A 141490-nucleotide genomic window follows, 5' to 3' on the forward strand; every position below is an offset into this window, starting at 1 on the left:
AACCAGTTAGCTTCCAAGTTTGGTTACAATATCCATAGAATTCTAACTCAAAAACTGCGGAAGATATAGCCATTTCAAATTTTAAGGGCGAGATGCTTGGGGGCGGTGGAGGTGGGCATGGCATATGCCGATCTTTGAAGGACATCGCCCACAACCTACAAACCAAATTTTGTGAATGTAGCCTTAAAATTGTGGGAGATATGTGGCTTTATCGATCCGAATATCGATTTTATCGATTTCCTAGCCCCTAGGTGCACGTAGCACTCCAATTTGTACAGTTTGTCTGACGAGAGCACAGTATTTGTTTTAAGTTTCAAGTTTCAACATCAAAGGGTATCGAAAAAAGGTGCGTTCATGCCGACGGACAGACAGACAGACAGCATGACGGACATCGCACAAAACCAATATTCTATTGATACCTTCGGTATCAAAGTATAAAAATCAAACAAGACGGTACTAGATGTATTTCTGGATTTTATTCCCCATTATCCTGTTGAATGATTATAGGGGTAAATACGTTTATTACAAATCCTCTTTAAAGACAAAGTATACATTTGTTAGGAATTGTGGCTTCGCATAGAAGGACCAAGTTAATGCCAATAAGTAATCACCTGTTGGCATCGCAAGCGGTAAAAGATTTGATCTGAGATAAAATCCCTTAACGATTTGTGGACCCTAATATTTGTAATAAAAGAAGTATTGTAATATTCAATCCCAAGGTAATAATATAATAATACTTACCATGTAGGGACATGTGTGGTTAAAGTTGGTAAATTCCAGAAAAAGGTTAACAACCATAATTACAAATGGATTGAATGACTTTTTTAAATAACGGCATGCATCAACAGAGTTATTAAATAACCATGGCTTGTATCCATTAGCCTTCTTAAACATTTCATATCCAACTGATATATGGTTCGCAGGATAAAGAAAAGTTCCATTAAAATTAAAAGTTGTTTTATTACGGTTAATAGCCCGTAGGCGACATTCATGTATGGCAACCCACGATTTATTGAGGCTAGTACAAACCGCATTCGTCATCTTAAATTCGACTGCTTCCTGAAAAACAGTATAATATAAATAGTTATACAGCCCGCATTGTAGGTCAACTGCATACTTACATTATAGTTCATTTTTAGAGTTATCCATAACTGCAATATTCCGACAACAATGAGAGTGATGCGCATTTTGAGAAGTTTCGATTAGTTTTGATTCAGTAGCTACTTGTATATAAAGTCCATTTTAATGGAGTTTTTGTTCAAAAATAAATAATAGCTAATTATATAAACATTATATATATATTCATGTAAATATATATTAATTTTATATAATTAGCTATTATTTATTTTTGAATAACAGCTCCATTAAAATGGGCTCTATATACAAATATCGACCAAATTAAGAGGGAAAAATTATAAACTGTGTAGGTTGACTGGACGCCTCCTGGAAGTAATTACAATCAAGTCTAACAATTTTGTGATATAATACTAATTACTACCGGCTCATTTCTCGTTCTAATTATCTTACAGTATTAAAAAAAAAAACCAATAAATAAATATCGACATTTGTGCTATTAATTGCATATTTTTATTTTAATAATCACCTGTTCGCATATAACTTTCATTTTCTCAAGGAGTGATTGCTCTTATGTAAAAGCTTTTAACATTTCACTCTCAGAGTAACTGTGTGTTTGGGTGTGTGTTTTCATATGCACAGTTTATCAAAGCAGGGCAGCAGCTTTTAGCTGCCAGCTGCCAGTTGCCAATTTCTTTCAGTTTCTTAGTCAGAGTCTGAGTTAGAATCGGAGCCAGAGTCCTTGGTCCTGTAGCACTGTCTGTGCCATTCTTTTTTTTATGCGCAAATCATGCTGCATCATTAAATCTGTATGCTGTGTGAGGGATGCGGTTGCTGTTGTAGTTGTATTTGTATATTTTGCTGTTCTTTGTGCTTTTTCTGTTTTGCTTTTACATTTGCTTTCGTTATTCTGGATTTGGCCCGTCCGAAAACTTTACCCGCTGGCTTTTCATTTCTATGCACAAGAATTTATAGCTTTCAACGTTGATATTGTTTGGCATTTTTTATGTGTTTTTAAGTAGTAGTAAAACGTAACACTTGATGAGATATTAAACGCTGTTTATGCTCACCACGCACACACACAAAAAAGGGATGCTCAGCGAAGGATTTCGAAAATTTTGACCCACACACATTGTTGCACTTTATTTGATTTGATAGCATTTTAAATATTGGTTTTGCATTTTTTATTATTTCCGTGGGGCGGCGTTTTGATGGACGTTTAATAGAATTGATGGGGCATAAAAGCAAAAGCTAAAGTCCTAATACGGCCAGCATGTAAATGATTAGCTAAGCGAGTGAATGACACCTGCCATAAATGTCAGACGGCAGCATAAAGAGACCACAAAAGCCACTGCGAAGCTACGGAGGCAGAAGTAGAGCTGAGGACCTTGTCAGTGTCTGCAAACTTGTCAATGAGCACCAACTAAATATTTTATTAGGCTGTCGGCAAACAAACACACACACTCCCAGAGCTAAATGAGTGTGTGTGTGTGTGAGTGTGTGGAAATGTGTGTAGTCGTGATTGCGTGAAATTTAGTGGTGCTTGGTGCCATGTGCAAGTATGTAAGTATGTATGTGTGTGTGAATGATGTGAGACAGCAGCAAAATGCCTCAGACATGTAGCTGCCGCTGTTGATGAGACTCATGATGATGATGATGATGAGACTGATGATGAGGACGTTGAGGATGCTGCTGAGGCCATAACAAAGAACTTGATGAAGTTGCCTTCGGTTGGACTCACAGGCTCTGGAGAATTTGGCGACGTTGCCGGCAAAGTTGTTGACTCTTTATATATATACATATATGTGTATGTATTTGAGTGTGTGAATGTCTTGGGCTGCTCACAATTGGCTGTACGTGTGTAACATTTTTAAGTAGCTTTTCTTTTTCCGTGTTTGCCAGTTGTGCTCTGTATGTGCCTCAAGTCTGTTGGTTTTATGGCGGCGTTTGTTTTAACTTGGTCGCATCATATGAGCAAAATGCTGTGTGTGGAAACATATGTTTTCAATTTGCCAACAAATGGAAAAACTTGATTGAATTCCATGAAATGAAGATCGATGCGACTGACTTTAAGTAGCTGCCCTTGCGCTTTAAGTAGCCAACGCACAACTATGCAAAGTTTGTCATCAGTCAAAGTCGTTGCCAGGCGCAAGTTTAGTTCCCCAAAGAGTCACACAAATTACATTTGCGGCGTCTACGGCAATACCCACTACACACACACTCGCAGAGGCAGGCACATCAATCATACGCACCGTGTTGCACTGGGAGGCGACTTTTGCATTTCGCTCCATGATGCATGGAACGCCTGGGGAATTGTCGTCAAGCGTTGCCAACTGGCTTACGGCCACGTGCTCTCTCGCTGCCATTTGCTGAATGCGCCGCCTAATTGTATGCCACCATATTTTGAGCAGAATTCATGCTTCCCCTTTTAATTGCAGACGAGCCACGAGGCATGAGGAGAATTCGCTCACTTGCTGAAAATTAATATAAATTGTGAAATTAAATGCAAACTTTTACTTTTGCCAGACAAACAGACTGTCAGAGAGTGAGAGGGGGCGAAAGAGAGAGGGACTGTTCGCTGTTCGCGTGGGATTGGTTGTTACTCCATTTCCGCTGCTTGTTTGAGAGATTTTAGTGTTGGGTGCGTGTCTTCTTTACTCAAGTGCCTCGTGCTTTTCTACATGATTTTAAGATTAAACACGGCTTAACACGAACTAACACTACTCGGCATACAGCGGCCGATGATAAATAACCCTTTTCCGAAATTGGAGCTTTAATTATCTGCATATGAGGAATTTATAAAGTACACTGAAATGATTCTTTAAACATAAATAAGTTTCAAGAATACTTAACTATACTGAACTTATGAATTTCTTAGACATCCCCACATTTCGTAGCAAGCTTTATGTTTTCGGTAACGTCAGCAAAAGATAGACAAATTTCATAATATTATATTATAAATTCAATTAAAAATGCCTATTTTAGATTGCAGGTAAAGCCTGTGACCGTCGTAATGATCAACATTTTTGTTCGCGTCAATTTTGCTGCATATGATGTTATTTGACATATTATAATATATTCCAGATTTTACTACACGTGTTCATCTCTAATCTGCTTAGAAATTCAAATGCTGTCGCCTATATGGCTGGCGTACTCCACGCCATTTGCCTTGTCTCACAAGTATTGTACATGTCGTGCCCGAGTGTGTGTGGATGTGTGTGTGTATGTGTCCTTTGGCTGACATTCATTTGGAATTCGCACAGCGTAATGATGACTTGGAGCTGCTGTTGGAGCTTCTCAACTTTTTGCATATTACGCACTTGGTCACGTACATTTCGCATATTTATTTGCATAAGCTTGGAAATTCGCAGCTCTAGCGGCTTCAAGCTACAGTTGGCAGAAGAATTAGCTCAATTAGGGTGTCGCTGTCTGCGCTATATTGTCTATGTATAAGTTTAACTTTGAGCAGCAGCTTTGATAAACGTCTTTGCTGATAACAAGTTAAAGCGAACAAAGGTAATCTGGGTGGACACGGTAATTGGGCAGGGGCAGGTCGTGAATTATGGCAAGCACTTATGAATTTTTAGCATTTTTTTTTGTGTTATTATTTATGCGGCATTTCATTTTTCTGTTGCTGTTTGGTCGCAAGTTCAATGGCTGCTGCCCCAAAAAGCAGGCAACACAATTTTTCATTTCGCATGTTGCGACGCTAAGTGCTTCCTGCGCCGGCGGCCAGCAGTCGACTTCTCCACCTCTCCTCAGGCAGGTGGTGGGGTGAGTGTTGTGGCACATCAACTTTTGCTACCACGCCATAATATTAATTGCGCCTTGCTACTCGCAGCAGCGACGGCAAATAAAAGAGGCGACGCCGACGGCCACTTAAATGCCATTACATTTTTATACATTTTATGAATGTGGTGCGTGTGTGTATTTCAGTAAGTATGTGTGTGTGTGTGTGTATGTGTGACTGCCCTGAAATTTTATAATTATTCAGTGCTCGCTTTTGCGTCGCTTTGCGTTCTGCATAATCGTCTTTGTGGCCGTTTTCCGCGCCTACAGCTATTTGGCCAGCTATTAAAGTCCTTTTAAAGCAGCCCCAAAAGACGATGGCTCTCAGCTATTTGCATAGCAGCACTTGAGCTTTATTTCTGTTGCTATTGTTGCTTTTGGCATGATTATTACTTTCCTGGAACAGCTGCGCCCAGCTTTGCCAATCAATGCGACGCCAGCAACAAACAAACACACGCCGCCCACATATGGTACTCACTTGTAGACTAGTTGGTTGGCATTGTCAGGGATTGCTTCCAGTTTCAGTTTTAGCTCTTGCCGTGTCGCGTCTGCATCAAATGACAAATTGTCTCATCCGTCAGTGGGTGGGTAACAGTTACAGCAGGGAAGGTTTTGCCAGCGCGCTTGGCACAACAATCATTATCATTGTCTACGTTTTTTTGTCATTTTTTTTTTTTTTTTGCACCGGGGCAGTCGCTGACTGCTGCAAATGCCCCATTGACAGTTATACTCAGATGTGGCTGTGCCTCACTCGTGTGCAGCTCAGATGTTTTTGACAAGCTACCTCTCTGTTCGTCTCGCCTTGTGACATCATTCATTATATTTCATTGCTGCAGACACCACACACTCGCAACAGCGAGCAATGCAAACATCATCTTGACTGGCAACCCCAAGGAAATGAGTGGCACTCTCCACATCTGCCAGATGAGTAATGGAGCCTCAACTTCTGTCGCCTGTCTACCCGGTGGCCCCTCATCTGTCGCTGGCATGCAAAAGGAATAGATGTGCTGCGTGGTGGATTGCATATGTGCGCATTTAAGTATCTCCAAGACATGCAGTGTAAGTGACAGTGTTTGCAATCTAAATATTATACAAATTATTATATGTACTCACTAAAGAAATCAATAACCATTTAATAAGAGTACATTATATCTGGAGACAAGGTTACTTTATGCCTGCCACTTTGCATATATAATTAAATAAATATAGTACAATTATAAGGTTTTCAAATTGTGAAAAACAATCTATATGCATATGTATGCTTTCATCAAACGCTACTATTAGAATATATCGTCTATGAACTTGAAGTATGACAAATACATCTACCTTCTTATAAATTCTATTTTGAAATAGTCGCAAGTATCACAATGTGGAGTAGATCTAACCTCGAAGTGGTTACAAGATATTCACATTGATTAAAATAAATATAATATATAAATTACATTCTCTATCATTCTATGCAGTTGTGATTATTCAAGTATCACCATTTACTACATAGCTAAGACAGGCAGCAGCTACCCTTTTATTTTAAGACGGTTTGCAATACCGATTTTTAGAGCACACCTAATGAGCAAAGTTTCAATTATATCGAAGCTTTGCACTTGCCTTAGTCTAAGCTCTTGCCGAAACAAATCGAAGCAGAAACAAATACAAACAAAGCTAACGGGCGCCCATTCCCCTTTTTGAGGCAACCCTCTAATGCCAATAAAACCAAAAGCAAGGAGGCAAAAAGTTTATGTGTTTTTCAACGATTGCTGGCTAAATCACAGCTAAATCTCTGCGAGCAGTTGGAAAAAAAACCATCAAGACTTTTATTTGTTTGTCGTTTGCCGTTTTTTTCTTTTTTAAAATGTAAACTGATAAAAACAATTGAACGCAAACAGAAAACGGGGAGACAGAAAAAGTAATCTTTAAATTAAGGGGCGAATGTTTGGGGAGGGTGCGTGCCACTGAAACAGGGAATACCCTCAGCTAGAGCTGCTCCCCTCATATAAATATGTGTATCCAAGTAAAGTCATTTCATTTCGATTTGAATTGAAATTGCGGCAGCAGTTCTTATACCCTAGCACCATTAGAAATGGGTTAAATGGGTATACTGAGGTCGTGGAAACACACGAGACAGACAAAAGAAAGTATTTTCTATTGCTAATGGTAAGTATCTTTTGCATCAGTTTGTCCATCTACCCGCCAGTCCGAGAGGCTATGAGGGCTAGAATCTTATAGATGGGTATCTTCAGATCGAGTATAGCCCAGTCTGACTTGTTTGTCTTGCTTCGGTTTTTGCAGTCACACATTAAAGCATTTACCGCAAAGTATTCGAGAGTGAGCTACTTTTAATGGCAGCACGCATACAATTATGGACACACACATACATACACACACACACACACACACACACACACACACACACACATACGCACAGGTTCACATACAACTACGCCGAGAAGTGTGCTATGTTTTAATTGATTTTTAGGCTGCGGTTCTTTGGCTGCATGTTAAATGCTCATTATGTTTTAATTAACTGCGCACTATTTTCTCGGTAATTCATATTTAGCCCACTTTTAAGCCACATGCCTATATATATATATATGTGTCTGTGTGTGTGTGTGTTGGTTTATGCTTTGCTGTTTGTTTTATTTAATTAGGCACAGGCACTGCATAATTTTCACATTTACTTTATCTAAATGCGAAATTTAGTTTTTCATTATTTAACACAATTTTGTGGCGTGTTTTTTAAGAATTTTTGTTTATTTTATTTATTTTTTTGTTTGCTCGAGCTGGGAGTGGTTGACCTTGACATTAATAAGATAGTCTGACAGAAAATATGCCAGGTATTAAATGTTATTTAAAATAATATGCTGAGGTGGCTATGCGAAATTTAACTAATTTTTAGTAACGACACATCTTTGGTCCTAGTTTATTTCTTTTCAATTTATGTAATTCAATCTAAGGAAGATTTTAAACATATATAATCTTTAAGTGCCATGGTTTATCGACCGCTACATGCTGTCAATTCAATATTAAATATAAGCCGAATTTAATTAACTCTATAAACTTCTTAAGTTGCTGTACACATTTATGGTATTTGTTGTAATTTAGCTTCACATTTTAACAGACTTTTAGCACTTCTTACCTGGGTCATAATTAAGATTTGTAATGGCTTTGTGACAGCCACCCGTGCATCCCCACTCCTCGCAGCCACATATGTGTGTGAGAGTTCTGTCCATTTATGGCATTTCCCGGCGACAACTTTGAGAGCGACTCCAATGTGAAGAGCTGCGCACTAAGCAGCAGCACTTAGCTGCGTATTTTACAGTTCATTGCATTGTTATATAATTTAACAGGCAAACACCTTGCTTGAGTGCGCACGCCCCCTCCCCCTACACGCTATCAGAGGAGGTTCTTCAGGCGGCACGAAGCCAGCGGGGTGCTGACTGAATGAATGAAAGGGCAACAATGTGGCAAGTTTATTTGTGCTTAAAAGAGTTTTCAAGCCACCCTCGTCTGCACCCATATCAAGTGTTCAACACACACACACTCACACATAAGCACTTATGAAATGGGTTTGGGTTTTTGGTAGGGCATAAAAAATAGCTACAAAAGATGCCATTAAAAAATCTTTGTGTTGCCACAAATAAATCCAGCAAAAAAACACACACGCACACACACACACATTCAAGCACAATGGGGCTTTACATCCATCAAAGCAAAACTAAGTCGCAGGGCAGCAACAAAAGTTGTTAAGCTTCCAAATGGAGGCTAGAGAGCGCCCCCTGTATTTTTTGTCCCCCATTTCAGATGGCTTAACACATTTTACACTTTGCAATTGTTATGTGAGCGTGTGTGAGTGAGTGGACCACGCCTCCATGCCTCCTTGCTCGCCACAAACGAGTTCGCAGTTGCAAACAAAGCCAGCGCAGTTTTGCGCTGCATACTTTCAGGCGGACATGTTAACTCGAATTTTTGTAGCGTGACGTCAGGCGCAAAAGTCGCCATGCGAATCTCGCACATTAACACATTTTAGCGGGTGGCGGCAACAACAACGCCAACGTCATAAAACGCACTCTCTAAAACTATTTTCGCGGGCGTGTCGTACAATAAATTTCCGCAGTACTCCGCCCAGCACACACAACAAACGCCATTTCCCAAAAGTTCGGCCGTAAAAAGTGTCGCGCAAATTTGGAAATCCGCTTTTAAAACGCACATGTGCTCATAGCAAGGCGGCTTTTGTTTCATTCCATTTGCATATTTAGTAAGGGTAGGCAACTGTCATCGGAGCCGCCTGCCCTTCTATCTGCACCACATCTCGTCCGCCATTCCTGCCTGCTGTTCGCGTTCACACGCCGGCCCAAAGTCGTTCTAAATTCGAGCCAAAATCCTCTGCCGCTCGAAAACAGTGCCAATACGTCAATAAATTTTGCTCGACTTGACAAAAAAATCAAAAAAAAAAAACTAGAACTGACAGTTCAATTTAGGTGCGAATTGAACGATTGCTAAATTGCCTATCTGGGTATAGGCAAAAAGCGTTGCAAGCTTCCATGCGCTCTTTATAATTGAGTTTAGATTTTGAATTTTTAGCAAACACAGGTTGCCGTGTGTGCTGGTTAGAGGTTTTTAGAAGCATATTGAATTGAATTTTTAATTAAGTGGAAAGCGAGTTGTGAAAAGTGTTGCACTCTTTTAGGCAGTATTGGAAATAGTACACAGCTAAAAGCTGACAGCTGTGCACACGATCTGACGATGCTCTCCTGAAGTCTAAGAAAGTGCTGCCTACTTTTTAGCGTACTGCTTATTCGAATGATCAAAAGTGTGTCTTAACTCGCCAACACTGTCTGTCTCTCACTCTCTCTATCGTTCCTCCCTTCCATCTATCTATCTCTCTCATTCTCTCTCTCTCTCTCTCACTCTCTTTGTAGCTTTTGTCGCCGTGATCGATGTTTGCCTCGAAAATTAGCATGCACAGTGAGCAAAATGAAACGAATTTCAAGCAGCAAGCGCATCTTCCTTTCAGGTGTGTCGATTGGCGGATTGAGGAGGGAGGCCGACAAACTGCATTCAGACAGCATCATTTGTTGAGTTTGGGATCCCAGCTAGTTGGAAGCGCGAGGATGATCGCGTGTGCCATTGCTGCTGATTTTCTTGTTGTGTTTCTTGCAGCAAGGCAACATTTCCATTTGCAATTCAAATTGAAGACGTTTGAAAGGCGAATCGTTACATAAAGTACCACACAAAATGGAAATAGGCGCAGCCAGAGCCAACCAATGCTGCAACAGCATCTTGATCTTGTCGTTGGTTTTCAGCATTGTTGCTTTTGGCCCTGCTGTGATTCTGGCTGCAGTTTCCCGTTGGCCATAAATTGATATAATAGCGCATGGCGCTGATTTCAATCAGCTAATTGACATTTTATGATGGACAGCTTGCGACATTAATCAAACGATCGTCTGATCAATCGAGCGATAGATGGCTTGTTTCAGAGACAACATCAAATGTTCGGCTGCTGTGTTTTGTGCAGTTTGCCAAAAAGAGAGTCAAATTGATTCGTTTACGGCGTAGAAGGAATGTGACACTCGTAGTTTCGGTATTGGTACAGTGAACGCTCAATAACCAAAACACGTTGAAGTGTTACAACATAATTCTATATATTTCAAGTCATCATTTATTGTCACAGACAAACAATATTATTTCCTTTGAACCATTTTAGATTCTATTGTCTGTTTGTACTTATTTAACGCCGATCCTTGAATGCCTTGAGGTGATGGTCTTTCTAGTTCTGGTTTCTAGTAGATCCCCACTCTGCGCCCACTTGTGATGCAGATCAGATCGTGGGGCTATCAATTGACTGGGTGGCTGTCAGCTTGCCTTAACGGACATTAACAACATGTTGCATCGGCAAACGCCTTATTTGATGCCAAAAGATGACGGCGATTTTGTAGAAACTGAAAGGCACGCGAGGCAAAGATGCAAGCTGCTAGCTGCAAGCAGGCTCAAAATTGCAGCCAGTTTAAGGGTCTTCAGACTCGCTTATTTGAGTGCTAATTAACGAGAAGAACTACAACAAGTTCTAAATACGCATCAAGTTGTTCTGGTTGTTGTTCTTGTTATTGTTCCTGCTGCTGTTGCAGTTGTACTTGCAGTTTTTCAGCTTAATTTGTCGCAGCAACATCTCGAATTGGAAAATCCTGTTTCAATGTTGCATGCCGCATGTGGGCAGTGGCTAGATTGACGTGTCGTTTGTGTCATCTATGTTGTCGTGTTGTAGTTGTCATTGTTGTTGTTTTTGTTGTTTTTGTTGGTATTGTTGGTCTTGTCAACTCCTCTCTGGTCAAGTGGTTAAGTGTTTGTCCCGGTCTCATGTTTGTCGACATCTCTCTTGAAGCGTGTCGAGTTTTTGGTTTTGCATGAACTGCTTTCGATGTTGTTGTTATTATTGTTGTTTTCGATATTGCTGTTGAAAATTGAATGAAAGTTCGCCTCGTTTTCACTGCAAAGTGTTTGGCCAAAACAGTTGATTAGATTGCAGCACATTGCGTTAGCAAGTGGCTAATTACGCAGCTTGTATAACAGCCTCCAAGAAAGTTGTCAGCAGCTGCAGAGAGTTGATATTTATACCAAATAGTATGTTCATAGTAATTAACATAAACAATAATTGTATTTCGACGCTTTAGCTGGCACTTAACTGCATAGCTGCATCTAGTCAACAGGTCTAGTTTATACATGTACATAAATCATATTCCTAAATATTAATGCTTTTAAACTCTTGAAGCAGTAAAGACAGCCGCCTTAAGCCACAACATTTAAAGATGTATCAAGTATACATCTAATCATCATCTGAATGCATCTGAATTTACAACACAGATCCTGACGACCAATATGAGATTTTTAACAGGGAATACATTTTGTTTCGGTGTTTTTTTTTTTTTGCTTACTTAAACAATACCAAATGCTACCTATAAATAACTGTATATGTTTTTATAATTAATATTTGTGCCACAGCTCTTCAAGAAGACGAATCTCGATGGGATTCAAAATATATCGACAGATATTTATTTTACATCTATTTATTTTACATCATTCCTCAATTAACTGATTTTTGACGCTTGTGACGAAGAGTATTCCGCTAATACAAACCTCCAAAATGAAAGTAATAATAAAATTAAGGCCGACGCCCTGCTCTAAAATCATCTTTGCCACAGCTGACTTTCTAAGTAGGACAGTTCATAAAATATAGTACAACTATGTATTTATAATAGTAGCTGCCATTTAGTGCGCACGCAGCGTTCATGAAGATTATCTTCTAGAATCTAGATTATCGTTGCTGCATACAAATTGCAATTATTTTGTATAGTTATGTGAACATTTATTGTTTATGCTTAGAAACAAAAGCAGCTGAAGGGTGATGCTGGGGACGCTTGACGAACGATAAGAGTCATTGTTTGTACTCTGTTGTTGTTGTTGGGCTCAGTCTCTTTCACTTTGGGGGGCTGTGAGCCTTTTGTTTCAATATTTTTTTATTTTTTTTTTATATTGTTTTTGCTCTATCATCAACTGGTTTTGGGTTACTTGCACGCAGACTCAAACCGAAACAACAGAGAGCTGAGGCGATCACATAATTCGTGTTGCTGTTGTTGTTGCTGTTGCTGTTGCTGTTGCTGGTTCATCATTCTTGTGCTTTTCCGCATGGCTCAAAGAAGTTTTGTGGCAAGTTATTTTTATCAGCAACATTTTGCTGCCGTTGCATGCAGCCAACGCCAAAGCCAAAGCCGCAGCCCTAAACGCTAAAGCTGCTGCCCCTCTCTGGTCCCCTGGTACCCCTTGCCATATCTCCTTTCGCCTGTCTCTTGTCGCCTGTCGACCTGCAGCATCAACTTGTGTCTCAGACTGAGACTCAGACTCTTTTTATCGGCATTCCTTTTTATACTCTTGTTCAGGTTATTATGATTTTGTCATGATGTATGTAACAATTTGAAGTAGATATCTTCGACCACATAAAGTATATTTATATATTATTGATCAGCATCACTAGCCGAGTTAATATACCCATGTCTATCTGTCTTTTCCCTTTACATTTTTGTTAGCATTCTTAGTTTTAATTCAATATATCTATAATAGCTGTTTTAATTGTTTTAAAAGTTTGTCCGTCTTCAGAAATTGGAGTAAGCCTAAATATTTGGAACAACAGTTTAAATGTAAGCAGCTAACTTCAATTAACAAGGATATTTGGTATTCGGCGTGGCTAAGATGACCGTTCCTTGTTTTTGATATTGTTTTTGTTGCCTTGTGCCTTTGGCCAGGCTGCCGTGCTGTGTATCTATAAAGACAACAACATCCTGGACATAACAAAAACAACAACAATGGCAACAACAACATCACGATCTTTAACATGTTTTGTCTCGATCAGTGAAATCATTCAATCAGAACGGTCAGCGCCTTGGCAGTTGCGGTCGTTGTCCAGGACTGTCACACATACACAAGCACGCACACAAATGAACACACACACATACACTCACAGCCATACACACACACGCACATATGAAAATCTTGGAGCTGAGAAGATGGGATATAAAGTATTGTCTTGAGATTAGACGCGTAGTTTTTCATGCATTCGCATTCGAATTTCATGTAGTTTATTTATTGATCCGATAACTTTATTTTATTATTATCATAAAGAGTCAATGATCATCGAATAGAAGTTATTTATTATATTTGATATTATGTTTTTAAACATGGAAAACATTTTAGCAATTACCTTCAATTATTATATCAGAATAAAAATAGATTTATATTTTAAGAGCTGTGAATATATGATATACTAGACTTTAAATTATTTCCAGTGCGAAAACCAACTCCGCATTCTTCTTTACAAGATACCCCTGTCAAAGGCAAGGCTGCATTTTCATCTGATTATTAACTGTTTAATAATCCCAAATAGGAAAGTATTTCTATCATTTTTGGGAGAGCGCACAGATTTGTTCACGATTGATAAACTGTTGCATACGGTAGCCAAAAGTCATTTGCGATAGTATATAAATAAAAAAAATACGGATAAGAAGGGAGGCAGGGAAACAAGCAGAGAAGATGATATGGCAACAGGCAGTTGAGGCCGCAATTTGGCAAAGGAGGCAGAGCTAAGGGCTCAGTTAGCGAGATTTATTTATGTACTCGCTGCTGGTCACCGATGGCTTGGCCGTAAAGCATGTTTTTAAAATTCCATTAAAATTTATTAGCGTTTCACACAAACTGTGCATAAATAACAAATTTCGGTACTTTGAATAAAAAAGAAAACGGTGGTCCGCTGCGTGCACTCCTCCTCCTCTCCCCCAGCCCAACACGTTTGCCCATTCTACCTTTTAATGATAAAAAAAAAAATTGGATAAGGCCAAAACTGCGTCTCGCCTTGCCTCGTCTTCAGTGCTTACAAAATTTATGTGTGCGTGTTGCCTTTAATTGGAACGCTCTGTGTGTGTGTGTGAGAAGTTGTGGAACAGTCGATAAACAATTTATGCAATGTTAATGTTTGTTTTTGCTGGGGCTGATCTTTTGTTTATCCATGCATTATCTAAACAAATACGAAAATAAAGCATTAAAGCAGCACATAAAACACGAAATTAGAGTTAATGTGCTGCATGCTGTACGCTGCACACAGTGCTCAGCTCCAATTTGACAGGCGACTAAAACTCAATAGTTGAGGAGCCCTATGCAAGAGTGAGGCAGCATCAGCAGCAGCAGCAATAGCAGCAGCAACAGCAGCAACAGGAGCAACAGCAACAGCAGCAGCAACAGCAGCAGCAGCAGCAGCAGTTCAAATCTAAACGCAAACACAAAAGCAAAGTGCAACAAGTGCAAGGGCGAGCAGCCAACTCAAGTGTGTTGCTTCACACACACACACACACACATACACACACACACTCTCTCTGTCTTTCTCCCTGGGTGCGCGTGCGAGAGAGTGCTGAGTGTACCCAGTATTTTGTGCAGTCAGAACCAGAAGCAACTAGAAGCAGCGCACAATTCCTGCGACTGCCTTTCTTATTATACCCTGAAACCGTTGAAAATGGGTAAAAATGATATAATGAATGTGTGCAAATGTATGTAATAGGCAGAAGGAAGCATATATATATATATATATATATTAAGTATTTTTGATCAGCATAAGTAGATGAATCGATATAGCCATGTCCGGCTATCCATATGAGCTAGAATCTTTAAATTTATTTCATATAATCGATAACTGCGACTGCTTCTCGAATATCGATACATTTCGATTTCCGAAGCAATAAAAGTCACAATTTTGAAAGCAGTGGTTTCTAATAAATATATAATTTACATTGATTTACAAATTTCATTAAAATCGGATAAGAAATTCCCAAGTTATCGCTAAATATAATATTTACCTGCGATTCCTGTACGTATGTATATATGTTAATACATAAATAAGCGTTTGTCGCAAGCTGGTGATTTGAGTTGGGGCTTGTGAATAAATATATGCGCTGCCCTATTTTTTTCACTTTAAGAAATGAGAGAATATGCTTAATGGATGGGCTCAGGGTATATCGCAGTCGAACTCAGTCGACAGCAACGTTCTTACTTGTTTTCTCTTACCTTTGTCTGATGTGCTGCTTTAAATGCAAAGCGTCTACGTTGCTGCTTCTGTTGCTTCTGTTGCTTCTACTGCTGCTGCTGCGGCGACTATAAATGACAGCCTGCGCAGCCTTTTCACTTTTAGTCTTGAGCTGTCGACGCAGGCGCAATGAACTACAGTAAGTTGAGCCAAGGGCGCTGCTGGCCAGTGTTGTTAACATTGTGAATTCTTTTTAGTTTTTCTGCTGCTGCTGCCGCTTTCAATTGCGGCCAATTCCATTAAGGAACGCAATCTATTTGCCACCGAACTGTTTCAAACCTTGGCCACCGATCGGCAGGATGAAAATGTGATTATCTCGCCAGTTTCGGTGCAGCTGGCATTGGGCCTGGCCTACTACGGTGCTGAGGGCAAAACTGCCACGGAGCTGCAGCGCACGTTGCATGCCTCGGCCAAGGAGAGCAAGGATGGTCTCGCCGAAACCTATCATCGCCTGCTGCACTCGTACATCAAGTCGAAGACAGTGCTGGAAATCGCCAACAAGGTCTACACACGTGAGGGAGTAAAGGTAACGCCACATTTCCGCGAGGTGGCCGAGAAGTACTTTGACTCCGAGGTGGAGGGCCTCAACTTTGATAAGGAGACGGAGGCATTGGAGCGCATCAACAACTGGGTGCGGGAGAAGACGCAGCAGAAGATCGAGCGTGTGGTGGACACCATTGAGCCGGACACGAATGTGGCCCTCATCAATGCCATCTATTTCAAGGCGCGCTGGGCGCGTCCCTTCAACGATGACGACACAAAGGATCGCGACTTCTGGCTAAGCGAATCGCAGGCGGTGCAGGTGCCCACAATGTTTGCCGACAATTGGTATTATTATGCCGACTATCCCGAGCTGGATGCCAAGGCCATTGAGCTGTTCTTCGAGAACATTAACATGACCATGTGGTTCATTCTGCCCAATCAGCGAACCGGCCTCAAGCAGCTGGAGCAGCAGCTCAAGGGAGTCGACTTCAAGCTGCTCGAGGAGCGCTGGCAGTGGCAAAGTGTCGCCGTCTATCTGCCCAAGTTCAAGTTTGAGTTTGACACCGATCTGAGACCCACATTGAATAAGGTAAGCTTTGGTTGGGAAGTGGGCAGTGGTTTACTAATACTACAATTTCAAATTGGGAAAGTTGGGAAACGCTGTATTCCTTTCACAACCTTAAAGATCTCATATATTATATCATTTAAAATTCGTGCCCGATTTTTAACTTATTGACGGTCCTTCTTCGACTTTCTCCCATTTTCAGCTGGGCATCAATACTATGTTCTCGGATGCGGCTGACTTTAGCAACATCTTTGAGGATACGCCAATTGGGACGCGGATCACGAAGGTGCAACACAAGACCTTTATCGATGTGAATGAGATTGGCTGCGAGGCTGCAGGTGTCAGTTGTAAGTAGTTCTGCCTTTGTGCAACCAAATTTGGAAGATTTCAGCTCTGTTATTTTCTGTTTCCCCAGATGCTGCTGGAGTGCCCATGTCCCTGCCACTGGAACCCAAGACTTTTGTGGCCGATCATCCGTTTGTGTTCATCATACGCGATCAGCATGCTGTCTACTTTACGGGACACATCGTCAAGTTCTAATAGGCATTTACATTTAAGACATTTAATACTCTTAAAAATGATCAAATATCATGTTATATCTAATAAAATCATCAATAAACTTTAAATATTTTAAATAAAGCATATTTGGCCATTGGCCTCCGAATATAAAACTAAATGCGTTTGATGTCGAAATTCAGTCGAGTTAGTAAAATTTTGAACCCGATGTTAAATATTTGTTTGTAATACACATTGCTTGCCCTTCAGCTGACGATCGCAGTTCATGTACTTTATATAATTTTAGGAGATATTCAAAAATGGCCGTTTCAGGCGCAAAGGGCAAGGAACTTCTGGAATACTTGGAAGGTAGTACTGTCTATTTAGCATTTACTAGATTTATCTATGGTCGCTTGCACAGACCCAGAATCGTGAGGAGAATCAAAATTATCTTCATTTTGCAGTCGTTAAGCATATTTTTTTTGAACAACTTTACTAGAGTGTATAATATCCATATTAAATTGATGATGTACAAAAAGTAAGGGTATCGCAGAGGTTATATAAAATACTTTAATTGTAAACGCTTCGAGATGCTAAAAATAAACACAAGCCGTTGTCAGTTTGGGTTAAATTATGGATTGGTTTACGTGCGACCCAAAAAACGAGCCTGAACAAAATGTAAAATGTAAAATGAGAAGAAGGCAAAAGAAATGATAAGCCCATAAGAATAATGGGCTTTCTTTAATATTGTGAATGCAGCACATTAAGCGATTTTTAATATATTTTAAAAAGTAAATAAATTCATATATAAATATTCATTTATTTATTTATTTAAATGTTGAGCAGTGTTGCAAAGTACCTTCACAAATGAGTCAAGGGTATTAAATATTCTTAAACGGTTGAGTTCTGGCTTACAAGCGATCAGATCGATCAGATAATTTAACTCTTAAGACATTTGTGGCATTTGTTTTAAAAGCGCCTGCTCCTGCGCCTGCAGCTGCACCTGATGCGACTGCACTGGAAAGGGGAACAAATGCAGAGGCAGTGGCATTGGAAGGGGCCTATTGTCCACTTGAAATTCCACTCACAAAACGAACATGAAACAAAGAAAAACTTGTCAAGCAATACAAACAAATCTAACAAAGGGACAACACAGAGGGGGAGAGAGATAGAGAGAAAGAGAGAGAGAGAGAGAGATAGAGAAAGAGATAGGGAGACGACTGACCGAGCGACCGACCACAAGCGAAGCGAGGGCGCGCTCCAAGAATTACAATTACAACGACAATTACATGCGCAGGCAGAGCTACTAAGATACAAGCGTGCCCAGTATTTTGTCTGCAACAGCACGAACCAGTATTTTTTTTTCGCTCGTGAGAGAGCGTGAGAGTTGCATTGATGTATGGAGTTGGCGCTGCCGTTGGGGCCAGTTCGCGCTCGAGAGCGAGTGAGAGTGCGCTCTGGTCGTGTTCCAAGCGTGCGAAAGGTGTACAATTGTTGAACGCTCGAGGATCGCTCAGTCTGTGTATTGGTGTCAAGCGAGACAGACGAATTTTGGGTGCGCGCACAAAGCACTTGCGTATTATTGGTTCATTGCCGTTTAGCGTCTCTTATGCGTCGTCTTGTTGCGCGAAAAACTGCAGCGTGATCTGCGCAGCTGCCACCGCGCGATTCATGCGCGCGCTCTCCGCCCACGCGTGTGTTTGCTTATCTGGCAGCCAGAATCGGTAGCTGTTTGTTTTTGCTGCCTTTTAAGGGAAACGGCAGCCAGGAATTAAATGCAGAAAATGTATCGAAAAAAATAAAAAATAAAGGTGACCAGCTTGCACTTTGAGTGTGTGTGTGTGTGTGTGCGAATATTTTTGCGTGTGTGTGTGCAGTAAGAGTGGAAAACGCTCATCAATTGGAAATATTGGAAATGGTTTTAAATATCTGCACAATTGGCACGCAGTGCCACAAATAAATGAAACGCACAAAAATGTTGCAATTAATTCATCGCGTTGAATTTGCCACTTCGGAAACTCGTGTCGATCTTTTCACTTCACAAACGACATATGTACATATAAAGTGAATCCAAATCCAATTCCAAATCCATATGCGAATCCATCGATTCGCAATTCGCTTTTCGAACCAGTTTTCCAACAGGCATTGAACCAAATTATTTAACCACACATTCATCAAATTTGGAATCTGGTACAAAAACAACAACAATAACAACAGCAACAAAAGAGAAGAAAAAAAAAATCAAACCATAAACGAATTCAGTCGCTTTGTTGTGTGGATTTATGTGCGCGATTAGAAAAGCCGTGACAAAAAATAAATAAATTATAGCCAAAATATAACAAAAATTCGAAGAAAAAAAAAAAACAAAACAGGCTGCGCCTGCGCTCGCTTCGTCGCACCCGCACCCAAAGTGCCTGGCAAATTATTGAGAAATATGTTTGTATTTGTGCAAATCCTAAGCGGATAATATTAATGTGCTATGTGTGTATGTATGTGTGTGAGTGTGCTGAGTGAAATATAAATGCAAATCAAGCGAAAACAAAGCTGATAAGCGTCTGAGATAGGCAAAAAGGATTCCAGCTCGCTGCCCCTGCACAGCATTATGGATAACACAAATCAAACGCATGTGGAGCTCGAGAGGTGAGTCCAAATGATCGCATATGCTGATAATTATAAGCATACCACATATATATATGTGAATTTTTATCCCAATATGTCACGAATTGTGAACATCGATTTGTTCAGTATCCGAATCACTTCTGCCCTCGATATATATTTCTGCTAAATCGGAAGAAATACTTGCTTAGTTTCCAATAGAACTCAACAGTTATTCATTTACATTTTTTGAAAGGAAATTGGATGTTTATTTCGATATTTATATTTTAAAAACTTCTTTCTTGATCGGCATAACTGATATGATAACTAACTAACAAAAATAAAAATATTGGTATATACGGAAGTGAACCACTCTCAACTATAGTAGTCCCACTGTATTATTTTTAATTTCTTATTTGGTGCATTTATTTTTTACTTATAGCTAGGCCCGAATACAGGCTATCTTCTAGTTGTCCACACTCAAAGCTCCTATTAAATTGCTAAAGTTGAAGACGTTTAAAAGCAACGCTGAAACTCATGTTTAAGATATCCGCATATATGTATATTTAGAACTAACGTAGCATCTTCAATAATTCGTCGATCTATCTTTTTTATTACTGCAATCAATTAGAATTAATGTTTGTTTTAACTTGCGCCATCGAAATTTATTTGCTTTAATTCGAGTGTTTATCAAATTTGCATACATGGAGTAAAAACAAACAATTCGAGTATTTAATTTGCACCTCTATGCAAAGTGGCGGGGCAAGCGGGTTGCTTTACACATAGGCATAGTTGGCCACATGTCCCATGAAGACAATGGAATCTCTATTTTTGATGGCAAATGCAAACGGATGATCCGCCTCAAATTTCTTGTTGCGCGAGAACAGGCCCTTGAGCACTAAAAGCAATTTTAATTTTAATGGTTAGCTAATTAACTGAGCAGTTAGTTGAACTTACAACCCGATTCCAGGGGCTGTTCCACGCCCGCCTCGGAGACCTCCACATGAGCCTTGTGCTCCACGGCGTTGATGAAGTGGCTAACAAACATGCGGTACATGTTGCCAAAGTCGCCGGCACGCGAGAACATGGTCGTAACTCCAAGCTGCATAATAGAACCGGGGCTTATTAATAAAAAAAATTTTATGCAAGTCATAAACACAAAAAAAAAGTTCTTTAGCAGAATAGCAATTGAAAGCGTTTCTTCAAAACAATTACTCTAAATTGAAAACTATTAGAAAAGTACACATATTACCTGCTTGAAGGGTTGCTCGAGGCTAACGCCAAACGTCACACTAAACTTGGGGAGCTCCACCTCCACCTTGTGCATACTCATCTCACTGAGCTCACTGAGCAGATTCTTACCCACGAGACTCTGCTGCAGAGCACGGAGTCCATCCTTACGATTGGGCAACAGCACCAGCATGGAGAACTCTGAGTTCTGGTAGGGTAACTCGAGGACCTTGGCATCGAGGCTGCGCACCTCGGCATAATTGAAGTGGTTCAGTGTCCACATGGTGTCCACCTGAACCGACTGACCACTGCTGGTGCGGAAGGAGCGCTTTTCCGTCTTGTCTAGCTTGAAGGCCTTCTGCCAGGGTGCCGAGTATGTCACACCGTTCACCATGACGCCGTCGGTGCGATCGTTGAGCAGCTCCGGCTTGAGTATGTCCTGGATTTGATTATTTGTCTTGGTCGCAATTGCCCGATTGATGCCGTCCGCAGTGCGCTTGTTGTATGGCGGATGGAAATCCAGCTTTTCAATGTTCGAGTCGAACTGACGCTGGGCGACATCGCGAAACGCGCCCTTGAACTCGAGGTTCTCATTGATGTAGATGTTGTTTGCCAGTCGAAGATTGTTGTCGCGCGTCAGCGATTGCTGGAAGCTGCCAAAGCGCTGTGACACCTGATCTCCATCGCCAATGCCCAAACGCATGCCCTCCTTCAGCTCAATGGCCGTCTGGCCCTTGGCACCGTAAAAGGCCAACGCCATCGAGGTCTGAATGACGGCGGTGCCAATCACAATGTTCTCATTGAGTCGGTCCGCTCCGATCGCATTGTAGAGATCGGCAGCCAACAGATTGCGATCCCGAGCCGCATCCAAGCCGACTGATGTTTTTGCCTGGCAACCACCTATGACTGCCAACGCAACTGCAAATGTATATTTAGACTGTATTAAATTGTTTTTTTTTTTTGATATCTAGTTTTAAGTTCTCTCGGGGCAGTTGTATAGTGACAGACATTCGCATAATCATCAGTTGTCACATCTATTTGCATATAAAACCAATATTTTGGAATAAATTTCCAATTTAATTATGTGTTGTGTTCCCACAAGAACCTTGATACCGTTACAACAGACTATAAACAACACATTAAAGCTGTCTCTTTTTTGTTCTCATACTTTACAAGGGGTCGTTGAATGATGTTACGAATTATGTAACGTTTTATATCCTTAAGCGTTTTGACTGGGACGAATAGCTGAATCTTATCGAAGAGCTCTGCTTGGCTATCCTCATTATTCTTGTAGGAGCAAAATTTGTCTCAAGTAGCAAAATAAATTTCAATACCTGCCACATATGTATTATGAAATATCTGCACAAAAAAACAGTATTTTGTAACTTGTAACATTCTGAAAACTGATCTGAGGAACAAGTTTAACAATAGTTTATTGTTTTATATTCCTCGCTGGATTCAGGATAACTGATTTTTTTTATATTTTATATGCTCCAATATATTTTGAATCCAGTCGGAAGGAGAGACTTACAATCTGTTGTGGAGTTTGCAATTGTTAAATAAACACGTTTGGTTGGCTGCTAGAGTATTCAATCTTCGACCACACAGTTGCCACGGTTCATTCTTGTTTATTGTAATTTCAACAAGATCGCTCCATAAATATTGTCACTTTATTTTCATAGACTGGTTTTGTTATTGTTGCTATTAGGCTTGAGTACAAGTTTATTAAAATCTTATATGTACGAGTATGTTGTTACAGGCAGTAATTGGGGCTTACGTAATAGACTCAGCATTGCGCTGAACATCATGATCATCTGAATATATATATAATGTATATGTAGAGACTTTTTATTTGCTTTATTGATAACTTGCGCTTTAAATTTGTTTGATTGGCGTTGAGCGTTGAGCGTTGACCGCTGAGCATCTGAAAGTGAACTAAATTTGCGGCTGGCAGTGAGCGACTTTTGAGGTTCGGATGATTTTCTATTCGGAATCTAGTTGAGCAGAGCAGCTGGTGACTTTGTTTGCAGATCGTTTATCACCTTTGGAATGTTGTTATTATTGCGGCACAGATAAGACGATAACCTTTTCCATTTATATTCACATATATATTGTGTCATATATATATTAGAATATGTGAGTATGTCCCTGGTCCCTGTTTAGACGTCGACCACATGGCCGGCCAGTAGCAGCGACTTGTCATTGCCGATGGCAAAGAAGAACGGATGATTGATCACCACCGACAGCGTGCTGCGGAATAGATCGGTAAATGTTGCAACTGAAAGCAGAACAACATCAGGTGTCAGCTGTTTAAATGCTGTGCATAATCCTTAAACTAATTTCGAGCGACTTACAAAAAGTTTGCTCCGCCTCGGCGCCCTGCTCATTCAGCTCCAGTAGCACTGTATGCGGCACGGCTGTTAAATGCGGCGCCGAGCTGGCCAAAAACGAATTAAACACATTGTGCAGCTGCGCGTCCGGTGTAAATAGCTTCGACAGGCCCAACTGCAAGCGGAGAGAACTTAAGTTACAATTTGCAAACTTCAAGATACTCTCTAAGTTACTTCATAAGTCAATTTTAACATACAGAGAAGTTTAAAACTCTATCTCTTTCCAGCTTTCCAAATTAAGAAGAGTATTTATTTTTTGTGGCTGAATAGTTCTGACATTTAATAAGATCAAGTTTGGCGGGGACAGTAATATTTCTGGCTTGATCATGCAAGCTGAATGGGATGCTTAGTTCAAATATATCTAGCTTTACCTTTAAGATTCAGTAGTCAATTTAGCTTACTTTGTCTTTGAAGCTGGGAGGAATATCGAATCGACTTACCTGCTCCAGTACAGAGCGCAGATCTGTATGGGCCAACAAATTGAATTTAGGCAGCGTTAAAGCTATTTTGTGTTCACTTAGCCGTCGACGCAACTGTTGCAGATCGCAGCTTTGTAGCTGACGCTCGAGTGCGGCAAGACCGTTCGGCTGATTGGGATAGACGATGAGCAGGCTGAGTCCCGCTGTGGCGAAGGGAATCTCAATCGCAATTGCATCCAGCCCAGGGAGGTCAGCGTATTTAAAGCGATGCTGCATGAACATGGCATCCACCAGTTTGTGATAGCGGCCATCGTTGAAGAAGTTGATGCACTGCGTCTCCTGCGGATCGAAGGCCTGAGCCCAGGGTGCTCGGAATGTCAGCGCCGACACGTGCAGAAAGGGCGTATCGGAGCCGCCGCTCGACTCCAGCATCCCACTGCTGACCAACTCGCCCACACTATAGTTGCTCCGTGTTTGGAAATCGTAGTTAATCGTTTGTGCCACGCTCGCCAAGTCGTCAAAGTCTAGACGTTGCACGCCTATGCCCAGAGTCGCTGCCCGCTTCTCGAACTCATCACGAATGCTGAAGGTGTAGCGCTGCTCGGCGTAGAACTCGCTGAGTAGTCGGAGCTGGCAGCCAATAGCCGACGATTCCTTCAGGTGGCCGAGTAGGTGCTCGAATTGCTGCAGTGCCTGCTCCGCGTCACCCAGCTGCTGCAGCTCCAGTGCTACACGCAGCTGCTGGGCCGTCGCCGAGGACTGTGGTGAGACGCCGGCGTACAGCAGCGTTAGGGCCGACTGCAGCAGGAGCGGGGAAACGGCCACATTGTTCTGGGGCTGTGCTAACCCCAAGCTGGTAGCCAGACGCAGTGCGAAGCGTTCATTAGAGGCTGCAGCCGGATCGCCAGCCACATGGGTACTGAGCAGCAGCAGTGCTCCAACTGCGAGTTGAAGTCGTCTCCAGTTTTTACTGGACATGTTTTCAGGGTATTGACGGTATTTCCAAGCTTTAACTGTGCTTTAGTCTTAGCTTTTAATAGTTTGCTGTTGTTGCTCCTAATGCTCGCAGACAATTAAATACATACACGAGATACGGAAAATTTTACACACTATACGAATAAAAACCACTCGAAGATGTTTTTTTAATTTGAATTCTGAGCAAATATGAGTGACAGAGAATAACGCGGGAATGGGAATGAGGAGTGAGACAGTTGAATGAAATGATAGTCGCTGATGCTCAAGCACGTAACCTAATTGGCAGCAATGACGAGATGCAAATTGATTACAGAGCCATTAGACCTGTTCTCAAGATATTTTTAATCTATTTATTTACAGAGCATAAGAATGTGAGGGTAATGTGAGCTAGTCACTAAATCTGTTACATTGTAAAAGAGAAATTGGAAAATCAGTTGGACCTAATTTTACAAGTTTAAATTTAATAGTTAAGATAGTTAAATGATGACTACATTTTTCATTTCAATTAACTAAAAGATGTTGATAACATATTAAATTAGCATATTCAAATTTGTTTACCAGCCAAATATATTCTTCTAGCCAAAATCGTAAGCTAAAGTTTAATGGTACATCATATCGGAAAGGGTATTCAATCTACGGCACTCCAAACCGAAAACTTGTCTCCTGCCTCTTCGTATTTGAGAAGAGAAACTTGTTTTCTTATCAGTTGATATTCGAAGGCAACAAGTAAATTCATTCGACTAATGGTTCAAGATCGAGTAATTCTCTGCCGCTCATCGCTATTTAAGAACTTTGTTTTGCTGCGTTCTCTTCTCTGTATATTCTCATTATCAATGTCTAATTGTATTTAGCAAGACGAAATAAGCGCTGATAGCCGCATTGTTTTATAGCTGTTGGGTTTTTCACGAGATTTTTCGATTACTCATAGACCAGTATCACTCTACAGCTGGAGCTGGACTTCCCGGTATATTGGCGGATCTCGTTTATTAATTGAGGAAGTTCCATTAACACGATTGAGAAATTTGCATATGTTTAGCGTCAGAAGAACTTAAACATAATATATCCCAACCAGCTGAAATATGAAAACAAAAAAGGGCATCTTAAAAATGTACAGAAGTATGTAATATCCCCGACTCCATAAAGTATGCATTTTCTTTATCAGCATCAACAGCAGAGTCAAGATCAATTGGAATCAATTACAAACAAAAATATGAATTATTTTTACATATCATTGATTAACTGTGAACTGTTCGGTTAAGTTAGTATGGACGTCGATCGTATATAGTATATATATATATATATATATATATATATATATATATATATATATATAGACATATATATACAAGCAAGAGGAAGTATTTTCTGTATACAGACACACATATTACATTGCGTAGACGCAGAGTATTGGGCAGTCAAGCTCTCTCGATCAAAGCATTCTTACTTGTTATTGCTTGTAGCTAGCTTACAGCTCCCTTCTCTGCCCCACCTGCTTCATTTGTCTTGAGCAAAAACGGGTTTGCCAGCTTTACGTTTGCGTTGCGGGCAAAAACCATTCAACTTGAGATTCTGAGATACACCACAGCTGCTGGAAAAGGTACAGAGACTGAGAAATCAGCCACAAAAAGGTTATCAGAAAAACACAAGTATTACGAATATATGTTGAAAAAAGTTCAAGATGTATTATAAGTAAAAATTACGAGTATGTTGTATTAAAAGTAGCAAATGCGTACACTTAACTTAGGGGCTAGGGACGCCGCATTGAAGCGGCTTACATGGTGGTGGGGAAAAGGGGTGTGTCTTGATATTTATTGGCTCCTAGTCGCCTGGAGCGGTTGCACTACGTGACCGATGAAGAGCACCGTTTCGGGAGTGCGTATGGCGAATAGGAAGGGATGATCGGCAGTAAACTCGAGCGATTGCACCGGCAGCGAGAGAGGCACAAACTTGGCATCTATGAGAAAGTTAGAAAAAATTGATGGTTAGCATCAAATATGGATTAGCTTTGCGTACGAAGTTAACTTACAAGATGCGGCAGCCGCCTCGGAACCCGCCTCGTTCACATCGATGAAGGCCTTCTGCAGTACCTTGGAGACACGCACCGGTTGCATGAGCATCGCATCCACCTCCGACTGTTTGGTGAACATGCGACGCACGCCCAGCTCCTGCAGCGGTCCCGACATATCCTGCTCGAACTCAATGCGAAACTTGGGCACACGCACCGTGACCATTTCACGGCGCAATCTAGCGGCAATTGCGTTTAGATCGTGATTGGTACTTGCCAAGTTCCGTTCCAGCTGCGCCAGGCCATTTGGCTGATTGGGCAGAATCAGAAGCATGGACGCGTCGTTGTCCACATAAGGCAACTCTAGCGCTGTCGCATCCAGTTCCGGGAGCTGTGCATAGGCAAAGATATCATCGTTATACATCATGGGCACCGTAATGGGCGTGACCCCATTCAGGCGGAACTTCGCCGGTGTGGTGTCCATTGCGGAGAACTCATTGGCCCAGCGCGCCTTAAAATAGATGGCATCAACCATCATGGCCTCCGTCTGCTCATCAATATCACTCGGACTGACCAGTTCTCTTATAATTTTGTTCGTCGCTCGAGACACCCATTGATTGATCTCTGCTGCCGTATTCCGGGGCTTCTTCATATCGACCGCCTCAATTTCGGAATTATAGTATTCAAGTGCAAAGGCTTCATACCTATCATTCGGTGCGGACAGCTCACGATTGTAGTACAGCTTATTGGCCACAATCAGCCGCGTGTTCACCAGCTTCTTATGCTGCTGATCGACATTCTTAAAGTCCATGGCCACCTCAATTTTACCTATGTCAAAATTACCCGCTCGCTGCAGTTCGTCGCTGGTCTGGCCACTAGAAACGCTATAGAGCAAGCCCAGCATGGAATGCATCGATGCTGGGGAGAAGACCACATTCTTTCGCGCATTGTTGCGTGCGATTGGCTGAAAGAGCTTGGAGCTAAAGCGTTCGCGGTAGTTATAATGCGCTGGTGGACGGGTGGGACTCGACGAACTGGATGGCTGGACAGATGCCTGATTTGGTCTATCAACGCCGAGCACAGTGACTGCTGGAGCGGTAGCTAGAGCTGGAGCTGAATTTGGCTGCTGCAATTGCGTCTTCGGGACTAGATTAACCGTACCAGCAGATGTTTCGGGACGTTGAGCACTGCGTTGACTATTCCATGACTGCTGAGCTGTTAATTGGGGGTCTTGCTGCGGATTTTGCTGATCCTGTTCAGTTGGTTTTACTGCTCTGGCACCAGATCTGCTCCGGATGTCGATTGGCTGATTGGAGAGCCAAGCATTATTGGTGTAGACAACGTTGTTGACTCTAGCATAGATGCCCGTGGAGGCAACGGAGCCGGAGAACAGGAACAGGAACAGGCACAGGCTGAATAGTAGTAAAATTGCTGACGCTGTAAAGCCAAAGCTGGTTAGATGAGCTCGTATCGAAGCTCGGGCACGGTTGCCACAATTGTTCTTGCTTACAATACTTGCACGACATGGCTGCCAATTATTCTCTGGGTGGAGGGAAAACTCGTTTACTACTTTTTTATTGCTTTTTTTCTTTTCTTTTTTTTTTGCGTTGCGCTGCGTTGTCTCGTTTGGCTCCGTCGTCCGTCTAAAGAGCCGCTCAGCTCGGCCGCAGCTTTAATACAAAACTGAACTTAGCAAAATGTCTCGAGTCGCGCCAAAGTCGAATGTGAGAGTCGAGAATTGAGCGAACAGCGAGCTAAGCTGTGCTGATGAGCGATAACCGGTCTAGAACGCAATCCGCGACGATGGGAGCATTGGGTGTACAGTGAAAAAAAGCAAATAAAGAAAAAACCAGTTGAGCGAATTTTTACAAGCAATCTCTTCGAGTTCTCTCACTGCTCTCACGCTTGGAAAAACCCAGTTGCAGTGAAATTCTAATTATATAAAGGAAAATATGTACTTGGTTTGCTCGATACTTTCAACTCCAAGTTCCAAGCCTCTTTTTTCCAAGCATGAGGCGTGGCTAGCCTGAGCGTTAAATTGCGTGGGCTTGCATTAGATGCACGTGCAATCTCCATATGCGATTGAGAAGTGCTTCAACCCGTGAGTCAGCCAGAGAATGTTGGACATTTCGATTCCTGTGATGCGATAAAAAAAAACCTGCTGAGTGTTCGTTTTAATTTTAGAAATGGTATGTATAATGCTATGCGTCTCAGAATGGTTGGACTTCCTGCTATTAATGCTGCATAGTCAATATAACTTATATATAGGGGGCTTAACATTTGACGTCATGGGTTTCGTCGAATGTTAAATCTTAGCTACCGGCTGACATTTTTATGCATCTGCTCGCCTAACCTATGAGAAATATTAGACAAGAAATATATTTACGACATTGTACATGCATTTCCTACCCATTTCGTAAGTTTTCTCATAAATTGTTGCGCGAGAACTAATTAAGTATTCCGAAATCCAAATGCGAGATAAAACCAAGCACACAGACCGCACACGACCCCACAAACACACAAACTTGTTCTTAATTATGGAAAATCGAGTAACACTATGCATTTCATATCAAATCAGAAGTACACACACACACACACACACACACACACACACACACACACATACACAGGCACATAATGCTGACCTAATTGCACGGCTAAATGTGTAAACATAATTTACTCCAATTAGAGCCGATGACGCTGCCAGCGTCTTTAACGTACATAAGTGAGCAAATGCCACGCCCCGCTGCGTACCGCCCCGTTGTCATGCACATGCCGCCGTTTAAATTGGGACAAGAGTTACGAGTCGAGTCGACTCGAGTTGTAGCTTGCAATACGTGTAAATGTACAGAGCAGATATGAGCGAGCAATGAAATGCAATCAATAAATTTGTAAAATTGTAGAGCGGCATTTGGAACTTGCTCCAGTTGAGTTAATTACCCCAGCGTCAGGTGGTTCGGGACCGACAGAAGATGCAGTCGTGTTCCACAAAAGCATAGATAAAAAGAGCACTTCAGTTGAGGGCACTCGACAGAGTATATACCCTGTACGCGATCTCAGCAGACTTTCGTAAAAACGTTAATTATTGTTAATCTATGCGATAACACACACATCCAATTTGTTGCCCCTATCTCTTAAAACCCTAAAACTGGGAGTTATAATTCTTTTATAATTCTCTGACCAGCTAGTAGATGTGGCTATATCGACTCGTCTGTTGACGTTATTAAAGCTAATGTGTACTTCATGTAATGGAGTTATTGAAGTCAAAATAGCAACGGCAGATCAACGATATTTAATATTTAACAACATTTTGGAACTTTAGTTAAATATAAAAGTTATTGCGACTTAAACTTGAATTTATGTGTATTTACGGCTTAAATTCTGTAATTATCATCTCATTTATATTTGTTGTCTTGAGATTTTATAGTCTTAGAGATCTTGGCGGACCTTGATTTTACCAAATGCATTATTCATATTTATTTCTCTGTCCTTTTATGGGCACGAACTTACATTAATAATCAGGCTGAATTTGTTTTATGTCAGTTTTTAAGATCGTTGTGCTTTTAGTCAACTTAAGGCATAAAATGCTGCTGAAAACTTAATAGCGTGCACCAAACTAAAATAGACTTTAGTCACCTGACTCAGTCAGATTAATAAAAAGAGATTGCTCTACGGGCAGATGCCCTACAATCAGACCTCTATGCACACATATATGTAAATAAATGTATTTATATTGAGGCATACTAAGTCGGAAAGTGAATGTGAATCGGTAGCTGAATTGATAACATCTTAATGGTCAGAGTCAAGCTCGGGGTCAGGGTCAGGCTCTGGGTTCAAGACACACACATATGTGTAAACCTGATATAAGTCGCAACTGCTGCATGTTGCCAAAATTTGTATGCAACATGTTGTTTGCAGTTGCTGTCGTTGTTGCTGCAGCACTCGCAGAGAGCACAAAGCAATTTGTTGGCAACACACACTACAAGCCGCAGATGCAAGCGCAGTCGCATTTAATTAATTTGCGTGTTAAGCCACAAGAGCATTAAACTGGCAACTGGACAAACTGATGGACTGACAGCGAGGACAGTGGGACAATGGGGACAGTGGGACCCAATTGAGCAACTGGCCGACAATAAAAGGCGCGAAAACTTGTGCGCTTGCGCGAATATCAACTTTGTCAATTCTACACTTCTCATTCTCTCCCACTCCCTCTCAGTCTCTGTCTCTGTCTCTCTTTTTCTTACTGTTTGCATCTCAGTCAGTGCCAGAGTCGGCGGCTTTGCAGTTGTTGGCGTCGCTTACAGCAAAATCGCATTAAGTTACACGTTTGCCGCACGATTTGATTTTGCATATGAATATATATGCAAAAAATTCATTTCTGTATGTGTGTGTGTGTGTTTATCTGTAATTATAGCCATAAATCTAAAAGCATATTTGCAAATTGCAATCACAATATTTACACTTACCCCTCAAAAGTGTAATAGCCAATTTGCCTAACAAAAGTTGGCAGCAAAGGCAAACACAATTCCACAATTCCAATTCGAGCTGTCACCTTCATATGCTAAGATTTTCTCCACGGATTTTACACAGTTTATAAAGTTAGAAAATCAATATATTTATGCACAGATCCCAACAGGCCTTCATCTTAACGAGCTTGTTGAAAGTTGCTTGTTGCATACTCCGAGCCTACATGTCAACTCGCCTCCAAGATCATAACTTGTACAATCTTTGGCTCTTTCAGCAACTGGATGGACCGCATCCGGAGATGCATCAATTAAAGCGACATAAAAGTTCTCGGAAAACTATAATTTCCATGCAATTTAATCACAGCGGCATTTTGTGAAAGCCCGAAGTCCGAGAACAGGCAACAGCCCCAACTACAACGACTCATAGTTTGACTTTGACTGTAAGACCGAATCAGACTCATACTCATACTCATACTTATAGTGAATGCTGTTGTGGTTGTTGTACTTATGCGTTTAGGTGCATTTTTAGAAATTGCCAGGGCCCCGAAAGTGACAGCAAACCAAGGGGAGGGGTGGGCGTGGGGGGGGGGGGCTGGTCGGTAATCGCCGTTTAAATTTGTTCTTCGTGATGCAATCATTTTGATGAGGATCTGATGCGGCAGCAGCAACTACAACATCAGCATCATCAGACAGCATTGCAACTGGTGGACTGGTCCTAGTCCTGCCCCTTGTCCTCTATCCCCTCTCTCAGTCAATCACTCGTTGACTCTCTGTGTGTGTTTTTCTTTCGTGTGCAGCGTTTCGTACATAAGGCGCCATAATGGGTTAAGCTTAACACACAATCACACTCACTTACAAACAGTTGCATATAAACCCATACACACACACACACACACCCAGTTAACCAAATCCTCGCACTGAGGTCAGCAACGCTTTTGGCATTGTTCTGTGCGCTTTTTTGGGTTGGTCCCCGGCCAACTTCGCTGCCAGCAAACAAATTGGTATGTCATTGAGTTGGGTATATGCAGTTTGTTATGACGTCTACAAAAGGTTAATAACTTACTAAAAAAAAATTGTATAAAATACATCAGCATATACACTTTTAGAGAGAACTTCCACTTGATTAAAAAACGATCGTTAATTAATTTGCCTCCGCGCTAAAAATGTAAATAAATTATCATTGTTCACATATTGCTAATGTAAAAACAATATCTGATGTAAGTGAATTATACATTTTTAAGACTCATTTAAAATATATCTAGCATTTTACATTTATAATCTCCTTTTTCTTCTCTGATTGTTTAGTGTATTAAAGTTTCGTTGCACGAATTTCGTTGTTTTCATTTTTGGTGGTCTTTTGCGTGCTTTTTATTGATCTAAATTTGAGGTTGTAAATTCGTTAGGTTCGCGTTTCCTTATCGCCAGCATTCCATGGCCATTTGGCGGCGGCTTAAGCCCAAGCTTAGGCTTAAGCTTCAGCCTAATGATTGCAGCCCAGCCCAGCCTCTTTAGCAAATTCGGTAGAGTGCCGCACAGTCCAAGCCTGCAGCCAGCTTGGCCAATTGCTATAATTTGGTGGCTCGGACTGTGGATCTGTGCCTGAACAAATGATTGTGCTTAGATTTAAATAAACAAGCTGGCAGCCAAGTTTGTTAGCCCGCCGCCTAATGAGCACAAAGATTTGCGGCAATCATTTGCAATGCCCGTTAGAATTCCAATCAGTTAACGCCGAATTAAGTCGGTGGCTCGAGCCACGCCCCCAACACGCAACACATATGCATATATGCATTGAGCTACTTGCAATTGAGGTAATGTTTAGTCGAAAGAAATAGATGTACGAATCGCAGTGATATGGTAAACGAGCACTTTGTATTTGTCTTATGTACTTTGCTGTTTTTGTTTTGGTTTTTGTTGTGTTTTGTTTACGTGTCAATATATCAAAATGCGGAGCCCGTTCATTAAAGCGCCGGCAACTGACGTGCAAACATGGTAACAAACAAAAAAAAAACAAAAGACAGCAACATTAGCCACAGACAGAATATAATAATGATGAATTGCGGTATTATCGCACGGTAATGCCCTGGCCTAGGCACAACTAACATCTTGCAAACAAAGAAAAAACTGGAGCAGCGGCACGAACATTGGAAAGTGCATGGCCCAAACCATAGCACAGACTTGGCAAAATTGCCAGACATACAGAAAGTCAGATCCGAGACACGAAGGTCTTGCCACAAGTCTGGGGCATGTGGCACGTACTCAAAGTGCATCGACAGCGAAGGGAAAACAGAACTAGAACTTGTGTTTTGTGCCTCGACACACGGCAAGCGCTGATGATTTATTTAAATTGCAAAGCAAAACGGCCAAAAGAATGGGCGACACGTACTTCTAGCCAATTTCCGCGACAAGTTAATTGAATTAGGCCCTGGGAAATGCAGAGGTCGCACTGGCGTATACGCAATGCAAAACTAGACGCAGCTTCAGCTCGAACTTGTTCCCGCTTGCCGTGTTGGTGTTTGTGTGTGTTTGTGTGCGGCACACCCCAAAATATAAGCGCAAACTTTAACATTTTGCCACAGTTTTGAAGAGTTTGCGCAATTAAAGCTGGAGTTGTACGAGCTGCAAGAGCAGCCGCAAAACTCCCAAGAGCAAGGCAATGGCTAAGGCAAGAGACAAAAGGCAAAAGGCGGCTCACCAATGTACATCCGAGCGAACTGCAATTGCATTTGACATTTAGACAAACAGCAAAGGCAGCTGGTAAACTGGCGACTGGCAAACTAACAACTGGTAAACTGGCAACTGGCAACTGGCAACTGGCGAATCGGCGGACTGGCAGAGACCAAAAGCAATTTAAAAGCTGCAGGGATTTGGCCATAACTGTATTAAGGCCGCTGAGATTGCGGCCTGAGTCTCTGCCGCACCTTTGGCGGCCTGTCAAGCTGGCCACTCAACCTGCTAGAGACGAATGCGTGTTCGATATTATCGCTCTCTAAGACACGAAACGAACACGATCACGTTCACTCAAACAGTTTACCAAAATGACAGGACTTTTCCAATCAATGCTGATCGACTAATTTCGCTTAGGCCTAATAAGGCTTTTTAAAAATGTTATTCACCAAGTGGGTAAAAACTACTTTACTACTTTAAACATATATTCATTCATTCATACGAGCTACAATTGAAATACTAATATGAATCAAAATGAGTATTTCTGCAAAACAAATATAATTATGAGGTCTTCTGACAGAATCTTCCATTTGCACAGATTTTTTCGATTCATACAGTATTGAAAAACAAATTAGTCGAATGTATTCGTGTCACGCCACCAGCTCTGTAAACTATTAGTGGCAACAGTTGCTGCGGCTGCAACTGGCAGCAGTTTTGACAATTTTGCAGCAACTTCTGACTATTTGTATAATTGGCATTTCTAATTTATCAAATCTTCAAAATACGCCGACGTCAACAAATCGTACTGCGAATCGTACCATCGACTATTATGGTAGTTGGTAGCTAAAGTCAAAGCTGTGGCTGAAATTGAAGCTGGATTTGAAGTTGGCAGCCAAAAGAAAATTCACGATCATCAGCGGGTTCTTGTATCTGTGGCCAGTTGAGCGTGAGTAATCACAAAGCAAAGCGTGTTCTAAAAATATATATATATATATTTATATATATATTTTTATATATATAAATATGTACAATAATGAAACTGGTTTGGGCGGTCAGAATAGACATAGATACAGCCAAAGGCTTGAGCTACAGCTAGAGCCAGAGTCATAGCCAGAGCCAGAGCCAGAGCCAGAGCCAGAGCCAGAGCCAGAGCCAGATACAATTGCAGCCAGACGCATTTGCTGTTGTGGTGCTCCAGTGGAACCAGTGTTGCCATAATGCTTGTCATAAATTCTCCAAATTACCCAACATGTCGCGCTGCTCAGTTGGCCTAGGCCGAAAGCCATTTGGTAAAATGTATCTTGTATCTAGTTTCTGGTATCTAGTATCTAGTATTCGGTGCACTGATTGCGAATTGTGTGACAGCGTGTGTGCGCTAAATTGAGTTTATGTACTCGTAGCCGCCACTTGCTTAAAGGATTAATTGTGACTAGCTCGCACAATCAAGCTACACAGCTTTGTGTCAGTCAATCAAAGCCCCCCAGCCCTCCCAATCTTTATACCTTTTGATTTGTGTGCGAGCTCACTGATGAGACATGTTGAGAAAGTTTCCATCCAGCTCAACTCAATTGGACTTCAATTAATGCCAGTTGTTGTAAACGTTCTCTTGTTCTCCACGCCGAACATTGAACTGGCAATTGTCATAAATGTTGTTTTTTTTTTTTTTTTTGTTAACAGCTTCAATTGAACTCGCGTCATAAATATAATGTACATTAAAAACAGAGGTTTAATAGCAGCAATCGCAATACAAAGCCAAGTTCTGTAGAACTAATTGACCATGTCATATATGTATATAATAATAGCAATAACTCCTTATGTGAGTTTTAAACAAAGCGTTGCTTTTACACGAAACTAACTTGGTCTAAAGCATTACTTTAACAAATTGCTTAAGTTTATGGGCTAACATTTTCGTAACTTTTGTTTCGGCCACTTCAAGGCACTTCACCGACCCAAAAGTCGCGGCCGGCACAGACCTTTTTCTTTGTAGGCAGTAGCTCAAGTTCCAAGTTCCAAGTTCCTAGCTTGGAGTTGCTGCCAAGGCCCACGCGCCTAGCCAAAAAAAACCGAAGGCCTGCCTAGCGGAACGCTTTACCGTTGCTGTTGCTGGCCTTTTGCATGTGGGCACACACATTTAAGCAACTCTCACACTCGCACTCACAATCGTATTTATACTTGTCTACCAAGTATCCATCCATATTCATGCGCATTACGCACATTTGCGTAACAGATTCAAGTGCACGATATGGAGAGTTGAGAGTCTCAAGTGCGAGGCGAGCACATCCGAATAACCAGTCATCAACAAACTGTTTTTGTACCCTATAATCAGATATTACATATTAATCGAGGGTATAACCTATTTAGGATAAAATATGTGATTGGCTGGAAAAGGTATCTGCAACTGAAAAGTATGTATGATTCATATAATTGATAAAGCAATATCTCTAATGAGTTGAAAGCTGTTGATGAACATTGCGGCCTCGATGCAAGTCCCAACTGATTCACAACCTTATTAAAAATATTGCGTTTCTTTACAAAGTTATTAAAAATGTTTGTTAATTATATTTTCTAATCTTAACATATTGAAATCGCATTTGAAATGTAATTGAACTCTATAGCAGAGGTCACCTAAGTAAAGGGTATCTGCCACATCAGCATTTGCAACTATAACATAAATACTTGTTTTTCAAAAACTCTTTTTGTTGCTGTTCTCTTGTTGTTAATACACATTTATATATGTACTTGTTGTTGTTGTTATTATTATTATTATTGTTGCTGTTGCTGTTGTTGGTAACATTACGCAGCAATTCCAAGTTTTTCAAGTGCTTACAAAACTTTGAAAGACTGAAATTTTGTTTCATTTTTCAACTCTCAGCGTTGGCCGGCTCTGGGGTAATGAGTGTTTCGAAGCAGTCAGTAACCGGTTCTCATTGTGCTAAAGTATTTTATCCAATTTGAAATTAACTGTGTTTTGATTAATACTCTATTATTGAGCGCTGCATGTGGCTATAAATTATTTCGTGTGTGTATATGTGTGTGTGTGGAAATGTTGTTCTAGCTGGTGTTAAACTTTTAATGAATGTGCTAAATGTATGTTTGGTGCACGTTGCTTGCAACAATCGATGGCTGCTGCAGCCGATCGCCTCTAGCAGAAATTCTACAAATTTATGAGCAGCTTGCAGAGAGCTAATTGGCCTAATTATGCTGCAACTTAAATGCCGCAAACTGCAGCAGCAGAAGCAGCAGCCATAAATTGCACACTTAGCAGCGGGGCAGCAACTCTTGCGACTGCAATTCACACTTCCGCAATTGCAAAAATCAGCAGCATCAGAGTTTGTTTTTCCATTGCCTGTATCGTAGTACCTTCATCTGGCCTTAACGGCAAACAACAAAGGCTTAGACACCAGTCACCACCATCATCGTCATCATCAGCAGCAGCAGCACCAGCAGCATGAGGAGTAACAGGAGACAGCATCGATTGCCAAGTCGCAAGTCAAGAATCGCAACACTGTGGCACCCAGGCTGGACTAGTTCATCCAGCAGGCTCCAGTCGGGGACGACAACATCAGCTGGCCGTGTGCCTGGAGTGGCCTGCAGTATGTCTGCCAACATCGTGACTAATTACATGCGACATAAAAGCCAAAAGGAAAAGCCAAGCAACCAACCAGCTATCCTATACGTAATTGTTGCTCAAGCAAAAGAAACTGCAATTGCCAAACGACAGCAGCAGCAGCAGCCGCAGCAGCAACAGCGACACTGTCTCACTGTAATTGGCAGGCAGCATAGGTAACGTCGAACTCTTGGCCATATATTCCCGCAAGCTTGACAATTCAATAAAATTGCGACAGTTGGACAGTTACTAAAGCTATCTATGCCTCTGTGTCTGGCTTTGCCACTGCCTGTTGCAGTTGCCAGCTCAGGTTGCAGTTTTGGCCATCCTAATTATGCCGTTGTGTTTATGTGATTGGGCATTGTCAAATTTCCCACAGAGAAAGAGAGGGAAACAAACTAGCTAATGAATCAGCGAGCTTTATGGGCGAAAGTTGTCAAGTGGCTGCAGCAGTTGCAGTTACAGTTAAGCCAAAGTTGCCGCAAGTGGTTAACTAATTGAATTCCACTTTTCCAACAATTTGCATTGACCCCGCCCACAAGGCTCATTACGTCTGCACTTGGGCGTATAGCGGTTTGCATATACACAGTAAGCAATTTTCTTCAAATATAATATCCTTTGTTTTCATGAACAAATTTCACTCATGGAAAATTGTGCAACTTGCTCGAATTATTATTCAAAGAAAGTGTGGATCGCTGCACGTTTCTTTTAGTTAAGAGAATAAGCGTTTTCTATCGATAAATTGAAATGTGAGTGTCTGGAATTCATACCTCAAAGAAATAATAAAAAAAATATACAATTTTAAGTGCAAAATTCCGTTTGTTTCGAAAGTTTCTCCACAAGACTGTTACAAAATCAATTTTCATTTTATTTAAGCTATAATTTTGTACTGTGTATACACATATTGTTGCTTTCGGGCCAGCCACATCTGGAGATCGTTGTAGATTTGTGAATCTGCAGCGTTTGAAACAATTTATGTATTTTTAGCTTCAGTGCAAACTGCACTGTTGTTGTTTTTGTTGTTGTTGCTGCCATTTTCTTAGCAGTGTTCCGTTTCGGTTTCTGGTTCTCATCTTGGACGCCCACTCGTGCGCCATCTGCTTGCTGGCTGCTGCCTGCTGCCTGGCCACACGAAAATAGCGCAAAGTAGTGCATCAATAAACAATAACAATGCTGCCATGACACGAGACCCGGCCAGGCCACGCCAGGCAACACACAGGGTAGCCAAGATCTACAACAAGTCCAACCCAACCCAACCCAACCCAGCCCAGGCCACATGTGCGGATGTTGCGGATGTTACAATTGCCGCAAGCAGAGCTGCTACAGCTGCAACTTTGGCAGCAGCCCACGGTCCAGGAGCTGTTACATGTAACAGGCGCTGCTTGTCAATAAAAAATAAAAAACCAGAAACGAAACGAAAAGAAAAGAGTTGAAAAGGAGGCGAGCATAAAGCAATGTGAGGCGCAACATGTGCAACTTGCAGTGGCCCGCGGCGAAGTGAAAGAAATCGCCTGCAATAGCGGAAATATTAGCCTTCTGCTTGACTGCCACGCTGCACCGAACTATCTGCGGCTAACTGCAAATAAAAGAAGGCTATAAAAAATATACCGCAGTAGCCAAGTAGCTGCAGCAGCAACAGCGCAAGAAGAAGAGAAGACAATGTGTTTATTATTGCATTTGGGGCAGGCGAAACGATCGCAACGCAGCAGTTGCCAGAGATTTGGCTCAAATGATTGCACGCTATTTGCGAATATTTAAACCAATGTTATTAATTGACCAAAATACAATATGATGAGTGCCCAGTAAAGATTTAATTTTTAAGGGGTATGATATATTTATAAAGTGTGCGTGCTGCTATTTATATTCCCCGTATTTATGATTGCAACACTTGCTATTTGTGACCTATAATACCTATTGCAGCACCATCTCCATTAGCTCCACCCTCTGCATAAGCGCAATAATTTGCAGTAGGTTGACAAAAAGTTGGAAGTAGAAAGAAAAGGGAATTGCTGGCACTGCATTTGAAGCCAAGCGTCACTCATAATCATATTTGACACATATCTCATGCCGTGGGCTTCCAAAAAATTCCAGAAATATGCTCAACTGGATTGCACCCCATTATCATTTTAGCAACAACGGTTACTGGTCCTCATCATGGACATGATGGCCTAATCCAATTGTCGCTGAAAGGCAGACCCCATATCCAGAGAGACCGGTAACCATGTTAAAAGTCAGAATGTTATGCCACAAAATAGCAAATGCCTTGACAGAATAACAGGAACAACAGCAACAACAATTCGATTGTGTTAAATCAAATGAAGCGTAATTTTTACTCAATTTATGAGGCAACTGCAGACGGCGCAGTCAGCTGAAGAGTTTGGGGAGACAGAGTGCCAGTTACACCGTTACTACAACCCAATCCCCATGGAGCGCTTAGCCTGTCAATCCAGCAGCCCACTTGCACCAGACACCCAACTCCACCCCGCTCCCAACTCCCACGCCCCTACTCCTTCTCTCTGGCATCAGGCATTTGGGGTTGTTGCTTTGACTTTGACGTGGATTTTGATGTGGCTGCGACTCAGATATGCTCTGGCCTCGGGTACATCAAATTTCTATTAATGACTTGCATATTTATGAGTTGCACACAAACACATATATACGCACACACACACGCACGCACACAAATGAGTGCAAACAAGTTGATTTTAATAATAAACAAACATAAATACAAATAGGCATTAAATGTGTAGCATTTGTTTGACTTGCTGCTTGGCCGCCAGCGCAGTTTGTTGGCCAAGTCCTAAGTTATTTCTGTGGCTAACAAAAATTCTTTGACTTTGACTTCATTTGCGCCGCAGGGCGTGGCAGGGGCAAAACAAACATTTAACTGGAATTTGAAGCGAGTCGTCTCACAATTTGGAATTAAATGCGTACTAAAAGGCGTAATAAACGCAGTCTCCAGCAAAAGGGGGAAAGGGATTATGCTGAGATGGGGGAGTGGTGGAGTGGGGCAACTAGCGATTTGCCTTTGATGTGGCTATGGGATTGGGTAACATCAACATGTGGCTATGCTGTCTAACGATGCGTAGAAAGTCTTAAAATCAACAACAACGCCGGAAAGGAAGTTGCCAAACAACAGCAGCAATAACAACTACAAACAAAATCAGCTTTGAGTATTATGAGCATTTGCATATGCTTTTCATTTTTTTTTTTTTTTTCTTTTTTGGCACAAAGCATTTTAGTCGCGAGTGTAACGACCCACAGAAAGACATAAAATATTGCGCCATTAAGTAGCTAGAAAAGCCCAAAAGAAAAGAGTACTCGGTTAACTACTCAGCGGTAGTTTTCCTGTATTATTGTGGCAGCTACTTCTGTGTGGCCATTGCTGTTGTGAAGCATTCGCAGTTTCCCACATCAACTTGGGGAGACACAACAATGGGCATATCAAAGTCATGCAACCCGCTAATAGCCGCCCATAATGAAGTGCTAAGCAATATGAGGCGACAGCTGCTAATGAAAATACCAACTACCGTGTCAAGATAGCAACAACATGTACTTGGCCCTGCACCTGGCCCAAAGCAATTCAGTCAATGGAGCTAGCGGTAACTCGCTAAATTAAATGCATTGCCTCGACGCTCTTGTCTTCTGATAAAATCACTTAATTGTAATTAATGCTAAGCAATTAGATTGAAGCAGCGGTCAATCAGCAGCAATTCCTCAAGGCAAATGAACTGTTTAGCAAATTAAAAGTCAAATCGGAAATGAACGTAGTTCTGAACAAATTAAAACCTGAAGTCGGAAATTCACACATACTTCTAGGGAAACTACAAAATAATTAGATTTTAATGATTATTATAGGAAAAGTATACAGATAGATATCTTTAGTTTTATGTTAACTTGGTAGCGGAAATATATTTAAGTACCAAAGTTTGAGTCAACGTGGATATTTAATGTTTCTTGAAAGGGGCTGCTTTTAAATTCAGATGAATACAGCTTTAAGATTTTGGGAAATATGTATATTTAATCAATTTAAAAATTACAATGAGTATATACTTCATTCTTTTAGCCTTAAGCGCTCAGGCGGAAATGGCTTAAATTCAATAATCTCTTTTATATGATATCAAACTATAAACGTTTCCAAAAATAGAGTCACAAACTAGAGAAAAATGTGGGAATTGTAAATCAAAATATTAATTTCCTAACGGTTATAAGTAAATTTTCTACGAAGAAAAAAACTAAAACAAAACTTATTTGTCAAGTAACTTACAGATCAGTTGTAGGTGAATTATATACATATGTTCAATTGAGTCACTAGTCACAGCCCCATTGCAATTTGAACACCCACTCGACAACACTTGAAAATGCAATGCCGCAAAAACCAACAAATTAGAAAACACCCACCGGCGATGGGCAGAACAAGCGCTCAGCTGGGCCGACAACCCTCAAGCAGGCAAAGGCTAACAAATGGAATTAGGAAATCTTGGCAAATCCAACAAATCATGTTAAAACCGACCCAAAGCGAGACAAGGGCCCATGGCCATAAGGCCGGTAAGTTAGAGTCGGCGGGCGTAAATGTTTATACCGCTCTCTGGCTTTGGCTGTTTTGAAAACTGTGCGGTTAATGGGTGGATCGAGAGCGAAGGGGAAACTCATGGATGTGTGGGCGGCGACATTATCATGGGGTTGGAAAATGCACGACAGTCGGTCGCTCGGTTAACAATCGGAGAATTGCCAGGCAGACGGTAACGGGCATCAAGTTTATATAATTATTTTTATGCCATAACCGTGTGGAGTGTGCCGCAGTGTTTGTGTGAGTGTATATGTGTGTGTGTGTGTATGACATCTCTTGGGGGTTGCCAGACCCTCCTTTTGCTGGCCTCTTTTCAGCCAGTTGAGCTGCTAACTATATTCAAAATGCAATGAATAAATTTTATAATAAACACAAATGTCATTTGTTGCTAGTCACATTGTTCTGGCTGGCAACATGTTGCTAGAAGATAAATGCATGTTGCCAGCTGCATTTTAATTAAAATTTACAGAGCGTAATGTATCCAAAGGATACAACCCCATTGCCAAGGCCTCTAACGGATATTGTGTGTGGCTATTGAAGTGTCGTTGAATGTCGCCCTTTAAACAACAACCCCCTTCCGCCCCCACCACACCACATCCATAACTCCCGTTTTTGCCTATGTTTGTTGTCGCTGTGCATATTTGTTTGTTGTTGTTAGAGCATGGGGCTTGGAATGTGTCTGTTCCGTCTGTTGTGTAGGGTTGATTTGGCAAACGACGCAATTTGTTGCTAGCGACGTCAACAATAACACATGGAATGGTACCTCGTTTGGTAGTATGAGCTATTTGCACATTAAATACCGTTACCCGTTGCCCGTTAGCCTTCAGCGGAGCTTTCACTTTCGCTCTGCCAGCATTCATATTCCCCAGGGGCTCGTAAGTGTTGCCATGTTGATTGTTTTTACGAGTGCATTGCATACTTTGCGGCGCCCGGGGGTGGACTCGGTACAGTACAGTTAAGCCTCAGCTAAAAGAAACTTGCGCGCTAATTGCCAACGAAAGCTCCAGAGTAAGCTTCAAGCAAAGCAAAATCATTAAATTTTACGATCGCTGTAGCGTCTGGCGCAGCGTAACCACCCCGTGAGGTGGGCTGGTGGTGTTGTCCAGCAGTTACCACCAAAACTGAAATCGGTCGCTCAGCTGCTCGGCACGTGTTCAAATTACCGTGAAGACGCTTAGGGGTGAATTCTACAGAACGCATTTCAAATTGAGTGAGTGAATTAAAATAGAAAACCTGGCAATCAAGAGAGCAGCGCAGACAAGAGAGCCAAAAGCGAACACACGTGCCGCCAAAAGAGAGCGACTGTCTCTCTCTCTCTCTTCTTTTCTCTCTCACTCTTTCTCTTTCTCTCAATGAAAATATTTGTTGCAAAATATGAGCATACGTTCGAGCGTTCACTTCCTTCCTGCCTTTTAATGTTGTTCCTGCTTCATGTTTTTGGGGGTTTGTGCTCGTCCTGCCGGCTATGTGTATGTGTGTGTGTGAGTTTGAGTGTGAGTGAGTGGCCGTAAAAGGTTGCGCTGCTTGTAAGTGTGCGGCAGTGTGAGTGAGAGTGCGCGCTTGTGTGAGTTAACGGGGATCGTGTCTTCAGACTTTTGTGACCGGCTGAGCACAGTGATGCGAATACCATTTGCCATTTGCACAAATTTTACGGCGAAGGCGAAGTGTAGATGTATGCATTTGAGATATAAAGGTTCGAAGACCTTGATAATAATACAAAGAAATTATATTAAATAATATTCATTTATAGAATAACACCATCCTTTACAATAACACTTAGTGTATCATTGTTACTATTATTATTCCATATCATGAGAGTTTATATGGATTTTACCTTACGAGTAATATATTTTATTCAGTATACACACAAGTTTGAATTTGAAATAATTTATTTTTCCTTATAAAAATCTGACAAAATCTAATTTTAAGTAGAGTTCTTTTTTATATGCTTGGGAAGCTAAAACTACTTTCTAAGCTAATACAAAATCAGCACAGATATCTTAACACTTAGCCAACTGTGCGAATTACTTTCGAGGTACGTTCAAGAGCTTAAAAGGTGAACACTCACAAACAGTCAGCACCCCCCTCGTTGTCCAAGTCTTTGGCTACATAATTTCAACAATATGCGTGCATAGAGAACAACACCTCCCGACCACCCCCTGAAATGCACACGAAAACGAAATCAGACATAAAAACATTAAATTACAAACCCTTATTTTACACACTAAAAAAGCAAAAAAAAAAAAAAAAAAAAAAAAAAGCTGTCGAGTCATAGTCAAAGCAAAGGCGAAAGAAAACCGAGACATAAAACTGAAACTGAAACAGAGAAACGCGACAGGACCAAGGACGCAGCACAACAAGGGGCGAAAACAGCGACGTCGAACGTTCTGTTCCACAAGGGATGCAAACGCAAATGCCAGATATTAACCCCTCTCTATAGGTGTGTGTGAGAGAGTGTGTGTATGTGTTGGTGTTGCTGCGTTCTGCTTTTGTGCGATGTGTTTTCGCCGTGCTTGTCAATTTTTCGTGCCAAAACAAACGCAACGAACATTTTCGCCGATTAGAAAGAAACAATTCGTGATTGCAACGTGAGCGCCGCGCGCCGCTGCCAGCGAAAACGAACGTTTTCGAAACGCTGATAAAAACACACAAATAAATGTAATAAATTTAATTAATTTCCTAATAACAAACAGCACGAAAAAAAAACTCAATGGAATTCACCAAAAAATATAAAATAAATAAATATAGAAAAATTCCCGGAAACTTAAAGACGCAGCCGAGTTTCGTCTTTGTTGTGATTGTTTTGGTGCTGCTTTTTGATTCTTCTTCTTGAAATAGTTCTTTGTGTCTGTGTTCGTGTCGTGTGCGTGTGTGTGTATGTGTGTGTGTGTGTGCGTGTATCTGTGACTCAGCGCAAATGGCTGTGCGCATCTTTGTTTACCTTTACCACAACTGAGGACTGCTGCCACTAGCAAATGCGGCGCCAAAATTTGGCAGCATACAGCAGACAATGAGCGAATCCATTGATGATTTGCATGACGACAACAGCAATAATAATAACAACAGCAACATTGCTGCCGCTGCTGCCAATAACGATGGCGATTCAGATGTGGAGGTCATCGAGGGCATGCAGCTGCTTGAGGGCAACTATCAAGTGCTGCGCCAGTGGGTGCCACCAGCGCCCAACTATTGGGATGCCCCGCCTAAGGCGATCATCAAATCCGCCGAAGTTAGGTAATTAAACAAAAGTGTAACAACTTGCAAGTATTTGTACTGCTTATGTAGTGAACTTTTGCTCTGGAAAATATCTGAAGGAGAGTATTATGAGCTCGTACGCATGTATGGAACATGCACTGGCAGACAACCACTATGCATATTCATAATCATAATCATTATCGCACAATCCATTATGCATTTCGATTCTCGTGTTTTATTTTAAAATTATAAAAAGCGATTGGTTTATTTTGGAAAAAGAGAAACTATATTTCATTGATTTCGCTGACTGTATACGCACATCAATCAATTGATGGAGTAACATAATATTCTTATTGAATTTCATATATTTTTATGTAATTTAAATGTCTTCTTAAAATGTAGGAGCGACTATTAACTAACAGAAATAAATACCCATAATCTAGACTGTATTCCACTTTGTAAATAATTTACACATTATTGCCGAAGGAGATCTCCTAGTCTTTCAATTTACACTATTGCTATTTCACTAAGCACACTCAATATGTTTTAATTAAATGCCACAATTTGACAGCGCATTCCACTGGCTGTTTGGCTGCACAAATTGCACAGCAATTAAATCGAAATTCATAACAGACTCAACTCATAGCAGACTCTACTCGATTCGAGCTCGAACTCGATCTGTCTTGTAGGCATTGGGCGTTTATCTAACGGTACTGTTCAATATAAGTGCAGTTATGTCTAACGCACTTTTATGGCCACACAGGCGAGATTGGCCGGACCATTACGATTGGCTGCTTAATGGATTTGGCCTCGCATCTGACAAACTCTGTATATGCCGCAAATTTACAGCTCTGCAATTCATTCAATAAAATTTTGATTATTATGGCTGTCATCTAAAGCTGAATATGTATGAACAACATAAAAAAACTAACATCATTTATTATAAAGTAACAAGCTGGGAATGCTGACTTTGGCTAGAGTCGCATCACGCAATACCCTTACTATGTGGAGATGCTGGGGAGGTTTGTTTTAACACATATCCAATTTGCTGACTTTAGCTTGGCTAGTTTATAAATATTGCTGTTGAACTTGGACGAACATATAATTTAAATGTTTGTTAAACTATATATACTTACTATACTTACTCAAACATTGTTTACGAAATACCAAGCACTACATGTTGTAGATAAGCCTTTTGATCTTATTAAGCTAAATTTGGTATCTCGGTTTGATCGATTGTAATATATTTTTTAAACAAGCAAAATTTATATACTAAATTAACAAATAATAAATAAGCAATATTTTTCATCGCTGTAGAAAGCACAGCTTAAATTCAGCTCATTCTACTATTTACTAGTTTGACATAATAAAGTGTTTGCCTCGTAAACATTGCATATCCCATTGCAAAGTGCATATGCTTTATGTTAGTGTAAATAAATATATTTGTATGAGTGGCTGCCTTCACTCAAGAAGCGCCAACAGTCTGAGAAGTGCTGCCGGCTGCACGGCTGCTGACTGCTGGCTGTTTGCTGCCTGACAGCAGCACCAAGTGCTTTGGAACATGTTCAACATTGGAGCCGCAACAGCCAGCGAGATGTACATAGATGTTGGTGGGTAGAGATGTTTGGGGGGCTGGGATTGAAGGCTGGGTTAACAGCTCTTCCACAAGTGTCTTCGTCTGCATCGTTGACAACTGCAACATGAGTTTGCTGAATTGAATTGAGTTGCCTGAGCCGCAAGTTGCCCCCTTGCCACCCGCTGCCTGTTGCATGGCTGGTAAATAATAAATGCATTACTTGAGTGCATGCGAAATGGAAATCAAAATGCAAACTCTGCCAGATTTTTGCTGCTGCTGCATCTGCCACCGCTGAGGCATCAAGTGCAGCAGCGCAGATGTCGATGTCGATGCCGATGTTGAAGTGCCGTTCCTCTACCACGCTCCCCAGGCTGGCTACGTTTTGTTTTTGCCCGTCGGCCCGTTAAGTGCAACCCAAAGTTTCGCATTGCATGTGCATTGTGCGAATGCTGCAAGTGCTACGAGTAACTGTTGCACGTTCTCAATATGCATTGCAGAATTACAATATCTTGATTGCATTTCGCCAGGCACGTAGATGAGACACATGCTCCCAAAAGAGAACAAAACAGAGCACCAAAGCAAAATCCCCATGCTGAGCCATAATAATGAGCGCATATTGAAATTGCCAACAATGCCATCCAGCGGCGCATTTCCGGCCAAGGGAATGCGGTCAGTTCTTATGCTTCTTCTTCTCTTGCAACGATCCATGCTTCCTCTGCTGCGGTTAGATGGCTTTGCCAGGACTAAATTACTTTATTTGTACTCTTTTTGGTTGAACTAGCTTGACTGTTGCCTGGGTAATGGATATGGCTTTGTTTTGTAAGAGGGCAAAAGTTTCCGATTCTATTGTTGCTTTCTTCTGTAAAAGGCCACAATGAGAGGCTATCTTTCACAATAAAAACAAAAGACTAAAGATTTTTGTTTTATGGTTACTATAAGCTTGAGCACTTAATTGTCCTTAAAGTTATAAATGAATGATAAAATATATATGCATTCAATACATTGTATAAAACATTTCATACGTTGTCAATAAATCAACTTTATGTTTGCCCTTCTTTTGTTGCAGGTAAGTTTCATTTGTTTTCCACCACGTCGACTCCTTTCACTTTGTTGCCTGCCAGTCACAACCACAAAAACAACAACAACAACAACGCATATCAAAAACTAAAGCAATTTTGAATTGTGTGAAGGCGGCACGTCAATGTCGTTGAGTCTGAAATAGGAGTGGAGGTTGAGAGGAGAAATATAAGGTTGTGAGCATGGTATGTTGATGAAAATTACGATGACTTGTCACACGAGCTCATGAATTTAATTTGGCTTTGTGGATTGTTAGCAAATTAGCACAATCCCCCCAGAATTTTGGTTGCATAAATTGCAACTTGCTGGAGGAAAAACTCAGGCACAAGCATTCGATGTAATATAGAGCCAATGAACACGTAAGCAGCATAAATGAACGCAGAATCATAAACAATTTCCACAGCTATGACAGTTATTGTTAGTCAATATAAGGTGGATATATAACTTGGCAGCATGACAACCGGACTTTGAAGAAGTAACTAATATTTTGAATAATTGCGCCCATTTTACATCTTAGAAAAGTTTATCAGAGACTTGACACGAATTGCTTTCAACTCGAGCAAATAGAAACTAAAGCTTGAAGTACAATTCTCTCATAAAAAATATTGAATAAAAACACAGCATCAAGATGATGGGGAATACAGAAATACACAATTCAGAACAATCGAATTTGAATTTTGTTGTTAACGATAAGAAAAGCTTATTCAATGAAAAAGGGGGCTTGCCAATATTTTTGGCAGAAGAATTGGTGGAGAATGTCTTCGGAGAGATCAATAACCGCAACAAGTGTCATATCAAAATTAGCAGCAGTAAATGCCAAAGCTTCCAACAGAAATCCCAAACTTATGGTGACAATGATGACATGGATCCGCGTCTGAAATGCTGGAACAATATGCTCCGGGATCGAAAAGTGTTACAGCAGCGCATCGAGCGTCGCACTGGCAAGCGTGCCGAGGATGTTCTCTTTAATCGCCATGCCACCATCGATGTGCAGGCCAAGCAGATGATTATCCGTCTCTTGGATACTGCTGAGCGTAGCAAGGGTGTTCCTCCGAACCGGGTCAAGGGTGTGCTACGGATGCGCCACAATGCAGAGCTGTGCCGCGAAGTACGTGAGCTGCATCCAACGGAACCGAAGCTAGAGCGTTTGGCGTTTGTGGGCTTGCCAGAGGTAACGCAGCTGGAATTGGCTAACACAGTGCAAACGGGCGAGACTAAATGGCTACGCTCAGAGGTTCTGAGTGAACGTCTGGAACAGCAGGAGGAGAATATCTTGAGTGTGATGTCCCACTATCCAGAGCTGGATCAGCTACAGATAACCACATTGATTAAAAGTCCTGCGGTGCCAGTTATTGACACCCAATGCCTTGGCGACGACCTCATTTTGTGTGTGTCCGAGACGACAGAGGAAGCCAAAGAGGATGCACCGCAATCACCTAAGCCGATGCCGCCGGTCGAGAAATTCGAGAAGAAAACCAGATGGGAGGAAAATAATGTGATTCTAATAAATGGAATATCCTACGGCTTTGGCTCAAACAGCGATGTTCTGAGCGGAGATCTGCACTTGTTACTCCAGTGCGATCCACTGCAACGCATTCGAAAGACAATTGTGCAGCTGGATAACATTGGCAATAAGTTCATCCAGATACGCTGGCATCAAATGAGTCTACTGAATAAGGAGCTGCATCAGCACACGCCAATCCGCTCGGAATTCGTATTCGACTCACAGCCCTTTGTGCTGCTGCCCGGTAATCAGCGACGCATCGATGTGCTCTACCAGCCATCCAGGGTGGGCGTTAAGAAACAACACTGGTGCCTCGTCATGCAACGCTCTCCCTTCTGTGGAGTTCGTCGTTTACATATACGCTTCCATGGGGTCTGCACGCAGCCAGTTATATACCGGGATCGTCTCGATTTGGATCAGCGTTTAGTTATTAACAAACGCAATCGGCAGATCAATGAGCGTCTAACTCAAATGCATGCTGAGCTCGCGCCAATGGTGGAGCGCTCAACGCTGAGCTGTCCTTATCAGCGTGTCCTGGATGAACGTGAACTATTCAGCGTACAGAATCCGGGCTTCAAGTGCGATCGATATGCGGATCTGGAAACGCTCAAGGAGCTCTATGTGCTGGTAAAGAAGCCGCGACAGCCACCCTGGGACTACCGCCTGGAGACGCTGCGGCAATGCATTTACCAGCACGATGCGGAGCATCGTGAATCCCTTCAAAATATCGTAGTCGAATTGCTATCAACAATGCGCGGCAATTCAAATGAGGTCTTCCCGAAAGAGAAGGTGGATATGCAGCGGGAGCGTTCCTGTTTTCTCTATGTTCGAGGCATTGTCGGCAGCACGATTGATGAGTGGGAGAACATTAGCGATGGCTTGGGAGAGAAGTTTTTCAAGTCTGAGCTGCGGCGCTACAGGAATGAGCTGAAGGAGAAGTCCAAAAAGCTTCCTTACGACAAGGATTATGTGAAATCGTTAGTCTTCAAGCGGGTGCTCAGCTGCAAATACTTTAAGGATTCACTTTACATACACACGTATTCTCTTGTCTGTGATGCTGCGGAGAACATTGTATCCGCCATTGAGAGCGCTTTGACTCATTGAGCCAATCAGTTTTCATTCATCATTCACTTCGAATTCGCTTCGAAACTTTTACAATGCTTTGTACTTCCACAATAAAAATAATTTCAAATCAAATCATCATTCACCAAATGAACTGACATATTTTCGAGTTTTTCAATGCACTAGAAAAGTATTCATACTTTCAACAATATTCTATAATCATGAAAAGCAATCGGGATAGTAAATTGTTGATCAACACAAATATCAACTTGATCAGTATTCCACCATCTTCAAGGGCATCCTTCAAGAATGATGGGCTGGAACAGCTCAAAGCTGGTGCCAGCATGGTGCACTACAGCGAACACATTGTGGAGGAGATACTGGCCGAGATGTTTGCGGAGCGTCGGGGACACTTTCCGGAAACGTCCTCATCTTGTGAAAAAGACCAGGTGAACATGGCACAGCATGCAACTGAGCAGCACGTGGACAGGCGTCTCAAATACTGGCGCGAAATGCTGCTGAAGCGTCGCCGAATGCAGAAACGCGTCGAGATCCAGACTGGAAAAAGTCCGGAGGAGGTGCTATTCAATCGCCGCTCCACATTGGAAAGTCGCAACAAGGAGACGGTCTTGCGTATCATGGACTATGCAGAGCGTTTGCAACCAGAAAATCTAGTAACCAAGCCAGTCAGTCAGCTGAAGGAGATCGAGAATCGCTGCGCATATCTGGGACCCATCAAGGAAACATGGCCGCAAGCGGAGCAGCTCGGTGTCAAAAATGTCGAAATAATTGGATTGCCTAGTGTAATACAGACTGAACTACTGGGCAGCGAGGCTGCCAATAGGAAGCTGCAACATAGCTGGATGAAGTCCGATGTGCTGGACGGACGCATAAGTGAGCGCTTCGATGATGTACGCCAGGTGATCGAGTTCTTTCCCGATCTGGATAAGCTTCAAGTAACAGGCAGAAGCATTGAACAACTAAGACCCATTCAACGAACTGTGCTGCTTAAAGAGGAGCATCTGGTAACAGTCACGACCAGTTCGGATGAAATGTGCTCGGAGGAGCAATATTGCGAAGGCTGGACAGAGCCACTAGTATCGGAGTTGGAACCGACGTCGGTGCCAGAGCCACCAGAGTTGGGACTCAGTGTAAATGGCAAGGACTATATTGTATATGAGAAGGGATTCACTGAATGCCTTGATATGCTCACTAAATTTAAATGCGATCCCTTTCAAAGACGCATAAAGCTTGTGCTCAAGTTAAAAAACATTGGGAAGCAAATGTTGTCCTTTAGCTGGACCCAAGGTGTATATTACTACAATTGCGGTAAACTGCTGCTCGCCCAGGACAATGAGTTTCATTTTGACACTGACAACTTTCGGCTAAAATGCGGTGAATCCTATAATCTGATGGTCATGTACCAGCCACGCAAGGTTAGCATGGCCGTGGAGCTATGGCGTCTGCAGGTGGAACCGCGCATCTTCTGTGGTAAGCAGGAGTCGCTACAATTGCGCTTCCACGGACGCTGCACCCCACCCAAGGAGTACATGGCCAGGCTAAAGGAGCTCCATTCCGTGGCCATGTGCAAAGCGAATATCATTGTGATGAAGGAGCTGACGACTCACTTGGCGGAAATTGTGCCTCTAATAGAGCCACCGCCCGCCTGTTGCCCCTACGACCGGGCCATCGATGTGCGTGAGTTGTTCAATTCATTAAATCCGGGCTACAACTGCATCAGGTTCGATGATCTGGAGGTGCTCAAAGGCATGCACAAGCAGCTTAAAAAACCACGGGAGCCCCATTGGGATTTTCGCTTGGACACCATCAAGATGCTTATCATGCGCATCGAGAGCTTTGACCGACGCGAGGAAATGTTTGCCAGTTTGATGGTTCTTTTGGAACCGCTCTTTGGACCTGCTCCCAGTTTGGAATACCTGAGCCAATTGGATACGCAGAAACAGCGCACTAGATTTATTTTTGTACGTGGAGTCATTTGTAATGGCATCGAGGAATGGGAGGATCTTGTCTTTACCACCGAGGAGTCATTCTACAAACCAGAGTTACAACGCTATTATATGCACCTGCTGGAGGAGGCCGAAGAGGAAGATGTCGTTGAGGGAATTCCGCGATCCAAAATGAAACTATCTTCAAATTTGGACGTCGAAGAACTGGCCGATCATTTTGATGAGAAAGCCCATACTGCAGTTTTCAGGAAATTGATTCACTCCAAATTCTTTCGAGATGCGCTCTACATGCAAACTTATTCGCATCTGTGCAATATTGCTGAGAACGTTGTTTCCGTCATTGAAAGTACTGATGTTGTGCCCACTTGAGGACCTATAATAGCTAACTCCAAGAAAATCACATTGATTTGTAAATACGACCTTCAACCATATTCTTTAATTAATACAATCTGCAAATTTCAGTTCTGCAATATTACTTCACTGATTTTAATATGCATTCACCTAAATAAGTCAAATAATCCAATTATTATTTATATTATATATATTTGTACATAAATGTATATTTATTGATATATATTTTTGGAGAAGGTATAAGTTATCACAACATTTTATTTCCTGTCATTTCAAATTTTTGCAACTGACAAATAGGTAATATAATGTCTACAATATATTCAACTAGTTAGCACCCATGACTGCAAGTAGCTGTTTAAAAACGTAGTTTGCTTCCCTTGAAGATCAATTGAGTAACATGCAAGTTTCGACTCCGGATATGAAAACCGGAAATCATTTTATCTATAACATCGTTGATAATATCTTTCAGCAATGTCATTATACAGAATCGGATTCTCAGTGTTCGTGTCATTGCAATTCTTGTGCTACTGAGAGTCTGGTTGACAAACGTTTACAATATTGGAAGGACATGATACGAAAACGACGAATACTGCAACGGAAAATGTGTCTTACCACTAGCAGGAAGCCCGAACAGTTGCTGTTCAACATGCAGCAAATAGAACTGGACGATTGTCCTGAAAACTGTAAACTCAAGGTAATTGGCCGGAATATATGGATCAGGCAACCTTGTGAACAAATTTCTGGTCACACAATAACGGACTCAACACCCATAGAGCTGTCGGAGCCAATTGGCGCTACTTCGATCATGTGTGGTGACACATGCGTAAAGTGTAGAGCATTTGTGGCTGCTGCATCGCAACTGGCGCTGCTTATCAATGGCACCACCTATCGCAGATATCGTCCCGAGTTTTCACCCATATTGGAACGCAGGTTCGTTTGTAATCCTTACGAACGGTGTCTTCGCACCATAATGCGTATCGAGAACAACGGACGCGAAATTATCAACTTCAAATGGTGTTCTGCCGACTTCTTTGCATACAATAACACGCTCTTCAACCAGGAGCGCGATGCGTTTGTCTTCGATGCGAAACCTTTTCAGTTGGCACCAGGCGGCGTACGCGAGGTCTCTGTGCTCTTTTGTCCTCGCAAGATCGGCATTGTGAAGCAGCGTTGGTATCTTTACACAAAACCGCGCATTTTCTATCGATGTCCCTGTGCGCTGACTCTAAATATGCATGGCAGGTGCACACCCCCACTGGAGTACCTACGATTGCTGCAACAGAACATGGACCAAACGATGCGATACCGTCGCCAAAAACCATCTCTGGGCATGCGTCAAATAACGCCCTTCAAGTCTCCCAGGACGCTTTGTCCCTTCGTTAGAGAGCTGGACGACTCAGAGATTTTTAATCTACGCAATTTTGGCTTTCATTGCAAACGCTCTAGCGATATTGAGGGCCTAAAGCGATTTTTTGAGCGCGGCTGCGCGAATAGTATTTGTGATTTGAAATGGGACTATTGCGTTAGAACGTTAATTGAATTGGTTTGCTCCACGGCAGATCGGCTTCAGCGTATTGAGCTCTTCGAAGAGTTGCAACTGCTGCTGTCCCAACTACGGGGTAGGACTGCCTCCATAATCCCCAGCGAGGCATCAGCTAAATCAAAGCAACAGCAACGAACGAAATTCATCTATGTTCGTGGCCTCATCTCCAGCGGCATCGAATTGTGGGAACAGAAGATTTGGTTACTGGCAGAACAGGTGCTCAAGTCCCTGGTAAATACAATTTCCGACAATAGCCAAGCTCAGGAGATGCTGAAACAATCAAAGTACTTCAGAGACTCCATCTACATGTACACATATGATCAGCTGTGCGACATTGCCGAGAACATAGTGTCTGTCATCGAAAGTTCTGAGCATGCTTAAATGTTACTCCTTGAAATGTTATACCTGAAAAAAAAAACCAAAAATATTAGTAGACAGGGGAACACATTATACGTACAAAACTTAACACACAATGGAAAACAACAAAACGCGATATGAATCGTTGATAACAGCAGTGCAACCGGGCGAAGACCTCAGCAATGCCAATAAATTTTCATATAAGTCGGACAACTCGGAGGTGGTATATCGGCAATATGGTCAGCTGAAGCCTGTGACTCAGCATGATTGCCGAGGGGTGGTCGGTGCGATTGTCAACGAGATTTTCGACCGCAAAGTTGGCATTGCCAGTATTTCAAAGAAGCAACGTTGCGTTAGTGAAGAATTTAAGGACTCGGAAGATATGGATAAGCGTCTGAAGCAATGGCAGGATACGTTGAGGGATCGTGTCAAAATGCAGAACAAAATAACCCGTAAGACGGGCCGCCGACCGGAAGAAATGCTCTTCAATTTGCCCGCCACCGTAGAGCAGCGCGATAAGGGCACCGTTCAACGTCTGATGGATTATGCTTCACGTCTGAATCCCGTCAAGCTACAACAAAAGGTAGCCGGCGTGCTGCCCGAGCTGCATAACGAGTGTATCTGTATGCAGGAAATTCAAGAGACCTTACCACAAGCGGAGCAAGACAAAAGAACTGCTGTTGAAATCTCGGGTCTCACCCAAGCAACTAGGCAGGAAATCCTCTGTTCAAAAAACGAGTTAATATCACAAAAATCAAGGGAGGCCACTAAGTGGCTAAATTCGAAAGTGCTGAATGAGCGTATTGAAAATGAGGCCGTGGATATTGGCCGAGTTTTGGAGTTCTATCCGGATGTTGACAACCTTCAGATTATCGGAGCTAATCCACTTAATCCGCCCAGCAATGAGCACAACGAGGAAATCACTCTAATGGTAAAGAAGTCAATGCATTCCATTAGCAGCACTACCATTAGATCGAGCTATCAGGAGCAGAAGCTGGAATCGGTGAAGAATGAGAAAGTGCAACAGCTTGCGGTCAAAATGGAGCCATTTAATGTTGGCTTAAAAATCAACAACCAGACTTGTATTGCGGACATCTACAGCTGCTGCAGCAATATCGATCTGCAGTGCAATTTGGAATGCGCACCCTACGAAATACAGGTGAAGCAAGTGCTGCGACTGGAAAACATTGGCAGAAAGATTATCGTCTGTGAATGGCAAGTGCTGGAATGTGCCAAATGTCACGATGAATTCCTATTTGACAATAGAAAAATAAAGCTATTTCCTGGAGACGTGCACATTACCCGTGCACTTTTCCAACCACGCGAGATATGTGTGCGTAGACAGCACTTGGAACTGCGAATCTTTCCCAACATATTTGGCACATGTCGCAATTCGCTGCTGCTGACGCTTCATGGCAAGTGCGTATCGCATCCAGAGTATTTAAACAAGCTCAATAAGAATTTGCAAATAATTGTGAATAAATCAAATGAGCAGGCCACAAAATATCTAGCGGCACACCATGCGGAGTTGGCCCCACTGATACAGCCACATGAGCGTCTGTGTCCCTATGAGCGGGTCTTTGATGAGCGAGAGTTGTTCAATGCTAAGAATCCTGGCTACCATTGCGATCGCTTTGATGATTTGGAGACCTTGAAGATATTGTATAATATTTTGAAGACGCCACGCGAACCGGAATGGGATTTGCGGTTGGCGACCATTAAAGAACTGATTATGCGTTTAAGTGATATGGAGAAACGCGAGATTTTCTTCAGGATGTACATCGATGTGCAGGAGCCGCTTTGCTACAAATATACTGCCGGCATTGTCCACTTTGAGCACAATTACGAGCGTGATCGGTCTCGTTTCATCTACGTGCGAGGCTGCATAGGCAACGGCATCGAGGAGTGGGAGAACTTAATGCTATCATTGGAGCAGAATTGCCTAAAGTCAGAGCTGACTCGCTTCTATGCACGACTCGCCGAGGAAGCGAAAAAAACAGGGGATTACTCCTCGGAGAACGAAGATACCAAGCCCTGGTTGCAGCAACTAAAATATGATCAGCCAGAATTGTATGTGCTGAGAAAGTTACGAGCCAAAAAGCACTACAGAGACTCTCTCTATATGCGCACCTATACCCAACTCTGCGACATAGCTGAGAACATTGTATCCGTTATAGAGAGCACAGAGCACATTTAAACAAAAATAGTTTATTTTAGATTCTGTACTAAAGTGCATTAAGAGTGCCTGAGAGTCAACTTGGTAAAACTGTTTTCAATTGCAAAAATTTGTAGCATACGCTCGAGTGTTTACTATATCAATACTATATATGCAATAGTTTTTTAATGTGCAGTCGATAGCCAAGTATTAGTTTATCAAATATATGCATACTTTTCGGTGTTAGCTGACCAAATTTGTAGTTTATAAAATAAACTATTTAAGGCGCACACTGGCAAAGCTGACAATTTATATTATTTTTTTTTAACGGGGAACGAAAAATTGTTTAGCTAATTTCTATTCTAAGTTGCAACATTGAAATTGTGTATGTAAATATCATCTAAAATATACACACAAACACTTAAATAATTCGATTGTTTATTGGTATCTATAACTTTATCAATACTAGGTTTGAATTTCAAAATCAATATATATTTTCGACCATTTCGACTCTATAATAAAACTTACGTTTTTTTTAAAGTATGTTGTTTCCATATTTTTTATTATTATTATTTCCATAGCATTTCAACTTATAGCTAAGCCACACAGAGAACGCCTTTAAATCGAAACGTTACACTCCCCTGGGGAGACGCCTATTGATTTCCCTCATACAGAAAAAATCTATTAGTTAACTTGCGCAGAACTATTTCATGCCTAAGGACACACCTGTGCCCTGCCAGGCTGCCATCCTGCCTGGTCGCTAACTTTTCCCATTATTACGACGTTTTATGAGCAACAGAATTGCCCATTTTCGTTTATACGCCATTCGAGGCCTCGAGACCTCGTTCCTGCCTCTGGCAAAGTACTTTAATAGCTGTTGCAAAAGTTTTGGTTTTCCCATTGGCATTTTCTTTGTCGTTGTCTTTCTGTTTCTGGGGGTTTCCTGTTCGATTTCTGCTACTTTGCATTGATTTGATGACACTTTGGGGGGTTATTTTATTTGGCTAATAAACGCTCCCTCCACACCGATTGCGTGTCAAGAAGTTATCCGCACATTTGCGAGTTCTTCGTTGCTCGTTGGTGTCTGTTGAAATGTGTCGACAAACGAGGTCATTATGTTTGCAATTAGCCAAATTGATTTTGTGATAGCAAACCCATCACATATACTAAGCATAAATTACTCATTTGAGCCCACATTTAATACCATTATAATCTGATTTTTATTTTCTTTCCCTTTTACAGGTAAGCTAACAATTGCACTATCATCGATTCATTATCCAATAGATACACTGCACTAGGTAAGTCTTCGTCCCCCAGGCGCCGGTTTCACACGCTGCAACGCTCTTTCTGTCAGACCCCCATAAATCATAACCATCAACGCATGGAAAAAAGAGCAAACGTTTCCGCTCTCGTTGGCATTGTTTGACTCCTAATTAACCCACAGACCGCATCAAGCATCAGGCGTTAATGTCGTATCTGACTTAATGACCGACCAGCCAAACTGTTTGTGGCACAGACACATGCTGACCAACCATTATCAACCTTGAACTTTGTGGCATACTTTTACTTATACAAAAAAATTGACATTTTCTCAGCAATCACTATTTGTTGGGTGACCAGTATGTTTTTATATGTGTTTATTTCAGGGTCTACAACGAAGCTAAGCGATTCGCTGTTATTTTAGGATGCTATAACATGGAATCGAAATGCAAATTCGTTGAACTGAAAAAGTCCTCTTAAAGTTTTACTGCTATTATGCTAATATTATGTTTCGACCTGTGTGGACATTGGTTATATTCAATTTGATCGTATTTATAACGAGAAGGTTTTCAACGAAATACTCAATTATGTATATAATTTGTGTATTTATTGATGAAAAAATAAAATTATTATACTGTTGAAAAAAGCATCTCTTTGGCTTTGCTAAAAACCCAGTGGCGCCATCTATCATTCGTTTTTTCTGAGATGGATAGTTAACATAACATTAGCATTGACTTTTAATTATTCAGTGCTTTGTATTAACAAATGTATATAGCTTCACAGCAAAAATAGTAAGTTAAGCTATTAGGCATGCCGAAAATCAAATAGTTATCATAAAGGCAACTTCAATCATTTTACTAGATAAGATGAAAAGCAAAAACAATGTTAGCTGTGCACTTAAGTGATGCCTAAAAGCATGCAATAAAAATTAAAAAACAAACTTAACAGCACTGAGAGCGAGCTAGAGCTTTAACATTTGCGACATGTGCGAGTGCGCAGTTTGAGAGCGACAGCGAACGCGAACGGTTTGCACCTGTTGCCAGCGCGCATTGGCGTTGTCATTGTGGATCGAGTCTCGGGGTCGATCACGCTTCATGTTTGTCGTGCGCCAGATCTGTCGTTTACCGTTGCACAGAGTGACGAGTGCCAAAGTTCAATAAAAGTTCCATAATTTTCACAAGTTGTTGAAATTAATGCGACAGTTAAACGGATTACAAATCAAAATAAAGTGGAGAATTCGCCTAATCGAAAAAACGTAACGCTATGCAGCGTGTTGTGAGAAGCAGCAACAAGGATAAGCAACAAAAAGTTTAAGCCTTTGGCAACAGTTAATAAATATCTGATCTAGTTCACGAGGCCGCTTGCGGCATGCTGACGCTATACGGATAAGCCAGCCGTTAAGGCCAGAGGCAAAGTGTTAAAAGGTGCGTCGATCGGTGTCTACATTGTCAACATTGCGATATACACACAAACTCAATAAGCAAAAAAAAAAAAAAAATTACCATAAAAAATTACATTAAAAATGTACAAAAAAAAGTCGAATTGAAATTCGAAACTGAGTTGAAATGCCAAGCACAGGCGTCGGTGCGGCTGTCTTAACGACTTTTCTGTGAGTTTGTGTGTGAGTGTGAGTTTTTGTTTTTTGTTTATTGTCTTGTCTTTATCATGAGCCGAGAATCGAGCGATCATTATGAAATGTGATGTGCGCAAACGAAAGACTTAGGCAACAAACTTGAGGCAAAGCATAAACTTAATAACCATTCATAAAGCCATGCACATTATGCGCAATCTTAGCGCACTCTATTTGATGTTTTTTTTTTTGATGCGTATAGTGCACTTTCACCAAACTGTTGCTACTGTCGCGGCTGCTGCTGCTGCTGCTGCAAATGAAGTCATAACCAAATAAGCCATTGAGCTGGACAGTACCATAAAAAAAACCACCTATATACATACATAGTTAGCAAGCACGCAGCTCGGCCATATAAGCCCACTGAGCAGTTGCAAATAATTTGATTATTGCCGGCGGCTTTCTCTATAGTAGCGTAATTCCTGATCCAATTACGTACTACCAAAACTCCCACAAGCTGACTGCAATGACATGGCTAACATGGCTGCAATGTGTCAACAATGGCTTGTTAGCCCAACAGCCATTGCCAATTGACATGTGTGTGTGTGTGTTTGTATGTGTGGGTTGCAATGGAAAACATGTTAAGAGCTAGTACACCTTATTGACAAGAATCGCAACGTAACATTGCGACCCGGCTGTAAACTTGATTCGTGTGTGGGCGATAACGTAAATTATCGGTGATTTCTAATTGCCTGACATGCCAATTAATGTATGTATAGCTATAGCTATAACTATTGGCCATTGGCAACCAGGCAATTGACTTTTATTGGACTAAATGCCAAAGCGCTTGAGAGTGTTTAAATTACTAGACCTCAGCTGCAACAAAAGTATGTATAGACTCATTGCCTATGCAGACAGTGCAACTTATGGCGGGCAGGCGGCGCAACGCCTTAATTAAAACTGGCAACTATGGATGCTACCATTTTCTTCGTGCGCGCTACCATAAAACAAAAAAAAATACACTTTTTAATTAAAACCAGACGCAAACCACAGCAGCACCTCTTACATGGTGCACTTGGTGTCTATTTGATTGACAAGCGGAACTGGTAATATTGGCGGGGCGGGAGAAGAAGGTCGACTGGTGTATCGGCCAAGATATGGGTTAGATGCGTCCATTTAGCCAGGCGTCGCCGATAGAGGAAAGTGCCAAAGCAGCTAGGCCAGTAATTTGCGGCCATATTTTATCATAACGCAGCAGCAACTAAAATTGGTTGCTTATTCGCATTGTGACTACGAAATTCTTTTGGCTGCAAAATGTTTTCGCTTTGACTTTAATTATGCGGCTGCTGCTGCAGCCGGCGGCTAAAACCAAAACTGCTGTTTATGGCAGCGCGAGCATTGCCCACAAATGTTCAACAGCCAATTGTGGCTTGGACTTTCTCTGTTGCAGCAGACACTTCTTTAAACTCAATTGCCGCCCCTGTTTAGTTGTTTGTCTTAAGAAATTGTTAGAGCGTAAACAATATCATTGGCATCAATGCGTTTAAATTTATGACTAACACCTCACAAAATTAACACAACAATCGAAGCACCTAACAGTTATATCTCCATAGCGTTAACATAGCTATACAATCGGTGTAAATGTGTGTGTGCGAGTGTTTCTTGTGGGTCAACAACCGTTGAACAGCAGCGCGCCTTCTAGAAGCATCAGCATCATCTTTGATTGTATTCCTCAGGCAAAAAATAATGTTCATAAAAATGTTCAGCGCTGTTATATTTGTTTTTCCCTTGGTTTTTTGGCAACTGAAATGATTAAAGCGCATTAATCATTTCCATATCAGAAATGCTTTTATGCCTATTTTTGGTCGCTAATTGACCAGCACACGCAATTAGCCAAATATTGTTATGTCTGTTGTGTTTGGCTTTTGTTGTCGATGTTGTTGTTTTTTTTTTATTACTTTTTGGTAGCGTTTCTATTATAGAACCTAGTCATAAATCATAAAGAGAGCCAAAAGTTGTTCGTAAATTAATTAGGCAAAATTACGACTATTTAACTGAGGAAGTTTCAGCTTATGGCGAATGCTAATGATGGCCATGATCTTCAACTAGTTGCTGAGAATGGGCGCAAACGCAAATATCTAGCTCAATGATAAATTATAGTTGCCGTTGCATCAATTGCTCAAGCTGACCGCGCATGCATCATCATCATCAGCATCATCATCATCATTATTATCATTATCATCATCGAACATCATTATTAAAATCGTTATCTATGTCGACTGCAATTGTAACTGTCAAACTGTCCGCTTGCGTTAGTGTGCAAATCATCTTCGTAATAGATAACAACTGGTTCACAGCCATCGCTCTGGGCGATCGGCCTGCGTCGATTTCAGTTCAGTTGTGTAAACTGGACCAAACGTTGAAATGTTTTGATTGCATTTGGCACACAACACGTACGGCGCTCAGCGGCGCTCAGATAAGACACGACTTGTTCTTAATTGAAGCAGAAACAACTTGAAAAATAAAAAAAAGCACGCCTACAACTACCTTTTTGGATTTGATTTCCTTTTTCCACAGCCAATTTGCCGTCTGTTTTGTGCAATTAAATTTCTATCAAATGACAGCAAATTCATTTAAAAGGCAATCAATTTGCCAAGCACAAAGCGTTTTGCACGCGGCTACAGCTTAATGAGCAACTTGGCCTGTGCAGCCATTAGCAGAGGCGTTAGATGATTATCTGGCCCAATGAAATATGAGACAGCAGCAGCAACATGCTAGACAATGGCTCATTAAAGTGCCTAGAATCGACTAAGACGTCTAAGCCGAAACTAGTTTGGCAGCTAAGAAGCTTTTTCGGAGACTAAACACTAAAGGCTAAAATGTGTTATTAGAATTTCTACAGAGAGCAGATCTAAATAATAGCTAAGATAGTGCTGCCACATAAAATATACAAACAAGTTAATCCATTAGCGGGCGCGGTCGTCTGCAGCTACATCTTATTCTATTTTCTGTGCCACCTGACGTTATGTGGCAGTTGGCTAACAGTAAAGCTATAACTGGAAAATCGTATATTGTAGCGCCTGTTATTAACTTCATGGGGCAGTTTGTACTCATGGCATTCGTATGCTAATGTCGAATATATGTCAGCTGCGGTGCCCCCCTTTTGACTTTGATCCATGTTGAAAATGATGAAATTTTACAATTTACAGTTCTCTGCCGCTGAGGTCGCAGCTAAATGAGTTGTCGTCTTCGTTTGCGGCTTTCTATTTGGCCTAAGCCGATAACTAAACTTGAAGTTTGTGGCATTGTCTGAGATTTTCCGATAACACAATTTCAAATTATACTTGAGTGCGGCTTTCACATGCTTACCAAGAATTCGACTTTGCGGTTAGATTTATTTTTTTGGGTTTCTTCTTGTGGCTTCTGTGCATTTTGCGTTGGCTGTCATGGCAGCATGTAGCATGTAGCATGTGGGCGATTTAGAGTACAGCAAACAAAAGGGCGTTATTAGTTCAAAGTCGTGCCCAGGCGTGGGACAAATGCTGCAGGTACTTTTAAGATATCCTAGATAGTAGTGAATTAGAGATTTCCGGCTTAAGGTTGGCCACAGTTTGAGATTATTAACCTTTAGCCGCAGCTAACTGACTTTACCATCATTATATACGAGGTTGAAAACTAAACCAAGACGAAGCAGTTGACTTTTAGCCTGCATTACCTGAATTGCACGTTAACTGCTGTTGTTAACATGTATGCATAAAAAACGATAAAATTAATTGCCTGTCTCTGCATTCTCCACGCAATTTTCACTCAAACGGGGAGAGATAGAGAAAAATCGCCGCTAGCCTTAACAGCTTAGCAACTTGACAAATGTTGCAATGCCATCAAAAATAAAATAATAACAATAAAAGTAGTCATCGTAAAAGGTAAATTAAACGTAGACTGGCAAGGCAGCTAGACCATTGCAACTAGTTGATTGATGGCAGCGCCGCCAGAACGACCAACGACAAAAACAACAAAAACATTAGGAACAACAACACTTGCTGCCGATTTAGCTAGACTTGTGTCCGATTCTGTTAGCTTTTCTTTGCCCAGGCAGGGCTGTTTGGGCCTGTTTGTTAAAACTGCAACAACCAGGCAAATCAAATCCAGTCAAAGCTAATGCAAATTGCTGCCAATTGCCAGCCAGAGGGGAAACAACAGCATCAGCAGCACCGGCATCGCTTTCAATCAATTAGTTTGCTGTTGGTCGGCCATTGGGTCAAGTCGATATAATCAATAAACTATCGCATTTTATTGATAAATTATGCGCTGACTATCGCGACACCGATCGCGTCGCTTACACATGTCTGTGCCTGTTTCAATAAATACTAACGGTAATTGCAGTATATCCCCCCGTTCAACTCTATTGATCGCACACACAGCTTCCCATCAACTTGGCATCGGCCTCGGTAGCCCAAGCTACGGCTGTGGCATCGCCGGAAGTCTTTGTGTGGCAAAAACTTAAGTCTCTTGGGTTTTTGTTTGTCTTGCCGTAGCGCGCAACTCGACTCCATTTAGTGGTTTGGGCCTGGTTAGGTTGTAACAGCTGTATCGTTAAAATGGTAACACACTTGGACCAACTTTCATACCGGATAGCCTATATCTTGTGTTATTATTTAATTTAATTGTTATTTCAGCTGCTGCTGCCTACCATTCCTAATGTGATGCTCATTTAGATCTTCGCAGACTACTTATGGTTAATTGCGGAACTTGTTTTTCCTATAATTTCAATTCTACTCTCTGCACAGAGCAATTAAGCTGCTATGTATGTACATATATCATACATATACAGAATTATGCAACCTAAACTGTTTGAATTCTAGTTCAGGGCAGCGTTTAAACTCAGAATATATAGACAAAATGGATATTTTGGATTGCACAATGATAAAAAAGTAATCAGGCTTAAGGCAGTTAATATATCAATTCTTTCCTCTTCTAAATACAATTTGCCAGATTATAGCTGTATAATATCGAGTAATATTATATGAAATAAGCTGTAAAAAGGTTTTTTGCTAATCTTTAAAGATAACTAAAAATCAACTTTCAAGTCATATCATTGCATCGAAGCTGTATACCTGGGAGTATCACAATTTTTGTTGTTTCTTTTTTTATGATTATTGTGTGATCGCGTTTTAATCACATGCAATTGAACCCAGCTGCAGCTTTGAGCTGACTCTAAACTTTAGTGGCACATGCGAATGATGGCCAAGTGCGGCATTTCTTTGGCGAATCAGTTGTCAGAGTGCCACACTGCCAGAGTTACCTTGAACGGGTTTTCTGTACCACTTGCCGCTTGCCAGAGCTAATCACACCCGCCGCTCCAGCTGCTCCGACTGCTCCAACTTCAAATTCAACTGGAGGCATCTTTGTGTTCTAACTGCAAATAGCACCGTCCACATTCACATCGCGTGCTGCGGTTTTTCTTTGCTTGTACCTGAATATTTGTAATGCAACATTGTTGTTTGGCTGGAAATCTTCTTCATTTTTGTTTTTACCGGAAGCCAAATGCCAGTCTCTTGTTGTTTATGTAGGCGGCGTCCAGTTATGATTGCATTTGCTCCCCTCCTTGTTTTTCTTTATAATTCAATTATGTGCACGTATGCACTTGGGCATTTAATTTGATTTTTTTCTCAGTGTGTATGTTGCTTGATTTTCTGAGTTCAGTTTGTTGCAATTAAGTCACATGTAGTTGTCTCATCCAAATGTTATGGAGACTAGAGGAGTACAAAAATGTCCCAGATAGTCAAATGGGTACAAAATGTCAAATTTCATAATTAATAAAAAAGTTTCCAATTCAATACAACATTTCTTGTTAAATCGGTTTAGTTTGTGCCACGTTAATGTGTAATTATATATAACTGAATTCCTTTTATGTGCTTCTCTATATACATTGCTATACATTGCTTGATGGACAGCTGTATGTCAAACTTATTTTATATCGCATTCACATGCATCTTAAGCACACGTTGAGCAGCTGCACTCATAACTCCCAGATAATGCCAATAATATAAGCTGGATCCATTAGCCGCTTGGACAACGCCTTACTTGGTTGATGGCTCACACAGAGAGAGAGAAAGAAAGAGAGAGAGAGAGGGATAGGGAGAGAGTGAGAGAAAGAGAGACAGTGAGACAGAGAGTAAGAACGTGGCTGAGAGCACTAAGCGTAAAGCTACTTAATGCATACACACACACACACATAACATAAAAACACACACTTGCGAAGCTGGCTGACAGTTGCTAAGCTGCAATTGCTGCCAAGGCTTTGGCCACCACTCAAAGTGGCCGCCAGTCCAACTTATGTTTTCTGTTGCTGCTGTTGCTGATGATGATGAAGATGAGGATGAAGTTATTATTATCTGACAAGGGCATCGCCGCACAACAGACAAACTGCATTGGCTGCACTTAGCTAGCATTTGAAGTGAAGAGTTCTTCAGCAGAAGCAGTAGCTATCTTTATTTGAGGCGTGACTAATTCCCACTCCCATTCCCTCATACCCATCTAGTGGTAACTGTGTACGCTTTGCTATTTGCTCAGCAGCAACGGCAGCAATCATTATTAGGCGACTCCGTCGATCTGTAAACGGCTGTAAATTCCGTCAATTTGATTAGCTCAAAGTGCTCAACTGCAGCAGTTGCTCAAAGCTTGCTTCCGTGTACTGCAACTTCGTGTTGATGATCTCCAAATTTATGCGACAGCAGAGTTGAAAGTGTTAGATTTTTGTTTTTCTGGCAAGTTCCTTGTTCTGCACAACAGTATCTTGCATACTAAATGAACCTTTCGAAATTTGAAAGTCTAGTAAATTGTATGTAGCCAGCATGCGATCGATCAATGCTGCATTCAATTTCCTTTTCAGCCGTGAAAGTGGCCACAGCGCTCAATAAATTATGTTGCTCCATGTAACCAGGTAATTAGTGTAGCGTTTGACAATGTAGACAATAAATTTGAAAACGAAATAGAAAGCCATAAAAATACAAATAAAAGTAAAAATTTCAAATACATAATAGGCAGTGCAACCAAAAAAAAGAACATGAAAATTTATTAAACACACACAAAAAGAAGAAGAAAAATGTCAATGGTTAACAAGCAGCGGGCATAAAAAGAGCCCCCGAACTACAGAAAATAATTACAAGCCAAGAACAATAATAATAAGCAGAAAACTGCAACAGCATGGCCAGCCTGTCAGTAGCAACTAAAGCAACAGCAGCAGCAGCGATGGCAACTACAAATACTGCTGCAACCACGGGCAGCCTGGAGCCGGCGGTGGTGCCACGTACCGCCAATTTGCTGGCATGCAAACAATGGTGGCGCGTCTGCTTCTTGTACGGCGACCAGCAGAAATATTATCGACAGCTCTATAGCAAGGCGGCTGCTCAGCGGCTGGCGGCTAGCGGCAGCGCCAACGAGGCTAATCATGAAAATGACAATGCCAGCAGCAACAGCAACAACAATAACTGCCAATTGACGGGAACGGGCGATGACTACGATACGGTTGGCTTTAGCACTGGCGATTGCGATTTTATCGCAGCGCAATTAGATGCCAGCGAAGATGCGGACGATGGCATCGATCTGGGCGATAGCATCCCCCAAGCCACAGCCAGTAAGCAGCGAATAACAACAACAACAGCAGCAGCTAACAGCAGCAATCGACCACTGTTTCCCGCCAAATGCGAAACATCGCAATCTACACCGCGCCGCAGTAAAAAACTGCTGAGATCGCTGCGTGCTCACGTCAAGGGCGAAAGTAAGCAGAAGGAGCCAAAAGAGGAGAAAGAGCTAAAGGAACAGGAGGAGCAGGAGCCAACTAAGCGGAATGCCAAGGTAACTGTGCTGGACGATCCCTTTCTGTTTGGTATCGATGCAGATCATTTGGGTGATCTCATTCGTGGCAAGCACTACAGCCCAGCGGATGCCACCGAACACATTGCCAAGTATTATAGTATGCAGCTAGAGCCGCAGCCTGATTTAGAAGTTAGTTGCACCGCATCGGTGCTGGAGATCATTGAGCAGTCCGAGGAGGAACTACTGGAGGAGCCAAAGCCAGCCTTGCCACCCAAGCAAAAGCAACAACGCACCGCACCACCGCCACCCGCACGCACAACTCCAGTTCCCGCACCCACGGCTGCCCTACAGCCGCTTACCGCCAGCGATCTAAAATTTCTGAATTTGAGCCTGCGCCAACGCAGCCTGCCACGCAACATGAAGCCGTTTAAGGATCCACACGATATCAGTTTCACTTTCAACGAGCTGAACGGCAGCGCACCGGAAGTGGTTGTCGGCATTGCTGCATCTGGCACCAGAGATGGGGGAAGAGGAGCAACTGGTGCAGCGTCACAGCAGGAACCAAATGAGTGAGTAACTTTTGCCCTGATCATTTGTCAGTTTGCATATTGCTGACAATTTAAATGCATAACTTTTCAAAAGTGGCTGCTGCTGCTCCCCGGTGTGTAAATAATGATTGATTACCTGGCAGCAGCAGCGACAGCAACAACTTGTTGCGCAAGTTGGCAGCCCCAGAAGTCAATGAACACACATTGCATCTTCTCTCCGATACCCGCAAAAAATAAAAAAATAAATAAGAAAAAACCGCAAAACTGCACGCAACAGCAACGCACAACAGCAACAACAACTTGTTCTGTGTGTGCTGCTGCTGCTGTTGAAATTGAAACCACTGCGAGACGCTCAACTGTTAACTGGTTGGGCTCTTGGCTCTTGGCGCTGTTTGCTTGGCTGACTAGCTGACTGGATGACTGGCTGTCCGGTTTTGCTTGTTTATTGAGCGCTGCTCTTGCCGTGCATGCGCATCACTCACTCACTCAGTCAGCAACAGCAGCAACATAGCGACAGCAACAACAACAACGGCATCTCATTCTCGGGTTACGCATACGCCGCATTTGCCGGCAGCAAACAGGCAACAGGAGAGACAGCGACAGCGACAGCAACTGCCAAAGTGTGATTTACCAGTGCCTTTGTCTGGCGCGGTTCGCTTTACATAAACATGAACAGCAGTCGCTGTTATTGTTGTTTTTGTTGTTGTTGTTGTTGCTATGGCTCATGTCATGATTGTGCATAATGCCATGCAAATATTGTGGCCCTAAGTTATTGTGTTTGTGCAGCACGCAGTTTATGAAATATGGGCGCTGCCTGGCCGAAAAGGCATCGCAGCGTATTCAATGTATTAGAGGGCCACAAAGCACTGCAATTGTTCTGCTGTGTCATGACATTTCCTTTTTGGCTGCAGTCGAGCGCAAAAATATTGCATATATTGTCCACAGGGACTACACATCTTTTTCTTTTTGTCATTTTTTTTTGTTTTACTATGGTGCAGAAAAACAAAAGACTTAGGCAACGAACTTGCTGCACAGATCTGAAGCGAAGAATGCACCGCAGACAAAAAGAGCGGGAAAAACACAACTCAATTAGCTGCTGTTACTGCTGCTAAGGCATTGAAATTATGGCGCACATAGGAGGCGACATAAACGTGCAGCAAATCAATGCATTTCAAAGGGGCTGGGCAGCAAAGGCAAGCAAAGAACGCACTAGAAAGCATAATAAATAATAATAACAGACTCCGTTTTGAGGCGACCTGACAGCTAACTGCCAGCAGCTAAATCAGAAGCAGCAACCAAATGAATCTGGTATTCTGGAATTCAGTAGCCGCCATTTGCCACACGCGAGGCAAGCAAATCAGCCCCGCGGCAGGTTTGACTAACTCTCTGTCTCTCTGTCTGACTTCCTGACTAATCTCTTGGTTTTTCTATGGATTTTGCCACCAGTTTTCTAATGCACCCACTGATATACTGGGCATTTTAATTTCAACTCTTTGCAACTCTTAATGAAGTTATTAAAAAATTGCCCGCCAATCATTTAAGTTGCAGTCGACCATCTTCCAGCCATCGCACCGCATTCGTTCTTAATGGCTGCAGGTTTTACCTGAAATTTCAGCAGTCGCTGCCCCATTCGGCTAAAGCAATTGGCAATGATGCTGTGCTCAACTCGTGTCTGAGCATTCAATTCAATCTTAACTACCATCGACAGTTGCATAAATCTTTAGCTTTAGTTGGCCTTACTGACGCTATTAACATATACTACATACATTAGATGGTATACCACGGCTTAACCAGCTTCTCAAGCCTTGTATTTTACGACTATTACATGTAGTTGCTTCTTTTCCTAATGAAAAATATAATATCTCTCTCACAACATAATTAGCATGCACGCAATGATAGCTTAAGAATACTAACAAAATCCAAAAAGGTATAGGATTTGTGTAAAAAATAAAGCCTTCAAATAACAGAATTTTTATAGCACTCGTGACAGTGAGTATAGTAGAATAGTATTGATGCATTGCTTTCTTGTAAATTCGAATTTTATGCCTAGCATCTATAGCCCTTCTTAAACACAGCATTGTGAAGATATAAGATATAACAGTAAATTGATTTCTTAACTGAACTTTTCTTCTTTAGTTGCCAGAATAGCTCGTTTATAAAGACAATAGAAGTTAAGACTGTAACATTTCTTTGTGTTCAAATTTTACAAACTGCTCTAGTGGACAGTGCGTGACTAGAAGTTGGCCTGCATCGATGATATTTGTTGCACTGATGGTATATCTATGTTCAATGTATAGATAAATGTAGAGTGCTTTACAATAATAGAAAGAGTGCAATTTGTCACTGGTAACGCCCTTACATTCAAAGAAGATATTCATATTGATTTTGTTTTTAATTAAGAAAGCCATTAAGGGCACTTGGATAGCCGGCACCAACAACAACTGATATTAAAGGCAAGTTCCACTGGCACATTTGCCAGAGCTCCTGATAAATGACTCTGGGGCGTTACTGAGTCATTTGTGTGACTTCGCTGCTGGTGCAGCATGGCATCGCACAGCTATTACTGTGACTGTTGCAAAATTGCAGAAGCAATTACAAAACCAAACTCAATCTTGGCAGTGCATGCAACAGTCATGGCCCGCCACACAATTGGCCAACTTGCTTAGTAGCCAGCTTGCCTTTTGGAGGTCCAGACAAACTAAGAGTAAGACCGACGGCGCCAGTCAAGTGCGACAGTCAAAGCAACAAGTGAATCGCTTCGTGATTTATTTATGCAAAAACTAAAAAATATTATCTTTATATATGTTTTTGTTTTGCGTTCCTCTTCTTGTGAAATTAAGGGAGGCCATTAAAGTATTTATCTTCATACAAATGTTAACTTCTTTCTCACTCTGTATCTGGCACCCTGCCGCTTTAGCACAAGCATTTGGCATGCTAATTACAAAGTCATGAATGGAGAGGGCTGTCAGCCGAGTTTAGCCCGTATGTGTTTTTGTGTCTTACCAACAATTGCGTCGCATATTAATTGTATATTTTGCTTACGCGTGATTTGAGCTACGATAATGGCCATAAGCCAGTTGCCCTTCCACACGCTGAAGCATTTCTCAAGCGCTCGAGCAGCTGTCAAAATGTCCAAATCCAAATCACATCGGGCATATCCGATTGCCAGATATCAGGGGCCGAAAAGAAATTGAAATTTAATTTTAATTCGAGATGAACGTGTGTCGGATTAAACACGAAACACGACACTCATCGCTATGTTGCACAAATAACTGAAATTTCATCAATTGCGTATGTATTTTACAATGGTTTTCTAATTTTAGCCTTTCGAAGCCTGAAGCTATTCAAATTGATTCATTTTCAACCACCATGCCAAATATCCCTTTATTAACAAAGTCGTATCGTTTGGTATTGAGCCAGGCACGTTCGTGTCACGCGTCCATCTCTAGCTGGGATTACAGAATTCCTGCCATTCTGCCAACTCACGATACATTTTGTTTAGCTTCAACATGTCTGCGCCCACGTCAGCCAATTGGTTTTGGATATATTTTGATACAAATACACGTACACACTCACACACACACTAGCATTACATAGGTCTGAAAAGAAATGCGTATTTTAGCATTATGCAGATCTGGAGCTGCCTTTTGTTGCCAAAAGTTGACAGCTAAATGACATGCGCCTCGGAGCATAGACTTTTCATTGTTCCGCCTGGGCCATTGTTGCTGCGGGCTAACATTACCAAAAGGCAAGCAGAACGGAGCATTCAGCTCGCACGCAGCCGCATATTAGGCGGCAACAAATCACTTAGTGCATTTCTCGCTAATTAATTAAACAATTAACGCATACACGCGCTTAACATGCCGGCTATAAATTTATGGCCGATAGCAGGGCAACAGCAACACCAGCAGCAACAAAATTAAAGAAAATAAATAAAACTAAGAGGGAAAAACCGCGCGTAATTTTTATTGACAGCTTCACTTTGGCGAAGTGCACTCTTTGCATTTAAATTGCCTGCATGCCACTCTGCTGCATGCTTACCTGCTTCAGAGAGAGAAATAGATATAAAGATAGAGATAGAGAGATGTAGCGGGTGGGAGGGGTAGTTAGTGCATTAACACTCTTTGCATTCCTGCCTCGTTAGATGTTGAACTTGCTAGCCCAAGTTGGTGGCCAGGCTTTTCAGGTTTTCTTACCACAGTGGCAAGTGGCAAACAGTGGACAGTCAGCAAAGTCGTTAGTTTCTAATCATGATAAGCGTTTTTGGGCCCGGCAAACGAAACGACTCGTTGTGCATTATCATTGTTTGTGTGCATTTGATATTATCGAGAACAGCTTTTGCAAGCAGCCAAGTGACTAGTTGTACATAGATAACCAGATCTGTTAGTACAATTTCTTAAACACTGTAACGAAATTTACAATAACAGTTTTTATATCAGCTCGATAACAACAAGTCCATTTAGATTTAAAGTTACGAATGAGAGCTGGTCCAAAAATACCCATCTCATATAACTATTCATATGGTATTTGATACTGTCTTGGTGTAGTACTAAGAGCAATTAAAGTGTATAATTATATGATTTGATAGAAAAGCAGCAATTAACCTGTAATACATATATCACGTTTTGCAATGATGACCAGTTTTTGCAGTGCGTCAGTTATAGCCATGGCATTAAGATCTCTCTAGGATTGTTGCCTTAAGCTGCTATCGTCAGTAGCAACTTTGCGTTTATCGTTTGGAATCAGTTGCATATGCTGCTATTGATATTGTCATGCACTCATAAAGCAATTAGCAATGGCATTAAATGCCATGTTTAGTCCAGCTACAGTTGTCAACATACCAAACAACAGTTAGTCACCAAGTTCAGATCGAACAGTTACCGTTGACTTTGTCAACATTTGCCAAAAGTTCTGCGCTTAATTTTGCCTGTTGTCGTCGTCTTGTTGTCGTTGGCGGACCTGCAACAACTCACAACAATACACAACTAGGGGACTAGCAGCCAAAACAAGATCTATTCAGAATCGAATCTCAGACTCGATGCTGCGCAGTTGGAGTTCAATTTCAAAGCCGCTGAAGCGCAACATGCTGCGCCGCCTGCGTAGGCAACAGCTTCTTTACCTCTGCCGCTGATCTGCTTTAGTTTTGTTAATGGCCAAGAAATTAGATTCCGACTGCAGTTGGTCATAAATCAAAGGCAGGCAACTTGCACTCTGGGAAAAGCAGCAGCAGCAGCAGCAAAGCGGCTTTCTGTAAATCATATTACGGTTAATTTGTGAACAGTTTTGTTCAGGAGCGTGGCACATAAATCATCCCCATCGACTGTTGCAGCTTCCTCTACTCGTCCAACTCCTACTCCTCGCGGTTGCGGTGGACATGTTTAGCGTCTGCAAATGTCATTAATAATTGCGGTTGGGTTTTATTGCTCGCAAAAGGCAGGTGCCAAAGACTTGTCTAATCTAATGATTTATACGACTGCAATGTTCTTGAAGCTAAGTGTGAAATATGAAACATTTTTCGATAGTTTATTATATCTTAATGTGGATTCAAATACTTATAAGCTTTTGAGATATTGCCACAATAATAAATCAATAAATGCGAAACATCTCAGCGTAGTCTGCATGAATAACAGTTCGCAATTTATCAAATTTTTAAGCCCGCCGACATAAAATAAAATTTGCGACCCTCACACTTATCATCATAATAATCAAATACTTATATACGAATTTAAACAAATCTGATTTTTTACAAGTATTAAATACACTCAAACAGAACTCAAACAGCTATCGATTGGGCCCTCAAGTCAAGGTCGACAAATACTCACAGTTCGTTGATAAGTTAAACAAAACCCTAGTTCGAATGTTTTAAAATTATGTGCTTATGTGTTGGCTGATGTATTTTACAATTGCTCAAGCAGCGGACTTTGCTTTATTTCGAGTGCCAAAGGTGAAATAAATATCAATCAATGCCAATTTGCTTAGCAAACACCAAACACAAAAAACGACACCAAGCGCGAAGAAGCTAAGATGAGCCGAAAAGCGAATCGAAACGCTAAAAGCTAACGGATACACGAATGGTTGGCCCGAATCACTGGCCAGTAATTATGGTCAAAAACAAAATTGAGCATAATCACCACGCAGTGAGGAAACATGAATGTATAAAATGAAAATCGAAGCAGCCGCATAATTTATAATAGCCCCAGACGGAATCCAACAACAACAACAACAACAATAACAACAACAGCAAAATAAAAGAAGAGGAGGACAAGATGAACAAAAAGCATAAAAAGCAAAGACACGGCTTCAATTAAAAACAACGAGAGAGAGAGATGATAAAAAAAAACAAGTTCATAGACCAAAGACAACGACCGTTGCTGGAATTGGTGAAGCTGGATGTTGGATGCTGCTGGTTGCCTCTAGCCGTAGGCCTGTTTGGACCTGGACTTGGACTTGTACTTGGAGTTGGTTCTAGCCACACACCGACTAAGAGACATAAAGTGAAAGACCTGTGCCTCGAAAGGAACCTTCAATCAGTTAGCGATCCGAAACAAATGCGTTTCAATTTTGATGAATTTACAGAGAGTTAAAAATTAATTAGAAGCTGGCAAACAGCTTTTTGTTGCTGTTGCTGAAGCAATAATAACGCTGCGAATCAATTACCATGCTCTCTACATTATTGCCAGTTATGTCAGCGATTCTTCTCCAGTCACTCTGCGCACCAAATTTGCATTGATGATGTAATTTCACAGCACACACAGAGACACAAAGACTCTGACAGTAGAGAAGAGAGGGACATCGTAGCGACCAAGTTGAGTTAAGTGCAGCTAACACACAACAACGCTCCCTACATTTTCCGGCTGAGTTCTGTTCTGAAACCTGCTTTTGTTTCCAGCTAACACTTCTGGGCCTCAACGGTTGAAGTGTTGTGGCATCTTTGCTTCGATGTTTGCCGCGCAGCAACAACAGCACATAAGCGCAGCAGCACAGACACAGTCTCAGGCACAAATTACTGGCATAGTTGTTGCTGTTGAAGCAGCTGTGAAAATTTGCACGCTTACAAAACAATTTTCGTTGCCGTTAGCAGAGCAGAAAGCCAAAGCAAAATGTTGCAGCAACCATTTGCCGCCTGTAAATGTTGGCGACAACAACAATAACAAAAAGAGCAGCAACAACATTAATTGGTCATCAGCTTTGTTACCAAAAGATAAGCAAACAATTTGTTCTCGCTGGCTTTTGACTTGAAAGTCCAGCTGCTCCGACGCCTCCACCTCCTCCTTCTGTTCTACCAAGCGGCGGCTCCTCCCCTTCGTCTTGCTTAGCGGATTTGGTGTGAAAATTCATGTTGTGATGTGCAGAAATTATGCAATTATTTTGCTAATGCGCGACTTTCTAAATTGAGCATACATATTAACAGATGGCTTTCATTTACAGTTAGTCATTTAATTGATTTCAAAATGTGTGTGTATACATGTGTGTGTGTTTGCAATTAGTGACACTTGGCGTATGCGCAATAAATGCAGTGCCTGGCCACACGCAGTCGGAGAATGGGTCCCAGCATGGGCTCTGCTGTTGCAGCCGACATTCTTAATCAACTTTTAGCTGCAAAAATAAAAAACAAGAAGAAAAGAACAACAACAACAACACCAACAGCAACGTAGAATGTTTGCCAGCCACAAGCAGAGTACGAGTCACTGCCAAAGTCAATAAAAATGTCAACACGCCAAATGTCATGTTGACAGCGGCAGACAGCGACTGAAGCAAAGAGCTGGGGGCTTCAGCTTGGAGCTGGTGCTAGACACAATGGGGCAGCTGGGAAGGAGAGACAGGAGAAGGAGCAGTAGGAGTCCCGCCGGGGCTTAGACGCTGTTACGTGTGTTCCTCCATGTTTGCCATAAAGTTTACGGCTACTTTTATTGGCAATTCAAAAATCGTTTATGACAATCGCACTAGTTGTGAGTTTGCTGCATGGGTTTTAATAAAGCCTTGAGCAGCTACTACTACTTGCAGGATTTTATTTAACTTTTTCTTATTGGTGTTGCTAACATACCATGGACAATTTAATTTAGTACATATGGCCTTATTACATTAAATGGAAGACCATTAAAACATTTTGCACGTTTTGTTGGAAAAAAGAGTTAATTGGTACTAAAGACTTTTTAATAAGACTTTCACAATAAAAGTCGCCTTAAGCTATTTAAAAGCATGCATCAAACAGTGTGTTTATATGTATATTTATGTTAAAATAGTATTGATTTTTCTTAAGCAAAGTACAGGATATTTTGCTGCCGACTATTGCCTGCTAAATGTGTAGCCTGAAAAACAATAAAACGCTGCAGCCGCTGCTGGTCGCAGGAGTCTCGAATAAGCCTGGACAATAATTATTGTAGTTGTTTTTGTTGATTTGTCGGAGTCATCGTAAAACTTCCTAAACAAGTCTCAATGGTAAAATTCCAGCAACGAATATCGGCATTTAAGGGACAACCTGTCGGTTCAACGGTTGGTCGGTCGCTTAATTTGCTGGAGGAGAGAGAGAGGGAGGGTTGGTTGGTTAGAATTGAACCAAATGCTATGGAAAACTATTAGTGGAAACTTTCGCCTGCCTTCGGGCATTAACCCAAATATGTTGGCCCAGCTAACCGCACAAAGTGACAGCCAATTGTTGCTCTTGTTGCTGTTGGCCATGGCTCAGATCTTTCGGCTGAGACGCGACTTTGCAATTTGTCAACGCATTTGCTATGGCGTATATAATGATCATTCATTTAGATGCCAGTCACCAGATAAGCGGCCCTGCTAAATATAGTACAATGGGCGATCTCCTCGGCCTGAAAGCTATAAGTATAATGTAGAGATGGTGAGTGCTTGAGCTGATGAAGCCGCCACTTGACACGGTCGTGCAGCTGCAAGAAGCACAAGAAGAGGAAGAGGAACAAGAAACAAAGTCGCGGTTTATCAATGGCAACGCTTTGAACTAGTTTTAGGGCGCGAAAGCATGAGCCTAGAGAGAAGTGGCAAACCAAGTGGTTGAAACCAGTTTTCGCTTTGTTATTCATTTTTGTACCCTTGCCATGGGTAATACTATTTGAATGTGAAGTGTGTAACTCATTGGAAGAAAACACTTCGTAAAAAGTGTACATATTATTGATCAGCACTACCATTTACGAGTGAATCCCTCATTTGTAAAGTTATCCTGATTAAAATTGGCATGTATTCGTATTTTTGCTGCTGACAGTAGGACATCGGTCTGAAAGTGTATGTAATCTTCGTCGCTCCTAGGATCTCAGTTATTTCTTGTTTTTAAATTTCTTATTTTTTGGTTCAATGACTGCCAAAGTGAGCCTCAGCATGAACCCTTCTTTTCCACTGCTGCTCCTGTAAATGTTGCTTCTTCCTCCTCGTCATTTTATGCTTTGGCAATGCAAATACAAATATTGGCAACAGCTGCCCGCAGGCCAAAGTGCCCGCATTTATTTTACACACACTCATAACCCAAGGGTATTTCCACAATAAAAGTCGCTTTTTTATGGCAACAATCAGCTTAGCAACATGTTGCTGGGCAACATTGCTGCGCCACATACGCAAATTTGTGCGTGTTTGCTGTGCGTTTGACCAGTTCTGCTATCGTCTGCCACTTTCCATTTTCGAAGCCTGTGACTGCTAGCCTTAATGGCTTAATAAACCTAGTCGCTGGCACTACAAATTGAAACTTGGCCAACAATTGCTGGCCAATTTTACGCAATTCGCTGCAGTCAACAATAAATTTGCAAATTGCTCAAATGCTGAAATGCCGCGCGAATGAAAAGAAATGCAGGTCGCCAACAGGCATACAACCCAACCAACTGACCGCACAATAAATTCAAAAGACTTCAACTGCAGCTCTGTGCTCCAGCTGCAGTCTCCTATCATTTTTTCCAAATGCGCTGCAACAAATTTTGTGTTTAGGCACAGTTTTTGTGCAATGTGCAATGTGCCATTTGGTTCGCTATTCATTTGTGTACAGCACTACAGCCATTTGCGTTCGGTCCAGTACGGTCGGTACGATACGGTCCCCAGTTGCCGTCTGCAGTCTCCTGCCAGCCGTTTGTTTGGCTTGTAATTTGAGTTTGAATGCGGCTGATTTGACAGCAGCCAACACTTTTAGCTACCCGCCGTTGGCATCTGTCTCCAGCTGTGAATGCAACGGCAATGGCAACGTCGACTGCACGTGCATTGGATACCCTTTTTGGTAAATCCCACGCCCGCAACTCGACGTCACGCATTCTTCCATTCCTCCATTGGGGACAGCGTTTTGCGCTTTAAAATGCAAATGTCGACGCTCCATAAAACAATGGCTGAAACTACATTTTAGCTTGGTTTACTGGCGGACAAAGTCGAAAAATCTGCGCAATTAATTTACGGGGCAAACCGCAGCAACCGCTCGCACCACTCGCACCACCATTATGCCACCACCTCGGACAATATTGACACATCAGCAACTGCGCTGAAGTCAGCGAACTAGAAATGGAATTGCAATCGCTAAAGCGGATGCGGAAACAAAAAGAATGAATTTGCCTGGTTAAATCATCACGGACATCAAAACAAAAAAACAAAAAAAAAACAAAAACAACAAAAGGGCGGCCACATTGTTTTGATAAAACGCCCGCATGAGCACACAGAGACACTCACAAATACACTCACATACGTACGATGCATGAATATATCCAAGCAGTACCACAGAGCCGGTTACGCCCATCAGCCCATCAGCCCCATCCAACTCCGGCCAACGGAGTCGCAGCTACAGTTACATATGCGCAGACAATGCACAGTTATCCTTTGATAGCTACAACAACTGCAAAAACAACTGGCATGAAATGGTGCGTGCTGCGGTTGATATAAGGCGAGCCTCAAATCCCCTACAATTGAAATCTGCGGTCGCTTTAGTATTTTAGTACATAAATTCTGTTTTTCTATTCTATATTTGTCATCCTTGAAGATATTCGATATTATTAACTAACACAGAGAGTTGTTTTGCTGATTTATTGTTGTGCTGGGTCAAATACTTGCAAATGTTTTAAAACAATTTTTCAATTCAATCAACACTTATTATTAAATACAATAATATTTTTAATATTGTTTTACTCTACGCTTATTAATAATCAAGCAGCAATTGAAAGCAATTCGTTTTGTTTGAATATTGTGCCTCGAAAATAATATTTTAATTAAAAAATTAATTTAAAAATCAAACAAGATCACTTGTGTCCGATTGTAACGTACTTTTAATTGATTCCAGTATTTTGGCTGAACTTTTTAAATTTCTCATCAGTTAATTTTTAGTAATATACTGCAATAAATATTAATTATATTGCATGTGAACTCTACAAAATGTTTAAAATTAAGCCGAACGTTTTACATATGTACAGAGAACTTTACAGCTTTGGATAGCTCCTCAATACCAGCATAATAGCAATACCAACACATACATACACAAATTCATTCACACAGATAAACAGTCAAAAGTCCGCCAGTGCTGTTTGCAGTGCATTCGGGACGCTGCTAGGATAACAATGTCAGGCGTACAACAAAATGACAAACAGCGACAGCCCAAGGGCCCGGAAAGCAGACAACAGCAAAAACATTCAAACATGTATATATACACACATACATATATATATATGTATATATATCAGACAACAACGACAACATGAGCTGTCGATTTATTTGTGTAAACGCTGTGAAGCGTACTTGTATTTTCATTTTGATGTACAATCCTTTTTTTATGGCGTCGCATAAAAAACAAACTAAAATTGACAGCTTGTTTAAAATGAAAAAATAGAGTAAATACGAATGTATGTAAAATAAATAGACATGTACATATATCAAGTGCAAGACCACATACAACCAATGATTTACAAAGGAATAAAAGCATAATCATATTGCATGTGGTTTTATAATGCATTGAAAATATGATTTGGGCATGTCCACGAAAGGTTTAAATCATTTTGTTACAACAGCACAATTTCCCAGACCACGTCGAAACCTTTAACCCGCCATGTAATAGCCGCAAAAATGTTAATTGAGTTTAAATTTGCCACGCCACAAAAATTCCAATAACTAAAGGCCATACTGATTCTCACACTCACTATCTCTCCCCTCTCTCTTTATGTTGCAGGCCCATAAGTCGCACGCCGCTGACGCAGATCTCCTATCTGCAGAAGATACCTACGCTGCCGCGCCACTTCTCGCCGAGTCAAGGCACCCTGCCGCCACAGGCGCTGGGCAACCTCGGACTGCCCAGTAGCTCCTCGGCAAGCGCTTTGTATGCGGCACAGAATGCGGGCATGTTGCCGACATCGCCGCTGCCGCTGCAACGTCATCAGCAATACTTGCCGCCGCATCATCAACAGCTGCCGATGCTGCCGCCCGGACAAGCTGCTGCCGCACAGTATTCACCCGCCGCATCGGGCTGTTCCTCGAATGCAAAGTACACAAATTCAACACAGCAACATCTACATGCGCATCAGCAGCATCATCAGCTGTCGCCGGCGCTTTCGACACCGTCGCCCCCTTCGCTGCTGCATCATCCGTCGGTCAACTGCTCGACGGTAGCGGCACATGCACCCTTTCTCGCCGGTCCTCACATGGATATTCAGCGACAGTCGCATTCAGACGACGACAGCGGCTGTGCGCTTGAGGAGTACACTTGGGTGCCGCCTGGCCTGCGACCGGATCAGGTGAGTCGATGTCGCCAAGCCTCTTGGGATATTTCAGATTTGTGATTCGTGATTTGTGCTCTGCGATAAGCTGTTGGCATTGTGCCCAACTTGACTTATTGTGCGTGATTTTGTCACTAAATCGCAAACGGCCAAGGCTAAGAGGTGCTGCTATGTCAGTCCATAAATCAACCAGTTTCTTCTCAGTGTTAAACTGATAGCAGATGCACGCCTCGCGGCGCTTCTGGCTGCACTCCGCGATTGAGTCTTGGGTATCTGAAGTCTGCTTAGCGTGTGGGCCATTCTGTACAGCGCTAGTTGTCTGCATATATATTCGAAATTAGATTGCGTTAATAAAAGTAACTCTGCACAACTTCTGCCCACATTGGTTGCAGCTGTTTTTCCTATACTTGTTAGCCATTTCTCAAATGCGACTTTTATGGCCAATCCAATGCGCGTATTGCACAAAAAAAAAAGAATACAACCACACACTGGTAACATTTCAAACGATTTTTTCAATTATTTTTTTGGCTAGCGTTAACGCCACATAAATTATTTGCGTAAAATATGCGACAATGCCAAATAAATCTTGCGCAATCTTTTCCAGCGGCTGCGGCGCCCAGAAGTGCGCTACTAACATTTTTTAGGGCATTTTTTTATTTAGCCTGCACTAACATCAGTTAGAGGTCGGGGCCAAGCCCATGAGGCGACAGCGACTCTTTGACTTGCAGCCTCAGCCTCAGTCCAAAATGCATTGGATCGCGTTAATCCCGCTCAAACTGACACCGCTGCCTATCACATGTCTCGCAGTCAGCCGTTGAAATACCCTGTAGGCTTTGACGTGCCTCAAAAGGGGCATATTCAAGTAAAGCAACTTGTGTGCCAAAGAGAAAGAAGTTAACAAATACATAAGCAATATAGATTTGGCGTCAGCACTGTTTAAAATACGAACACATAATAGGTTACTCTAATCCTATAAACAGGGTATACTTTCATTCAGGCACTGTCAACTAAAGCAGTCTTGCTTTGCTTTTTTGTGTCGTGCTATCATTGCCATTGCCATTGCCATTGCCATATTGTATTTTTGGCAAACGCTACAAACAGAATTGAAAATTTATTTACAGCCATTTACGTTGACGCAGCATAAGCCATGTGTCAGTCAGGCAGTCAGTCAGTCTAGTCCAGTCCGTCCAGTCAGTCCAGTCGGTACAGTCAGACCAGCAGACGCTTGCCAGTTGGCTGCTGTCGTCTTCGACTGAGAGCCGGTTGTTGGGCTATTGGTCATTTGTTGGCAGATCGCATGCTTAAATTTTACGCCAATCGGCGCACTTGAAAAAAAAACACGCTGGTAAAAACGTGGCCAATAAACTGAGTAGCTGAGCGGCTTAGAAGTTGACCGAGGCAGCACGTTGCGCACCTTTCAACCTGGCCAAAATGCCAAATCAACGTAATAAAATCAAAAATCTTTAGGCAGCAACCTGCTGTGCAGTCAGTCGCAGCATTTGACAGCCCAACTGTGCTGCTGCTGCCCCGTACGTGATCATGTCGTTCTTGTTGTTGCTGATGATGATGATGATGATTGAGTGAAGGAGATTTGCCTTAACCCTTTTTGCATTTAGTTGAGCTTAGGCTTACTCTCTGCTCCAGCTGCATTCCACTCCAGTACTCATCCTACTCAAATCTCAAACATTTTCTTTCGTTTTTCGTTTTTTGTTTTTTGACTTACTTGTTATTTTTGGTTTTTTGCAGGTTCGCTTGTACTTTTCGCAAATACCCGACGACAAAGTGCCATACGTCAACAGTCCCGGAGAGCAGTATCGTGTGCGACAATTGCTGCATCAACTGCCGCCGCATGATAACGAGGTGAGTGTGTCCCAGTGTATCCCACTGTATATATCTGTGTGTATCTATCCACTGTGCTGCTGCAGTCCCTGGGGTGACACTGGCCCTGCACTGTCAATTTCGTGGTATTTATTCAAATGTGTGCGCATTTTATCGTGATTGAATGGCCTCGTGTCCTCGCAACGACAACTCGAATTACGGCAACGGCATATCAAAGTCAATGCCAGCGATTTTCCCACACATTCCATGCCCCTGGTTGTTCTTGTTGTTGTTATTGTTATTCCTGAGCCTTTTAATTAATCAAGGAAACAAGTGCAACTAACTGAACTGGCACCCTGACAAAAACCACAAGGCTACGATGAAAACTGCAAAAAAAAAGCAATCAAATATAAAAACTTGGAAAACGAACTTAGCATTGCCGAAGATCAAATAGTCTTCCAAACAAATTTTGTTGAAGAGTGCCAAGCATTTTTTACATGGTTGGTGAGGAAATACAATAAAAAATTACTTATATTTTCCAATTTAAGTTAAATGTCATTCATAACAGAAAGCTTTAAAGCCAATAGCTGCGCTTTTGACCAATCATTTCACTGGCAGAAAACTGATCAAGCTTTACAAAAATAGGCACCTGTATTAAGTTCTCTAAAATATATTTAAACTGACCGTTAAGTTAAGATCAAATTTCTCACAGAACTATCAATTTTTGGGGTATACATGTCTTTCTCAATTTATTACGCATTCAATGTCACAATTAGAGTACCCTCCCAATAGGGTATCAAAACAACGTTGAGCGGATTCCCACAGCTGAGCGGTTAGAGATATCAGTTACCATTTGAGCATTTTAGCATTTACCACTCTGAACCACCGCCACTAACTGAGGGTTGCCATGTTAACGACCAGTATCAGAGAGCTGGCCAGACTTTAGTAGTGGTTGTGAGTGCGTGTGTCTGTTGCTGTTTGCGAAATGCCCAAGTTCCATGCCGAAAGTCAAATCAAATTGTGAGCTGGGGCCAACAAAAAAGAGGCAGCCCAAAAAATTTGCATACAACACAAACGAGAGATGCTGACCGCAAGCGACCAACTTGGGTAGGTGGAGAAGGAGGAGCAGCAGTTAAACTAGAAGATATCCCAGCAGAAGTAGCAGTTGATGGGGAGCATTGGATGGCTGCCCATAGCTACCGTTCGCTGTCTGCGGTTGTCTGCCCAACCCACTGACTGGCCACTCGAGCTGAAGCTTTAGCTGTTGTTGCAGACAAACAATCTGCCCCAGCGTTTACTTCTTGGAAAGATCACTCGAGGCAGCAGAAGCAGCAGTAGTTTACCTGCCCACCATCAACTTGAACATATGATTTGCCTGTCTCTCTCTCTCTCTCTCTCTCTCTTTCACTGTCTGTCTCTCTGTCTCCATGGGTGTTTCATAACAAACGGTTCTTCTTCTGTCATTTCAGGTTCGTTACTGTCACTCACTGACGGATGAGGAACGCAAGGAGCTGCGTCTGTTTTCCACACAGCGCAAACGTGATGCACTCGGTCGCGGCAATGTCCGACAGCTGATGAGCGCACGTCCCTGCGATGGTGTAAGTACATATAGAGTCCCCTACCCCGACTTCATATACCAAATTACCAAATCTGGAAATACACTTTTTTCTCAGTGCGATGAGCTGATATCCACTGGCGACATTGCCGTCTTCGCCACACGCTTGGGTCCCAATGCCAGCTGGCATCCGGGGTGTTTTACGTGCTGCATCTGCCGCGAGCTGCTCGTGGATCTCATCTACTTCCATCGCGATGGACGCATGTATTGTGGGCGCCATCATGCCGAGACACTCAAGCCACGCTGCTCCGCTTGCGATGAGGTAATTTCCTTAACCCTATTCACGCTCTTTGCCTTTGACAAAGTTTACTGTAACTTTCTTACACTTGAAAAAAACTACATAGATAATCCTGGCGGATGAGTGCACGGAGGCGGAAGGACGTGCCTGGCACATGAATCACTTTGCCTGCCACGAGTGCGACAAACAGCTCGGAGGTCAGCGTTACATAATGCGCGAGGGCAAACCCTATTGTCTGCTGTGCTTTGATGCCATGTTTGCCGAGTATTGCGACTATTGCGGCGAAGCGATTGGCGTCGATCAGGGCCAGATGAGCCACGATGGGCAGCATTGGCATGCCACCGATGAGTGTTTCTCATGCAACACATGTCGCTGTTCATTGCTGGGTCGCGCTTTTTTGCCGCGCCGTGGCGCCATCTATTGTTCGATAGCCTGCAGCAAAGGTGAGCCACCAACGCCGTCGGATAGCTCCGGCACGGGCATGTACACGACGCCCACGCCGCCGGCGCAGCGAGTGCGAACGCAGCAGCAGGCGCGAATCCCGAGCAGCCACGCATCCAGCTCGCCGCCCATGTCACCGCAGCAGCAGCAACAACATCAGGCCAGCTTCAATCAGGCGATGTACCAACTGCAGAGTCAGCAACTGGCCGCAGCAGGCGTTGCTTCCACCTCCGACTCGGATGCGGGCGTTGTCAAGGATCTGGAGAGGAGTGGCCACAATGTTGCTAGTGCCAGCGGCGGCGGTGACTTTACCGACTTCTCCAGTTCACAGAATATGTCACCCTTGAATTCACCCGGTGAATTCCAGCCGCATCTGATGCCCAAGCCCATGGAGCTGCAGCGCGATGGCGTCTACAATTTTAATGAGATGGCCACCAATTTGGATGCAGCGTGGCCGGCCAAGCCCCCGCTGGGTGCCACCCACAGCTATCAGTTGCAGCGGCAGCTGCAGCAGGTCTCCAAGCTGGAGAACTCCATTACCTCCAGCATGCCAGAACTGGGCCTGGCCAACGCCCAGCATCTCCCACACTTTGCCCAACAACTGCCGGCTCCGCCAATGCACGCCTCTGTGCAGCAGTTCCACGCATCGCAACACGAGTATGCGGACATTATGCATCCACCGTTGCCGCCGCCACCACTGACGACAGCCGTCGGAGAGCTGCCCGAGCTGCCCACACCCAATCTGAGTGTTGCTTCGACGGCACTGCCGCCGGAGCTGATGGGTTCGCCGACGCATTCAGCTGGCGATTGCTCTTTGAATACGCCGTTGTCCACGCATTCGGCAACGCAGCCGGCCACACATCCCGTTTCTATACTCAGCGGCGCCAGCTCCTCCTCGCCGATGAGCGGTGAGCCCAGCAAGAAGAAGGGCGTCCGCTTCGAGGGCATTCCTGATACGTTGCCGCGATCACGCAGCTACTCCGGCAACGGAGCCGGCACCAGCGGTGGCGAGAGGGAAAGAGATAGAGACCGTGATAGAGATAGGGACAGGGATCGGGATCGAGAACGAGAACGGGATGGCAATCGTCATGGGCATGGGCATAACTCGCGTAGACGTCGTCGTCGCAAGTCATCGTCGGGTCATCATCATCGCAGTGGAAGCGGTCATCGATCGCATTCCACAACCAGAGCGGACACGTATGCACCCGCCCAGCCGTTGTCCTCCTCCTACCAGGGAACACCCTCGCTGCTTCAGGCAACTACGCCAGCTGAGGCGCCTCACAAGTCACCCAGACGTGAAAGGGAACGGGAACGGGAAAGGGAGCGAGATCGGGATCGGGAGCGTGTGCGCGATGAATCTGAGGAATCGGATGTGTGCTCCACATGCTCATCGAGCTCATCCAGCTCCGAGGATTATATGATGATGTATCAACTGCCCCAGCGGCGACACTATGGTGGCGTACGCGTTAGCTATGTGCCCAATGATGCGCTGGCCTACGATCGCAAAAGGAAGCCCTCTGAGATGTCCAACGACAAGGACAAAAACTGCATCATTTCGTGATGCTGTAAGCCGGCGGGCATTTTAATTACGTGCTGATTGCGCATTGGGTTGTAAATAAATGAAGCGCCGCCAGCGATAAATGCTAACGAAGCAGCAGCCACCTGGTGGTCATCAATTTTCCACATATATTACATACTCATACTAATGCAGAGCTGAGAGCAAAACTCATATCCCGCACTTTTACAAAGCAATAAAGTTCAACTTGAGATTTAAGGCGTCGAGTTAAGGAATTGGTAATTACAAAATGCAACAATTACAATATATGAAAACCTCGACTGGGTTTCTCAATACTGTTCCAAATATATAGTTCATCCCTAGTTATGTGAATTAAACTAAACGAAGTACTATATTACTACTTGATATGCTTATATTTTTTATACAAATAACAATATACAATATATATATACATAAATTAGCTATGATAACTATTTATAATGCAAGAGAACTATATACATAACTAAGCATACAATAATATACGCATACCACATACACATATACAGATTTGTATTTATTGAATCTAAGTTTTATGCAGCAACTATTTACAAACAATACTTTTAATTGACTAGCATTTGTTTAAGTAGGAAAACCGATGCGATATAATTTGGCTAAAACAAAAATCTTACAATAATTCTACATTAAGGCCTAATTTGTACGAAACCATATGAATAAAGAGTTCAAAGAAAACATTATTTTCAATTAAAGAACTAAGGGGAAAGGTTTGGAAATTAATCTCAATTTACTTCTACGAATATATACAACATCGAGTAATGGTGCTCAAGCTCCTGGACTTTCATCTCAATATTAATCTAGTAAGCAATCAAAGTTTAGTTAATTAGCTATCGAAATATTAAAAATTGATTTGCATGATTTTATGTAGTCATCAAAGATTCTCTGGTCACTAACTTATACAATAGTCCTTAAAATATATAAATAGGTTTATATATTTTATAACTCTGGAATTTCCTTTCCAGTAGTCTTAATTTTATACAGGCCTCATATCGATTCACAGCAGTTTGCTTTGCCGATTAAGCTTTGCCCTTCCTTGCTTTTGATTTAAAAATTCTTTTGAAATTGATTTTTCAAGATTTGCGCCACAAATATTTGCACACCCTTTCCGCAAGTTGCCACATTGAAACTTTCTTTACGGCACCTTGTTTGCAATTATTTGTGCCAACAACAGAAGAACTGAAGGTAGCGCGCAGCACTGAGGTAAGCTTAAGCCAGATTAAGATTTAGGCTACAACTGGGGGATGTTTCCCGACCTGCTGCCAAATGCGCTAGTCAAATATTGAGACAGTGAATCAGTCATCGTTTGAGTAACATTTAAGTTCAAGGACAAACATGAAATAACAACAAAATTGGAGTACTGAAATCTGATTCTGAGCTGACTGTTGCATGTTGCGACTCTTGATATAGAGAGTTATCTATAATTATGGATCAGATAATGAATATAAATTAGGCGCATGTCGAGCAAATGTATGCATGTAAATGTATGTATATAAAAAAAAAGAGTTCCAGAGGCTGCTTCATGGAAATTAAAATCGAATGTAAAAAAATGAACGTAATTTAGAGCATATGCTAATAACTGGCTCCCAAGCGCTGCGACAGAGAATGGGCCCTGGGACAACAGCAGCAACGAGCAATCACATGCAGGCATGCAACTGCAACGATTGCTGCTGCAGGGCGTAATTAGCCAATAAAGCAAGCAGCAGTTGGCAAGTGACTGCAGCAGCAGGGAAAGGTGGCTGAAATGGGAGACAGAGGTAGAGATATTGAAGCAGTAGAGGTTGTTTGCTGCTGTCAATAGGCAGTTAGTGGCCACTTGGCTGACCATCATTAGAGCAATGTTTGCATACATGTCAATGGGCCTGACCAACCAATGCATAACAAGCAAGTCCTGTTTGTCACCCTAGAGCCCTAGCCTAATGGCAGCTTAATAATACATTCCAGACTACACTCTGCAAGTAAATTTGTCGCATTAAATCGGTATGAGATTTTGGGGAAACGGCAAATGAGCATCGATTGCTGGTTTGGCCACCTGCATGCGACAAGGCTATGCGAAGTGTGATGCGTACGAGCGATAAGCGCAAAATGGTCTGCGTCTGGCATTGATAAGCCAAATGACTTGGCGTTAACGCACACAAAGGCGCACTCAAATATCTGGTCAAGGGTGCCAGGGTGTTAGGGCGGAGAGGAGGTTATTGTCTGGCCAGCAGCTGCGGGTTCGCTTGTGTCTCAATTTTCTATCTCTCTCTCTCTCCCATGCCTTTCTTTCTTCTGTCTCTTCTCTTTTAAGTGTACAACTTTTGCAATTGTAATTTTGTAAAAGTTTCTGGCGATGCATTTGCCCAGATAGATTTCTGTTTTTAGATGCCATTTTGTGTTTATAATCCACAATGGTTGACAGCAGCGCACCACCCAACCACCGATCGAGCTGGCATGGCTCCGATGCGTGCGCCTTTGTGTTTTATTGCATGTCATTTCCGTTTCCTCTACCGGGACAACTGCCCGTTGCATACTTCTGATGATTGGTCTGCTGACTGCCGTCCGCTGTCTACCCGACTTCCTGGCAGCTCTGCCTGCAAATATAATGCCAGCCATTACGCTTATCCTGGCACAGACACACATACACACACACACGCACACACATTCAGTCACACAGTTGTACATCAGATATGACAAAATTTATATTCGCATTTCCGATGCTCATTTTTATCAAGCCCGAATAACGAAACGAAACGAAACCAAACCAAAACCACACACACCACGTACAAATTGTAAACGTGCAGCTGCAATTATTACGAGCCGATGGGATGCAGAAGCAAACAATCCAACACACACACACAAAAACACACACACAGAATGTGCAGAGTGGCACTTCTACCAAGGGGCCCAATGCTTATTTGAGCTCGAACTGGAAATGGTGACCTTTATTGTTGCTGCTGGTTGCAGGACATTGAATGCTGGCATTTTGGTTGCGTTTCAATACGCTTTGCACCTATTATTATGAAATTTAATTCAAGTTTATTTGCAATACATTCCATAACTCATGCAGTTGGTTCTAATAATAAATAAAGCATAGGATAAGAAAAGTGCAATTTCGCATTTCTTCTTTCTCATAATCATTATATCTATATTAAAGCTATATATCAAATGTGTGCTTAAGGATATTATTGAATTGTACAGTTTACACAGTAAAATTGAAACATTTAACGCTGAGCATTATTCATGGAATATATGAATCTGTGATACGCCCTTCAAAAGAGTATTCTCATTTGGATTGATTTTTGTTCGCCCTGCAAATGGAATATTTTTACTTGTTTGAATTCCTCATATTTGCAAGCAGTTTGATAATATTTTTCTATATAATTCAAAGGCCCTTTGAAAATCTGCGTCTGGGAGCTCCTTTAAGTATGCTTAAAATAAATAATGTCAATTTATCCAATACACCAACCTAATTGCAGTGAGCTACGCAAATATTATCCAGAACAGCAACGTATTAGAAAGCGATTTAGATAGACCAATAGAATAAACGGATGATACTTATTTTGAAATACGCCGTAGTCTCAGTGATGCACCACAATCTATCAATCAATAGGATTAATAACTACAATAACAATAACTATTTTAATCAAAGCAAAATAATCGCGAACTCCAAACAAATATGTAAATTTATTGCGCAATATTAGCAATTTACTGATTTTATATTTTAACTGGAAATCGCATTATGTTTAATTATTTATTCAGTGGCTCTCGCCCTATATATTATCTTAAAACCTCCTTACCTCTGGCCACTCTTCAATATAATTAAAATGCGACTATTTTCAAACTGCCAGTAAATTTATGATGTCTGATGCAAATTTTTGAATCAACTAATGTGCATTTTGCATTATTGCATAGCAAAAATGTAATTAACTCTACCAAAATAAATAGAAGAGTGAATTCTTTGCATCCTTTTTGCTATATTTAAGCCAGGAGCCATAATTTGGCAGAGCTCCCGATGCGTGCTAATAGCGCTGCTTGCAGCAATTGTTTACTGGCCCATTAATTAATACAAATATAAATTGCCAATATGGAGTGCGTGCTGTTTGAACAACAACAAAAACAGAAAAACAATAACAACGACAGCCCATAGCATCAACAGGAATAACAACAAAGGACATGAATCAAGCGCAGACCGTTTGCCATGATGAGGGAAGGGCAGGCGGGACAAACAGGCCCAAACATCAAGCGCATAAATAACCACGAAATGGCCGAGCAATAATATTTACACCTCCCTTTCCCCCCCGTGAAAGGGAGTCCACCCCATCTGCCATATCCACCCGCACAGCTCCTCACCGTTTAATTAATTTTTAGCGTGTTTCGCAGACGCCGACGAGCCCGAAAATAGAAAAAAAAACGCAGGCAACAGTTATTAATATTTGCCAGACCCAGCCACAAAACCCACCCACAAATACACACGTATATAAAAAGGATACATCATCATAACTAATAATAATAATCATGTGCAGCGCACGTGTGGACGCGTCTGGCCAGGCACAGTGCCACACAGGCAGCAGGGGAAGAAGAGCCAGCAAAGAGGCTGCCTGTTACGAGCTTAAAGATACCAAGGCTCAAATTAAATTAAGCCTTATTGATGGAGCTCCCAGCAGCACACATTGCCTTGTTTAGTAACTCCAAAAGATGACCATAAACAGTCCATTCGAAGACGTTGCTCCTCGCGTTGCGTGCAGCGCATAACCGATGCGAGTGTCATTAGCCTGCTCCCTCCAACTCACGCTGCTGCCAGCGCTTCTTCTTGTCGTCGTCTAATGTGCAAATCTAATTAAAGATGTCCACTGCTGCCCGCTGCTGCCTGCTGACCATGGTCCGGGCATAGACAAGACTAGACTATATAGCTTCTCCATATGTGCGCAGTGTTAAAGTCACTTTGGTTGAAAGTCAGCAGCAGCAATAACAACAACAACAACAACAGCAGCAACAATAAATGACACAAATAATCATAAAAGTAATGCCACAGCCGGTCGCAAGCGCCTGCTTTATGGCTACACTTTTCCACGCTTGCTCAAATACCCGAACTGCAACTATATGCCCCCCACTTGCCCCCACTGCCTGTAGTGCGTATTTATTACTATACATTGTTGTACTCGTATTGGTAGTTGGCTGGCTTTTGCCTTGGCCATGTATCTTTGGCCACTCGCCGCGCTCCTCATATTTCATTATGAATTTATGATTGGCTCTGGCAACTGGCAACTGTAATGTGTTTATTGGCCAAAGCCAGCCACAAATGCTTATGAATGCTTTTCGGGTCTCGCTTTTGGTTTTTGGCATTGGCTTAACTTTAATGTTGGCCTTGGCAAGCTGATGTCTCAACAGAATGAGTTGGCCAACAAACGGGTCTTTAACAATAGTTGGCTTACAGATATTCGCTTAAGTTTAAATTGGAGAGATCTTCTTTAAAAATGTATTTCAACATTGATATAAGAAGTAAAAAAATTAATTAAATTTAAGTATTTTATTGATGTTAATATGGTGCCAACGTGATAATAATGCACCTGTATAGAAATATTCGCTATGGTTAATATCAAATTCCCTTGAGAAAAGCATAAGACCAATTGTTTCACAGGTATTCAGTTAAATATTTCGTATTCTTGTTGCTTGATTTTATCAAGAGAGAACGCATTTCCACAGTCTTCACAACCTATCAATAGCAAATAAATGAACACCAGTTCGAATTCCACTCCCAGCTGTAGATCTTAAGGAAAACAGCAGCTTTTAATTAAGTTTCGACTGGTTTTGGCTGTTTTTGGGTATTGGGTGTCTGGCGTCGCCAACACTTCCGCTTTCACTTCCGTTGAACGACCAGGGAGTCAGAGACAGCGCTGAGTATAAGTAGCTCAACACAACAATCTAAATAATTAAAATATGCAAATGCCGTCTAATCCGGCACAGTCGACACGCACAGACAAAAACAGCCAGCGATTTGCTTAAATTATTCATTGCCGCAGTCATCCAGTGGGTGGGATTGAGTGGGGAAAGTGGGAATTTTACGTATGAAAGGTGGTAGGATGAAGTACAGGTAGTAAATTAAACGAATGACTCGCTCGACTGGACGTTTAATTGGTGCAAACCGGGTAAAACGAGCGGCAGTCGAGTGAAAGTTTTACAATGCAACATAAACTAGAAATACGCATAGCTATAGCTTTTAAAATATCTACGTATAGGACTGACTCCAAATGCTTTTGCGCCAATTAACTGTTGCCCCATCCGCTGGAATGTATATTACGTTTTTTACTGTCTGCAGCTTAGCTCAACTTTGCTCGGCTCAAATATTCAATTATCGAAATGCATAGCAGCATTTTAGGCGCGCTCAACTTTTATTCCTTTGCTTAATTGTAAAAGTTTACAACTGGCAACAGCACTCAAAAACAAAAAAGTACATTTATATAAAGGATGTGTAGAATACTGAATACCCTTCTCAGACATTTTAGTGTATTATCATAAAAGAGATATTTAAAAAAATTATTAATCTTTTCAATATTAGTACATTTATAAAAAATATTACAATTTCAGTTAACGTAAGTGTTTCTATAATATACTTACAAAAACTCAATTATGAACGCCCTATGGAAATGTAATCTAGCTTGATTACAAACATTTCTCTTCAAGCGTTTGCACAGTAAATGTAGAAGTCAAAGTAGCCCCAGCAAAGGGCACAACAAACACAAAAACAAACGCACAAAGTTTTTTTTTTGTATATTTTCCAACTGTTTTAAAGCGGAAACTTTCTGCTCAATGTTTTTTTTAACGCGCTTCTTCATGTTTTAGTGCTGTTGTGCAGCATTAAAATGTAAAAGGAAAACATAATTTTTAATTTCGTGTGTAGCTTTTTATTGGTTTTTAATTTCGCTCGCCCGCAGACGCGCCCAAACTTTGAGTGCTGTGTGTAAACAGTATCCTTAGATGTGGGAGTCGTCTCATTTTTTCTATTTTTGTGCTTGTCATAAGCGTTGCTTTGTGTGCGGCCAACAATATCATCTCGATAATCATTATCAACATCAGCATCATCATCACCATCATCATCATCATCATGAGCGTCAACGTTAGCGTTGTCCTGTTTGGTCCTGCGTCTACTTGTTCTTGTGTAAATATGCTTTGTCTATAGCATTCGGAACGTTTCGTTTGCTTTTTGTTTCTTTTCCTTTTTGATAGTATTTCCTTTTTTTTTCCTCCTCCTGCTATAGCTGGTATTCGTTACTTTTTCATTACTTTGGCTTAAAATTGATATGAAAGTTTTTCCCATACGAGCGGCTCCCATCAATATGCTCATGTTTATTTTACCACACACTCGTCCTTGTCTGTGTCTGTGATTTGGGGTGAGTCTGCCTGTTTGGTGTATGAGTCTGTCTGCTCATGCGATTGTGGCCAGTTGTTTGGTCGTCGCTTTCATGGGTTTTTAATTACGACAAGAATAACAATATTATGTGTAAGGGATCGCCAGGACAACGGCTTTGAGGTAACTGTCGTTGTCTTGCACTTACAGCAGCAATTCAATTTGTCTTTGGCTTCGGATAAATGCATAAATTTGTCAATGCCAAAATAGGGATTAAGTGCATGTAAATATTTCTGTTGCATGCCTTCAACTTGTGGCATGTAAAACTGATTACACCAAAATGCACTCAATTGATCAGATTGCAGAAATTGCATTGCCTCCATTACCTTATTCGTTTGCGAAAAACAAAATTTATGTAATCGAAAGTACACTAGTGACTTATGTGTATATTTTTCTAGCATTTGTTACAGCAATCACTTATAAGTTCAATCAAATCTTTCAAAGTCAATCCCTAGACTTGTCCACATTTATAGCACAACGTCGTCTAAAATTTTACAACTTTTGCCACACACCCTCAAATTTGATGTTGCTCTCATCTGGTTATGCGCATAATTTGATTGCCAAATCGTTTATCAGCATCAAACTTTATTATCGCAGGCACAGCGGCTCAGCAAACAGCAAAAGGGGGACAGACATTGAATTCCATCAGATTTAACTCATTGTCGCAATAGCTAAAATATGGCATAAATATTTGATGTATGATAATGTCAGAAATCTCAACCACTTTCAACCCTCGCGGCGCCTCAAAAGTAACAAAAAATAAAAAGGAAAGATGAAAACTGTGTATGCAGGAAAAGCGCACACAGTCGTAAATATTGCGTATACGCCCCCATGCTGGATTTAAGCCCTCAGGTAGCAGTGCCACACTTGTCGGCTGGCGAAGCGCTAAACGTTGTTTGCTATTCGCATCTATCGAAGGTTATAAAGCATAAAATCAGTGCCAGACGGCGGCAGCAGCAACAGCCACGTGGCGGGTGGTTTCAGGTGGTTGCAATGGCGTCGAGCCGCAGCTAAAAGTTGCCGGCACATTTAAATGTAGCTGCCGGGTTTTGTCAGTCGAAGAAGGGAGTGGGTTGTCTGTTTGGGTTTCGCTTACAACAGACATGCAGACAGTCAAAAATGTTCGAAATTTCGTTCAAACCCGAAGTTGGAATTTTGTTAAACAGGAATTTCGCATTTGGAACGATAAGCATCTTGATAAAGCTCTAGCTGCCCGTGGGCGGTATGAAATGAGATAGGAGATGCCTTCAACTAGGCTGAAACTTTAAGAGCATGGCTTATACGACATATTCAGACTCTCACACAGTAAAACTCAAAATGCTGGGTAAATGTTTGTATTATTGTTGTTGCTGCCTGATGCCGTTTTCATTACCGTCTGCTGTTAATTTTCCGCTTGTGGTTTTTTATTTTTGTCATTTTCTACTTTGTGGCTGCGTTTTTGTCACACTTGAAAATGGAAGGGGCATGGACCATGGACATCAGCAGTTCCGTTGCTGGCTGCCGTGTAATTATCTGCTTATGTTGTGCCCTGTCCTTTCATAGTTTGTTGTTGCTCTTGTTGTTGCTGTCATTATTGCGTCGTCTTGCGGCCATATAAAGTTGTCGCTGTTTGACATTTTGCTGGCAAGCTGCTTAGGCAGCGCCAAGCGGAAATTGCATAGAAGCGGAAGTAATTGGCAATGGCAGCGGCAACAGGAGTTAGAGTAGAAGAAGGAGCCGGAATAGAAGCAGGAGCAGCAGGTTTTGAAGTTGGTCTCTTGCCAGTCCAATTTGGGCTTGTAATTAGCAACACAAATGAGCTTTTGAAGATTCAAGCCTTCACAACTTTAACTTCAAATACAAACAAAGAGAATAAGTGCTCTATTTGAAATGTGGCCAGCTAAGTCAACGTTTGGACAACTGCTAAATACCACAGGCGGGAGGAATGTGGGATCTTCGCCAACCACAGCAACGAATCTATTTGAACAGCTTCAACGAGTTTCACTTCTATTACTTGTTTCAATACCGCAATTACCATTCATTTGGCCAACATAATGTGTCCTTGTCAACGTAGAACACACATGCACACACACATACACACACAGCATACACACACAAATATGCACATGCATAGATGTATTGTGTCTGAAGCTGTGGCTATGCTGCTTGTTTGCACCTTTGCTTTGGCAATTTACACATGGCAATGACAATAATAAATCAAAAGTGAAAATGCAAATATTTTGCAGGCAACAACTGCCAGACATTGCTGCTGCTTGCCTTGTAAGCCACCCAGCCAGCCAGACACCCGACCCCAATGTGAATATGGAGTCACACAGCCTGTGTTTCCGCTTCTGCCTGCATCTCAGTCACAGACGCTGGTTGTCCCAACGCACCTGAGTCCTGGCAAGGGTAAGAGATTTATTGCAGGTGATTGCCAGTGTGATGGGGGCTCCTACTCAATGAGTTGCTGGCGATTGCTTCAGTCTTGACAGCAGCACACACAGTTATCAATAAATAATTGGAAAATGAATGCTTTGCTTATGAGAGATTTGAAAATGGCCCAACAACAATGGCACTGGTCTACTCAGGTCCGTTAACAATTGCCCACAGACATCAAAGAGCTGTGCATAGAAAATGGCTTTTAAAGGTAACAGGTCTGTATTTGCATAATTTGTAGCAATAGATTTCATTAATAATTTGGTTTTGGATTTGCATTCTTGTCAAACGTATTCAAACCTTAAATAATGTTAGCCTAATTGAACTGAAAACGTTTGTATATTCGATTAAATAATATATAACTATCATGGAAAACCAATTAAAGTTGATAACAGAGCGTTAGTGGTAAAATTATGACAATTATAATTTATTGGTCTTTATTATTATTTACTTAACTTTTACCTACCCTTTAATTGACAGCTTTTAATACACTTTTACCAATTTCAGTTTAAGTATGTAAATCCTCTTGGAATGCAAAATAAATATCTGTTTTTATCTGCGTTTTGTAATTGAAATTCCAAGATATTGCCACCATATATTCGCCATCCGGAAAAGCAATCGGCAATTTTTCCAATCTGAGATAGAAGTCCTTAACGATCACTGTACCCTATAAAGCTTGAATGTGAGAGTTAAAGCAAAAAAATCAATCGATCTAGTACTTACTACATACGGACAAGTATGGTTGATGTTTGAGAATTCTTTGAACATCCTATAGACTAAGATAGCAATTGGATTATAGGGCTTCTTCATAAATCGGCAGCCATCTATGGCTACCTTATAGAGCCATGGCTTGTAGCCACTTGCTTTCTTGAAAAACTGCACCATAACCTGAACATTTCCTTCAACAGGGTAATTAAGTGTTAAATTTACATTTAAATTTATTTTATTACGGTTAACAGCCCTCAGTCGACAGTTGTGAAGGGAAATCCACGTTTTGTTAACATGATCACAAACCAAATTCGTTAATTTAAAATTAGTAGCATCCTTTATGAAAAATATATGTTATTTAGGAATATCATTTGCATCAAATAATTCTTACACAATAGCACACTTTTGAAGCCAGCACGAGCAGCAAGAGCAGAGCACAAGTGATCAGTCGAATGCCCATGGCCGCAGATTCGATTTTGATGGCAATGTGTGAATTATTCGGATGAATTCATTAAATGAGTTTCGCCCGAACGCACTTGAGAACTTGAAAAAAATAGTTTAGCTTTCGATATTTATTTATTATACCCTGAATCCATACAAAATGGGAAAATGGGTATAATGGTTTTGTGCCAATATATGAAACATCTCCGACCCCATAAAGTACACATATTCTTAATCAGGTTCAAATGCCCATCCCCCATAAAAGTTTCAAAACTTTCGAAACAATTTTTAAACCTTGATTACAATTGGATTAGAGGGGTTCTTATGAAATCCACAGATATGAAAGTCAACTTTTAATAGCCAGGACTTGTATCCATTAGCATTCTTGAACAATATCTTTCTCTGGATAAAATATTGTAGAATCATAGTTGAATTAATGGCCCTTAGTCGACATTCATGTATGGAAATCCACGATTCATTGAAGAACTTACTAGCCGCATTTATAAATTTCACTTCCGCAGTTCAAAATAGATTGTGTTTTATATTATATTATATTTACTAAGCAATATCATTTTCTTACATTGTAAAGTATTCCAAAATTGTTGAAAGCCTTGAAAATTGCGTCGATTGCAATTGACTCCCCAGCAGTAAGTATTTGCAATTTTATTTTTTGACTGCATTCATAATAACATTAGTATTACCTATCGGATCAAAACAGAATCACCTATGAGCTTTTAAAGATTAAGCTTTGAATAACTCTATCTATTTATCTTCTTGAATGCATTCAAAAGTAGTCTCTCAAAAAATTGTGTGCATTTTAATTCTACTGATTACTGCTCTCACTACTGTGCGTATAAATATACAAAAAAAATATACAATTTTGATCTCTCGAATAAATCATATGGTAGTTAATACATTTTCACGAGCATCGATGCATAAGAGCAAAATTCAACCAATTTTCGAAACGGAACTAAACGATCATTATGATTGTTATCAACTTAGGTTTGCACAAGGCATGTCGTGAGCTAAAAACAAAATGCCACAATTAATATTAACAGCAAAAGCAAACTGTCAATACAGCTGTCGCTCCTGACAGCCAGTTGACAATTGCAAATGAGGCAACCGTCGCGTCGAGTCGAGTCAAGTTGAGGATTGAGCCGAACAAAGCCACTTGCTGCCTCGAAATAAACTCATTACAGCAATTTATGCAAAATGTTCAAACCGCAATTGAAAATCCATTTAAATGAAATGCCACCAAAGGACACACACACACACGAGTAAGGCCCTTATACTAAGGGATGCCAACCCCTCACCCGAACTGAATGTTGTGGTTGCTGTGTAGCTGCTTCCATTGAGGCACATGAATTCAATTATAAAACAGCGCCACCTTTGACGCGGCGCCACAACAAAGCCAGGCAGCGTTGAGGAAAGTGTGAGGACCGAATCAGGAATGGAACCATGGATAGGCAATGCCAGCTGTTGGTAAATAACATGCTCATGGCCATTGCCATGGCTCTAATGAAACATTTTTTTTTATTTTTTTTTTGCCAAATTTGAGTTTGTCGGGTGAAGGCGACAAAACTTGTTAATTTTATGCAGCACACAGACAGTCAGAGTCCTCCGGCAGGACACACGGGGTGCACAACTGTCAGGCTGTCTGTGCCGCAGTTACACTTCCTGCGGCATTTGCATATTCATTTTAGTTTTTTGCGCTAGCCCTGAAAAATCAAACAATAAAACTAGCAAATATGCGCACGGTGTAAAAGTAAATGCCTAAGGGAAGTTAACATTTTGCAACCGCAGGTGGTAAGCAATACGCCCCAGCCACGCCCCAACGGCTGCTAGTAGGTGTAGTAGTCAGGAGTCGCTCACCTGCCGCCAAATGGCAAAAACATAAATTACACAAACAAAAGGCCAAAAGGCATCGTCCACCGCTGCAAAGTCGACGGCCCACTTGACACCTCATAATAAAATTAAGTATACGCCTCTTGAGCCCCCATCCGCAAGTCGGCGTGCTGCTTGCTGCCTGTGGCCGTTATTTATGCGCTCGCCAGGAGGTCCGAAGGAGACACCGGCAGCCATGAAAACACAGAGTGTAGTCCTTCAGCTTGAGCTTCAGCTTTCAGTTTTGCCTTTGAAGTTTATTTGCGTATTTCAAGTGCGCCCGCCGCTCATTTCAATATTCAAGCGCGCCCAGTTGTTGTTTTTATTGTTCTTGTTGTTGTTTTAGCTGTTAGTTATTGTCTTAAGTTGCAGTTGGGGCACTTTGCTGCTGCTGCTACTGCTGCTGCCTGGCAATTGTTTAACAAGTTGTTGTCAGTTATAATGAATTTTAAATTAAGTTGTTATTGTTGCCAGCATTAAACGATTCCGCCTCGGTTCGTGTTAGTTGTTTTCCGCTCCTGCGGAAGCTGTTTACTTGCATAATAAAGGACCCTACTAATATTAATTAAATTACAGCAGCTAGTTGCCCGTTTTTTTCGGATTTTAATTAAAAAGCGTGCTAAAAGTTTTAAAATCGAATGCAGAACAGAAATATGCAAGTGCAAAGCGAACGAAGAGGGAACAAGAAAAGAACAAAAGATCAGGAACTTTTCATATTTATTTATTATGGTTACTATATATTGAAATTGAATGCATATTAAATTGAATATTGTGGCCATTTTATAATTATAAGCAGCCTGTGTATTGTTTCATATGCTTCCGAATTGATGTAAGCATAGAAATAATTCCGGTGAATAATAGCAATAATAATAAGAGCAATAAATAGTATGTAAATGTGATTTAATAATTAAAACTAAAATCATTTGTTTAAAAAATCCGATTGTCAAAAGCTGATAAGAAATTATATTTGCTGTTATTAAAATTGAATAGTAACTGAAAATAGAGCAATAGTGCTCAAGTTTAATAGTGAAATAATAAAAGTATAGCGAGACTATTAGCTATTGATTTCCCATCAGTACCTGCTCAGCGGATTGTTTAATAGATACATACTTAGTCCTTATTTATTTTAGACTCGGATTTATTTTTAGACTCGCAAATGGCATTCGTTATTTTGACACGGGCAAACATTATCTGACGATTTTACATTTGAATACATACAGTGCCAAAAATATTAAACAAATTACTACTTTAACCACCGTATTCATTGTTACACAAATTGTCAACCCCAATTTGATTATTAGTGTCCCAATGTACAATGACAGACTAGTATATTTTTAAGCTTATTTTAACTATTATTAGATCAGTCATTGAATATAAATATTGAATGTAAATATTTTATATAAATGATTTATAATAGTGCTTATGTCGATTAAGCAATAACGTATGCTACCCAGTTATATGGTTAAAACCCAGCACAGCATGAAAGTTTGGTAAAATGTGTATAATGAAGTTGTATAAATTAGGCAGGCAGAAGCAAGCAACTCCGAGCACAAAATGTATAAATATTCGAGACTAGCATCAACAACCGAATGGTTTAAGACTAAAAGCGCTAGGATTTTGAAATGTCCTATTTCATTTTATCACCGAATCGAGAATATCGATTCAATTTGATTTCATATAGTAGTAAAGGCCACACTTTGAAAGATATAGCCTCTTAATTGATATTTTGCATTCCAACATATATTTATTGATCGCTTGTAGACATTTAAACAAGATTGAGATAAGAAACATCCAACATATTAACAACATATATTTATTGATCGCTTGTAGACACTTAAGAAACCGAAATGAATAACGTCTTTGCATATTTAAGAAATTACTATCACCATAATCGTATGCATTTTAAAGTTATTCGTTATATATATCCATAAGGAATGAAAAATAAACATTTGTTGAAGCCTGCGGCTTCTTATCAAATATCCAAGTCAGGAGCAAAGCATATTCGCCATTTGGTAACGGCAACCGAAAATCCTTTGGGGTAACATATAAATCCTTTAACATCTGCTTACCCTTTATTCAAAAGAAGATTGAGACTGCACTGATGATGCAATGGTGTTGATGTATTTTTAACTTACCACATAGGGGCACGTATGGTTAAGAGTTGATACATTCCTAATCATATTCATAATAATTTTAACGAAGGGATGATTTGGCTTACGCAGAAACAAACAGCCATCAACAATGTAGTTTATAAGAAAAGGCTTATATCCATTCGCTTTCTTCAATAGCTGTAATTGTAGTTGTACATCATCCACTGGATAAAGAATAGTTGCTTTAATAGTTAATGTTGTGAGATTACGGTTAACCGCTTTTAATCTGCACCATTCGAAAGTGACCCAAGATTTATTTTTAGACTCGCAAACGGCATTGGTTAACTTGATAGTGGTAGACATCTAAAATACATATTGATTCCATAAATAGGATATATATAATGTAAAATAAACCAAAATGATCTACCTGGACGGTTCTTATATAAAACGCAGATAGAAAAACACAAATAGCCAGTTTTATTGTTCGTTTCATTGCGTCAACGAATTATAAAATACTGGATACAAATTTGTTAATGTTTCACTCAAATCTGTTCAATATACTCTGACACCGAAGGGTTTCAGAGTATATTGATTTTGTGCAATGTCATGAAAACTTGAAACTTGGAACATGTACTGGATTGTACAAATTTGAGGTGATCCATCCACAAGGAAGCTAGGAAATCGATAATCGCAAATCGATAAAGCCACATATCTCCCACAACTTGAAAGCCAATGTCACAAAATTATGTTTGTAGGTTCTTGGCGGTAATCTTCAAAGACCAGGATGTTACTGGTTGGATCGATAATATATTTCGATGACCACACCCACTCTGCCTCCAAAAACCGGAAACGTCCACTCCGGTCCCCAAAATTCCAAAAAAAAAGCCTATTTCGCCGACAATTTTAAAGCAAAAGCTGCCAAACTTGGAAGGTAGATTAGTAGGAACATCCTCCCGTAATCAGATGGTGTTAGTTATTAGTATCAGAGTATTTCGCAGTCGTCTATAACGTTCTCTCTGGCTATAAATTGTGGCCAGTAATTATGGTTAAAATAAGAAATAAAAAAACAATTAGGAATGCAATCGAGTGTGCTCAACCTCGATATACCTTGAACCCAGCTGTTAATTATATTCTAGTTTTATTGTCAAATTCCCCCTTAAAAAAAGTTTTGCACCCAAATGTGAGCAGATCGGCAAGTGCACTCTCGACTACAGAGTAAGAAAAAAACTAAAGCAGCCCATATTTGTATTCTCGCACAGCCATATAGAAAATGCTTGCGGCTGCTCATAGAAATGAGATCAACATAGCAACATATTTACGACTATAACTTAGGTGTTTCTTAGCCGATCTTGATGAAATTTGGGCAGTTGATGAATATGCACATGGATATTAGTCATTAATTAAAAGCTGCCGTCTTTAAAATTCTTTAATTTATAGCTATCGGAAATCGAGATGTATCGATACTCGAGAAACGTATGCATCTATATTCCAAATTTTAAGTCTCTAGCTCTTATAGTCTCTAAGATACGCATTTTCATACAGACAGACGGACGGGTGGACGGACATAGCTATATGACTTGGCTGTTAATCCTGATCAAGAACATATATGCTTTATGGAGTCCGATATACTTCCTTCTGCCTGTTCCATAAATTTGCATAAAACCATTATACACTTTTTACCCATTTTAATGGATTCAGAGTATAAAAACGTGTTCTAAATGCAAATAATATATTTCTTTCTAATCGTAATGCATATCAAATTGAGTATTGTGTTAGTATTTAAATGATTCCAGTGAACAATAGCAATTATAATAAGAATAATAAATTTGAATATGATTTAATTAATTAATTACAGAATTAAATTGGATCATTCGTATAAACAATACCAGCTCCGCGGATTGTCTAATATAAACTTATTCCTTAAGCAAGTCCTGGTAGAATGTAAAGTATATATTTGTTATGAACTGCGTCCTCTTATTGAACTTCCAAGATCCAAGCATCAAATACTCGCCACTCGGCATCGGCAAACTAAAATTTCTGGCGTCCCAGAAAAAATCCTTTATCCCATTCTTTCCCTGTATTAAATGAAGAATAAGTATAATGCCCAAGGATATTCGATTGCTTACTCACCACATATGGGCACGTATGATTAATGGTTGAATAATCTTTAATAATGCTATAGAGCATTTTAAAATAGGGATGGTTGACCCTTCGCATAAATGCACAACCGTCAACTGTATTACTTCCCAACCAGGTCTTATAGCCATTTGCTCTTTTTTTCACCTCCACTCGCACAATTATATCATATGCGGGATGTAGAACGTTGAGTGAAACAGTTAAAGTGGTTTTATTCCGATTAACTGCTCGCAAACGGCAATAATCTATGGTAACCCAGGATTTATTTTTAGACTCGCAAATGGCATTCGTCATTTTCATACGGGCAAACATTATCTGAAATGAGGATATTTCATAAGTAGATACGTTAAACCAAAAGACGATTTTACATTTGAATACATACGCTTTCCTTAACGGACAGTGCTAAAAATATTATACAAATTACTACTTTAACCACCGTCTTCATTGTTACACAAATAATCAAACTAAATTTGGTTCTTATTACCCCAATGTCCGATGGCAAACTGGTATATTTTAAAGCTGTTTTTTTGTATTGTAAGCTTATATTATTATAGAATTGCCGTGAAAATATTTTATATAATTGATTTTTAATAGTTGATTTTGCCAAAACACGCATATGCTTGCTTCACATTATATTGATGACTCCGATTCGATATGCAATTTAGATGTAATTTACATAAATGGATGGTTTCTATAAAATAAATAACACCAGAAAAATTATTTAACTTACCGAATGATTAGCTTCTACCATTAAAATGGCTCAAATAATTTATAATTGTATATGTATATGTATATTTATATATATATGTATATATATTTCAAAATACTGCAAAATATTTTATAGTAAATTGCTTAGACGTAGATTTCTATAAATATTTTTGCTTGGGTTGTCCAGACTGGAAACAATTTTCTCAACAAATTTGAAATTATTTTAATTATAGCTCAATTTATTTAGGTTAACTGTAATTTAAAAAAAGTTATCATAACATTGCTTTAATTTGTTTTCATTCAATCTAATTTATAATTTATAGTCCAGCTCATTTGCTCAAGCTCAATGGGCAACTCTTAAAACAACGTAGTGAAATATTTCTAAGCATACAAGAGACTTAAAGTAAACAGATACAAAGTGCCGCCCAGCCTCTCTACAATGCAACAAACTATTTGCACAGATGCCCAACTACAACTATGACTACAAATACAACTACAGCAACAACTATTACTGAAACTATACGACTTTATCTGCATACCTACTCTACAGTCCCACTACAAACAGCCAGATTAAATCCTTTCAAAATAACTACGCAAACGAGTAGCATATGCAAATGCTGGGGCTACAACGAGTACAACAACTTTTTGCATTACTCAGATTGCCAACCCCCAGCCATACAATTGCACTTCTCTCCAGCAACGGGGCACGTTGCATGTCCCTAAAAGTTTTTGGCTTCCAGCTCATTTGTTGGTCATGCCACGCAACATGGTAAAGTACGAATAGGATGTATTCAGCAGACTCTGAAATGTGGCCAAAGTCATGGGGTAAACGTTGCCCGCTTTTATCTGAAATGAAATGGAGCGCACACATAAAAGCCACGATTAGAATCTGCCAAATGAAATGCAAGCTAAATCACAAAACGACATCCACTCAAACCACTCCAACCACCACACCCTCCCTCCCATACTCACCAACAGAGGCCTTTGCGTCTGCATTAGAAAGATCAGAAGGGTTTTCCGAAAACGCACTCCGCATTCATACCAAGGCACATTGTACACCGCCTGCGAGACACACTCATTCTGCAAAAAGAACCGATAACTAAAATCAGTTGATCCACGAAGCCGAAGAACTACGCACCTCAAAAACCACATCGTTGGCCCGATTATAGGAGGTGTACAGCACAAAGAGCGCAGTTAGAATATACATCACGAGTGAGATCCTCTTAGTGGGCGAAGTGATCTACTCATATAATGGGATACGACATATATTAAAACAAAACTTGTCGACAGGTTGCCGAAGGTAAATACTCTTGCAGAGGTTTGGAATGTGGGATCGGAGTAGACAAGCCACTTGTCACTCATTTCAACACATATTAAGCACTCAAATATTATTTATGGAGTTTGTAACAATCATATTTTCCAGAAACGTAATAATTAGTTTATAACATTGAAAGTTGAAGTAAACTTCTACTATTCATACTATTATGCTCAACCTAGTCGGATATGAATAGAACTCTCGTTATATTTTAAATATATATTAATAAAAACAACAAAATATTTTATAAAAGATCGGAATTTTTAGTTAGTTGCCGACTCCGACAATTTTATCAAGACTGAATCGAAGTAGTTGGGTAATAAAAACAGCTAGCCAGATTGGCATGTCTATATAACAATATTACAATATCCTCTGCAAGAGCATACAAATATTAACATCTGTCTTACAATATTCAAGCAAAAGAGCTGCATTGCGATGATGGAGACAAAAATAATTGCTTCGGTAGCCATTACGTAGGCGGAAACTGCTGTCAGCTGACGCACATAGCTGCCATAGGAGTAGACTGAGTTGCATCTAATTCCAAGTGGATGTCATATAACTTACCTGGCAACAGCCATATAATAACGTATGCAGGCAGTTAGCATCTGATAGCGCTGCTCCTCCTCGGGAAGCAGTACAATGCGCGTTAGCTTGTAACTCAAAATCTGAAGCATTGCCTTGCCAAAGAGAGCGAATGCGGCAAACAGACTGGTAAAGGGCATGTACAACAAGGAGAGTACCACGGGCATGGGTACCTGCAGCAAATAGACTATCTCATAGGTGGGGCTCCGTTGCATGTCCACCAGAGGCAGTGCAACTTCAATAGGATGTACTATATTCCAATTAGATTTGAGGGTTAAAATTTGTGCGCAACACAGAACGCCATCCGCTTACTCCGCTCCTTGCGAAATAAGCCAAAGATTAGCGTGCACGTAATGTCCAAAAAGGCGACGCTCAAGTTGATGATGGCTATTTGACGTGCCTTCCGCTTTACCGTTGCTAGCAATTGCTGGCTGCGCTCGTCGCTCGATGCCTCAATCTGGCGATATAGATGCGTCACGAAAAGGAGAAAATTCTCGAACTCCTTATGATTCCGGATGACCAGCAGTGTTCGCACCATTCCACACAAAATGCCCGCGAAAAAGTAGAGATTGAGCAGGAATGCGGGCAGATCCTCCCATATGCGCAGCAAATCGAAGAACTGCATTACGAGCAGCACACAAACGGACACCACGAACGCAACCTTCCTCCAATTGGTCGCTGGGGTGGGATAAAGTATCGCCAAACGCCTCCAATTGCCCACATCAATGGCCACTAAGTCAATATCCATTTTCTCCTCAACCATTCTCTAATCTTTATTTTAACTATCTCTTTCCGGTTTGGTGTAGTCGAGTGTCTGGTCGACTTGATACTCTGGCCACAAACTGATTGACAAATGCCTTTTATTTCGCCAATTGACGCCTGTGATGGCGTCAAATGGCCTTGGCCAATTGTCCCCTTTGATAATAGGCGTTTCCTCTAGCCTATAATTTGCGAAATTGCCTCATGACAATCTATTGTGATGTAAGTTGCAATCTAACGATTGCATATCCATTTTTGTAGGTGTTAGTTGGTCAATTGAAAATGCAATTGCAGCTGAAAAATCTATGAAAATATATTTCTAACCTACGTTGGACACCTTTATAATTGGCAGGTTATATAATAATTCGGCAGGTGGTCTGCAGCCATGAGAATTTGCAACATGTTAGTAAGTTTGTTCCCTGAGTATGGTGTATTTGTCACTAAAGTATTCATTTGTATTACAATTTCTACTTTGAACGTGCTGAAGTTGGCTATGCGAGAATATTAAATTGGATGGTTGTACAAAATTGGTTTACGTTTTGTAAGCCTTGAGAATTATTGACAATTAATCATATGGCTTGGAGAAACACTTACATTATATGCATAAATTTAAATCATTCAAGTGAGTGAGTGTACCGCAAGTACACTTGAACTGAAATATATACAATCTGTACAAATGAGAAATAATATAGAAGTTAGAGCACTACTGACTAGACTGTAAGCAAAAAACTGTGATCCTATCAGGTAAATACATTATTGATCAGGATCAATAGCCGAGTCTATCTAGCCATTTCCATCTTTACGTCTGTGCATCTGTCTGTCTATGTGTCAAATCTCAGAAACTAAAACAACAGAAGACTTCAATTTGGGAATAGAAGTTCTTGTATACCACTCGCTTATCAAGTGTATTTTAATTACCTGTTTTGTGTATCAACTAGTCGAGCTATCTCGAATGTAGCATTCTTACTTGTTGTAGCTGTAGAAATATCGCAAAAAATGCCTGTTTGCTTGATGCTTGGCTTGTCCTTTAGTATGCAAATACCTATTTAATTTAAGCATCGATTTTCCAGCACATACGTACGTGCACAGCTCAGCAAGACATCATCAGCACAAAATGTGCGAGTCTCCTGCCATGGCAGCAAGTTAACGAGGCGATAACGTGGCCAGCAGGAATCAGGCAGTCAGACAGTTAGGCAGTCAGTGGGCCAGGAAGCCAGGGAGCCAGGGAGCCAGGCGTTTGCCGGCATGACTTATTAAACAATAAAACCGGATTATCCGTAAACAACTGAGCAAACATGCCAGTGCCAAATATTTGGAACAGGCATTCCGCTTATCATGCATTAAGCGAACGGACAGCGGCCAGAGACAACACCAAGCTGTGCGGAAAGAAAGAGACAGATAAAAAGAGAGAGACAGAGAGAGTGGACAAAAGAGAAAACAATATAAAAATCAACAAGCGACTGGCATAACATAATTCAGCAACAATGCCAGCTCAGCAAATACGGTGGGGAATTAAAATAAGTCCGATAGGACCGGGTAAAGAGTAGCCGGGGAGGGAGGGTGGTCGGCCGGGAGACCCGTGCCCATAAAGGCACACATTATGGCCACTTAACCGCGCGTTATGCCGCAAAAAGGCAAAGGACAAAGCCAAAAGCTCAAGCCAAGCGGTAGTGCTTGTGTTCTTGCCTCATTGTGTGTGGGTGTGTGTGTGAGAGAGTGTTTGCCGACGTCTGTGTCGTATGCGCAATATTTTGTACAAACATGACCAATATCAAAGCCCCGGCCAGACCAAACACCCCTTAACCCTCTTACGCTGGCAAATATGCAATGTCAGTTACAGCTGCTCATGCGACGCGTTGCACATAAATCAAAGGACAGCCTTTTCCGGGTGGAGGAAGGGAGTCTGGGCAGGGGCTGTTAGCGAAAATGCATTTTCTGTGCATTTTTGAAGCTTTGCTGGTCGACAATGGCCATATTTATTATAAATTAAAAGCTAAGCCCTGCAAATGGACGACATTTAATTATCACATTTTCTACAGGGCTTTCCAACAATTCAGCAGCACACATCAAAGCCGAACACACACAACACACGCACAGCCATGCTGAGTGCCTTTTAACCCTATAAACCACAGGATGACATTAATTACGTGTACTTTTACTTGGCTCAGGTCCTATGCCAAGCTGAACTTCTATAAAATTAATATCAAGTAATTAACAGCAGATTCCAGTGGCAAGTGACGTGATTTAAAGTCACTCACTCACCCAGTTAGCCAGCCAGCCAGCCAGCTGCCCTTTATTGGTACCGCCCACAATTGTGTGGGCGTGTCAATATTGACTTTAGCACTAGTGTCGACTACAGTTGCGACTGGTTGTGGGCGAGTTCTAAGCAGCTTTTACCAATTAAGCGGCTCACTGGGCTTATTTTAGCTCTGGCTATATAACAGAGAAATGTCTTGAAAACTGAAATTGCTTTGCTAAGCCTCTAATTTGGCATTTGTTCATTGTTAAGTGTAAGTCACAAACTAGAGATCAGCGCGTGACTCGACTACACGTTGTTAGTTTATGAAGATATAAAATAGTGTAAGGTGTAAAGTATATTTTTTGATTACCTGCATCCGGATCAAAATATATATATGGGTTTTATTATGTTCCCAAGTCTCCAACTACTCTATCCCATAAATGCAGACAGTCGCTTTTTATTTTCTACAGCATTTTGAAGCTCTATCGTATTGGTGTTGAAAACAATTTAACACGCACCCATCTCTAATCGATGCCAAGTTCTGCACCAGCTGGTCGCAGCAAAGACGCCCCCGGTTTATACTCTTACATGGGATTCAACAAGCATGGCTAATACGGCTTGGTTTTGTTAACGATTTGCAAACACGTGTGACGTAGCAGTAGCAGTAGCAGTAGAACTACATTCACATGTATGTATGTATGTACATAGCTTCAGTTCCACTTCTAGAGAGCAATCCCCCCTCGGGCAAAACGATAAGCAGCAAAAGAAATTTTACTTTGATGATATCTAGACACGCTATTTTCGAGGCCAAACAAAAACTCAGCTATGCCGATATATGTATGCCTTACTGACTTATGCATGTGGGCTGTATGAGTAAGTCAGTCTCAGATAATGGAATACGATTGTGTACAAAAAAAAAAAAACAAAACAAATAGCTCAAGTTGGGTACGCTTGTACCTCTGATAGGAATATACATATGTATATGCATAAGTAATTATGTGATTCTTTTGAGATAAGTTCCCTTAGTATTCTTGCATAATTCATTGAAGAGCATTCAGCAAAAGCTCATTTAGAAAAAAGAATTAAAACTATCTAATTTGTCGTGCTGTGAGTCAAATTTAAATTAATAATAAACATATTTAGATGGAGGCGGGCTACACTTGGAGAATTTGTTGTGTAAAAAAACGTTTTTAAGGAAATAATAATATTTTTATTCATCAATTCTAATACATTTTGTAGATTATATAAAAAGATAACAAAAATAAAAATTAATATTATAATTAATGTATTGTAGATTCTATACTCGTGAAAAATCTGCAGTCAATATGCCCATTAAAGATTTTGGTTGATGCCCACTTATAAGAGATAAGAATCAAAGAATAATCCCTAGCCTAATGCAGTTAGGAACATTAATTTGAGTAAGCCACTGTGTCAGATAAGTTAGTAAGTATAATAATAAAGAACAAGTAATTTGCCATTTTTCGTGTTGAAATTACACTAATTAAGGAAAAACCACAAGATGCCACAAGATTTGATACAGACCACAAAGACTTCTATATTTACTGGAATCACAACTAAATATAGAGTTCTGTATGCATCATTTTTCTTTCCCTTTCCCAACTCATTTATGGACTTAGTTCGATTTCAATATATGAATTTGTATATTTGTAATAATTGTATCATTGGTAGAGTCAGGGTGCAAATAGATTAGTCACGAAGTGCACAATCTTATTAGGAACTAAGTACATAAGAAAATGTAAAAAATATATAAAATATATGTGTAATAATTATATGATTAAATTCTGCTGTGGTGTAACTGTGCGAGCTCGTTGAGGTAATTAACACCCACATATTATTGATGTGACCCCAAACGAAATCTAAGAAAGCAATTAAGGCAAATTGCAGCCAACCTGTGTGACCACCTTGGCGGCCACGTTGCAGCCGTTACGCACGCACTCGCTCAACGAACGCTTCTTTAGCCAGTCATGGAGGAAGCCAGCAACAAATGCATCACCGGCGCCCGTTGCATCCACCAGATAGTCGGCGCTCTGTGCTCGATAATCCTCGAATCTTAAGTGGCCCGGTGGCGAGAGCTCATCCACATAGTTGGTGGCAAGCTGCACGCCACTTGCTCCGTTGGTGATTAGTATGATCTTCTTGCCCGACTCCAGCAACTTACGTGCCATCTGCTCCACATTCTCGCTGCCAGCCATGCGGGCCAGCTCCTCGAACTCCTGCCGGTTGCCGAATATGAGTAAAGCACGCTGTGCCAGCTCCATCATCTTTTCAAAGTTCTGGCTAACAATATAGGGTGCACTGAGATTTAATGCCAAGTGACGGCGTTCCCTAACCAATTCCTGCATAATATAATCACAGACCTCCTCGCGCTGCGGCACAAAGAATCCCTCGACATAAAGTATTTGCTTGCGTTCGATGGGACGCAGAAACGACTGCGTACTGTGGAGTGCAGCGTGTCTCAGCTCTTTGGCAGAGAAGTGTGCGGAGGCACCAATGCAGGCATAGAGTGTGGGATTATCGTTGTGCATCAAGCACAAGCACTGTCCCGTCTGCACATCCTCAATCTTTTGCAGGCGCGCCTCAACACCCTGCTCCTCGATAATAGAGCGCACATGCTCGCCCGCCTTGTCCGCTCCAATGGCACCAAAGAACTGGGCCGGCGTCTCCAATTGCTTCAGAATGCGGACAGTGTTCAAGGCCGATCCACCCAGATTGTGCTGGCAAGTGGAGCTATTGTGTTTACAAACAGACAAACAAATAATTAACAATCGACTGCAAATGGGCAGAAGTGTTACCCACCCACTAGCCGCCTCTGTGGTAATGTTATTCAGCTTCTCCATATCCATTTCGCCCTTGGAACCCAGTGTCACATCGTTGCGCTTGAGGAGCTCCAGATCCTGCAGTGGCACAACGCGATCCAGCAGCACATTGCCAAAGCAAACAATTTTCCGTGGCCTGAAAGGGAATTCCTAATTAGTCACAATCGCGTTGGGTGGGGGAAAAACCAGCTCACTGAAGTACGAAGTTGTACTCACGTTTGGAAATCACCCTGCGTGCCATCCGGCGAGGTATCGACTCCAAATAATTTCGCATAAGCATTATACAGGTAATCCATTGTATTCAATTTTTACAGCACGCAACTGACTCGAGATTTCCCCAATGATGACGTCGATTCACACAGCATTCGCTCCACTTTAAATCAATAGTCCGTGATCCGTGGTCGGTAGCCCGTCACTTCCGTCAGTCAGCGGCAAACTGAATGTTCGAGCCGGTTTCTGTCAGCGTATTTATCGCAGTGCGCTGCTTCCCATGGTGAGCAATTAGTTTCAAGCTCTCTACTTCTTTCTTCTCTCTGTGTTTACAAAGAAAACGTTTTAAACTTCGTTTGAGTTTTGGTTTCGCTGCTGTGAGTGGTTGTTCTTTGTCATATTTATAGATTTATACTTCTTTTGCTTGGACTTCTTTGCTGCTTGTTGTTACATCACCAAGCTTTTTCCAGCTTTATTATGAATCTTTAGCCGTGTCACCCTGTGTGATTTAAAAAATTCAATTGAAAATGCCAAGAATGCGATAAATTGCTCAATTATGCACAATTTTCATACATTACTCTGAGCAGATAAATAATAAATAACAAAAATGCTTTTAATTGCGTTATTATTCGACACTGTCTTTTCAGTAGACTCAGCTGTTAGCTTTGTTTGTTTACATATAAGAAGAAGTGGCAGCTTTACCTAATTGCCGGCAAAACAAGTTTCTAGCGTAAAGCTTTCGCTTTGGCTGAGCTTTCGCTTTGGCTGAGCTTTCGCTTTGGCTGAGCTTTCGCAAGCACATGGCGATGCCAACTCGTGTGAAATTGAAAAAGCCGTTGATAACGTTTTGATTTATAATTTAAATGAATAAACGTCTGTTAAATAAATTCAATTGTTTTAACATAAATAAAAGCTTTCACAATGTTAATAATAACGTTAATAAATGCCTTATAAAATATGAAATTAATAGATTTGATTTTAAATCAATTATGGGAAGAACAATTCCGATTTAAAAAAACAAAAAAACAAAGACTAATTTTTAAAACAGATATAAATTAAAATCATCTGAGGGAAGTACAACTCTGATTTATAATTAAGGGGATCCACTAGGTCAAAAGAAATTAGCAAACAAATAAGATAAAAAGCACTAAAATAATTTATCATCATTTCACATGCAGAAAAGCACCAGATACGAGTCAACAAAAAGGCCTGCAACAAACATAAAATATATCAAGACATTGGGGCTTTTCAGAAGGCATTCACCCGTTCTGCTTCGGGGTTTGCCCAGCACCAAAAATTCCCCTTGGTATAACATGCATTCACATAATTGCAGCTTGGAAAGGCCTTCAGTTCTCTCTCGCTCTCTCAGCTCTCAGCTCTTAACTGGTATTTAAAGTTTAAACCGTGCACGTGAGCCGAAACGCGACGCACTCAAAGCGGACGCATTACAAAGCATGTTTGCCAACTGAACTTTGGACCGAATTGAACATCGGAATGTGTGCCTCATGGCAATAGCAACCTGTAGACCAATAAATACACAAAAAATTCATACGTGGATTTGTGCGTATTTCTGCTCGTCATTTAAGCGCATGTTTCGGGGAATTCGGAAACCTGTTTTAGCCGCCATGCAGCGACTGTCTGTTGAGTGACAAAAGTTTGACTCATCCTGACCATGTATTTTTAAACTGTGCTTTTGGCCATGACTCAGCAGTTGTGCTATCTGTATGGCTGCTGAATGCAACAGTTGCTGGCCACGCGGCGTCCACTTGCTTATGCGGCAACAATGGGCCCAAAATCAGCTCAATAACAACGGTTAAATGAAACCCCGACCCAAATGCAACTGGCTCATCATGCAGCAATTGCATGCCACTAGAGCCAGCTAATAATGCGTTCTTATTTATTATTGTTCCTAGCACTCATAGTTATTTATAGCTAGGTGAGTTGTAAACAACGGGGCGTGGCTTAGAACCAAGTTCATTGGCCAATTTCGAGTCACATTTGGCGCTCAAATTTGATGTGGTGTGATTTCACAGAGTATTGCACTTTTATTATTGACGCTTTGTGTTTTGGCATTCAGCTGGCTAAGCGAAAATTTGCAAGCCGTGTTTTTGTTTCTGCGCAGCAAGTTAACAATATTTATATTTAGATTTTAGATAGGTCAGTGCTTATGCAGATCGTTGGTGGAGAGTTTTTGGCCCCCACAGGTGATTAACCTGGTCCTCTTTAATGTCAGCTAACTTTGCTGAGCTGTGATTTTTAATACCCCGAACCCATTAAAAATGCATTGAAAAGGGGTATAATTGGTGTGTCCAATAGCAAGTAACAGGCAGAAGGAAGCATCTCTGAGCCCATAAATTATATACATATATATATATATATATGTTCTTGAACTACATCAGTAGCCGAGTCCGCTAGTCTGCCTGCATGAGCGCATCGACCTCAAAGACATTAAGTGCTAGAGACTTTAATTTTGGCATATAAGTCCTCGTAAGCCACACCCAGATCAAGTTCATCGATAGACCCCATAAGTTTTAAAATTATATATAAACATTTCATCACGATGGGATGGGAAACCACTCTTAACCAATTCAATATATTGCATTTATTTACAACTGTGTTAAGGGTATCACCTAGTCGATTTCTCACGATTAGAGAATTTCTAGCTGTTTTCTTTCTTTTTTTTTTTGAAGAGGAGAGTTCATTGATTTTATTTTTCACAAATTGTGCATATGAAAATTACAAATCATATTACACTTTTTTCCAAGAAGTTCATTTAACTCGTCAACGTTTTCCTCATTGGTGTGAAATACATTTGCTTTTTACTGTGGGAACGGATTTTGATTTAATTTCTTGTTTATTTTTGCTCAAATTGTTACTCATAATTGTCTCTGATTGCAATGTGCAGTATGATTTGTTCCATAAGTTCCATCGGTTTTTGTGGTCGAGATCAGATCGTATTACGGAAAGAAGCCGGGTCGATAAAGTGTGTCATGAGCAATCAGTACATCCACCCCAATCTGCTACCAAACCCCTCACGTACAATCCCCTCGGAACAAATATAACAAAAACATTGTATTTGTACTTACATATGTATTTCTGCAGTTAAACATATTTCTGTTTTAATGTACGTGCCTCTGAGCAGGTGGCAACTTTTTAAGCTTGTTATTCTACCTTAATAACAAATATAATACTCTTCACCCTTTGTCAACAAGACAAAAAAAAAAAAAAAAACAAATATGCTGGCGAATCGAAAATGTCAAAAATAATTCATGAAAAAAGTGCATTAGTAATCTGAAAATATGCGCGGTAGTTGAACCCTTCCATCAGCAACTGCGTATTTGCTAAATCGAAAAAAGCAGATTGACCATCATGACTTCAATTAGGTGAATTACCGAGAACAATGCTAAATTTGATAGTTCCTGGCTGAAACTGGCTTGTGCATATGTACATATATCTGCACTTGATTATCAAATGCATAATCATCCAGTTTATTGAATCATCATAGTTTATTTAAAAGCATCTTTATTTTATTTTTATTTTTTATTTGCTCTTTGCTTGCATTTTGGCATCGTTCCAAAATTGTATGCGCCCCCCAGAGTGTCAACGGTTTCATTCACTAATTTTCGAGTGAAAACAATAACAAACTTGTATTCAATTTCACGTATGTCTGTCGGCCGCACGCTCGGCACGCTCATTAATTAAACAATAATACGACGCACAGAGGGACACATTCGCGACGACATCAAGTATACGCACCGCTTTCTTGGTGCTTCTTTGACGTCAGTCACTGTGGTCATGAGTGATTGCTTGGCAACACATACATGCATATCTGCTCATATATATTATGTGTTTTGAATCACTTCCACGACCCGCTGACCGTTTTGGCATACACCCAAGTGCATGACCAACAGCGAGATGGTTACCCCGAAATCCGTTGAGTTCGCGTGAAAAGCGATTAGCGAAAATTGTTAAAAACCAGAAAAACATAATTTAGTACATTATTAATTGGTTCAATTTGGCATTTAAGTGTTCAATTTGACAGAAAATTTGTGACAAAACCAATTTTAATGGAAATTTAATGACAATTTATAAATTTCAATGAAATGTTGAATCAAATCATCAAGTGGCTGAGAATAAAACATTTAACCTGAGCAGTATTAAACAATGTGTTTCTGAGAGCGTCATTGAAATGAACTCGAAAGTCGAAAAGCATCTTATATCAAAAGTCAAATTCGAACGCAGAAGGAGGCGGTAAGCTGAAAAAAATAAATAAGATTGCTAATCGATCAAATTAACGGAAATCTTTGGACACTAACCAAAAAAAGGCATAAAAAAGAGAAGAAGAAAAGTTGCTGACGGAGATATAAAGCGAGTATTACTTGGAAAAAAAGCACACACACACTCAGCTGGAGAGAGAGAGAGAGAGAGAGAGAGAGAGCGAGAGAGCGAGAGAGGGAGAGCAAATTAGAGAGTGAGAGTTTTGCTTGGCTTTGGCTTCTACGCCGGCTGGCCTCTGTCTCTGACAACTGTTGCGTGAGCAGGCCCCCCGAAAGCTTTAGCCGCAGAGAGCGCAAGCAAAATCGCGCGCTCTTCTTATGAAATTCGCTGGCGACGAGCGGGCAGCTATAAAAGCGCTGGATCCACACTGAGTGGTATTCATTGTGAAATTGAAAATCAAAATTGAAACAAGCACAGAGCAATACGGTTGAACGGATTTCAACGTGAAACGTGAAAAGAATTTCATAAGCAAAAGTTAATAGAGCGCAAATTGCCAAAAAAAAAAGATAAAAACAAGATATATTAACTGAAGACAAACAAAATCAAGAACAAACAATAACAAAGCAGTGCAAAAAGTGTACGAAAAGCAAACAATAAAAGTGTCAACCAAAGCTACGAAAATAGCTCAAGATCAAGTGATAAGCACAGAAATTAACAAATCCAAAATGGTCATAGAGGAATCAGTCAACATGCATCACTTCACACAACAACACTACCACAACCTAGAAATGGAACTGGATATGGAGCTGGCCGAGTGCGCTATGCCCATTGGACGTATAGTTAAGACGGCTCTGCTGCGAGCCCAATCCGAATCTCGTGTAATTGTCGGCCTCTCTGACGCAATCAATGTGCTCTCCAAGTCGCCGGAGGGTTCGCTCTTCTGCCTGATGGCGGAGCCCAAGGCTGGTGATTCGGCCACTCACATGCACGAGGTGCTCCTGGAGGCGTTCTGCTATGAGAACGACATCTATGTGATTAAAGTCGACGATGCCACCAAGCTGAGCCGCATTCTGGGTCATGAGAGCGTCGAGTCGTGCTGCCTGGTGCAGAAGACCTGGGGCGGCGAGCAGAGCGAGGAGCAGCTGAATAAGGCCGAGAATCAACTGGTCGACTACTGCGAGGTCCACTGGGATGCCACGCAGCAGCCCATTGTCCAGTTGCCAGCGGTGTAGGCGAGAGTGCGAGACAGACGTTAAGTTGAACAGCCCGGCACAGTGGGGCAACACTTGGTTTAAATTGAACAAAACAACAACCAACAGATGGTTGATGCACCCGAACGTTTGGAGAGTTCTGCGGAAACCGACGTTAGGGCACAGCCCAATTACATATATATAAATATATACATATATATATTTATATTTCAAACAAACATATACATTCAGAGTATATGTGTATAACTGTATATACAAAGGAGGAGAAGGAGGAGAAGGAGGAGCAGCAGCAGCAGCAGTGAAAGCAGATGGCCAATTACTCTGGTTTAGAGAGAGAGAGAGAGAGAGGGAGAAATACGATGACCTTCGTTGGAGACGAGAATGTAAAATAGAACTTGCAGCAAACAACAACAACAACAGCCTGCCTGCGGAAGTGCATGCACTCTCTTCGTCTCTCCCTCTCTCTTCGATCTGGCAACAATTTCATAACCAGAGACACACAACACACGCACACCAACACAGAGACACGCTTAACCGCGTGACCAGCTGCAGGCTATATTTTTTTTTATGAGGCAAATTATTGATAATGGCGATTATTTTGTTCACATCACAGATATATGCAGTAAATTGTTATTGTTAATTATATGAAAAAGAAAAATTAAAATCAAAAATTGCAATTTGTATTTAAAAATTAAAGTTTTGTTATGTTAGCTTTTCATATAACCGGCAGCTATTGTAACACATCACAACCAAAAAAATGTTATTTAATTTTAAGCATAAAAATTAAAAAAAGAATTTTTTGAAAAAAAAAAAACTAATAAAAAAAACCTTAAAAAAAAACCCAAATTCTCATGTTTTATCATTGACAAATTTTTCAGCGCTTTAATTCTACAGCAAATTAACTTCCGCCGAGTGACGAGCGTCCTGACGTCAAATGACTTACATTTGAATACCTTAAAACTGGATATAAGTCCAATAAAATGTCATCAATCTATGAGGCACTTCTGCTGCGGTATTCCCCCAGTGAATCGTCAATGAAGGCGCGTTCTTATCAATTATATTGACTCATACATACATATGACTGCAATCGAGGCAATAAACTCGCAATAAGCAAGTCAAAACTCTCCCAGCGAACCCGACAAAGTTGCCAAGCCATTTAACCAGTCGCCTGTCATGAACAACGGCACGTTTCAGCCAGATGTTAATATAATCAATGCCAGACAGTCAGACAGTGCGACATCGTGCACTGCAACATGGAAAAATTTGTTTGCAGAGCTCCATAGAAAATTCCATCAGACGCTCTAAATAGGTTTGTGTAGGTCAGTTAGGCTAAGAGGCAACAGCTAAGAACGTGCTAGTCAAAATGTTAGAAAAAAAACACTCACAAGCAGACAACAAAGGACAGTTTAGACTGATAATAATTTGTTAGGGTAGCATTCATATTTAAAAGGTCAATCATGCTAATTGCTTCAAACCGAGCTTTGCACAATCGTTCTGATATTGGCGCTAGACTGATTTCATTTAGGTATATTTTATCAATTAATTTAATTTGAACTTCAACATAACTTTATTGTATAATATTTTTATTTATATATATATATATATATATATTTGTGTTTTTAAATTTTTAAAGTCAAGCTTATTTATTTAATTATTGAGAACTTTTTTTTTTTAGCAAATTACGAACTCCTTGACGTCAACTGACGATTCGCATTTAAAAGAAAAGTTATAAAGCTTACGGATTGCACTTGCTTGTTAATTATTACAATTGTAACACTAAGTGATTGAATAATTATAAAACAAATAATTGTGCAATTATTTGAGTTAAGCGTTAGCAGAATTGTCATACAATTTCTAATCCTTAGAAAATTAATTAGCCTAAATTAGTATTTGCTCAGTTGGCTCAACATGGAACAAATGATATTATGCCTTTTGTTCAATTTCTACAGAAAATCTCGTTACGTACTATCATAGAATAATATTGTCATATTCATTGAACAGCTGAAATTGGCATAGCCATATATATGGGGGAAATCCGATTCCCCAGGTGGGCATGGCCTATGCAAATGTGGGCTATGAGAAATTGTCGGGTAGTTCACATTTATCTGAATTGTTTCACTGTTTGCGCATATCATAAAGCGTGACTCGCAAGATGCCGACTTTGGAGACTTTAGACTCAAGCTCGATGCTTGGGGCGCCCCTTTGTCGTCTGCCAAGGCGAACGACCGGAATCGCCCCAAAGAGACCGAGTGCAAACTTCAACGCCAATGGTGAGGTTGCTGAAGGCAATGATTCATATCGAATAAAGCTGTGACTATTTGGTGCTAGCTCCAAAATTAGCATACTCTCATGTCGCATACTGAATGAAATACCCGTTAACCAGTTACCTGTTGTCAACCGATCTAGCCAAATAGTTTGCTGTGCGACAACCTTTGAAATCGCTCAGCTGTGCTGGCTCAATGATGTTGCCCACCCAATATCGATGCAAGCAGCAACTTATATGACTGCCATGAAAACACGCTAATTGCCAGGCGGACACTAAAATTCCCCTTCCCACCTAACAAAAATTGGTAGCTTTATTGAGCTTGTCCAGTGTAAGTCAATTGAATCAAGTAATAACTTAAACGCAACTAGTGCGAGTTTAATTTGAGTATTTATTTACTGTTAATTCTAAATCGCAATTCCAATTCAGCGGGCAAACATGTTTTTACTTGTATACATAAATATTATTATATTATTTGCGTACAAGCTTCGTTTGAATCAAATTATTGTCGTTTTCCCCATAATAACAACAACTATAAAACAATAACAATAAAAAGCACCGACTTATCAGTGTTTTGAGTTCTCTCAAATATGGATTATACGCTTGCTAGAACGTGTGTAAGAACTCTGGGAATTTCTATTGAATTTTCAAAGTGATAACAGGGCTTTACTTTCAGCAGTTAAAACTGACCTGCTTTCATACATTCATATTTACTTAATTATATTTGCCGTATATATGGTCCACATATGTGCAGAAAAAACCATTAATTTTCGAAAAGTATTTACGTATATTATCTGAATGTCTATCTAGTATTAATTGAACTGTTTTGTGTCAAGCACTGATAAATGCCAAAATTTCCACAATTTATCAAATACTGTTGTGGTTGTTGCAATATACATAATTTGGCTAGCACGCATATTTCGAATTGTTGACTATTATAGTTAGTTAAATGTGTTGAACCGTTGAACCTGTCCGCGCTGCTCAATAGCTGAGAGAGAGAGACTCAAAGCTGCGCAATAGACACGAGACTCGCAGCAATATTGGCAGAAACACGCGAGCGGAATTGTTGTGAATGAAAAGCTTTCAACCAGTTTTGTAACAAACAAACACACACACACACAGACACATCTAAACATTACATAAGGGAAAGCACACATTGATCAAAGCATAGACTACACAAAAGGAAAATACAAAACTGGGGAATTTCCAACAAATAATATAATTAAATAATACCGGCAATCAGTATATCAAATATTTACGAAGATGCCCTCATTTGCTGCCATTCTATATTTATAATTCTTTTTCGTAATTATCAAATAAATAAGCGTGTAGAATCGTGAATTGCAGAATAAACGTTAAGTAATGCGTTTTCAATTTACACTGTCTATATATATATATATATATATATATATGCATTTATTCCTCTCTCTCTCTCTCTCTCACTCTATCTCTGTCTTTATTTCTTTCTCTCACACCAAAGTAAATTTTAATGAATTTCGTCTTTTACAGCTGATTTGCTTTGTTAACACAGTTAACAGCTACAATAAACCAATGTAAATGTTACCTTTTATCATGCTTGCGTTGCTTAAGCAAATTTTGGAAAAATTCCTGTTGATTTTGAAATATTTAAAAGAATCCAAAATATGTGCAACACGTGCGAAGTAAACAAATAAAATTCAAAATTCTGTGGAAGCCCAATCAAACAAATCACATTTAATAATAAACATAAGCAGTTGAGAATCGAGCTGACCCTCATTAAATTAGCTAAACAAATAATGTAGCTCAACCCGTTTCCCACATTGCCAAATGATTATGAGTTTGCAGAATTCGATAAGAGAATTGGTTGGTGCTTTTATCCTAATACTTTTGTCGAACTGTGCAATTTGTTCAACTGGTGAAATTGCTCAAGATCTAACAAACGGAATGTGGCATGTGTGGAGAGCAAAGCACATCTCTCCTTTTGTAAACAATTGAGATACATTTGTATTTGGGTTTCGACCTGCATTCAAACAGCCAACTTAATAAATTTACACATTCCAGCTTGAGTTAAATGCGCACCGCGCACATCTTAGATAAATACAGATAGAGTTAGTTAGATAAATAGATAATAGTATAGTTGCGACCGATAAAACTAAATACGTGTTCGAATACAGTAGACACTTGTGCAAATGCTATTTTTGGTGTATTCATATTATCAATGCGCCATTTATAAATCGTAAAACGCAATTGCACCTGTGGTTCGCAATTTTCCAAAATCATTGGTACAAACCCTTGCGCTAACTGAATAGTGGATACAAAGTAAGCCCAAATAAAAGTCAAATTAACACCACGCTTATAGTTGTGAAATTGTGTGTGTACATAATAAAAATCATTTGCTGTCTGCTGTCTGACTCGTGCTCTACTATTTAATATTTATACCCAATACCTCGTACAAATTGCTAGTGCAACGGGTATGCCCAGTAATAATATTTAACAGGTCGAGGAAGCGTTTGTGCATAAAACCTCTAGATGTGATTACAAAGCAATAAAAAATTTACAATCGTTTTATTTGAGTAATTGACTTTTTTAAACGTTTACTTCTAATCATAATTATTTAAAAAAAATAAAACCCATAAATTTTATAACAGATGTAACTCATGATCATATCAGTAAATTATGGTTTCAATTAGCCTTAAATTAAAAAAAAAAGTAATTAGTTGGGTTTAAAAAAAGTACTCCCACACTATTAATAATTCATATATAGTATATATAAAAACAGCCAGCTATATTCATAATTAAGTAGTAATAAAATGTATATTTTTATATGTAATCAAATTTTTTTTTTTTAAATATATCTAAAAATTAAAAAAAGAATGTCAGTAATTATTATAGGGTATTTCTGATTCAAGCAGGCACACCACTAAGCTAGTTGTATTTAATTGTCAGCATTGATTTCAATTGTTCGTTCGTGGCACTTTTAGAGGCGGCGCCAGTTAACATGACGGCGTTGAATTTCACAAGAAGTGCAGAGTAACGCCAAATGCTGATAACAAAAAGCATCGTTATCTCGATTCGCTCTCTTTTTTTTGTTTTGTAGCGCGTGCCGGCAGACGGAGAATGAAACTTTGAGTTTGGTCGCGTTGTGGCGATAAGCGACGTTGAAATACATATACGAATACGCAGCTTTCTGGGGAGGAGGTTGTCGATCTCAAGGTTTGTGCTGGGAGCGGGGCGTCACCTGTTCGCGACATGTCTGAGCACGTTTTGCACGAGCAATATGCAACAGTAAAAGCACCGTTCAGCTTACGTTTTTTATTATTGTTATTGATCGAGCGGCAGACATACATACATATGTAATGTATTTGTATACACACATAAATGTCTTATAACATTCCTGTACAATGGCAGGATTGTGTACATGCCGCCATTGCTTCTTGCTTACGTAAATCGTTGCGCATACGCAGCGTGTGGCCGTTTACCGTTATGCAAGTTGAACCACCCAGGCCATCCAAGCCACTCAGCCACCCACTGGCAGGACGGCTGGCCTGCTGCAGCCAAACTGCGTCAATGTCATAAAACTTTCTCACGTAAGTCAAATTCAATTGCTTGCTTATCCCCACTGCAAATCGCAGCTCATCCTCAGCGTTCGTGTTCCCTTTTGGTATTACGCGGGATATTAATAAGATTTTACAGCAGTATTTACAAACGAACGTTAACGATTAATTTATTAACTGCTTGCTTAATAAAGTAATACCGATTTTGTTTAATGAATCCCATTGCGAAGCTGCAAAATATGTATCTTATACACACTCTTATACAAATACATTTACTTCTACTGTGGGCACACATGTGGGCGGATTTCGGTATTTTCCTGCAGTAAATATGACCGAAATGCAATAAATAATACGTATACAATTAGTACTAATACATTTAATCGCATTTCTTCACGTTCATTGGGGAACCACACAGACTACACACATGGTTTTCAAATTGCTATTGATACAATTATAAGTCTATAAATTTATAGAGGAATTTCGAATACAAAACATGCTGCTTCAAAGGTTATGACGAAAGCAAACCCATGACGTCAAACTATTATATCACAATCATCAACCACGCGTTTGCTTGTAAATACATACACATATATGTATTTATTATGTATGTACATATTTATTCATTATACGTGTGTGAAAAAATATGTTGTAGCATAATTGTACTGCGGGAATTTGGTTACATATAAATATTTTAAATAACTCTAGACGACTTATCATCGTTTGACAAATCATCTTCGATGTTATCAATAGATTCGTTTCCTAGGGTCAGAATGTTATGTGAATCTCTTTATATATACATTCATCACCTCATACAGAATATATGTATCTAATGCTTGATTTTGATATATGCTTAGAAATAAATCAACAACTGTACCAAAAATGATTGTCATTAATTAAGCGTATCATAAACGTGATAAAAGCGTGTACCTAACTGGCATATCACGTTTTTGGGCATATGTTTTAGGTCTAAACGTGTGCATTTTTTATGGCCTGGCAACAAATTTTTTTTTTTACCATTATATCTATATAATACCTAAACATAATCAATAACAATTCCAATAATCATACAGGAATTATAAATGTGACTATGGGCTAAGTGCCCAATTCTAGAGACAAGACTCAATATTCTTGCACTTGTCTGTAAAATGAGTAATATTTTCTGATAATATTTGGCTTCTGGGAAGAAGTTTGCAGACCCCAATCGATGTCTATTTTTACAACCCAATGTGCTATATTTAAGACTGAGTATTTTACAACACATTTCACGTTAATGGTATAACAAATGCTTTCTGCGAAAAGCCAGACAACCCCAGCTGACTATTGCCCTTCTATCTTATCAGTTATTGTACTGCTTATGTCTCACACCCAAGTTCAAGCATGCTAAAAACAACTTCAGGGCGCAATTATATACATACATACATACTACAGAAACCCACTTTCTCAATCTTATCTACACAATATTTACCTGCAACTTGGTGGGGCTTGGGGTTAGCAACGGCAGCTTTTGCATTTGCAGAAATCACATTAAGAATGCGACAAAAATAATTATTTTGTTGGCGTTGCCTCTGAGGATTGTACAAAAATAAACTAGATAGGTATAAAAATAGCTTTGGCGCAAAGTTATAATTAGCAAATGGCAAGTAAATGTTTTCTGCATAAATAGCCAAGCAAACAAGAGCGCAATAACAATAACAAATCACGGAAAATTTGTATCAGTCGTATGTTGTGCATACATACATATATGGAAAATAAATGTATATAAATATACACCTTATCAAAAGTCGCAGTTCCAAGGAAAAACAGTATTGTTTACTGCGCTGAGTTGAAGTCGCACCAAAATCGTGGGGAACCACCAGAACGTCGTTGGCTTTTATGGCTAATATTAAGTGGGCTTGTGAAATACGTTATGGATCTCTTGATTCTTGCGAAAGAATTATAACATTAAAATTTGATTCATTCAAAAATCCATTTTAAAATTCAGTCCAAATTATAAATATTCATTAGTTTATGTGATTATATTCTTGAATTATTAAGTATTATTTGGTTCAGGTGTTTGTTTGATGAGTGGCATTAAAATATAATTATTCATTAAATATATCAACTTAATGTATTTCGATGTTAGTCAATTTCAGTACATGTTCAAAGCATGAATCCATCAATGCAAATCGAAATATCAATTCAATTTGATATGTTAAAGTCTTTAATTAGTTTTAGAATACTTCTAATTTTAACACTGAAGTGCAGTGAATGAAGATCATAATGTATGCCTTCATATTAAAAGTTGAGATAGGCAGTTGAGCACTTCTATTTTGAATTAGCTTATCGTGCAGATAAGAAATACTTGTACAGACGAAAAAACCTATGGTTTGACATTTTGGCAAACTGTAATCGAACTGCGCACTTTACATGGCCAATGTTTGGTATATGCCCAGAAGGCCAACTTATCAGACGTAACCCCATTTGTGGGTGCAGACAGCAGACAAATAATATGCTTTTTGTTTATGTCTACGCTCTTGCATCAGCCAATTGTAGTATCAACGATTAGCAATCAAATTGCCATTTGATTAATCAGTTTCGGCCAGCTGTTGATCAAAGTGCAAAAGTGCCTCACAAAAGATGATTTGTTTCCGACTTTAGTCGGCGCCTTAAAGGTAACCCAATATTTAATAAACCGTGAATCATATTGCGTATAAGCGAGAACTTTGCTCTCGAGTTATTATGACGGGAAATGGCCACTTCCTACTGACTGATAACAGACTATTTCGTCTTCTAAATTATGGATGCCGCAGACTCCTCCAAGGTATCTATGACCATATATGGCAACCTTTTGAGGTACATCTGAAATTAGTCATTTGCTGACAAGCACACGCTTGACGCTGATTACTCATACGCCACGTAATCACAGACCTGCCTATCGCAAATGATAGCCTAACGGTTGATTTTTTTACCGTACCGTACGTTCCGGTGCGCTATGGTGTGCTAGGTCAGTTAACACTAGCTGCTCGCTTGTACGCCCAATACAATATGCTAATTGATGCCGATTATTTTGTAGGTGCATAAGCATTTGAAATTTATACGCTTCTCGCATTCAACTTCACTTGCCGCGAATCTAGCGGTTTTTTCGCGCATTCGCATCGCAATTGTAATTGTATATGAGATACATCTGCTGGGTGCTCCAGATACGCCTCGAGTCGCGCATATATGCGCATTTAGATGCGATCGGGCGATAAATTTGCCAGCGCCAAGCTGGCGACAGTCCATTCATTTGCATCAGAACGTTCTATAACTGTTCATTGGGACAACTTCCTTTGTCTGCGGCCAAACGACACGAGGAACCAGATGGAAGAGTATAGTTGGATGCTGCAGAGTTAATACACTAGCAAATGTGAATAATACTCAGATAATTTTATCTAAAATCGTGTGAGATGACTGAGAGTGCTTCTATCGATTTGATTGGACTTTGTTGACTTTATTGGTGATGAGATCTTAAAAAACAAAAAGTAGTTCAGATTAATTCTTTCTTTTGCTACCGTTTATTTCCATATTTGAAAGATATTAGCAAGTTGATCCAAGCTTCGATAAGCTGGCATTTAGTTTTAGTTAGTTTCTGTCTAGTTTTTTGATAATGACTTCCAGGACAGCAATTTTGATGATATCATATTGAAATTTGATATCTCAACTGACAGTTTAGTTCAGTTGGAGACTTGAACCAAAGCAAGGGTATACAAAATGAAAACTCCAACTCCAAATACAAATGATAATTTAATTTGATTTTTGCGTTGATTCTCAACTGAATGCATTTATAGATTTACGCATAATCGGGTAAACGTGGCTTAACGCTACAGGTGTACGAGTATGAGTTTGAGTAAATATATGAATGTGTAAATGTAAATGTGGATGAGTACGAGTATATAATGAATTGGAATTACATTTTCGTGAACTGTGCAAAAATTAAAAAAATCGATTGTGTGTGGAATGTTTGGAGGGAATCTTATTGATCATTGATCATTTTATGGTATCAGTTTGGCATCCATTATATTGGACTGTCGCAGCTGCTCAAGTGCCATTTCATGCGCTTTGAAGTGCTCACGCCGGGCCCTCTCCAGTTCACTGAATGCAGTGGTCGAGGAAGTTGAATCACTGGGAGCAGGTTCACTGGAAGGTATAGTTTTCAGTGTCGCCTGCGCTTGAGGCTCCTGCAGCTGAGGATTTTGTATTAAGTTTTTCAGGAATGGATTCGGCTGTCTCACAAAGGCATCGGTGAATGTTTGACCGGGCGTCTGAATGCGCAAAATGAAGCTATTCTGCACCTGCTGCTGCTGAGTAATTGTCTGAGGTTGTGGCTGTGACTGGAACTGCGGCTGCGGCTGCTGTTGTCCAATCAGTTTGATTTGCTGGTCGGCGGGCGTCTGAATTGGACCGATCATTTGCAGCCGCTGCTGCAATTCCAGTTGCTCAGCCTGCAGGCGCTTGGCTTCGGCGAGCCGTTCGTTTTGGCATCGCTGCAGCTCCGCCTGCTGTAAGGAAATACGCTCGGCTTCGAGGCGACGTTGCTCTTCCAGGATACGCTGCTCCTCGCGTTGTGCCTCTAACTCAGCCAGGCGCAGCTCCTCGAGACGATCTTTTTCCTGTTGCCGCTTCTCATCACGTTCGCGTTCCTCATCGCGTATCTTGTCTTCGATGTCAGCCAGTTGATCCTCGGCCATCAGCTTATCCTTTTGGAGCTGCTGAATTTGCTGCTCGTTCACCTTGATCGTTGTCGTTGGCTGGGGTAAATATATAAGTGGAATAGTGCTTGGGAAGTTTGGCACTGGCAGTGGAACAATTGGTTTAGTATTTGTGTCCTTTTCTGGTTGCTGTTGTCGCTCGGCCTCTGCTACGCCAAATTGTTCAAGGGGCAGTTGACTTTGTGGATCCTGAGGTTGTAGCTGTGGCCGTGCGGTTGGCAGAAGGGGCTGCGGATTTGGAACGGAGATTGGGAAGAAGGCCACTGGCAGTGGAACAATTGGTTTAGTATTTGTGTCTTTTTCGGGCTGTTGTTGTGGCTCGGCCTCTGCTTCGCCAAGTTGTTCCAGGGGCAGCTGACTTTGTGGATCCTGAGGTTGTAGCTGTGGCCGTGCGGTTGGCAGAAGGGGCTGCGGATTTGGAACGGAGATTGGGAAGAAGGCCACTGGCAGTGGAACAATTGGTTTAGTATTTGTGTCCCTTTCTGGTTGCTGTTGTGGCTCGGCCTCTGCTTCGCCAAGTTGCCCCAGGGGCAGTTGACTTTGTGGATCCTGAGGCTGTTGCTGTGGCCGTGCGGTTGGCAGAAGGGGCAGCGGAAGCAGATTCAGAGGCTCTTGAATTTGAGGATCCTTGGGCTGCAACTGTGGCTGTGGCTCTGTCTGTGGTTGAGGCTGTGTCTGTGTTTGTGCCTGTGGCCGATTAGGCTGCGGTAGCTTCTTCAGCGCCTCATTATAGAGCTGGAGGTGCTTCTCGCGAGCGCGGAACACCTCATCTGTCTCCTGCACAGGTTTGGGTGCTATTAAAGTCAAAAATGCCGGTAACTTCGTCCGGTTGAGTAATGGCTTTTCCGGCTGTATCTCCGGAATATTCGCAATGGGCTGTGTTTTAATAGTTGGTAATTGTGGTGTTTTTGGCAGTCCCGCCCCCGCTTTCAGCGCCTGCAGACGAGTCTCATACCAGATGCGCAAATGCTCATCACGTGCTCGCTGCACTTCCGGAGTCAGTCCAGGCACCGGCTCAAAGGCGTTCATCTTGATGATCTCCTCGAGCGGCTCATACTGTGCCAATATACTCGGTGAGGGCTGTTGGCCCTCGGCACGCAGTCGATCCAGTTCGGTTCGCAAAGCATTATAGCGCTGTTCGCACCAATCTCGAAAACTTGCAAATTGTGATTGGAGTTGCTTTTCCTTGCTGATACTGCTGCCGCCGCTGCTGCTGCGCAATTGTGGATTCACTTGCTCCGTGCTGCGTACGCCGAAAAGCGGTTCCGGATAAGTGAATGCCAGCAGTCGCTCGGCGCCTGAGTTGTCCAAATATCGTACATAGCTCTGGGCCCGTTCGCTCTGCACGGGAAACTCGCCCCGAGCCGGCGCATAGGCTAACAGATTGTTGCGATAGCCAATCGAGTGTGAGTCTGTGCCCAGCGCCAACAGGCTGAGCAACAGCAATGAACGCATCTTACCGGGTTTTTTCTTTTTTTGTTTTGTTTTGGACCTACTTCAAATGTGGCAACTTGTAGGACTTTTGGTGCAGCGAATCCCCAAAACTTCGCTACGACTTCGTCGGTTCAAAGCAGACTGATGCGATTCTGTGTCACAGGCAGCAGCTTATATAGTCGATGGGCAAAAGAACCGCAAGCCGGATGCCTGAAGCCTGTTGCCTTGTCCTTGAGCTGACCCGGTTTAGTCCGGTTTGATATCGAGGATGCGCCAATAAATATTTTCTTACCCTAGGTTCACGGTTCAGGTCTCATGTCTCAGTTCGAGTCTTGCTTGCCGGTGGCATGCTCTGAATTCTTGCCTGAACCGCAGGCATTTAATTGTCTTGTCTCATTCCTGTTGGTTCTTCCGTTATGTAGCCCGTTCCGTTCACTATTTGGCAGCTGAAGGTCAATCGTGGTTTATTTTTAGTCCCATTCGCTGTCAATTCAAAAAACAATGCATTAATTAAATACAAACGAAGGGCAAAAAGCATCTTTCAGCGCTCTCAGCTGCCTCGATCCGCTCAGCACAACCGTCTTTCGATTTATCAACTCGTCCCTTTTCTGAAGGATCTTCATAATCGTTGCCACTTTGCACTATGGTAATTACTTAAAAGTGCGACTTGACTTGATTTGTCAAAATATCAATTGGCAAAAAAAAAAAACAGATAATAAGACGAGGGTCCAAATATGGTGAACGCTTATTTTTAGCCCAAACTGTGTGTACAGTCGCCATCTGGACGCGCCCGCACGACGCTGACCAGTGGTCAGCGGTAAGGAAGGGGAGGTGAATCCATCTGGGATCAAGCTGGGGGGCAAGCTGTCAGGACTGAACCGGTTGCGCGCACAACATTTCAGCATTTGCGGTATTTAATAATAAATTCAAGTTAATTTCAGTCGGCGCCGTTATATGGTCAACTCACAGACTTTCTTGAACTCACATACATTTAAACGTTTATAAATGCGTACAAGTAATTTATATATATATATATTGTATATGAGTAAAAAAAAATTAATTATGCAAATTAAATTATGGACAGACATAAAAAATGTGAAAATCAATTGCAAATTTTTGTGGTTTTTATATGTAATATTTTTGTTAAAGTCTGTTTTTAAGACAGACGCTTTTGACTCTTAGCAGCTTTCATAATAAAAGAAGGCTCGCTTTATTTATACTTATATATTAACTACATTTTATTGAAATAAATATAATATTTGCTATTATAGAGGTGTGAACATAAATAGAAACAACACTTAAAGTCATTTTTTACAAAACTGTATAATATTTACATACATAATTCGAAGACAAGCTAGACCAAATTAGACCTGTTGACCTGTTAAAAATAGCAATACTAGCGGGATGTTAAGTAATAATAATATATACTATAATAATAATAATAATATTTATTGCACTTTTAGCCCTCTGTTTAATGGAGACATACACCGACTCCGGTGTTCATCACATGCCGAATTGTCACAAGACGCCAAGTCAATCTTAACGCTTTCATATAAAACAGCTGACAGGCATTGGCATTGTAATACTTATAGCACCTACTCAAATAAGTCGCGAACCTTTTACATTTATCGCTGGGCTACTTTCACAAGCAGCAACTGAAAATTTCATAAGTTCCCAATGAGATTGCAAAACGCTTAAAAAGTCTTGTTGCCAAGCGCTCAGCATCTAGTATAGAATTTATTTATAGATACATACATATGTGTTTAGCTCGATCGAACTGACCATAGTCACGCAGACAGCATCGTTGACGCCGACAGCGACGTCACATGCTCGCCACACTTTTTATTATTTTCTAATTTTTTTTTTTTTTTGGACCTGGAAGAGATGCCTTCAATTGTTTTTATTTCTTTTATTTTTGGCAATGTCCGTCTGCCTCGCAATTTATTTTAATTTTTCTGTTGTCCACGTGCTCCATTAAAGTCGAATATATATTTAATCGGAAACGGAGGCACGTCCCGTTTAATTAGAGCAGCACTTACTGGATCCCGTGCACGTCGCCCCATATCTTATCGGTCAATCAGATTATTAGCTGACGAGGCGCTGTATTCAAATTGTTGTGTATGCTCCGTGTGGCAAATGTACGATGTGTGCAGGTGCTAATGTGTGGTTCAGGTGTTAAAATTTATTTAATTAGCGCACTTCATTAAGATGTCTGCTGGCAATATAAATAAACCAAATCACCCCATTCCGATAAGGCTAAAGGAACACCTTTAGCGACTGTTTGAGATGTTTTTCCTGTTGCTGTCGCAGAACCTTGTAAAGCGGCCAAAACAAAAACAACCATAATGACAACACACCTCCCTCTCAACATATAGCATCCAATTTATGTAAATAATTTCTGGCGAATTTCGTGACAAGGCTAATGGCCAACAAACTTACTTGAACCGGACCGATTTCAGAAATTTCGAAATTTGTATAAGAAAGCTTTTGAAATCGCTTTATTATTCATGAGCCACGTTGAGCGCATCACGTGTGACGCTCCAATAGAGCTTTATCTTCAGCTATGTATTACTAATAACGCAAATATCGAAGAAAAAACCCAGACTAAATATCAGAAACAGTGTCAAGTTCCAGTTTCTGTCCACATTGCCGACGTCACAGTGCGGAACTTTGAATGCTGCAGCTGCGCAGAAATTAATTTAATTAAATGATGAAACCCATTCCTTCCAAAGCCCCCTTCTTGTTAAGCCCAACTCAATGAAAACAAACAAACCTGCTCTAGTCGCAAGTTTATGTACGTTTAGAAAATACCCTGTAGACAGTTAAATACAACACGTAAGTAAGATCAACAACTAAAGCCTGATCAACAAATGGTAAATAGAAATGTATTTCACTCGTTACATATGTATGTACATATGAATATTTTAGAGTTTTATACCCCTTTACACCCATTGCGAATTAGTGCAGGGTATCATAACAACCACAAACTGCGCGTTAATGAATATTTGTGAATGATTAAATATTGCGTCGTCAGCAAAAATGATTTTCCTAAATTTGTTTGGCTAAAAAGCCCAGCAGCTGAAATTTGCTACGTTAAATTATTGTTGTGAATGAGTGGAGACGGCGGGAAAGGTAAATTTGAGCAGTGGGTTTATACATACTCATTCTGTTAATCATATTTTGGTAATTTCAGAATTTCGGCATTTTTTTGCATTGCTTTGATTTTAAAAATAAATACATTTAACAAAGCTCAGGTCAAATCGGGCCCGATTTGAGCCATTTTATTTTCATACACGAAAAATTCTTTTTATAAACTTTCGATAAAAAAAAAACAGCGTTGTTAGTGTTGGGCTACCGCCATGGTAGCATTTACGTCATTTGTTGGAAAACATTGAGAAGAAACTCGTTTCGTACTGGCCAACACATAATTGGGAAGTTCCCCACCTTTCAATTGGCATGCTCCAATTGCACAAACTCGGCTTGGCTTTTACGCTGCTTTTTGGTTTTTGATCTACGCAGTTCCGTCTCACGTTCAGTTGTACAAACAATTAATAAATAAATACATCAATTAGAGCGCCAACGCACAGTGACCTACACGACGTCAGGCACTGAGCGCCTGACAAGTACAGAAGCAGCAGCAGCTACACTGTAAATAACAATATACATACATATATACAAATCAATTTTATGTTATTAGATTATTTGAATCGACGATCAGAAGACTTGATATATAATAAAGAAAAAACCAAGAAGTCTACCGCAAAAAATATATTCATTTTCTTCTCTTGTTTATACAATTTGTCGAAATTTAAGCAATATTACAGGTTATATTAAACCTAAGTATAATTCGTTTTTCAAAGAACTCGGGAAACTCAATTATTTGCTTATAATGAAATGAAATGTTGTTAAGACTAAATACAAATTAAGTACATTTCAATTTGAGAGATGCTTATCGATTTTATTGGTATTCGTGAATGAGTTTTATAAGTGTATTTAACACCTTTAATGAAACATTTAACTGCCTTTAAGGCGGAGATTCTGAGTGCCGTAAAAAGTGCTTACTGGCACGTAAATCTCCAATTTTGTAGGTGTATTTTTCTCAGTGCACTTATTTAATAGCCACAATCAATAAACTTCAATCGCAGACAGTCGCTAAATCAATTTGCATTAGTAATTAAGGCCATGTGATGCTTGGATTTTGGGGCGATCTATGAGTTCAGTAGTGTTTCACATTGAATTGAGTTGTCTATGACCAGAGACGCTCACCTGTAGCCCCATCAATTGGCTTTAAGTCGCACTCGACAAATGCGTTGTGCGACCTCAGCAGATACACTGTAATATATATATAGATATTTTGTGTCAGCCTAAACACGTAAATAATGACGCGCTGCCTCTTTCACATTTATTAAACATGTTTATTATTATCTTTCGCATTTTCGTATTTACGCTTTTAACTGCGCCTGTCGCGCCACCTGTCCAATCTGTCAACTGTTTCAGATCTGTTGGCTTACAGAGTTCGAATTTGGTTTCATTGTTTTCTTGTTATTTCCAGGTTATTTGACAATTTAATTGGTTTAAATCCAATTACTGTGACGCGAGTCGCGCGTAACATCCAATTGAGACCAATGACTCTAAAACTGTGGGGTAATTGAGCTTAAGTTTTAAGAAGTACTTATAAAATGTTAAATATTACGTTTATTCTATTGCACCTACATAATTAAATTAATGAAAGATGTTTATTATGAAAAGAATTTCATACTCAACTTTAGAGCAATTTTTCCTAAAATGTCATTTAAAATAGAAATCGGATTTGAGTGGTTCTAGCAAACATCCTGCAGTAAAGAGTAACTTTTTCCCAGTTTCATTAAACCCCTCAATTGAAAGCCCAGTTCAGATAAGCAGACTGACATGGATGCACGTTCCATTAAACGTTTAGATTCACTTAACACTTAATACCTTTAAACGTATAGGTATAAATCATTAGCACAGCATTTTGTTTAAAACATTTATTTTCTGTATTTACTTTACCGTTAAATTTAAACAATATTCAATCTTGTTATGGGCAACTACTACAATACTTAATTGTCTACGCTTTTTTTTTTAGCTTAATTCTATTAATTTTCATTAATTACACACAGTAATTATAATAATAATAATAATAATAATCGTCATCATCATCGTAATACATCGCAATAATAATAATCCAACTTTGCATATTTCTTGTTCATACGGAAATTAAAAACGGAACATATTTAATAAACACTCATACAGAAAAACACACATACATACGAACACACACAGATATTGTACACAATTTAATGCTATTTGTAATTGTTGTTTTCGTTTTAGTTTTAGTTTGATTTGCTTTTTACACCTTTTTGTTTTTTTTTTTAAATTTGTATTTGTATGCTTAACTAGGCGATTTTTGTTTTATGCTTAAAACTATTTAACTTAAACATTGATTTGATTTTCCGTGAAACGTCTTGAGGTTATAAATTCCATTTTGTTGTGGTTGTTGTTGTTGTTGTGGTTTTTGCTATTGCGAAGGATAGATTTGAATTAAATGAAATTTCGAAATATATTTTACAAAAATTTAACTAATACACAGTAAATTAATTAAAAATGGTCATCTGACTATCTTTCGTTTTATACAAACAAAAAAAAAAAATCATAAAACAATCCTTAGCAACACTTGCAGTGTAAAATTGGAAATGGAAAAGTTCAGAGGGAAAGCGCGAGAAAAGTTTAGGCTAGTAAACGAAATATACTAATGGAGGGCCTTCTCAGTAACACAATACAGCTCCCAGTGCCTAACTAACGACTATTTCGAGAGCGCATCTGAATAAGTTAAACATGAACTAGTCCAAAGTGGATCAAACCGAAACATAGATGGACAACTACAAGGCGAGACTAGGGGGCAGGGAATGCATTTAACATTGATTTAAATGCAATTGGGCAAACAGCTTTCACATGATGGGATCAGGGCCCTGACCCTCTAGATCGGATACCTGGCTCTGGTAGTGCAACGCATCCTGATACGCCTTCTTCACGGCCTTTCGCTCCGCCGGTTTGCGAGACTCGACGAGCTTCTGCTGATCCAGCTGCTTGTCAATGCCCAGTAAATCCAGCTTATTGGCGGGCAGCCACTGCCACGTGCGCTTCACATCAAAGAAGAGCACCAGAAAGACGACAGCATCCATACAGTTCTTGCGCAGCGCCAGCACATCCGTTGGCGGCGCCGGCAGCGGCACACCATTATACACGAAACCCTTTGGCGTCTTGGGATCCAAGATGAGCGCCGGGTACCAGGGATAGCCGCGACACTTGGCCCACACCAGCTGCAGCGGCTCGAGCGATGCCCTCTGCAGGCTATTGCTGTGCCGCTTATGGACCGCTTCGCTGGCCAGTGTTCCCGCCTCCTCGAGCTCGTGGTGCAGCTTGCTCCGATTGTTGTTGGTTGTTAAGCTGTTGTTACTCGTCGCCGTGGTGGTGCTCCGACGCGACTTTATGCTATTTACAAGCGGCGATGCATTCGGCGTCGCCGAGCGCAGTTTGCCCGCCTTGCGCAGCAGCAGTGGCGGCGGCGTTGCTGTCGAGCTGGTGGACTCACTAAGATTGCTGCGCCGTTTGCCTCTGCCACGGATAGCGGCCATTGCGCCGCCTCTACCCTGCAGCGGTGTGGGTGTGCTGCGTGTCACGCGTTGTTTGCCACTCGCTTCCCTTTCGTCCTCCTCCTCATCCTCATCGTCATCGTCATCATCATCATCATCGTCTTCGTCGCTGTCGCCGGAGCTGCTGTCAGTACTGCTGATGGCCATGTTGCCATTGCCCTGCGCATTGTTGAGGCTTGCATGCTGCATATCCATGGCATCCGTGGTGCAATCCTCCTGCGAATCGTCACGCATCGCATTCGCCTTTCCGCTATCCGAATCACCCTCCTCGCTGTGCGCATCCCCATCGCTAGCCTCGTCGCTGTCAAAGTCCGAACAGCTGCCGGACATGCTGAAGTCCGAGCAGCTGCTGCACGGACTGCTCGACTGCGAGGGTGCATCATCGCTGTCGCTAGCATCTCGCTGTGTGTTCGCCCTGTACACGCGAAAGCTGTCGGGGATACGCTCAAAGGGTAACGGTTCCGCCGGCGCCAAGGCTGCCAAACCCCCAGTTGTCGCCGTTGTCGTCGTCGCTGTTGTCGTCACTGATGCCGCCGCCACTGGATTGGGTGACTTCTTTGGTGACATCGAAGGCAGGCGGCGATAACGCGCCGGTCGCTTGGGCGACTTGGACAGCGCCAGGCTCGCGCCCATGCCTAAGCCCAGCTTGTTACCAATGGAGGTTAGACTAGCGGCTGCCGGCCGCTCCACCCCAGCCTGTGCGCTTGTGCTGTTGTGCGTCAACGCAAAGCTGCTGGCCGCTGTGGGCGTGGCAGTCGCCGCAAGCGATGCATTCAGCGTGCTTGATGCGGCTGTAGCTGCCGTCGTTGTGGAGCTGGAGCTGGCGCTGGTCGACTGTGTACTCGATGATTGGGAATTGTGGTGCTCCTCCTTGACAGGCGTCGTCAGTGGCTCCGATGGACGCTTCAGCGCCGCCTGCGACTTGCGCGTCAACAAAATGGCAGTCCTGCAAAAATTTAAAGAATTGCAACATTAGTTTTTGTGAATTTATCTATAATCTATTCACTAATTAAATAAGACAATTTATATACTTAATCAGTTTTCCAAATAGTTCTTAGTGGCTTTACCAAAATTTGGAATAACCTTCTATAAAATGCATTGTGTTGGTTGATTTACACTTCAAGAAATCCTTAAATCATTTTTAATATCCTTGTCAGACATTCAGACATCTTTCATTGATATTGTATCGTTATCAATATTAAACCTGATTTAGTATCACACTCATTCGCATAATTAATTCTTTTTATGATATAATCTGTTTATTGTTTTCTTTTATCAATTTATCTAAGTTATCTCATTCCAGTTTCTGACGGCCAGAGTCTGAGTGTTTCGTAGAAACCCCAAAAAATTACAATATCGAGGCGTTTCTTTCTAATATACCATTGTGTGAATCACTGACACAATGTGGGACAGTACCCAAGGCGGTATATTATAAATCGGGAATCACCCTAGCATTCAATTTCGAAGTGCATTTGTAGCTAACTAATTATGCTATACTACAAATGTAATGTGAATATCTAAAGAATATAGATTTATCTGACAAGTAAAAAGACCCACCTTCGATTAATGCCCACGGGTGAGCTGCTATTGTTAAGACTCTTGACAGGACTGCAGGGCGGCGTTTGGACCATATGGCTGGTATCTTTGCTGGCGCCATCCTCGACCATCGAATCATCATCGGATTCATCCTCATCGTCCTCATCATCGTCGTTGTGCTGGTGATCAGGTAGTTCCTGTGACTCGTCCAGATCCATGGCGCTGCTATTGAGACGCTTACGCGACCGTTTCTTGGAGGGTGTAACTCCCGTGTGCTCATTGTCATCATCGCTTTGGGATTGCGGATGCGTTGCGTTTCGCTGAAAAGAATTAAAATTGATGAATTGTTGAAAGGATATTATATGAAATAGAAAATCTACCGTTGTAAAGCGCGACTTTCGCAGGGATTTGCGCATACGATTGATTTCCAGGCGGATTTGCTTGATCTTCTTGGTGCGATAGCTGGGATTCTTGAGCACCTGCGACTTGTCGGCCAGAATGAGCAGCTTTTGTACGATATCCTCGCCGGGCTGCGCTGCCAGCAGCTGTCGCAGCTCCTGCTCCACCTCACCCTCCACATGATCCACATGGGTGCGCTGACCGCGCTCTAGCAGTCCATCCCGTTGCAGTTCCTTGCGCAACTGGACAAACAGCGGCGCCGCCTGGTCACGCATCCGTATACCAGCGCGATAGAACACTGTATCCTTGTTATTGTACGCCAGACAGTTCTGTATCATCAAATCAAAGTCTGCTTCCAGTTGCTCCAACCTGGAGTACTTGCAATCCTTGAGCCTCGTGCGCATGGTGCCCAAATCCATGGGCTGCTTAACAATATCCATGTAGTCGGGCACCTCGCTGGTGTCCACGGGCTCCCGAAAGATCTCCATGGTGTCGCGTGTCTCCAACGCATCCAACAGCTTGCCCAGTGCCGACTCAAGTGGATTTAGCTGCAGCATCACAACCTCCTCGGAGATCTTCACAAATGCAACCTTCAGCTTCTCACGCTTGCGCACCAGCTCGCAGAGCAGACGCGCCCGCTCCAGATCCTGACGCAGACACTGCCAGTACTTGAGCTGACGATACAGCTCCTTGGTGTCCGGTGATCCCTCGATGCCATTGCGCTGAATGACGCCATGATTATTGCCCTGACTCTGCAGCCGTCGCAGCAGCGGAACACCGTTGCGATAGTGACGCTTCAGCGTCCAGTATGCAATGATCCTATCAAGGAACTCCTTCTTCTTCTGCATGTGCACCATGCTCGCTATCTCGTGGACACGATCCGGCGGTATTGTGGGTATCAGCACCACCGGCGCCGATGAGCGTTTCTTTGCGAGCGCCTTGCGAGCCTCACGCATCTTCATGCGCGTATCCTCGAAATCCGGCACGTTTGTCTTCAGCTTGGCATCGGCAGGCGTATGGGCGTGGCAGTAGGCAAACTTCTGTACATGCACCGAGCTATCGTTGTGTCCATCCTTAATGGTGTCCATGGTCATATAGAGGCCAGCCTGTTGCGCACACGTAACATGGAAGGCGGCATAGCAGCTGTTGCGATGGCACTGAATGCAAGCGCCCAGACCCTTCTCCTTGCACACATAGCAGGTGAGGCGCCAACGGGCAGCCGGTATGGTTTCAATAGAATCTGTGCATGGGCAGCGAGAGAATAATTATAATTGTGAACAGTAGTATAGGTAACTTGAAGCCACTTACCAATTGGCTCGAGGAACACGGTGTTGGCAAATCGGACCTCTGGTATCCACAGCGCACAGACGACGTGCGCCCACTGGCCGTGATCCGTTTGCTTGAAGGCGCCGCCAGCATTTGGACAGAGCACACAGTTCACGGCCTTGCTGGGCGATTGCAGGCAGCGACGGCACAGCCATTGGCCCTCTGGGATATAGGGTACACCGTAGCAGTCCTGATGCACCGCCAGGTTGCACATGTCGCAGAAGAGTATCACGTTTGTGTTCTGGCACTCGCCATCCAGGCAAATGCAACAGACCGCATCATCATCCACCTCGACGCCGGTGGGCGTGCCATTTGCGGCAGCCTGAAAGTGAGATTCCTTTTCGAGGCGATCCATGAGCAGCTCCATGGTATCAATGCTTATCGGATTGAGGTTCTGCTTGCTGCGCAACTCATTCATATGCTCCAGCCACGCGGAGTCCTCCTCATCCACATCATATTCGATTTCGCCATCCAGCTCCTCGGCCGACTTCTCAATGAAGCGATAGTAGGCCAAGGGACGAGGTGGCGCATCAGGCACATGGTAGTCATTGATCTCCCGCACATTCGCCACGGGCACCTGCACCTGCGCCCATATAGCATTCTCCTCCAGCGGCGGCGCATCCGCATTTAATATGCAGCCACGCTCGACCAGCTCGGCAAACTCCTCATCATCAACAACTGGCAGCGGATCATCGATGCCCAGACGCACACTCTTTCCATCGATATTAAAGGTGACCGTGCCCTCCTGCTCATTGTAGGCGACCAGCGATTCAGGATTTGTGGTACTTCTGCCCGTGCCGCAGCCATTTTCACTCTCGGAAATACCACCGGTGCCGCCACCAGCGCCACCAACACCGCTGCCATTGTCTTTGGGCGTGGAGTGGAGGGCGCGGGACGAGCGCGCCTTTTTTCGATTCGGCTTGAGTATGGGTGTCAGTGGCTGCGGATTGTCATGATCGTAGTTGGTCAGGTGGCCCTGGAGGCCTACCAGCGTTTTATAGCTGCGATCGCAGTCGCGCACCGGGCACGCGAACGGCGGTTGGGACTGTTTTGATTTCACACCTTTGCAGTACTCCACGACATCAAAGTCGAGTCCCATTGCTGATGCGGTGTGGCGTGGTATTTGTATTGGTTAATGGTGGTGGACAAGTGTCTGCGTGCGGCGTTTTGTTTCTCATATATACATCTTATTTGTTGTTAACGCAAAGCGCGCGGTTCGCTTGTTTACCTTGTTATTACTAAATTTTCGCTGGCTTGCGAATTTCTGGCGAATTTTAACAATGTATTTGAGTATTTTGCAGCACCGGTTGAGCCCAGCATGCCACTTAGCTGTCTAACAACACTTTGCAAACCATTCGATATACTCGATTAATAAACATCGCAAGTCACAAAATGACGCGTATTATGCAAACAACTTATTGTAAGAAATTAAACAATTATTAATTTATCCTCAGGTGCGGCTTGGGTAACTGCATACTCGAGAATACACTCATTGCTTGTGCTTATTTTTTGTGTTGTGCAACACTTCGGACAAGAGCAGCTGCAACGAGCACATTTATCACAAACAAAGCAGCCGGTTAATTTACTTCGTTCGACTAACTAAAAAGATTTACTTTGCATTGTTGGCATAATTTATAGACTGAATAAAATAGAAAATAGCTAATTAGTTAAAAATAACAAATTATTTGCGCGGGAAAACAGCTGCCGGTAGTGTTAGAGAACTTCAATGCTTTAGAGCAGAGTTGCCGCCCGTAAACTATCGATATTCTACTGTTGTATATCGATTTTTTTCGTTTCTCAAATAGCTTGTTTGGCTGGCGACGCGCCTCACCATTCCCGCCATTTGAAATAAACGGAAAGCAATACAGGAAATTTGTTAGTAAATCGAATTAGAACAGTTGCAATTTGTATAAAAATGGATGACTTACTAGGCATAATACGTTGCGTGTCCGAACTGCAGGAGGAAATGAATGCAATGTCCACTGTATGTAAAAATATTCATAAAATTGACTCTGTGTGAGGACTGTAAATGAAAATGCTTCCATTTTTTTTTTTTTGTCTCGCATATTTTCGGTGTTCATACAGAGGCATTTTGAGGAGCTGGCCCAGTCGTTGTATGGCGTCTCTACCACAAAAGAAACAAAATCTGCGGAAATTGTGCCGCCCAAACAGAC

General features: G+C 41.2%; 16 protein-coding genes across 19 annotated transcripts in view; 7 read left to right on the forward strand and 9 right to left on the reverse strand.

Annotated features, from left to right (window-relative positions):
* Nucleotides 1-15541: 15541 nt before the first annotated feature.
* LOC6559340 (serine protease inhibitor 42Dd) lies at nucleotides 15542-17128 on the forward strand. Its single transcript, XM_001986677.2, has 4 exons — nucleotides 15542-15617; nucleotides 15676-16550; nucleotides 16729-16873; nucleotides 16942-17128. Exons 1-4 carry the CDS (start codon nucleotides 15608-15610, stop codon nucleotides 17064-17066), a joined length of 1155 nt encoding a protein of 384 aa, XP_001986713.1. The 5' UTR covers nucleotides 15542-15607; the 3' UTR covers nucleotides 17067-17128.
* Nucleotides 17129-18870: 1742 nt separating this feature from the next.
* Nucleotides 18871-86926, forward strand: LOC6559222 (protein prickle). 3 transcript variants are annotated; one of them, XM_001986685.2, is made up of 6 exons: nucleotides 66614-67943; nucleotides 80065-80626; nucleotides 82355-82468; nucleotides 83896-84024; nucleotides 84100-84303; nucleotides 84386-86926. In XM_001986685.2, the coding sequence occupies exons 1-6, from the start codon at nucleotides 66763-66765 to the stop codon at nucleotides 86279-86281; spliced, it is 4086 nt and encodes a 1361-aa protein (XP_001986721.1). In that variant the 5' UTR covers nucleotides 66614-66762; the 3' UTR covers nucleotides 86282-86926. The 3 variants fall into 3 exon arrangements, with proteins under 3 accessions (XP_032591097.1, XP_001986721.1, XP_032591096.1); XM_032735206.2 differs by lacking the exon at nucleotides 66614-67943 and adding an exon at nucleotides 18871-19661 and having other exon boundaries at nucleotides 83896-84303; XM_032735205.1 differs by having other exon boundaries at nucleotides 83896-84303.
* LOC6559779 (serine protease inhibitor 42Dd) lies at nucleotides 20256-22684 on the reverse strand. Its single transcript, XM_001986678.3, has 4 exons — nucleotides 22624-22684; nucleotides 20869-21764; nucleotides 20574-20718; nucleotides 20256-20514 (listed from the first exon to the last, which is right to left on the reverse strand). Exons 1-4 carry the CDS (start codon nucleotides 22658-22660, stop codon nucleotides 20393-20395), a joined length of 1200 nt encoding a protein of 399 aa, XP_001986714.2. The 5' UTR covers nucleotides 22661-22684; the 3' UTR covers nucleotides 20256-20392.
* LOC6559780 (serine protease inhibitor 42Dd) lies at nucleotides 22990-24683 on the reverse strand. The gene is made up of 3 exons (XM_001986679.3): nucleotides 23677-24683; nucleotides 23201-23351; nucleotides 22990-23124 (listed from the first exon to the last, which is right to left on the reverse strand). Exons 1-3 carry the CDS (start codon nucleotides 24631-24633, stop codon nucleotides 23006-23008), a joined length of 1227 nt encoding a protein of 408 aa, XP_001986715.1. The 5' UTR covers nucleotides 24634-24683; the 3' UTR covers nucleotides 22990-23005.
* On the reverse strand, nucleotides 26280-28309 carry LOC6560059 (antichymotrypsin-2). The gene is made up of 3 exons (XM_001986680.3): nucleotides 28146-28309; nucleotides 26657-28072; nucleotides 26280-26584 (listed from the first exon to the last, which is right to left on the reverse strand). The coding sequence occupies exons 1-3, from the start codon at nucleotides 28159-28161 to the stop codon at nucleotides 26439-26441; spliced, it is 1578 nt and encodes a 525-aa protein (XP_001986716.1). The 5' UTR covers nucleotides 28162-28309; the 3' UTR covers nucleotides 26280-26438.
* On the forward strand, nucleotides 48404-50510 carry LOC6560037. Its single transcript, XM_032735207.1, has one exon. The coding sequence runs from the start codon at nucleotides 48419-48421 to the stop codon at nucleotides 50396-50398; it is 1980 nt and encodes a 659-aa protein (XP_032591098.1). The 5' UTR covers nucleotides 48404-48418; the 3' UTR covers nucleotides 50399-50510.
* Nucleotides 50528-52798, forward strand: LOC6560038. The gene has a single exon (XM_001986682.2). It carries the CDS (start codon nucleotides 50578-50580, stop codon nucleotides 52690-52692), a length of 2115 nt encoding a protein of 704 aa, XP_001986718.1. The 5' UTR covers nucleotides 50528-50577; the 3' UTR covers nucleotides 52693-52798.
* On the forward strand, nucleotides 54609-57269 carry LOC6559579. Its single transcript, XM_001986684.2, has one exon. It carries the CDS (start codon nucleotides 54690-54692, stop codon nucleotides 56769-56771), a length of 2082 nt encoding a protein of 693 aa, XP_001986720.1. The 5' UTR covers nucleotides 54609-54689; the 3' UTR covers nucleotides 56772-57269.
* A 14104-nt stretch (nucleotides 86927-101030) lies between the features above and the next one.
* LOC6559640 lies at nucleotides 101031-101658 on the reverse strand. Its single transcript, XM_001986687.3, has 3 exons — nucleotides 101640-101658; nucleotides 101258-101575; nucleotides 101031-101192 (listed from the first exon to the last, which is right to left on the reverse strand). Exons 2-3 carry the CDS (start codon nucleotides 101573-101575, stop codon nucleotides 101031-101033), a joined length of 480 nt encoding a protein of 159 aa, XP_001986723.2. The 5' UTR covers nucleotides 101640-101658.
* A 1467-nt stretch (nucleotides 101659-103125) lies between these two features.
* LOC122322623 lies at nucleotides 103126-103642 on the reverse strand. The gene is made up of 2 exons (XM_043215580.1): nucleotides 103343-103642; nucleotides 103126-103287 (listed from the first exon to the last, which is right to left on the reverse strand). Exons 1-2 carry the CDS (start codon nucleotides 103640-103642, stop codon nucleotides 103126-103128), a joined length of 462 nt encoding a protein of 153 aa, XP_043071515.1.
* Nucleotides 103643-104361: 719 nt separating this feature from the next.
* Nucleotides 104362-106840, reverse strand: LOC6559946 (odorant receptor 43a). The gene is made up of 6 exons (XM_001986689.2): nucleotides 106266-106840; nucleotides 105936-106203; nucleotides 105779-105878; nucleotides 105195-105296; nucleotides 105029-105136; nucleotides 104362-104902 (listed from the first exon to the last, which is right to left on the reverse strand). The coding sequence occupies exons 1-6, from the start codon at nucleotides 106714-106716 to the stop codon at nucleotides 104798-104800; spliced, it is 1134 nt and encodes a 377-aa protein (XP_001986725.1). The 5' UTR covers nucleotides 106717-106840; the 3' UTR covers nucleotides 104362-104797.
* A 3735-nt stretch (nucleotides 106841-110575) lies between these two features.
* Nucleotides 110576-112470, reverse strand: LOC6559587 (adenosine kinase). The gene is made up of 4 exons (XM_001986690.3): nucleotides 112414-112470; nucleotides 112005-112321; nucleotides 111769-111924; nucleotides 110576-111699 (listed from the first exon to the last, which is right to left on the reverse strand). The coding sequence occupies exons 2-4, from the start codon at nucleotides 112082-112084 to the stop codon at nucleotides 110841-110843; spliced, it is 1095 nt and encodes a 364-aa protein (XP_001986726.2). The 5' UTR covers nucleotides 112085-112321; nucleotides 112414-112470; the 3' UTR covers nucleotides 110576-110840.
* A 4188-nt stretch (nucleotides 112471-116658) lies between these two features.
* On the forward strand, nucleotides 116659-118266 carry LOC6559668 (growth arrest and DNA damage-inducible protein GADD45 alpha). The gene has a single exon (XM_032734445.1). The coding sequence runs from the start codon at nucleotides 116942-116944 to the stop codon at nucleotides 117446-117448; it is 507 nt and encodes a 168-aa protein (XP_032590336.1). The 5' UTR covers nucleotides 116659-116941; the 3' UTR covers nucleotides 117449-118266.
* Nucleotides 118267-127233: 8967 nt separating this feature from the next.
* LOC6559669 (mediator of RNA polymerase II transcription subunit 15) lies at nucleotides 127234-129405 on the reverse strand. Its single transcript, XM_043215584.1, has one exon. The coding sequence runs from the start codon at nucleotides 129403-129405 to the stop codon at nucleotides 127234-127236; it is 2172 nt and encodes a 723-aa protein (XP_043071519.1).
* Nucleotides 129406-134804: 5399 nt separating this feature from the next.
* LOC6559275 (peregrin) lies at nucleotides 134805-140733 on the reverse strand. 2 transcript variants are annotated; one of them, XM_032734425.1, is made up of 5 exons: nucleotides 139299-140733; nucleotides 137972-139230; nucleotides 137613-137911; nucleotides 135393-137001; nucleotides 134805-134920 (listed from the first exon to the last, which is right to left on the reverse strand). In XM_032734425.1, the coding sequence occupies exons 1-5, from the start codon at nucleotides 140413-140415 to the stop codon at nucleotides 134831-134833; spliced, it is 4374 nt and encodes a 1457-aa protein (XP_032590316.1). In that variant the 5' UTR covers nucleotides 140416-140733; the 3' UTR covers nucleotides 134805-134830. The 2 variants fall into 2 exon arrangements, with proteins under 2 accessions (XP_032590316.1, XP_001986729.1); XM_001986693.2 differs by lacking the exon at nucleotides 134805-134920 and having other exon boundaries at nucleotides 134985-137001.
* Nucleotides 140734-141067: 334 nt separating this feature from the next.
* The window catches only part of LOC6559276 (inner centromere protein), a 3105-nt gene continuing 2682 nt past the window's right edge, over nucleotides 141068-141490 (forward strand). Inside the window, exons 1-2 of the mRNA XM_001986694.3 lie at nucleotides 141068-141300; nucleotides 141402-141490. The exon at nucleotides 141402-141490 is cut by the window's right edge and continues 77 nt beyond it. Of these exons, the coding sequence (XP_001986730.1) occupies nucleotides 141232-141300; nucleotides 141402-141490 (158 nt within the window). The 5' untranslated portion in view covers nucleotides 141068-141231. The remainder of the gene's footprint in view (nucleotides 141301-141401) is intronic.

The sequence above is a fragment of the Drosophila grimshawi genome, unplaced genomic scaffold, assembly GCF_018153295.1.
Source record: "Drosophila grimshawi isolate 15287-2541.00 unplaced genomic scaffold, ASM1815329v1 contig_1367, whole genome shotgun sequence".
Taxonomy (NCBI): Eukaryota; Metazoa; Arthropoda; class Insecta; order Diptera; family Drosophilidae; genus Drosophila; species Drosophila grimshawi.

What these genes read in the sequence shown, in the direction of transcription:
- LOC6559779 (XM_001986678.3), bottom strand. Translation starts at nt 22,660, where the DNA reads ATGATCATGATGTTCAGCGCAATGCTGAGTCTATTAC. An exon ending in TCGAGCAACCCTTCAAGCAG is followed by an intron (nt 20,719 to 20,868) that starts GTAATATGTGTA and finishes TCTATTATGCAG; the next exon opens with CTTGGAGTTACGACCATGTT. An exon ending in ACAGCCCCTGGAATCGGGTT is followed by an intron (nt 20,515 to 20,573) that starts GTAAGTTCAACT and finishes AATTGCTTTTAG; the next exon opens with TGCTCAAGGGCCTGTTCTCG.
- LOC6559222 (XM_032735205.1), top strand. Translation starts at nt 66,763, where the DNA reads ATGGCCAGCCTGTCAGTAGCAACTAAAGCAACAGCAGCAGCAGCGATG. An exon ending in CTGGCCTGCGACCGGATCAG is followed by an intron (nt 80,627 to 82,354) that starts GTGAGTCGATGT and finishes GGTTTTTTGCAG; the next exon opens with GTTCGCTTGTACTTTTCGCA. An exon ending in TGCCGCCGCATGATAACGAG is followed by an intron (nt 82,469 to 83,895) that starts GTGAGTGTGTCC and finishes CTGTCATTTCAG; the next exon opens with GTTCGTTACTGTCACTCACT.
- LOC6559669 (XM_043215584.1), bottom strand. Translation starts at nt 129,405, where the DNA reads ATGCGTTCATTGCTGTTGCTCAGCCTGTTGGCGCTGGGCACAGACTCA.
- LOC6560037 (XM_032735207.1), top strand. Translation starts at nt 48,419, where the DNA reads ATGATGGGGAATACAGAAATACACAATTCAGAACAATCGAATTTGAAT.
- LOC6559579 (XM_001986684.2), top strand. Translation starts at nt 54,690, where the DNA reads ATGGAAAACAACAAAACGCGATATGAATCGTTGATAACAGCAGTGCAA.
- LOC6559340 (XM_001986677.2), top strand. An exon ending in TGAGACCCACATTGAATAAG is followed by an intron (nt 16,551 to 16,728) that starts GTAAGCTTTGGT and finishes TCCCATTTTCAG; the next exon opens with CTGGGCATCAATACTATGTT. An exon ending in CGAGGCTGCAGGTGTCAGTT is followed by an intron (nt 16,874 to 16,941) that starts GTAAGTAGTTCT and finishes CTGTTTCCCCAG; the next exon opens with ATGCTGCTGGAGTGCCCATG.
- LOC122322623 (XM_043215580.1), bottom strand. Translation starts at nt 103,642, where the DNA reads ATGACGAATGCCATTTGCGAGTCTAAAAATAAATCCTGGGTTACCATA. An exon ending in ATCATACGTGCCCATATGTG is followed by an intron (nt 103,288 to 103,342) that starts GTGAGTAAGCAA and finishes CATTTAATACAG; the next exon opens with GGAAAGAATGGGATAAAGGA.
- LOC6560038 (XM_001986682.2), top strand. Translation starts at nt 50,578, where the DNA reads ATGAAAAGCAATCGGGATAGTAAATTGTTGATCAACACAAATATCAAC.
- LOC6559640 (XM_001986687.3), bottom strand. Translation starts at nt 101,575, where the DNA reads ATGTCTACCACTATCAAGTTAACCAATGCCGTTTGCGAGTCTAAAAAT. An exon ending in ACCATACGTGCCCCTATGTG is followed by an intron (nt 101,193 to 101,257) that starts GTAAGTTAAAAA and finishes TTTTGAATAAAG; the next exon opens with GGTAAGCAGATGTTAAAGGA.
- LOC6559946 (XM_001986689.2), bottom strand. Translation starts at nt 106,716, where the DNA reads ATGGTTGAGGAGAAAATGGATATTGACTTAGTGGCCATTGATGTGGGC. An exon ending in CTTATTTCGCAAGGAGCGGA is followed by an intron (nt 106,204 to 106,265) that starts GTAAGCGGATGG and finishes ATTGGAATATAG; the next exon opens with TACATCCTATTGAAGTTGCA. An exon ending in TATTATATGGCTGTTGCCAG is followed by an intron (nt 105,879 to 105,935) that starts GTAAGTTATATG and finishes CTCCTATGGCAG; the next exon opens with CTATGTGCGTCAGCTGACAG.
- LOC6559780 (XM_001986679.3), bottom strand. Translation starts at nt 24,633, where the DNA reads ATGTCCAGTAAAAACTGGAGACGACTTCAACTCGCAGTTGGAGCACTG. An exon ending in TGCGCTCTGTACTGGAGCAG is followed by an intron (nt 23,352 to 23,676) that starts GTAAGTCGATTC and finishes CTCCGCTTGCAG; the next exon opens with TTGGGCCTGTCGAAGCTATT. An exon ending in CGAGGCGGAGCAAACTTTTT is followed by an intron (nt 23,125 to 23,200) that starts GTAAGTCGCTCG and finishes TTCTGCTTTCAG; the next exon opens with TTGCAACATTTACCGATCTA.
- LOC6559668 (XM_032734445.1), top strand. Translation starts at nt 116,942, where the DNA reads ATGGTCATAGAGGAATCAGTCAACATGCATCACTTCACACAACAACAC.
- LOC6559275 (XM_032734425.1), bottom strand. Translation starts at nt 140,415, where the DNA reads ATGGGACTCGACTTTGATGTCGTGGAGTACTGCAAAGGTGTGAAATCA. An exon ending in GAAAGTCGCGCTTTACAACG is followed by an intron (nt 137,912 to 137,971) that starts GTAGATTTTCTA and finishes AATTCTTTTCAG; the next exon opens with CGAAACGCAACGCATCCGCA. An exon ending in CCCGTGGGCATTAATCGAAG is followed by an intron (nt 137,002 to 137,612) that starts GTGGGTCTTTTT and finishes AAATTTTTGCAG; the next exon opens with GACTGCCATTTTGTTGACGC.
- LOC6560059 (XM_001986680.3), bottom strand. An exon ending in CGAGGCGGCTGCCGCATCTT is followed by an intron (nt 26,585 to 26,656) that starts GTAAGTTAACTT and finishes ACTTTCTCATAG; the next exon opens with ATGCCAAGTTTGTGCCTCTC.
- LOC6559587 (XM_001986690.3), bottom strand. Translation starts at nt 112,084, where the DNA reads ATGGATTACCTGTATAATGCTTATGCGAAATTATTTGGAGTCGATACC. An exon ending in ACGCAGGGTGATTTCCAAAC is followed by an intron (nt 111,925 to 112,004) that starts GTGAGTACAACT and finishes ATTCCCTTTCAG; the next exon opens with GCCACGGAAAATTGTTTGCT. An exon ending in ACCACAGAGGCGGCTAGTGG is followed by an intron (nt 111,700 to 111,768) that starts GTGGGTAACACT and finishes TAAACACAATAG; the next exon opens with CTCCACTTGCCAGCACAATC.